This window comes from Mangifera indica, chromosome 17, assembly GCF_011075055.1.
Source record: "Mangifera indica cultivar Alphonso chromosome 17, CATAS_Mindica_2.1, whole genome shotgun sequence".
NCBI classification, from domain to species: domain Eukaryota; kingdom Viridiplantae; phylum Streptophyta; class Magnoliopsida; order Sapindales; family Anacardiaceae; genus Mangifera; species Mangifera indica.
Genome location: NC_058153.1, coordinates 825,339 through 944,403, shown reverse-complemented (window position 1 = coordinate 944,403; position 119,065 = coordinate 825,339). Strand labels below are relative to the sequence as shown.

Below are 119,065 nucleotides of genomic sequence, written 5' to 3'. Positions count from 1 at the left end.
CCCTAATTGCAGGGTTGAAACTGTCAATTTTCAGAGTTAACAAATAAATTTGCCCCTCTGTAGGACATAGAATTATATAATGTGTGTGTATATATTAATCAACAATAGTACAATGTATATACTATTATTTAACACCCTTTCTTTCCAACCTCTAAAACCCCTCTTGATGCCCAAAAAAAAAATAGCCGAGCTAGTTAGTGAAAAAAGTGAAGCATTGAGGTCACAAATTAACTAAGAGCAACCGACTTGATAATTTTTAATAAAGAATATCGCCTATTTTGAATATTTCTAATTCAACTTACCAAGAGATTTTGTATTTTATGCGTGTTGATAATGACGGTATTCATATACTAATATGCTTAACGTCATCACATATATGTATAATATTTGTTAGATAATATTTTTTGAAAATTTTTTTTATGCAACTGACCAACTTCAAAGAAATGGTCAATATTCAATCCATCATCTATTAGAAGATATAAAAGATATCATAACATACATGTTCCTCAGGTAAAATGTCATTCTAAAATGTGCATGCTTTCAAGGAATTCTGGGCATGCAACTCTTCATTTATAATACTCAGTCTGACTAAAATTCAGATCAGATGTAGCTAGTAGAAAGACTTTGTTTAACTGAAGTGGGCAAACCGAAGAAGATAAAAAGGGAGACTTGCGTACCTTTAAAGACGAGGAAAGTGAGGTTTTGACGTGACCAAATCCATTCGAGAGCAAAAGCTTGGGAAAAGATCTGGAAGCATTTATTCGTAAAGCACAATCAGGAGAAGCCATTTTAATCTCTTGTTGTCAGCTTTTTTACGGGTATAATTGACAATAAACCAAGGCTCTATTTATGGAGGAGAAAAGCTCATCAGTCTGTCAATTTCCATGTATACAACCAATGAATAAAATGACGGAAGTATTTTATAAGTAACAAGTTGAGAGAGTTAACACCAAGCTATATCAAATCAAGACTATATAATTAACATTATTTGGCCGACAAAGGAGCAAGTGAAATTGTATTCTTAATTGTAGGCTCTTTCTACCATTAGTTTCTTAGTTGTATAAATCCACAGTAGCTCTCTAATTGTATCCTTAATGATAGGCTAATTCCTTGATCATCTTTCCTTAGTTCTACTATAAATAGACTTGGGTGTAAACTTGTTGTATCATGAAATATGGAAAGATTATTCTCCCCAATTTTTTTTTTCACTATATTTTTGTATCATGGTATCTGAGCTTTCTATGAAAGCTTGGTGTTTTTTTTTTTGGTTGACATTTTATCATTGCTTGGGTACGATATGTGCCTTATTTGATGTCAAATTGCACGGTTGTTCACAAGTGTTCTGTTCCTTGCCGTCAAAAAAATCTTCTTGCCACATCAAAAGTTTCCTCTTATAACTACAAGTCCAACACCGATGATCATTTCGTTCGCATCCTCGCATATCTCTAAACGAAGTTGAGTTGTTTTCTATTAGTATCATGCTCTACATGTGTCTTGGGTGGAAATTCACTAATGGTAGTAAATTATGAGTGAAAATTTGATTTTTTAAAACTTAAAAGGTGAAAATTTATTATTTCATCAAACCTTCTTGCATAAGAAATAGTCATTTAGGCTATTTAAAATAATATTTATAATTATTTGCGATGAATATAAATATGAATTGACATTATTTACATCTCATAGGTACTATTATACTAATTCAACTAATTAAATATATATTAATAACCTAATTATTCATAAATCAAAGTTAATTCAATAATATCCATAATTCATTAAATATAACCCCTTAATCATTCGTAACCATATATAAGTAAAATATAGTTTTCTTCATATTTAAATTTCTTTTTTTATTTGTTAAAGCACAATAATTAATAATTAAAAGGGTTGGAACTTAGTGTTGTTTTTTAACTGAGATGCTCCAAATCTTGGTGGATTGGTGTAATCATCCCTTCATAGATACCAAATCAATCAATATGAGACAACCTTTGTTCAATTGGTGCCGATTTGGCTTGGCTATACTTTTGACAAAATTGGGTTGATTAAATATATATATCTCGACCGGCCGCTTCATTTTTTGAAGAGATTGTATCTATACACCTATATATATATATATATATATATATATATATATATATATATATATATATATATATATATATATATCAACCCTAATTCGTCAGGATACCTAATATATATATTGCAATTTCTAAGAGTTTGCCTATGATATATTATTTAAGCATCAGGTTTAATGGTAACTAGCTAACCCAGAAACTAAAATGATCCATTCACTTTATAAAGTTTATAGACATCTTCCATCATTCAGATTCATTCAATCTGAGACTATTGGACTGATAAAATATTTAAAAGTATGCTCGTTGACTAATTCATCAAATTAGTTTACTATGTGTCCCATTTAGGCGTATTCAATAAATTTGTTTTTCATTTTATTCCTAATTTTACGAGTTATTATTGTCTTTAAGAGTAAATAATTGAAATAAGATAACACTTTATTTGTTTCTATTTTTCACCTTCACAAGTCTATATAAAGACGTGTCAATGACTTGTCAAATATTTCGACGTTCATTTAATAAAGAAGAAATTAGAGTTGCTTTCTTTCAAAAAGTAGTAACGTGCAGCTAAACTTTTCTTTTTGTCTTAAAATAAATAAATATCAATAGATTCCTGAACTTAGAAACAAGATGCCACAGTACATGCTGACAATAATTTCTTAGCCTTGAAAATATGAAGTCATCGACTTGACTATTCATTTTCTTCTAACTACATAGGATAATCATAATTAAAAAAAGAAAAAGGAATCTTCAAATGGATATATATGTATATGAATAAGGAATGTAATTAAATTGCCCACAGTTTCATTTAGTATAGGGTTGATACGGAAATTTATACCAACGAAGAGTATGCAAGATTAGGCCTTATATAAGGAGATTATAATGATGAATGAAATTAGTAGAGTAATTTTGTGTCCACTACATAAGCTGAAGAGTGGAAGTGATCATTATGGTGAGTGACTAATAAGAAATGAGAATAAGATGTTTTTAATTTATTTTAACCTACTATTCAAAATCTAAATCTATGATAATCTTATTTACATTTTGGTCGAAGGTAACAAAATATTGGTGTAAGATTATCCCTTTTACGAGTTCTTTCTTATGAGTTTTTTATAAGAATTATTTTCCTATTTTTTGTTATAGAGATAGGTAAAATCACATAAAAGTATGGTATTAAAAAATTTTTAATATATCAATAAATCTAGAGAATAAGGTTCATTGTATCAATTATATGAATTTTTCAAATAGACACAGGTTGAAATAGGAAAATAATCTCCTATTTTTGGACTAATAAAATATCTAGTGGCTAATAGAGTAGTTTAGCATTTGGCTAGCCGTCCTTTGGAGATGGTTCTCATCATTTTGGCCAAATGAACAACAAAATAAATGATGCGTAAGCCTGAACTCATATTTATTAATTAATGATCATGGCTACAACTTAAAAGCTCAAATGGGTTTATTCGATGTGCTCCTAAATAACATCTTATTCACTTATTGTTGGTAATTGCAAACTTCTGGTTTGTGAAAGAGATGGCTTCTTCATATTCGGCATTTCAAGTAAGTTGCTGTCTTCACAAACCGTCCTTCTCATACAACTTTGATCGTTTTAAGCCAACACTCTCCTCTGCTTTCCAGGTATGTATGCATCCTTAACTCTTGGTAATCAAACTAACTTGGTTACTGACATTTATCATTCATTCCATGAGCAGCCATTCCTGAGAGAATTGCAGCAACTTTCTATGCGAATCGATGTATCCAAAACCATCAAGAACACTTCTGTGAATTTGCTGGACGCTTTTGTTGATCATATGTTTGAATTCGTTGACCACCCTTTGCTCCCTTCTCAGGTTCCATTGACGGCTACCTGTGCTCCATTCTAGTCCACTTCACAAGCTAACTGGGTTTTTTTCGGTTACTTGCAGAGTAACTTTACTCCAGTTGATGAGTTGGGAGGAGCTGTTCTTGTCACCAGTATTGAAGGGGAAATTCCTGAAGATTTTCCAGAAGGTGTCTACATAAGAAATGGTTCGTTCATCCGTCATATTTGCTTACCTTACACAATATGAATGAATAAGGCATGGGGATTACAACTGGTTTTTATGTCCTCAAGTAGATGGATTTTTCTTTGCTGCTTTCTAATTTGAAGACAAAGGCAGTAAGAAAAGCCATGGAATAGAACAAAGAATCCAATATTAATTTGAGACACTTGTTTGGGATGACCCATTCAAAGGAATCATATATAATATATTTGCCCCTGATTTGTGGATTCCTTTCAGGAAATTCCAAAAGAGGCAAGATAGGAGTGTGTAATTTACATCATTAAGATGCAAATGTGGGAGCTTATTATCTTCTCTATATTTTTTTAATTCACAATGCTTCATCGGTTACAGCAACCTGGTAGTTATACATTACTGTTGACAATGTCACTTTATTAATTTTTTTTCTTTAAGTGCAGGGCCGAACCCTCTTTTTGGAGGACTAAAATCGACAAAATCTATATTTGGGAAGTCTAATCATGTGTGGATCGAAGGAGAGGGAATGCTTCATGCTTTGTATTTTACTAAAGGAACTAATGGGAGCTGGAACGTTGTTTACAATAACAGACATGTTGAGACTGAAACCTTCAAACTGGAAAAGCTGAGAAATAAGCCTTCTTTTCTTCCTGCCATCCAAGGCGATTCACGGGCAGTTTTGTCAGCTTATTTGCTAAACTTTGTACGCATTCTAATTCGATTAGCTTCATCCTGATAATCAAAATATTCTCACATGGATCATAGGGATTCACGAGGAACCCTCGGTGGAGAACATACTTGCATGGATTTCAAACCCTGCTAAGTCCAGTTAGTTTGATCGATCCGCCCGAAACTGTGGCCTTACCCAATCCGGATAAGGTCAATTTTTGTATCTGTGGTTGGTCCATTTCGACCTACAATCGAAGTGTCCCAATTCATTATTCAACTAATGAGTTAAAGCTGTCCGATCATTCGATGACATCATCATCTAAAATTCCTTTTAACTTCAAATATTAGGAGGTGGAAAGGGCGTGTATTGGATTATATATTAGTTTAAGGGACTTTAACCCACACCTTACACAAGACCAAATTAGATTTGATCTAGAACGATCCTTTCACTTGATCAATATCCGGTTTGGATTCAAAACATTGCATGCCTGTTTAATTGGCCCCAAACTATCGTAAAAGATAAAAATCATCATGTTTATTTGTGCCTCCAGATTCACTGTTGCAACTTTCTTCTACGTATATCACTGGTTATCTAATTTATTTTATTATTGCTATTTCTATTTTCTCAGCTGAGGTTTGGCAAAATAAACAAATACTTAAGCAACACCAATGTTTTTGAGCATTCGGGCAAGTTTTACTCGATTTCAGAAAATCACATCCCACAAGAGATTGACATCTTCACGCTGAAAACTTTGGATAATTGGGATGTCAATGGAACTTGGAATCGACCTTTCACCAGCCATCCGAAGGTTATTTCTCGTAACTTTACACAGAACCTGTCTTATTTATTCACTTTGTATTGTATGGGATTTTCTAAATTTTATTTTTCTTACGCAACAGAAAGCTCCAGATTCTGGGGAGCTTATCATTATGGGGATTGATGCAGCTAAACCTTTTGCTGAAGTGGGAGTAGTTTCAGGTATGCTCTTGATCGTTTAAGCTGCTCATAAGAGATGGTTTGAGATAACTCTATACATAAGAAAATATGGATTCAAGTGTTTTTTAAAATCAAATTTTTAACTTATTTGATTTAATAGTTATGAGTGGTTCCTAGAGTTTCTATTTTCAAACCCGATATTTTATATGATTGGTAGTATTAATTCAACCCAAAGGGATGCTCTAGCCCGGGTAGGGTTAATTGTTACCCAAAAAAAGAAACATTCTAATGCGTCCATCTGGTATCTGTCCTGCAGCTGATGGAAATAAATTAGTTCACAGAATGGATCTCCGACTCAACAGGTGCACCCTTTGCCATGAAATCGGAGTTACAAGGAGGTAGTTAGAAATCAGTTCTCCATATTTTACCATGTAACTGAAAATCTGATTCCTTATGGGGTTTTTTCTTTTATATTGCAGTTATAATATATTTCTTGACTTTCCTCTTTCTATAGACATAAACAGGCTGATGCAAGGAGGACAGTGAGTGCATATTCTTCAACTCTTGACAGTTTTTTATATAAATTTCTAACACAATTTAGTTTCAATATTTAGATTGATCAATTACGAACGCAAAGGATATGCAAGGATTGGGGTGATGCCTCGCTATGGTGATGCAGATTCAATCCAGTGGTTCGATGTGAAACCAAATTGCACATTTCACATAATCAATTGCTTTGAGGATGGGGACGAGGTAATTTATCATTTTGGTTTAAACTATTACTATCATTGTTATGCGAAAACCCAGGAAACAAATAATAATTCAAAACAAGCAGCGGAAATACCAGAGACAGAGAATAAAAAAATTACAAATACTACTGAAGTTTTAAAACAAGGAGAACCAATGAGATTGAAATTTCTGTTGAATATCAAGGGCAAAAACTTAAATCCTAACCACTCTTTTTAAGCCTATTCAAAACTTAAGAACTGAAAAAATATTTATACCTAGTCGTTCTACATTTCGCTCAAAAATGAAGATTCAAGTTGTTTGGGTCACAATCTTGTTTGGACTAGTACAAAAACTGATTAAATTCTGATTGTGAACAGGTTGTAGTTTTGGGATGTAGAGCTCTTGAATCAGTCATACCAGGGCCTCCTCTAGATTTGAATAATTCTGAGAGAAATTCTGAAAGTAGGCATGTAAATACCGCAACAGAAGATGTATTTTCTCGCCCTTATGAATGGAGATTGAATATGCGAACTGGAGAGGTTAAGGAGAGAAAGCTCTGTGAATCAAAATTCTCCATGGATTTCCCTATGATCAACGGAAACCATACAGGTATTAAACGCAAATATGGCTACACCCAGATAGTTGATACAACGGCAAGTTCTCAGTCAGGTAATTGCGGAATAAAAAATCAGCCTCCTCCATTGAAACCCTTCTCATGCAAATCTATAAATGAGTAAACATTCGATTTTAATATTTCAGGCATGCCAAAATATAGAGGTCTAGCCAAGTTATACTTTGAAGAAGAAGCTACACAGTTTCCTTTGGCAAATCAGAGAGACACGCAATCTGAAAAGCTGATAAAAATGGAATACTACGAGCTGGAAGAAACCGTATTTTGCACTGGAGCTGCATTTGTCTCCAAAGGAAAGGGTTTTGAAGAAGACGATGGCTGGATCATCAGTTTTGTTCACAATGAGCGTACAAATACATCTCAAGTGAGTAGCCGATTAATTCAAGACTTGCATTGCAAGCTTTAGTTTCTGATATGGTAGAGGCCAAAGGGGCATATGAATATAATACCAGTAATATATATTTGCAGGCTTATATAATAGACACGAAGAGGTTTTCAAGTGAGGCAGTCGTCAAAATCACACTGCCATGCCGAGTCCCGTATGGTTTTCATGGAGCTTTCATGCCTATGCCGCTGTCCCATTTAAAGCATCAAGATTTTCTCCAGGCCCCTCGTCCAAACTCTGTTGAAGTTCAGTTTTAGAGTATGTATCTAAATTCACCTGCTCGGCCTCAGGACACTTCAATTACAGAAAATGAAATCAAGGACTTACTCGGCCTTTTGAAGAAAACAAGATATTAATTAAAATAGGCAAAAACTTTTCCGCGTAAAGCAAATTTTTTTGTAACTCCAAAAATACCCTCCCAGCCCTGTAGGTGTAGGCGTTGAAAGAAAGGTGTGGTGCACGCGGTGTGTACAGAGTGCGCACACTCTCATATATATATATAAAATATTTAAAAAATATAATTAATAAATATATATATTAAATATTATAATATTTAATATAATATATATAAATAATAATAATTATTATTATTTAATATATATATATATATATATATATATATATATATATATATATATATATATATATATATATATATATATATAAGAAAGGTTGCGCGCAGTTGTTTATATATATTATATGAGGGTGCACACACTCTATACGCACTGCGCACTGGGCACGCACCGTGCGCATCGCACGCACCGCGTTCACCCCGCACGCACCGCGCGCACCACACCTTCTTTCTAGCGTCTATACCTACAGGGCTGGGAGGGTATTTTTGGAGTTACAAAAAAATTTACTTATAAAAGTAAAACTACTGTACGTTTACCTAAAAAGATTTAAGCGAAAAATTTTTTGTCTATTTTAATTAATATCTCCATGTTATATATGGTAGTGTGGATATATGTATGTAATGAAATAAGGCACTGAAAAATTTGGGTTAATTGAAAAATAAAATTTCTTGGATACGTCTCTTTAAATAAAATAATAATAATTTCATATTATCATCATCTTAAAATCTTAAATTTATATTGTTCATTTAGATTCTTTCAAATAAAAAAAAAAATTAGGATTGTGTATGAGTCTCTTGCTAAGTTCAAATAATAAAGCAAAATAAGTTTAGGATAATAGTATAATTTGAAATTTTTGTGAGTTATAAATATTTATGCCAATATATACATCATTGCAAATGTTTCCGTTATTATTTTTAATTAAAAAACCGACATGTCATCCCTATTTTATATAGTTTAAAATCATTTTATAATTTAATATTTTAAATAGGATATATTAAAAGCTTAATTCCTTTATTAAAAAAATTAAAAAGTTTGATCGATTTATTTAAAAAAAAAAAAAACTTTGTTTCCTTCATTTAAAAAAAATTAATGTAATACTTTTAATTGTTGTTATTTTCCTTTAAAAAAAAATACATTTTTCTCATGAAATAATAACTCTTAAATATATTGGATTATCATTTTTTATCAAAGAAATTGAGTTTTTTTTTATATTAAAGAATTAAATTTTCCATTTTTTTAATTTAATAAATTAAACTATTAAATTATTATATCAAAATAACTAAATTTTTCATTTTTTATTAGAAATAAAAAAACTAATCATCTTATTTAAAAACAAAATAAAACAATAATATTAATAACTTTTGTTAAATATTTTTTTTGAAAAATAAAATATTTTGATTTTTTAATAAAAAACCGAAAATTCGATGATCAATAAAAAATTCTGAAATTTTGATATGAGAAAAAATGTAATAAAGACCAACTGGGCATGACTTTCCACCACGTGTCCCGACCATCAGTCGCGTGAAAGTCAGTGTAAGCCACTGGATGATAATATCTAAGCCCTCAATTCTTGATTTTGACCATCATACTATGAGCCAAGGTTAAAACCGTACTTTCCAAGAAACTAACTGCAAGAAAGTACAACCTGGGCAACCTCAAAAGCCGTTTAACGGCAACAACCATCAACTTTAATTGATTTTATTTATTTTCCTTTTTTTTTCTGTAATTCTTTCAGACACCTGAATTTCAATCGAGTCGATTGATAGAAAGAAGAGTTGATGGCCACAGAGACTAAGGCTAGTGTGGTGAAGGCGAAGTCCTCAAGCAATCAAGATGGCTCTTCCAAAGGGAAGATTGATTTCACCAACAAGAAGAAGATTGATAGCTCAGGCAAACATCAACCGCCCGATTCAAAGCAAAACAGATCGGTCTCTACCGTCACAAAAACAGAGGTACCTATCTCAAAAGCTTTATTTTTTCTTTTCACTTGTTAATTTTTGAAGGTGGGACTTTGCTTTTTCTATCATCATTTTTGGTAAATTTGGGGATTTTAGTTTCAACAAAGAATTAGTTGATCTGGGCGTGGAGCTTTTTATGCAATTAACTTAACTGTAATAAGTTGTGGGATTTTTGTTGAGATTTGGTTCCAGGCATCGAGCTTTCTTTTTTTTTTGGGTTTTATTCTGTCATTCGTATAAATTTGTATTTGGTTGGTTAGAGACTAAAGTCTCATGTCTAATAAAAGTAATATAAGTGAATGATACATAAATGTGTAGATTGGATTTTAATACAACCCAATTGATTTAGTGTAATATGAGTTTTAATCTTCACACTTATAACCCAATATATATTTCCGATATGGTATTAAAGTATTAGCCAAATGGCAGGACTAACTGCGTAAAGTATTCATGGATATAAATGACAATGCACCCAGCGAAAAACCGCCAAAAACCGGCTGAGTCAAACCAGCAGGTCTAACACCCTAGGTGCCGCACTTAAGTGGGGGTGTTGGAAACTAAACTCTCATATCTAATAAATGCAACGAGGGTGTTAGAAACTAAACTCTCACGTCTAATAAATATAACGGGGGTGTTAGAGACTAAACTCTCATATCTAATAAATGTAATATGAGTGAGTGGTAAATAAGTGTGTGGATTGAATTTTAGCACAAACCAATTGATTTTGTATAATATGAGTTTCAATCTCTACATTTATAGGTCCAATATATTTCCGACATGGTTTGATGGTTCCTATCTTTTTTATCTCAATTGTGAAGATAAAGTCAAAAGCAAGTTCAAGTTCCTCAAAAACAACCGTGACAACAACCACTAAAGTAAGAGAGAAGAAAGTGTTCACATTGCCTGGACAGAAGTATGATCCTCCTGAAGAGGTAGAGAAAATAATAACGGTTATTTTCTGTTCTTCTTTTAGAAATATTATGATGTTTCTTTGGTCTAATGCCACTCATTCTTTCATCTTTTGCTGCTTTTTACCTACAGAGAGAACCATTAAGGATATTCTATGAGTCGTTGTCAAAACAGAAACCATCAAGTGAAATGGCAGAATTTTGGTTAGCTTTTCTTTTAATTTCACTGTTGTTCTTTCTTTATTTAACTGTATTGTAATTGCAGGGAGAGCTAAAAATGTTTTTTTAAAACAATTCATTCATTGGTCTGAACCTTGGATAAATTATTTTCTGGTCCTTCTGAGGTCACTTGGATAATTTCACATTAAAAGAGCTCCCATAATTTTCCTACTGAAAAGGCATGTTATGAAAGCATGTTTTTTCGTGGAAGGACATTCTTCAGGCTTAGCCAATTCAAGCCTAGATGACCTCTTTGATGCATTTAGGAACTTAGGAAGGTAATCTGCACTGTTTTTTTTTTTTTTGGCTGTGGTTGTGAGCTGAAAATAAGTTCTATTTTTGTTGGATTGGTAAAATAACTATCAGTTGATTATAAAGATGCTGACTATTGACTACATACTATATTTCTGTTGGTTCGTTTGAACAAGTTAATGATCTGTATTATGTATAGTTGAATTTGTTATGATGTGGGGAGTAGCAAAAGTAGTGTGAAGAGAGGGGTGGAGGTGGGGAGGCAGGAAAGCCCTCTCTCTTGCTTGTTGATGGATGTTACTGTACTTCCCTGATAATGTTATGTTCTGCTGAGAGTTGCAACATCATTTATTTGATGTACATCTAACAAATTGCGTGTGATGACAATGGTGTATAAGTTTGTAACTTGGTAGGTAGTTAAAATGTCATATATTTGGAATATCAGATGTGATATTTGATAGTGTAATGGAGGAGTTTCCGTAAATATGTTTCACTTACCTAACTTAGAAATTTTGAAGAATAGTTCTGTTTGTTAAACTGTAGGTGGTTGTAGCTTCTCATGATTAAAGATTTGATGCTTTCCTCTTTCTTCTTAAATGTCTAAAGTCTCTGCAGTGGAGATTTGCAAATGGAATATAATGTGGTGGCTTTAGTATGAGGGTTTTTTAGAGAACCAGTAGTCCTGATATAGAAGAAAATCAGTGAGCAGAAGAATTTTCAATTGGATCAGATATTGGAGACTTTGGGATGGAAACTTTGGGAAGTAAATGGAAGCTTCTTGCCCTGTATCAGTAGAGAATATAGATTCCTTTTATCAGGGGAAAATGGATGCTTTAGATCTTGACTTCTTACTAACCATCAGTTCACCGCATTGCTAGTGCCCACATATTGTTGTCATATTGCTGGAGTGGAGATTGATGGGGATTTAGGTTCTGGAATTGATATCCAAAATGGTTATGTTGTTTGTTTCAACTCATTCATAAACCAAAACTTCCCAATCATAAAACTTTTAAGAGCATGATGCAAGTCGGTGAACTGAGATTCTTGGAAGTAGCTACTTTGGCTGGCCTTAAAGAAGAGGAGTCTCTGGCCTTGGCTGTTTATGCTTTTTCACACATTTTTAACGTTGTAAAGGAAGATTCAACCAGTTGGGTGCCAAGACTCGTTCTACCTGTTATGAGAATAGAATATTAGTTAGAGATTTGATTTCCTAAATCTTCTGGGGCTCCATGCTATGAAGAGTTTCTTACTCTGCTGCTATCCGGTATAGGCTACTGGTAAAGAAAGACATTATATTGTCTATGCATTCCTGTATTAGTTTTTTTTTTTTTTTTTTTTAATTTTTAAGTTAGATCTAAATACTTACTATTAGTTTTTGTATTTTGAGTAAGTGACGGTTAGCATAGGTGAAAATGGTTCAAGCTCATGAGCTGATATGAAGTGAAATCTGTATGACTTTAGGATCGTTTACCGACTGCACAGTTGCAGCACTCTGATATTGGTCTATTATTCTTCTGTAACACTCAATATAGGCCTTCAATGTGCTGATGTGCCTTGTTAGTAGCGGTATGCCTAAAATCCGACAGGAATCGGCATTACGGTGTGGTATTTTGAAATCAAAGGATGTTCACAATAAAGCATGTTTGGATACCTACCTGGTTGGAGAACTTGATCATGTGGTTGGCTATTTTATTACAGCTAGTGCTTTGTTTGGTATGTATTGCACCTATCTGTGTGCTTAGTATATTTTATGAAAATAAACTATATTTTCAGTATCTTGGTTTCGATTTTGATTCTTGATATCATGAAATGATGTCTTGTTGTCATGCAGGACTCATTTCAGAGTAGCACTTTGTTGGCAAACCTCAACATGGAATTATCATATTCAGTCAGGGCTCCTGTAAATTTTAAAAGAAGCCTCAATTTGGTGGGGTTATGGCGCCTCAAAATCCAAATTCCATTGTATTTCCTTGGGGCCTTGACAATTGTTAGCCCAATTAAGCATATCTGTCTCTATCGTTTTGGCCCTTGGTTAACTTAAACCATTGTGTTTTGATTAAAAAAATTGGTTTTTTGGTTGAAAATGAGAACCAGTCTTAGGTTTTATTCATTTGCATCAAGTCCTTTAGTAACCAAATCAACTTGAGCCTGCTTTACTGAACACAGGCACGTATGCACTGTATACATATATATACAAGCTGTAGATTTATTGATTTTGAGTTTTTCATGGAATCAGTGTGCTATTTATGCCACACAATCAATCTTGGAAGATTGTATTTAGAAACATTGGAAGACAGTTTGCAGACCCATAGAAATCTAGAACTTGTGACATCGCAGAAATGGTTGGGGGTGGATTAGCCCTTTAATATGTAGGGTTGGATTCAAGTTGAATCCACCATTCAGCTCAAATGAGCCTAATCAAGCTGGGCAGTTCAGCTTGAGTTCGGCTCGTTTTCCCTCTAGTGATACTATATATCCCATAGGTTATGTTTGCCTTCAACAACACTGCACATCAGCTTGAACAAGCTTGAACTTGAGTTGGCATTATGAATTTGAGCTGAGCTTGAATTGGTCCCAAGCTCTGCTCTGCTCTGCTTGGCTTGAATCTACCCCTATCAGCATAAACTAGCTTCAGCCTGTTGTTGAACTGCTGTTAACCTACCAACATATGACTGGGCTTAGGTTAGCAGAACCTTTAACCCCTCTCCAACAATTCAGAGTGATTGATCAAGACAACGTTAACTTTTCTTTTTAATACAAGATTATTCTGCCAAATGTGCAATATTTAGTTTCAGTTTTTCCTATTATATACAGCATGCATTGCCAAGTAATATCAAAGTGGTAACGTAAGTCTTTTTGCAGGATGATGGAACATGGATTGTTGTCCGCAGATAGAGCCAAAAAGGCATATGAGAAAAAGCAGAGAAAACAAAAGCAACAGCGGATGGGAACTCCAGTTAAACCTTCAAAACCGCTCATCAGCAGTAAGCCTGAGACTTCACAGAAGCAGCAACAGGCATCCAAAAATGGCGATGTTAAAGCCAAAAAAAGATTAAACAATGATAGTGACGACAACGATGACGACTTCATTTTAAGCCCCAAGAGAAGAAAGGGTTAACAAACTAATGTCCGCTCTCTTATTGGAACTGTGTACGTCTGGAAATTGCCTCATTTAGATTTCTGACATTTAACTGCCAAAAAAAGCTGAAGTTGTGAAACAATCAAAATGTTACAGCTAGATATTCTTCATATTGTTGATTTCATAGAAGCAATAAGCACAACAAAATTCTGAATTTATGTTTATTTCTTGTTCCTCTAGTCTCCGACATGAGAATGTTGGTGAATTTTTATGCTAATGCCAGTCGATTATGTAGCAATTCTAACAGACCGGTGCTTGCTAGAATGTTATTTCGTTGTTCCAGAACCAATTTATTATTGGATTCAGATAAGTCTGTTATATTCTTCTGGCAGGTTTTCCTTCTCTAGCCTCCTCTTTTATTAGGGTTCAGATTGGCACATCAACCTAAGACAGGAAAAAGCTATAAATAAATCACCCAATCCAAAAAAATTATACTGTTCTTAGCACTAACTTTGATCACTTTGGTGCATGTGATGTTGATTTAATACTGGTGTAATTGGTCCATGTGCTGTAGTGCAATAAACTACCAGTTATAATAAATATAAATATGAGAATCAACATCAGGGTTGCTTCCGGATCATCTTGTCAATAGGATTAGGGCTGGACTCGTGGGCTCAATGCCAGCTCAACTCGCATTCAAATGAGTCGAGCTTAAGCCAAAGTTTCCTTCAATATAGCTTCACGAACTCACGTTAAGCTCAAATCATTTTATCATCCATTCAAATCGAATTAAGGTTAATTTACGTTGGGGCTTTGTTCAACTTGTATCCAAACCTAAACAAAATTAACTTCTCTCCTCCTCAAGCCCTATGATAATGTTATTAATTGTCAGTATTTGGATTTTTAATTTCCTTATGTTGTGTAAAAATTTAATTCAATCTAATAAAATTATTTATCTTTTTACACTCAGAAAACTTTGAATATTTTCGGAATTGAGTTGGGTCAAGAAGTCTAAAATTGAAGTAGATTTACGAATCAATAAAATCCGTAATGTTGACTAGGCATGGGCACGTAAAATGACGAGAACAGATTTCGAAAATTAAATTTGGATGTCCAAATCAGCTGAGATATTTCAGAAATGTCAAGATTTATTTCCTAAAAAAAAAAGTGATTATTAGCTGAAAAAGATAAATATTTTAGATAAAAGATAAATATATAGAAAAATATATTTTCTTAGATATATATAAAGATTATTATCATCATTATCTGATTTGGAGAATATATATCTATATTTTTTTTTTTCTTTTTGGAGAGAGGGAGATCTTCTTTTGATCATTATCGTCATTTTCTTGAATTTGATTTGAAGGATTGTGGACTGCCAAGGGCATACAATGGCTAACCTTTCTTTTTTTGGTTGAAGGAATTTGAAACCATAAACTACAAGTTGTGAGATTTTTGTTTTTTAACGTATCTTTTTAATTATTTAAATATTGATTAGCTTTCTGAATTGTTTTTCATAATTGTGTTGGTTGATTGTTAAGGTGTGTAATTAGTTTATCAATTACTAAAATTTACTGCTAATTTAAGTGTTAAATCCATAATTGTTCAATCCATATAATCGAAGTGGCAACTAGGATTTATTGTTTGTTACGTCAGGAACCATAAATCCTAGAAAAATAATCAACTAGATTAAATGCAACGTCGTACGCTTGTGTTGTCTTGTTCATTGGTTTTTCTAATTTTTAATGTTATTATTTAATTAAATTCAAGATCGTATCTGAGTTGTTAATCAATAAAAGTTAATTGGAATACATATTTTTAGTTAAATAATCATAAGGAAAGACAGGTTATTAATACCACAACGAATATTTGAATAATTAATTCGATACTCTTGAGTGTCAATGATCAATCGTAATTTAATGGTAGATGTGACCATAGACCAAGGTTTATTTAATTGAATATTTATTTTAGATTATTTTACTGAATTTTATTTACTGTTTTTAATTATAATTCACATTCAATTCAAAACTCTCTTTATTTTTTTGTTTTGAGTGATTTATGACGACGTACTAATTAGAACTCTTCGAGAGAACGATCTTTATTTTCTTTTACTACATTTTTATTACAAGGATTTAAGATTTTAATTTAGATGTCGAAGCACACTGAGAGATTAGAAACCCATACTATACCTTTACTCATAAATTTCTTCTAATTTATTCATGTCATTAATAATGATAAACCAGTACCTGAATCGAAAACCGGTTTTCTAACATTTACAACCTATACCTGAATAGGATCTTCAGGTACCCAGTTTTGGGGATACTTTGATCACCCCTAATACTTGGATTTAATTATAAAATTTTTTTATGGAAGGAGAAGATATTGAATGAGAGGTCCCTACGCCAGGCGTGCCCAAAACTTGTCGTTCAAACTGCATTTAATTGTCAATAACTGCATTGAAAGAAAACTAGTTAGGAAATCCCAGTCCAACTAGGCAAATTATGGAGTTCCGAAATAGAAGAGCGAGAGTTTCTGAAAGCCACACTGGCTTCATGTATCATGTATGGGCAACGCATGTGACAAACAACCTCCCATCTTTCACAACTTTCAATTTCAAGAAGACGCAGTAAAACCGGTAGCTTTCAGTAGCTTTTGACGCATTTGGGTAACAATGAAAGCATATTGTTCGCCATGCATCCTGCAGAATCACCAGGCTCCAAATGAATACGAAAGAAATATAATATTGCTGCATTGAAATGACTCTCCAACTCAACACTGTATAGAGACAAGGTATTGCCAGATGCATGGTGGTGAACAGAAACGATGATAAATCAATACAATTTAACTTACATTTCACCAAACAAGAAAGTTGGTGGGCAGCCGATCCCACGCACATGTGATCAAGTTTCAATATTTTAGACTTGTTTAAGTCAATTCAGTTCTTAAGGACAGGAAAAACCTGGCAAATATATATCGATCAGTTCCTTCAGAAGCAACTGATAAATAAGGTTTTTCAACCGTTATGTCTGTTGTACGGAATCAAGAGCACAAGTGATGAATATTAATTACAGGCAAAATCAGACCACTGCTGTGTCATTTTCATGGTGAAATTATCTTTACTTCAGTCTTTATTCAGTGTCAGAAAACCCTATGGATGTAATTATAAGCACCAAGAATTCACCAGGTTTTTTTCTTGAGGTAAGTAATTTTTGGTCGCTCAGGGCAGGCCCTATAGAAATAAACAACCTCCAGCAGTGGAATGATTATAATTTGTCTTTGTTGGGTGCGTTACTTTGCAATTTAAATGTAGGGGGACATTTGGGTCTACAATACCCAGCAGCTCCGTTACTCCAAAGGTACCGAACTATTTGCCTCTACCCCAATCATATTAAGGGTGTATTTAAGTAGAACTAGTTTAGGTTTGAATTCATGTTCAGCTCGAGTTCAAACCGAATATCTAGTGTGAAAACTTGACTCAACTTTAAAGACTTGTCAATGTTACCGCAACAAAACTCTTCTTCTCCAGTGTTTTTATTTTTTGTCTTTTTTCTTCGATGACTCATTAACTTCTTTTTTTAATATTACTGTTTACCAATCAATTGAGTCAGAGCTTAAACTCAAATTGACTGTTATAAATTCAAGTTAAGTTCGAATTAAATTTGAAGTATTTGTTTTTTGAGTGATATTATTTATCTTATTGAAGACATTGTTCATACTAACAACCTTCCGAACGAGCTCGAACACTAACTTATTTTACTATATACCAGTTCAAACAAGTGAAAGCGCAAACAAGGTATTGGGGTTCGAACCGACTCTCAACTTAGTATTGAATCCATCCCCACCAGCAGAGTTTAGAGAAATGATGGTGCACGGTGGGTTTTGCTGGCTTGCAATAAAGTTTCCCCCAATTAAAAAGAGTTCACAATTCAAATCCGAAATCACCAGAATGCACACTGATTAATAAATTTTGCAGCAACGGTAGTATTCATATATGTGCCCTCCTTCATACCCAGAAACAGCTCATTTCAATGGGTACAATTTTTTCTTCTACTCCAACTGATTATTATTTACTTGGTTAATCTGAATTTACAGATCATCCCGGAAGCTTATATGATACATATGGAAGAACTCAAGAACTAATTCTTGTCACATCCATGCACAGTGATTTCAGAGGCCATTATAAAACTTGGTTGATCTGCAGGGTGTTTTCATCTTAAAAATAGATTGAAAGAATGTACATTTGTTCATTCCAATAAAACTGCCTTGCACTGGGCCGCCGTTGTCAATAGAAAGTTGTATTAATGGCTGGTCAAACAAGAGAAAGGAGGATTGACCTGGGATAAATTTCAGTCATACAAGTTTGCAAGTAAAATTAATGAAGGTTGGACGTTGCCTTGTTAATTAAGTTTTGGTCGTAATGAAATTGATACTTCCTGCGAGAGCTCTCGTGTAGGGCCCCTTGAGGTTGAAGATTAGTCATATTCTAACAGGTGGGGTGAGTCAATTGATTGGAAATTGAAAATTGTACATACATTTGGAGCTCTGAGGTGCAACACTTAATAAAATGGACAGAAATTGCTCCTCTTTAGTGGTTTATGACAGCGGAGGTCTGACATTCCTAAGCAAATGCAAATCCCGTATCAATGAGAGAGATATTGATTTTGTATGATCATGGGAAAGCTATTATGAGGATAGTTAAATAGTTTGTGTGATATTTATAGGTAAATTTCATATCGGTGGAAAAAATATTAAGTTTGTATGTGTATTATACATATGACTGATAAGTTTATATATCTAACTTTGTTGGCAGTTTAATATAAGGTAGTCTGTGATTTTTTAAACTATCAAGATACAGGGTTATTTATACAAAGTAAACAATACCTTGACGTATATCAGTGAATGTTTCCCAGAGCTATCCATGAATTGCACAATCACTCTTCCAGACTCCAGCAGCTGTTCAAGCAACCAACCGCTTTCTTTCTACATATAATATATTTTCCTTTCTAACCTTCTTTAATCTTTCTGGTTGATACTGCTCATGCGTAGATTATAAAAAGATAACCATTTTCTGCTCCTGGAGAAGAACTTTTTCAGTCTTGAGCTTTGCGAGCGAAGCCAACAATCTTGACTTGAACTTCTCTTTGAATACCTTCTCTATTATAAATCTCAGCATTTCAAATCAACCATGGTAAAATAAAACAAAAAAGGGGCAACAGAAAAGGGGACAAAGTGACAAACAATACATCAGATATTAAAAGATTGACATGCAAGTCTGAGAGGTGACTCAAACAAAGCGACAGAGAGCTTGCTAATTTTACTTACGTATTGCAATATAATTCTTGAATATATCAATAGGTAAAATTGGACCCATTGATGAAATTAATATCTTTTCCTGTGGTTCAGCTGGTTCCAATTTGGGACGATACGGCCTCAATTTTGATCATCAAAACAAGTTTCACACTGGGACATTATAGTTTTGCACCTCAAAAATATCCAACAAAACAATAAGAAAAAGCTAAATAAATTGAATATTGGGTTGAGGCTAAAGATGAAGTTCCTTGAGAGGTGATATTATAAGCATTAAGGACTATGTGATATTAAAGTAATATGCCCCTACCTCTACCAACTGCTTTTGGAAAGACTTGTCGTAGGGGGAGATGTGATAAATAATACAAGAATTCAAGGGAGAAGAGATAAGGCCAGTGGGTGGGGTGGGGTGGTGGGGTGGGGAATAAATGAACAGTGACAAGAGGTGAAAGAGGTAAAGGGCCAAGTTTGAAATATTAAGGCCAAAATGCTTGTTCCCACCCAAGGTTAAATGTAGTGTTAACTCATACCCTTTAACTTTCAAAAACTCAAATTCCTACCAATGAACAAAATTCTATTAAGAAACTCCATTAATGTTAATGACAAAATCATCATTTAATAAAAAATTAAAAAAACTAAAGTTTATTGTATTTTCTCCCCTCAGTTTAAAAATCTAATAATTTTTTCTCACCCAAAGTTTAAAAAATAACAAGTATCCCCCTAAGATTTTGAAACCATCATCGGAGACGATAAGTTAGTTATCTCCGACTGTATTAGCTCTCTCTCCCAACTTATCTCCTCCTGTTGACTTGTTCCCACCCACCGACGACAGTGATTTTCTCTGATGAAAATGAATTCGTTTTCGTCAAAAATAATCATTTTAATCAGAGTCATGAGTTTGATCGACATGAGGAGATATCCCGAGCGAAAGGACAAACGTGGTTAGAGACCACCAACTTTGTCATCTCCGATAATGGTTTCAAAACTTTAAAGGTAAAATTATCATTTTAGACAGAAGAAAATTATTAGATTTTTAAATTATAAAGGAAAATGTGATAAAACATTAGTTTTTAAAATTATTTTATTAAATGATGATTTTATCTTTAATTTTAACCGAGAATTTTAATTGAATTTTATTTAGAGGTAAAATATTTAATTTTTGAAAATTAAAGGATAAGAGTTGAAAATTACACCAAACCTTGGGTGGGAACAAATCTTTTGGCCAAATATTAATGGGGTTGCGTGGTGCTAGAGCACGGGGACCCTTTTGTATCAGAAGGTCTAGCAGTGTGACCCATTTCTCTTGTGGGGTCTTATTCTTCTATCTTTTATTTCTTACTCTTGTATGCTTCCTTTATAAGTGTTGTATGATTCATTGGGAAATGAAGCGTAAAATAATTCCATTTTTACATTTCTCTTCATTCTTATTATACCCCTATCCTTGAAACCAGCTGCATGCCCCTCCTCCTTCTCCCCCTATCTTCTTCTTCTTCTTCTTCTTCCCTTTCCTTCCTCTGCTTACTCTTCAAACTTTCCTTCTCTTTATCCATTTTGCTTCCATACAACTACCCCTCTTAACTTCCCCTATATTTATTCTTTCCCTATTTTGCTTTCGGTCTACAACAAGCTAGAAGTCCCCAGCTTTACTTATTTTCTCCTCTAAAACTAAGTCTGAATAAATTAACACCAACTTGTAAGCCAATCTCTACTACTTCTAGCCAACACCTTTTAATTTATCATCAGAATCATTCAAGAGGGAGAAAATGAGTGAACTACAACATTCATCGGAAACTGAAAGCAGCTCCAACTCATCGCCTTCATCTCCTAACTCACAAGGCTCACTTCAAAACCCAAAACCTGACACCCAAAACAGCACTACCACCAACAACCAAGACTCCAAAAAGATGAAAAGAATCAGAGACTCCAGCAAGCACCCCGTATATCGCGGCGTTCGTATGAGAACCTGGGGCAAATGGGTCTCCGAAATCCGGGAGCCACGCAAAAAGTCTCGTATTTGGCTTGGAACTTTCCCCACCCCAGAAATGGCAGCACGAGCTCACGACGTGGCTGCCTTGAGCATCAAGGGTAACTCCGCAATTCTCAACTTCCCCGCACTTGCTAACTCACTGCCTCGACCTGTCTCGCTCGCTCCACGTGATGTACAAGCCGCGGCGGCTAAAGCAGCTCAAATGGACAAATTTGACTCGGCATCAGTATCATCATCGTCATCTTCGTTATCTTCTTTGGTTTCAGCTATGGATTTGTCAACTGGGTCAGATGAGTTGACTGAGATAGTGGAATTGCCCAGTTTAGGTACCAGTTATGATTATGATTCGGCCGAGTTGAGGAATGAATTCGTGTATGTTGACCCTGTAGATGGCTGGATGTATACACCACCTTGGTTACAAAGCGTAGAGGATTGCGATGGGTATGTGTGTGATCAGTTTGAACTGCCAGAAAGCAGTGTTTTTTCAAATAGCTTTGGAGAAGGTTTGCTGTGGAATTCTTAATGGCTGTGTTCTGTAAATTAATCTAAATGTGTGCTTCTTTGACTGTGAGTGCAATAATTTTCCTCCCTTTCTAAGCCCTTTTGGTTTTTCTTTTGAAGGGCTACAAAACTCCATCTCTCTCTCTCTGTTCATCTCTTGTTTCTGGAGTTTATGTAACTGGCTTGTTAATGAATGTAACTATACAGTGTTGGAATGGACAGAGGAAAAACGCCATTAATTCCTTTTCCCTTGGTTGGTGTAAGCTCATTAAGACTTAAGACCTGCCCCTCCCTCAACCTTCAAACTTACAAAAGACCTGATATATATTCTACATTGTTGATTTTAACAGTTCCTAAGTAAAAAGGAATTCGAAAAGAAAGAAAAAGAGATTTGTGCATAAAGTCTAATATTATTGATCAACTCAATAAGGGTCCTCCACTAAAAGAATCTTATTAATTTCCTTGGTTTGAATACTGACGATAGCTTTTGGGAGATGACCAATGATGAGAGCTAGCTGTGACAATGACAAATTTCCCCCATTCAGTACAAAGTGACTACATATCGCCCTCTCACTTTTCCCCCATATCTATTGTAGCTTGACGTAGGTGATCAAACAGATGAATTAACATTTGGATTCAATCAGTTAGAGTTTGGAGCTTTCTTTCATATCTTAATCAGTTAATAATCTTTCTCTTTTCTTTGTTCCCTCATAAAGTAGTTCATATATGTGGAGGCCTGGAGGGTAAACTGTCTTCTCTCTCTCTCTCTCCATCAAAATAATTACGTCGTTGAAAGGTCAGCAGATTTCTTTTAATGGTAATGAATTGTCAATAAAATACACTAAGGATTAGGGACCTGTCAGGAATTTTTTGGTGTTGTATACGTCCTTGTTAATACGTGAGGATGTAGAAACTGTCTTCTTTGGTATTCTGTGATTAAAAGACATAAAAAGTAAGCTCGCGGTTTGTGTTTATGTCCTGAAAATTAACCAAACAGAAACAAAAAGCAAAAATTTACAAGCACTCGGTACAAGCTCACAAGTATTTGTTTGGAAAATCAAGGAAAATTTAAGATTACAAGATAAATGATGACTTTGTTCATTTTGTTGGAGTTCTTAACCTTATCTCACCCTATTTTGCGGCACATGCTTTCACTTTGTAAATATTTTAATACTGTTTATGTATGAAAACCTTGGTTACATATTCTTAACATGTATAGTCTTTAGTCACATTTTCACAAGTTCTATCTGTATTATAATAGGTTGCTCTAGCAATTAGACAAATAAGTGGGTATAGTCCTAACCGTTATATTTATTAAAATGTATTCAAAAAAATCTACATCGTAAAGGTATAAACTCTCTACTATCATTATATATCTCCTTCAAAATTTACGATTCGAATATATAATTTTTGAATTCAAAACCCCTTATGAAGTTCGAGTTACCACTATACAAAAGTCTTTGACGACCATAAAATTGAAACCACATAGCTAACATGTATGTGTTTTAGAAATAATCAATCGATTGGTCTATTAATTCTATCCTTTTGAGCTTGTGTGGTTGACTTTGAGAGCCCTCTTTTAGTCACTCTGGTTGGATGGCATTATCTCTACTTAAGCTGCGAACATGGGATAAAGACTTTTGAATTAAAGGGGGAATCCATATATGTTTCAGCAACAGTAACTACAAATAATTACAAACCTTGTCTGCTTTTCATGTCCTTTCTAATTACCTTCATGTATATGATTGTCTTTCATGCAATTATTTGGAGCCTCCATGTTTACAAATAATTACTCTTAATTATGTCACATTCTTCCAGATGGAAAACAAATTCCATTTTCTAACTCATTGTTCAAGGTCAAGCTTATATACATAATTTTCTATTCTCTATTTTCTTCATCCATTTCAGTCTTACATGCATTATCATATGTACATGATAAGGTAAGCTATTACGAAAGCTTTACACCATTCAAACACCTGGCAGTAAAAATTGCGAAAAATTATCAGACGAATGTGTGATTTCATATTTGTTTCTTAATCTTTCTACAAGTAACGGTGAATTTGAATAAAGTTAATTTAAACTTAATTTGGTATTTAGTTTGAACGAATCTAATTTGAATTAAGAAATGATTAATTCATCAAACTTGAGCTCACTTATAGATCTACATCTTACTGATATTTTTTTTTTTAATAAAATTATAGATATATAATTTAGATACATAGATAATATGTTATTATATTATTAAATAATTTTAAATTAAAGATAAAATATCACTTGATCATATAATAATACTTAATCTGTGTATTAAAAATATATACATATAACATTACTTTTCTTTTTTTTTCTTCTTAAGTGACTCTTCTTCTTCTCTTAGACTCTTCTCTTTCTTCGGCATTATTGTTTACAAACTCAAACAAACCAAATTTAAATTCGAAATAGCCGTTTTGACAAGTTGAGCTAAAATTGGTTCTGCTTAGATTTGGCTCAACCTCAGTCCACTCATAGTTACAAAGATTTTTCTACTTTTTTCAAGTATGTGTGTGTGAGAAAGTGAGCCTGAGAGTACAAAGTCTGTTAACAAGAATTTCAGCTCATTTTGATGATTCTTGGTTTGGAATGGCAACGTTCATATTCATAAAGATTCTTGCACAGAATTGTATAATTCTTGACAATCGAGTTCTCTTACTTCTAAATCAGTTCATTTTTTTCCATTCTTTGCAAAATTAAACCAGCCACATGCTCGTGCGCAGAAACTGAAAGTACCAAAAAAACTTCTGCAGTAAAAGAGAAAGACAGGACAAGCCAACACTGTCTCTTCCATTGTTAATAAATAATTTAACAAATATTTTCCAACCATCCATCAGTTTAAGCTCACAAGTCACAAATTCCAACTTTTTATATCAATTTCTCAGAATAATTTAAAAAGGAAACAGTGCATCTGGTTTTGCAGCACATTTTTGAACTGTTTCCTAGTCAGAAGATAATATATATATATATAAACTAGAATCAGCTCAATCAAGTATGAAGCAGCGAGCAAGGAATATGCCACAGTAACAAAGTACATTTTATTTTGTAATTACTGAAGAATAACAAAGGAGGAGGAACCAAATTGAGGTAGAGACGAATTTTGTATTTTCCGGATGAAATATTGTAATTATTGAATAAATATATCACTAGATGAAAACAGAATATTGACGATATCTGCCATTTTCAGAGGTTAAAACTTAAAAGGCACATACTTAATCTGTAAATCTTTTTATCAAAAAAAAAAAAAAGGAATATCATCAGAAGTGGACAGAGATGGGTTATCTTATGAGCAACAGATGTGGGGTTTGAAGTGGAAAATTACAGGATTATTTATACGTATTTATTACGAGTTTGTACCTCAGACAGTGATCGATGTTGCTAGTTAACCCAGTTTTCATTTTTAAATGGTCAGTCAGAATATCAACCCATAAAGAACAAAGAAAATTTATTGTGTTGATAATATCCGTTGAAATTTTGCTAAAACAGCACCATTAATTATTATTCAAGTACTGATCTAGCAAATGCTTGATTCTCCATATAAAAAGGAAAAAGTTTCATAAATTGGGTTAATTTCAATCTAATATCCATGTGCATGAATAATTAATAAATAAACACGAAATTATCAATATGGAGGGGAGATTGTTGGTATGATAGAGTTAAATCATATCTAAAAGATATTTTTATATGATTGATCAGAAATCATTTTAGGATATGATATAATCATAAAATTAATAAAAAATTTTAATATGATCATAAATATAGATATTTTTAATTGAATTCCTTTAAAATAAGATAGTCTCTTCACCTTTTGTTAAAGTGTTGGAGTCCGATTATTTATATATATATATAGAGTCCCACTACAAGTTTACAGCTAGGGTTTTGTTCATTTCGCCATTGACAATAACCTAACTTTACAGACCCCTGAACAATGGATAAAGCTCAAGAAAAAACTTTACAATGAATCGATACAAAAACAGAAACAGTATTGATGATATGAAAATCTATCTATATATGCCTTTAATCTTCCACCGAACTGATATCAGACACCAAGAACTTGAAGCCCACCTCCCATCTTTCTTTAATGAACGCGTTTTCTCCAGCCTGTGGTGGCTATGGCTGTGGAGATTTATTTGTACGATAAATCATGTCCATCCACTTGACGAACGCCATCTCACAGCTAAGCTGGGAACCTTTCTGAGCTTTCTCTTCCCTCTTTTCTTTCAAACGAAATGACCCTTCCCCATTTTTGTCTTCTTATTTGCGTATTAATTCATTTTCTTTCCTTTTCTCTTTCATCTCATGTCTGTACTTTTCATATCTTTCATGTTGCTCTTTTATTTCACTGTTCTTGATAACCCACACCTAGCTACTCCTTTGTTGTTTTGGCCTTCTAGTGAAATCCTCAAATTTTGTTTTTTTAATTTTTTAAAATTTAAATATTATTTATAAAATAATTTTTATTAAAATTTTTAATTAAAATTAAAAATAAAATTATTATTTAATAATAATTTTAAAAATTAAATTTTTATTATATTTATTTCATTTTTTAATTTAAAAAGTAACAATTTTTTTTTATAGTTTTTTCCTCTTTTCTTTTATGACAAATAATAGTCTTTGACCATTGATCATCCTCTTTTCCACTTTATCTCTTTCTTTAGGTCTCTTTATATTTCCTCTTCAGCCACATATATACAAAAATTGTCTAGAATTTCAAACAATTTTCTTCTAAAAATCTAAATGACTTTTGTATGAACGTCATCATCTTCTAGAGGATTTTCGTCCATTTATGGCTAGAGAGGAAAGGTAGAAAAACTAGGATGGAGAAATGAGATGGGAGAGAGGACGACTAATGGTTGAAAATGGTAAATCGTCGCTAAAGAAAAAAAGAAAAAATTATAAAAGAAAATTGTTATTTTTCAAACTTCAGATGAAAAAAAATTACAAGATTTTTAAACCTAAGGAAGGAAAATGTGATAAAACTTTAATTTTTTAAATAAATAACCGTTTAACCCCAAACTCTAACTGAGAATTTTAACAAAAATTCTCTTATAAATACTTATTTAATTTTTTTAAAATTAAAAAGTAAGATTTTAAGATTTCACTGTACCTTAGGTGGAAACAAGTCTTTTAGCCTTGTTTTTTACCATCTTTTTCCTCGTATATAGAGATATACATAATTTGGTTCAAATTGTAAAATTGAACCAAGTCACTTAAAAATTACAATTTGGTTTGTAAAATGATTTAATTTAGGTTGAAATTTTTTTTTTTTTTCAGATCAAATTGTAGTGTAGACGATTTTCAAATCAAACCAATTCATAAACTTTTTTTTTAAATACATATAATTATATTTGACAAAATTTTCTATTAAGCAATTAAGTATATAATTTTTTTAATATTTATTTTATTATTTTCTTTATATGTATATTATGTTTTTAGAAAACTATAATTTGATTAATTTTATTAAATGATATATATATAATGAGTTTAAAAGATTCAAACTATTATAGTTGAATAATGTATTTTATTGTATATCAAAACTCTAATTTACCATATTGTGTATCATATCGTATGGTATATATTTTAAAAATTAAAATATTAAAATATTAAATTGACATATCATCATTTTAGATAATATTACAAACACTCTTAATATTTTAAAATTTTTCATATACACCCTTAATGCATTATTATTTTCTCCAAAAAAATGTATCAATTTATATCAATAATATATATTATATCGTATGATATGTTTATTGTCTTGTATTAATTTGATACATCTTATAATACATATCGTTTTCTATCTGTATCGTATCATATCGTATTATAGAATACTACACGTATCATGTATTATAAAATGCTAATAACTATAATTTAAACCGAACCAAATAATATTTTTCAGTTTAGTTTGATTTAATTTAAAAAATTTTCAAATCATTTTCGCAGTTTATTTTAAAAAAACTCTCAAACTATATTACACCCTTTCTTATGGATATGCAGAAAACTAGTACAAGTGTACAACTTGGATTAGTTATCGTCAATTGAGTAACTGAATTCATGAGCAAATTTCAATTCATACGTATATTAATGATTGGAACTTGTAAACTTAGGACAAATTAATCAACAAAGCTTTCTACCAAGGTTTTATTTCCAAGTTCAATAATTTATTGTTTATTTATGTGGGCTCCTCTAGCTAGAGATTATATGCTTAGAGTAATTACTCTTTGAATCTCTAATCTGTACTTGAGTATGTATATACACCAACAAAAGGGTTGCATTCAAATTTGGATTTCTCCTTTTCAGCTAGTACTTACTCTCAATATCCAGGCTTATAATAATTTCTCCTTCTCAAAATAACCACCGATAGTAATGATCATTTTTTGGTTCATGTTAGGAGTGTTAAAACAATTCATAGACAAAATGGAATTGATATAATTGGATCGAAACGAAGGTAAAGAAAACCTGATTTGATCACTAATTAAGATTTTGACTAAACTTGTTTTTTCGGTTTGATTATCAATTATATTTGAAAATCAGTTAACTAATTGAATTAATTTAAAGTAAAATAGTTTGAACGTTAAAATCCATGTTCTATTTCCCACATTGCTCATTCACTATTTCATACGAATTAAAGAAAATGTAAAATTTAAAGTCAGGACAAATATTCTAAGTTTTGAACAATTATCTTTCTAAAAATTCAACTCAAAATTATTAATCATAATTTCGATTATCAAATATCTTGATTCGGTTTAAAACTATATAATCTTTTAATTGGTTTGATTTAATTAGTTTATGATTTTTTTTCTCAACTGAAAATTAATTAGAATTTAGAAAGTAAATAAAGTGATTCAATTAAGCAAAAAAAAAAAAGAAAAATGTAGTAAATAATATGGTAACATCCTTCAAGTGGTCATTATCGTTGATTAGAAATCGGGCGATTAGCTTATTGAAGAGGGTTAGGGTTTAATTTAGTATAATAATAATACAAAGCAACTGCTAATTGTCAAATCACAACTAATCATTCTCTTTGAACTTTTAATCATATGAACAGAACAGGATATGTTACATCACGAAGTATGCTAAATTCCTCCACTTACCATCAAGCTTAGGTCTTTTTATTTAAATCGGTATTATTACCTCCTCTGATTCCTCTTCTATTAGCTAGAGGGTTGGATTCCTTAACAATGCTGGACTCTTATTTGGGTTGAATTTATTATTATAGTTTATTTATATTTGAGTTTATTAAGCTGGTGGAAGATATTTAGATCTATCCCTAAGTAATTACCTAGATCCCTGTTAATCAATGTCCACCATGTTACACTTTCCTTTATTGTGATTAATTTAGAATATCAGTAGAATAAGAAAACATATCTTATTGTTAATCAAGAAAACCAATTTAATGTTAATGTGCTTCACATGCTCTTCGGTTTGTGAGCATCCGGCCACCCCATGTGCCCAATTGGTAGTAAATTATTTGAAAGTTCAATTATGTAGTGATAATTGATCATGATTTATGCTTCTAAATTTTATAAATATTCTGTACTTTCTTTATCATATCACATCTAATAATAAGATGCGATTTAGTTTTCTGGTTCATCTTGAAGAAACTAATAATAAATAAATAATTATATGAGTTAGAGATTGTATAGCCAACAGTAGCTTTCTCTTCTTATGCTGTGCAAGAGTGTGACTGGTACAAAACTATAAATATGTATCAATCCAAACATCACAATGCCATAACAAGATTTTATAATGCCATCCAAAATATTAATGAATAAATGAGCCAATATTGTATGACATCACAAGATTGGATGAATAAGTTTATTTTACAACTTAATTATATATATCAATATTTTCATACCTGGCCGGCCTAGATACCAACCGAGTTGAGTATGGATACTCTTTGACTTTTGAATGAAAAATGAGATTGTTCAAGTTTGTCAAGTCAAAAGTTAAATATAGCTTAAATTGAATTTAGTTTCTAAATTTAAAGTTTAGAGCTCGATATGAGTTTATAGTTTAAATCGTGACTCAAGTCTACATCTTATTGACAAAAGGATTTCATTTGCCCAATAATACAAGGTGACATTGTGTTAATACTTGATTGACATAACTCAACTTAAGCTGTAGGAGAAACTCAAACTATTTCAAATCATTTGTTTGGATTGAGAGCTAGACTTGACCAAATTCTCTCAAATTGGAGTTAGGCTCAATTTCATATTCAAGCCAATATTTTTAGTTTGAATTCAATCTAAACAAATTTAAACCAAGCTAAGTCAAGTCAAGTTGGCTTTCAAACTCAAGTTAGTTTGGTTTGGGTCAAACCAATCCAATTTTTGACCTAATTAAGACACCAATCCAATTTTTGATAAATCAAACCAATTTTTGGACCAATGAAAAAATAAACATTAAAACAATATTCGACAAAAGAATTGTGTCTTTAGTGTTATATGATGTATATTATTTATTAGATAAACTTCATTCAAGTTTTACCGATTGTAAAATTATTCATTCTCTAATTTGACCTTTTTTATAATAGATTAAATAAATATTAAAATAATATTCACCTAAATAACATTATGATATAAAAGTATGTATATGATAGATTAAATAAAAATTATTAGAACCCTATATAACTAAACCAAATTATGGTTGGGTGGTATAATACATTTGTAGTTGATTCGTAATGGCAATCCAATTTAATGACTAATTAAATTTCAAACCAAACTGATTTGACTGACTAATCATGTCTAAATTTTAATATCTATATAAATAATATTCATCACTTATCATCCATAATCATTTCAACTTTAGATTAAAAAGACGAAAGCGTGACTGATGGTGATTGAAGAATGGCTATGAATTGAATTGTCCCAATTCACTTAGGCCCCAAAACATTACAATCGATACAACAAACCAAAGCATTATAATATATATGAATCTTTCAATATATTTCCAAAGTAATTAGAAAAATACATTGGCTGCCCACGTGGAATGTGACATGCATGCATGTATAATCAACATACTATCAGCCATGGGGTCGTCAAATATGGACACTAAATTTATATCAACCTTTTAATTTTCATTGATCCATCAGTTAGTCGATTTCCTGAAACATCAATGCATTGCCCACAGTCCCCACAGCTCTTTATCAATCACAACATCTATTAATTGTACAGGCTCTTCTATGGTCCCTGTGCATTTAATACTGTCTCAACACTGTTGTTTATTTAGATTTTACTTTCTTTTCTCTGGATTCTGAATTCTACTGTTTATCTTTATCAAATTATTGTAGTCATAGTTTTATTTTTTCTTCATTAGACAAATGGAATATTGGTGTCTCATGTGAAAAATAATTGGACCGGTTGATTCTACCTATCATCAGAATTTATCACTCATTTATACACAGAGAGAGTTGTTGTGAAGATATGTTTGAATCAGTCAAGAATTATTCGAACTTGAATTGAATGAATTAAGTTTGAGATAAAAATAGAACTCATTTTTTTTAAAAACAAATTAATTTCAAATTAATCCAAATATTTGAGTTTAAGTTGAGCTAAAATATTAATTAGATTGTTTTTAAGTTAAATTCAAGTTTCAACTCATCAACTTATATTGAAAAACCTTGTTATGATTCGACCTAAATCAAATCCAATCCTAAGTTGATGTTCTAGGAGGCATTGTTATTCAAATAAATGTTATATATCAATCGCTACGCTATCTTCAAATTATCTCTAAAAAGATTAATTAAAGTTTGTACAATATTAAAAAAGAGAGAGTTTGGGCATAATAAGAGTAATTAGTTCTTATTTCTTGAGCTCAAATGCAACAATATCAACTTGATGGCAACCTTGGGCATAATTGGAGAACAATCATTTCAATCCTTAGCCCTTGTCAAACAGATTTTCATTTGAAATCCACATATCATATTAACGATATGACTTTATAATTAGTTGGCAAACAAGTCAAAAAGAGAGAAAGTACTTTTCTCGATCCATCACTTTTATCCGTTAAGAGACATGAATTTGATTTAGCTTTCAATGTCAAACAGCCACAGAAATCACAACTGGTGACGCTAATTAAGTAGAAGACAGGAGAAAACAGCATGCAGGAAGCTTTGATGGTTGTAGCTAATTCTAAATTTTGAGTGGCCACAAGTGAGTTACCCTTAGTATACGATTATTTGAAATGAAGACTCCTCTGGATGTCGACGGAATGCTGGATTCTTTGGCCAAGGCACTTAAGTCTATCTTGAGATTTTCATGGATGGATTGGGCAAAGAGAAACACATATATACAACTATGCATGTTACTGTGAGAACAAAATTTTCAACATTCTTGGGCACCCTTTTAAACTGTATGCTTTAGATTTTCCTATCCACGATCAATTTTTTCACATAATTGACCTTCATATCATTAGTTGTGCCATCCCCATACAAGCCTTTGGTGACACGTACTTTTCTTTTTTCTCAATATAGAATCAGTTCAATCACATACAACTTATTTTTCTAAAATTGGCGTTACTTACTTCGTGATATGAATGACGTTTAGTTTTTATAATTTTGGAAACTGGTGGGCATTGCGATAATGCCAGAAATATTTTGCTTCCTGTATTCTGCCTCTTGCCTTGTACATAAAATCAAGGCCGAATGACTATTTTCCAACCAACTTTGAGGAACCCATTATTTCATCATTTAAGTTTGAAAAATTTACAATTCATTAATTTTGTTAAAACTTTTATAAAATTAGTAAAAGGACGAAAATTGTATTTGTCAGTTGAATTTATATAATAGTTTGCCGCTTAAAATTTTATAATTTTTTTATTCATCTCCCGTTAATAATTATAAAAACTAAAAATTATAAAAAAATCACCGACAAGATTCTTTTTATTGTTGCCACTTTTGCATTGCCACCAATCAAGCTTTCAACTTCCTATGAACCATGTGACTAAGCCTTCCTACCATTGTTCATTTTCAATCTTATGCATTACTTCAAGACAAAACTACCCTTCCTTATCACCAAATCTTGCTTTAATTTGTCCTTTCTCACTCAGATCTTTTGTGAACAAGTTTTGTTTTAATTAAATCTTATTATTTCAACCAACTTTAAGATGTCTCATTTTTAGGTTGATCGACTTTCTCCTACAAAAAGAAAAGAAAGAAAAAAAAATAAGATAGGGAATATATATATATATATATATACAAAGATGTTAGGATAAAAATATGATTTGTTTATATTATTAGATATGTAAATAATACTAATTTTATATATATTATATAAAGTGATAAAAAATATTTTTTAGATATTAAAATTAATGTATATTTTTGACAAATAAACGAAAAAAAAAAAAACTATTCTATTGTAAAGGGTGAGAAAATCATGTCATCAAAGTTTTAATAGGGTATCATCATTTAGTCTAAAATCAATTATGTACTAGTGGAACCTCGGGGAGCTCGTTCAACAAAGAAACGAATGGAAAACATGTGTCGTGTCAGCAGAAAGTTCTTCAGAATCTTAAAACACTGTAAATAGCAATGGTTATTTTTCTTCAAAATATCGTCACTATCATAATTTATGTTTACTTTCCGTTTTACTAACAGTAAGATGCTTGATTGTGATTGAGCTCGGATTCATTGTCGGCATCTTCACATTTGCCCCCACTCGATCATCTTCTTGTTAAATTTAAATGGTTGACGTGGAAAGCTTGAATAATTTAGGCTAAATTCCTTAGAATATTGGATCCATGTACTTTTTGAATTACATGGATCAGTTTAGATTTTGATCGGTCCTTTTGATCCCGTTTGATATTCAAATTAATAAATTATTTAATTAAATATTAAAATAATATTTAATTAAACAAAATTATGGATAAATGTTATGATAAAGTACATGGGAATAATTTTTTTATGGATCCTCTCGCAAGAGGTCTTTGAATACTTCAAACAAAATTTTAAACTATTTTTATCTGATGTTTATAATTCATAAAAATTAAAATATTGAATTTCCATAATGAGGTGGTGGTAATGTTAATACAAGGAACGTGACAGAAATACTTTGAAACCATGTTGAGAGAAGAATAGAGATTGGCGGTGGTGGCGGTGGAGGAGCAGTAAGAGAAGCACTAGCAGTACCACCGGCCAAGAAAGCGTGGTCGGGTCACAATCATTGTCTCTTTGCCTTGAAAGCTGATAACTTTGACACTCAGACAAAGACTGTCGGCACCCTCATTGCTCACCACGTGTTCAACCTTTCACCACTTAAAATCCGCTTGCTGTTATCCTCGATAAGTATATATTGCAGTGGTCCTCCTAATTGAATTTATTCCCCGTTGGACGTGTCAAGTTCTGTTACTGGACAGCCACAGCTTAATAACCGTTGATCGACCAACACTGTTACATGCAGCGAAACCCTAAATCTTCCTGTATTTTATTCCTCTGCCGATCTCGTCTCTGAGTTCAAACATTGCGGCTTCCGATAAGCACTTTATATTTAGTATTAAGATCTTTTGCATCAACCAAACGTCGCCTTTTTGAAACCGACAAGGGTTAGTTCATATGGATGTTCAATGGGAACTTCTGGGGACAGCATTATCAAACCTTACTGGTTTAGGGAATTAGGGTTTCTGCACTTTGTTTTTGTTTTCTTCTCTTGGCTTATTGCATGCGTTGATCATATTGATGCTTGAGAAGAAAATAAACCATATTCACATTTTCACTCTTTTGCAGGGATGGATTTGCTCTGAATTTGACTAAATTTATAATATCTAATTCAAACTCATTTGAATTAATATAGTGTTATTAAATAAATAAACAAGTTAATCTTGAGTCAAGTTATTGAACTAAAACTTTAATTCAAAATTAATTCATTCTAATCAAATGGTGCTCGAATTGGATTCACCCATACTCTTTTCAAAGTATTTGAACCCAAAATTTAACTATAAATTAGGGTGTCTAAATAAAATCCATTAGATTTGGGTTATATTATTTTTTCAAAGTTAAATTTGATCTGAATTAAATCAAATTTATAAATTTTAATTCGAGTTTATTTAAATTGGTAAACAATATTATTAAAAAATTATCGATAATATAAATAATATTTTTAGATTGATAAATAATATTATTAATAAAATAAATAATATTATTAGATAGATAAATAAGTTAATTTTAAGATAAACTGTTAAACCAAAACTGTAGTTGAAAATTAACTCATTCTAATTGAGTGGTACTTTGGACCAAATCCAACCACATTCTTTTGAAATTATTTGAACCCAAAACTCGGCTTTAAACTAGTCTAAATGAAATCAACTAGATTTGGGTAATTTTATTTTTTGTGGGGTTGGGTGAGCGTCTTCCATTAGACCGACCTTGAAATGGGTCAAATGACGACGTCTCCTTGATTATATAGATATTATTTTAAGATATTTTAATATCAATGGACCTAATTTTTGGAGTCAACATGACCATCTTTGTTTTTAGAGTAGGGACTTTGACGTTATAGATGCCAAAGAGTCAAACAAGTTTCATTTTAGAATCTATATATATTCAAAAACTCATCTTTCATAATTGCAGTGGTGTAAGAATCTGAAGACATATTCGAATTTGTTCGTCAGAATAAGATATTTCAACTTGCTAATAATAATAATAATAATATATTCTGGTAAAGAAGATAAGATAAGATAAGATAATATAAAATTGGTATGGTGATAGTGTTATTGATTAGATGGGCTAGATTATTGTTCATATATTATAAAGCCCACCTGTCTCCAAATCAATGTTTGAAGGATAGTTGAAGAGATTTTATATCTTGATATTTAATAAGATATAATTTAAGATCAATTTATATTTAAAATAGTTAATTTAAAATCTTTAAACTAATATTTAGATTCAGTTTAAAAACAGTTTAATTTTATATTTGATACAAGTCAACTCGAAGTTGAAAGTTGGAATCAACTTGTTTATAAAAACGAGTCTAATCCTCGAACTGAGCTCACTTCATCCAAGTTCAATCTACTCAGATCGAATTCAATTCTATAGTGTCATTAATGCTTACATATCTTGATTTGAAAGTTGTATGAAACCATTGTATCATGGTAAAGTTTGCACACACAAAAAATACGGGTTTATCCATATTAGAGAGTCTTAATACATGTGATTATTGTCAATGCGAAAATTTTATACTAACAAGAAGAACAAAAGACTAGATGTAATCTTGTGCACAAAATAAATTGAGTAGAATTGATGGTGTGAATGTACGTAAACCATAAAAAAAGTAAAATATGTCACTCCGCTATTTAGGAGTTTGTGTCTGTTGTTATGTCATTGACTAGTTTAATCAAAGTTCGATAAAAATAATTATAAATCATACAAAATAGTCTTTGAAGATTCCGCATTCCTTTATACAATTCTCTACTTATAAGTCCAAAAAGTTAGTTTGCTAAAGAAAATTAAATAAAAGATATATTATACATCCTAATACATTAAATTTAGTTATTTAAGAGGAAGATATCAATCATGTTATCCAACAAAATTTGGGAGACAATAAAGTCACAATTGTTATTATATATCTATTATGAATAGGGATAAAAAGTGATTAAGTATATTATAAAATTACTAAGATTTGATTTTTTATTTATTTTATAGGGTGAAAAAGCTCATTTATGTGATTTTGAGTTAGTTTATGTACAAATAATATGTCCAAATCACTATATATAAATAATTACTATAAATAATTAGTTATCTTTTGATTACTACTTACGTAAGTCTGATTTGAACAATAATCTTGTGCACAACTTGCTAAAAGAATACTTGATTTTTACCATTAAGACTATATGTTATTGCACATATATATGTTGTATTTGGTTAAAGATAATAAAAGATTACTAGTAAATTATTTTACTTAAATGTCATTGAATATAATTATTTTTAAATATTTTTTATATTATTTTTCATATTAATTAAAAATAAATTTATTTTTGTCTCAAAAAATTAATAAATAATAATATAATTATAATAAAATCAAGATTACTTTGGTAATCTTTAAATACCTAAGGTGAATGTGGTAATCAGATTACCACCTATATTACCTGTCACGTCAACATTGGTAATAAAAAATTACTATAATATTTTATTACTAACAAACCAAAAAAGGGAATAAAAGATATATTACCAAAGTAATCATAAAAAACTCCAACCAAATGCCCCCTATATGTTATTGCGCATATATATGTTACTAAGAGTGAAGTAAATGATCACATTTTGTGATCTAATTTGGTACTTAAATTTTTGTATTATGCCGGTAACCCTAAGGAAAATATTTGTCGTAATTCAATTAGTACCAAAATTTACAGTAAAGTACCTTGCCCTCCTCAAATTACATAAAAATTACAATTGAGTAACCAAATTGAAATAGTAAGGCTTTCATGTCAAAATAATACAGCTGACAACATGTTGGCCCTCATGATCGTCTAATTAGATACGTGATGGTCCTTGTTGACCAACCATATGCCACCACGCGTACAAGAGTGAGTTATTAGCCGTCAGATCATAAAGTTACATCAAACTGTCAGCTTTTTAGTGACGTTGATTTGATCTGTCGTAACACATTACCGTACAAAATAGACCCATACTTGAAAATACTAAAAGAAAAAAATGAGCCCGACCAAGGAAAACAGGCTTGGCCAAGAAGTTTAAGTTGGCGGCGGTCGACACCTGGAATCGATGGCCAGAGAGTCTGGTCAACGACAGGTTCACGTGACGGTTCTGTCGACTGCTTCCCGGCCCCCATCACATTATTTTCTTCCCTTAACATGTGCTGGTGTGGGACTATCTTATTCATCACACCATTATTTTTGCAATGTCAGCTTAGACTCTTTGACGAATTTTGGCTTCAGTGGGTGGCCGGTACTACTATTTTCAAAGACGAAAATGATGAATGGATACTCCATTGCTAGTCTGCAGTCTAAGCAAGAAAAGGAGGAATAGAAAAGACAAGAAAAATATTATCCATTGTTGGAAAGGAAAATGCAAATTACCCTAAAAATAAAAAAAGAAGGGAGTTTATTAGGTGTAAATTAATTTGCATTAGCAATAAGTATACAGTAAGATCCTAATACAAAAATATAAAAAGACAAATATATAGTGTAAAAGGACAAAACAGACTATTTTTACGTGATTCAATCAATAAAGCTTCAAGGATTTGCTTTCTTGGTGTTGCTATTGAGTTGAAAAGCATTACAAAATAGTTTGCTTCCAAAACGGTAAGTGAAATAACTATACTCTTTTAGTTGTTATTGATTTCTACGTATATGATTCCTTGATAATAATTGGAAGGCAAAAGGAATATTTGTCATTCAAATTTTAATACAAAGGTAAATACATATTCGTAAAGTTTTAAAAACTCAAACATCCACTAATAAACTAACTGTTGTTGAAATTTTATATTCCGATTAAGGGTAAAATTATTATTTTACCAATAATATTAAAATATATATAATTTTATCTTATTTCTTTCCTACGTTTTGAAAACTCGCATTTCACCTTCAACCTCAACTTTAAAAAATAACTCCCCCTCAAAAAATCCCTAGGATTTTATCCCCTCTCCGATGACGATGACGGTGGCGGCCACCGTCTCCAACTTTAGCCCAGCTGTCTCCCTCCTTGGCAGACGATGCTGACGGAGGTGAAAAACTTTATCTTCGTCAGGGAAGAGACAGAGATAAAATTTTCGCTTGTGTCGACATAGTCTGCCAAAGAGGGATGCGGGCAGGCAAAAGATGGAGATGGTGGTGGTCATTGTCGCCGTTGCCAGAAAGGGGAGAAAACCTTAGGGATTTTAGGGAAAAAATTACTTTTTAAAGTTAAGGTTGGGGGGCGAAATGCAAGTTTTCAAACCCCGGTACAAATAAGATAAAATTATATATTGTTTAATATTATTGATAAAATAACTATTTTATCCTTAACCTAAACAAAAAAATTTAACAACAATTAGTTTATGGGTGAGTATTTGAGTTTTTGAAACTTCATAGATATGTACTTATCTTTACATTAAAACTTAGGTGAGAAATAGTCCTTTGGCCTAATAGGAAATATCTTATTAATGTCAAGTTATTACTAAGATTATGTCATACGTGGTCTCGATATCTCACGGTGAGACTTCTCAAAGATAGTTGGTTCTTCTTAAGTGTTAAAGTAGTTACTTAGTCATTCTTCGCTAGTCGCTTTGATCAATAGTTGTCTTCGAGAGTGGATTTTAGAGAGTTTTTTGACCAAACAACAAAACCTGGATTCCACAACTATGATTAGAGCTAGATTTGAGTCGTACTAAATTTGAGTTTGGATTAGTTCAAGTTTGGTTCAATTTGAGCAGATTCAAGCCCGAGTTCGAGCTACAATACTAAGCCAAGCTTTAGTTTAGCTTAGTTCGGTATTATAGTTGAGCTAAAATTAATTAAAATAACGTTGTTTTTATATATATTAATTAAAATAAAACAACATCATTTTATCTTATTTAAATTGAACATTTTTAGACTCATGATTCTTACAAGTTGAACCTTCCCATGCTTAGGTTTAGCAAAACAAAAATTTTATGTTTGACTATGAGTTTAAACCAACAAGATTGAATTCGTTTCAAATGTACTCGAGCCAAACAAAAAAATTAGCTCGAGCTCAAATCTAACCCTACGATGATTGATAAGTTGTTTTGGGGTGTTGTGGTAAAGTTACTGTTATTGCATTGCACGTGTGAGAGCAAAATAAACAAGGAAGATATCTGTTGATTTTTTATTTTTTAATTTTTACAATGATGGAGAAATGTCAGCAAAACTTACGCTAAAATATAGTCCAGGAGACTCCGCTGTCGGACTGGAGTTACATGCACCCATGTGAATGTAGCAGGAAACATCTCAAACCATGACATGGCAAGGGGCAAAACTTTGGACCACAAAGGCAAAGATCATCTCGGTCAAAAAAATCCACCACCCATCATCGGTATAATTGTTTGTATTGGAGTCCGTTAAAGTTCTGGGTTCGTTGGCAGTCCAAAAGGATACTGACGGATAAACATTTCTGCGTATTTGCAGAAACAGGTAAAGAGATGATACAATTATGAGACTTGGGGACTTAAAATGCCCAAGACGAGAACTGTGGAGGACAGAAAACAATAATAGATCTGGATGAGAGTGTACATCCATGTCTACCTAGCATGGGAATGGAAATACAATGGTACCCATTAATACAAATAAATTTACATTGATGTAGTGATTTTGATGGATATAGAAATACTAATCATAAAATGATATATAAGTTTATTTGTAGTACCAATCATTTATACATATAATATCTAGTAAAGGTAAATACAAATTGAACTAATCATACATATCCTTTTGTTTAGGTTAAAATTTTTACAAGGTGTGTTTTATATTATCTAAGTGTTACTGTTTCAAATTAGACATTACATTCACCTTTACAGCAATATTATTAGACCATAATTTGACATTGGCCCAGTCAAAAAGGTCTATTAGTAAGACTAACGTAACATAATTAAAATTTTATATTTCAATCATACGATATTATCATAACATTTGTATGATGGTAAACCCAATTTAATCCGATAATTGAACCATAATTAATACTATTCATCTGGTTTAATCTTGAATCAAACTAGTCCATTAGTTTTAACCATGACCCTGACCGGATTCAACGTCAATTTCGCATTGAGATTGAAAAAAAAAAATTATAATGTTTCCAAAAGAAATGTATATAAAATAAAATTGAAATTCACAGACAAGCCCAATTCAAGAATGTGTCAGGATTATGGGCCCATGAAGGTACTCTTCAGTACCCAATATTCTTGGGTAAGCAGAAATCCAAGTACAATCTCAATAGTGCATTGTTTACACTAATTTTAGGTTTAGTTTTTGGAATAATTATATATTTAAATTAAATTAAATTATTAAAATTTCATATTTTTTACTTTAACAATATTTAAATAATTTTTTTTAAAAAAATTAATTTGAATCTTTTTCGTATTCGTAAAACCCTGATGTTCTTGATAAATATTAATAAATGTCAGTCAATGGGAGGTCAATACTGTTAATATTTTTATTAAGAATCTTAAAATAACTCTCCCGAACAGGGCCCAATTCCATAGCGGATGCCCAATCCAAAGAGTCTTTTTGTCTTCATTGCACTACTCCTCAGTCTGTTCCTGTCATTTTTGGGCGTTGGAAAGTCAGAAACTGTCTTGATGTCGGGCAATAAAAAATTGTATGAGTTGAAATATGGACTATTCTACTCGCACTAGAAATTTATAAGAGCATGAAAAAGTCCTCCAAAAAATATTAATTTTGGGATCAGAAAGACGAAAACTGCTGAGTCGCATGGTCGACGCAAGAAATTTATGTTGATATTCATCAATTCAGCGAATCAGAATGAAATTTGTTACCACTTTGTCTAACAGCGGTGATACTATTGCCTGATAAATGGGCTGAGACCTATTTCACGGCCCATAACTGTTTTGGATTTAACCTGTAAAAAGTCATTTTAGATTTCTTAATAAATCTAAAATACTAAGATTTGTTTTAGGAATAAAATATATATAAATATATTATCCTCTTTTATACGTAATTAAAATGTTTTATTTAGCACTTTTTATAAGACAAATCTATGTCTTTTTTGTTATTGTTCATACCGATTTGAGTATTAATAAATGTTTTATTGATTTTACACCATTTAAATAGCAAACATTCGAGCACCCAACCAAAAAGTTATTCATTTGAAACTTATTCGGAGACATATTTAACTTATTTAATATAATAATAATAATATTGACTAATTACTGAAATAGTTGAGATTTTTCTTTGCTTGGTATGATTTATTCAAGTTAGTCAGATTAAAAAAAATTTTCAATTAGATACGAAAAAGATTATTCGACTCAAATGACGGTTTATTTTGTAATTTAACCTAAGTATTGATTCTTTTACATGCCTGTATATTTTGAACCCTGCCTTCAACATATAATTAGGGTTTTCTTTTTTTTTTTTAAAGATTTTTAGGTTTGACTTCAGCCTACATTTTTGAGTCCTCGAATGGCTGCAACACACAGACATGCTTACATGCCAAGTCTCTGCATTATATATTTAGAAAAATTTTGGTCTTCCTTTTACGTAATTCATGAGTGCATGAACATTGATTGTTTATAATTTATTCACACCCACTTAATTACTAAATTCAATTTTCTGAAAACATGTGCATTTATTTTACGAAAAAAGTTTATATCAACGATGACATTAATACTTAATATTCATCAGTTAATTTGGAAGTTATAACACCCAGCCCGTGTCAATTCAAAGATTAAACAACATTATTATAAGATCGGTAATAGAGTGAATAATATTATCAGAAATAAATAATATTCAGATAAGATAAATAATATTACAAAATAACTAAATTAAAACTCTAACTCAAAATTGATTTATTCTAATTGAGCCAAAGTTAGATTCATCTCAACTTAGTATTAGATCGAGTTAAGATAAAATCCGTAATGTCCAGTTTGAATTTATTCTAGTTTATATATAATATTATTAGAAGATCAATGGTAAGATAAATAATGTAATTTGATGGATAAATAGTATCCCAACAAGATAAACAATATCACAGAATAAATAAACGAATCAATGTCGAACCAAATTGAAATTCTTGTTAGAAATATAACTCTTTCAAGCTGAGTCAAGAGTGGATCCATCTCTATTAATTACTCTAATTACTGTAGCTTCATCAATATTTTAACTGAAGGTCAATGGAGAATACACCATATTTCACGTTTATCAGCCACTGAAATGTTAATATTTTGTGGTAATGTCAATATAAGTTACAAACACTAGCGAACAAATACAAATGTCACTGTAATTTGCTCAATATATATAAAATATTATTGAAAATATCGATGGATGTCTTAATCCTTTGTATTGAAAATATATACTCCCATTTTGCCCCAGAAAAAAAGCTTGCTGTAAATAGTTTATACGTTCATCCATGGACGTTAGTCATACAGAAAAGAAAAGTTAAAAGGCTCGTAGTTTTATCGATGAGCCAATCAGTTGTGAGCTAAATAGGGTAATGATTTTTGTAATTTTATGTTTGTTTTATCGAAAAACAAGTATATTGTTTCATGGTCTATTTTTACAGTCAGCCGGACTGCTTATCATTTTAACAAATTAATTCATTATTCAAAAAATTATTATTGTTACAAAGAGAACAATAATATATGTATATATTTTTAAATACATAATTAGATATACAAATGATATATCATCATATAAGATATATTATTTTATAATTAATTTAAAATCACATCATCACTTTATAATTTATCATCGGGGTACATGATTGCATACTTAAAATGGTGTATACATATTAGAGTATTAAGTCGGTAAACCCTAAAAAGACCAATCTAACAATCTACCATCAATATTTATTTTAAAACGAATATATCAAAATACGCAAGTATATATAAATACATTCAAATCCATTTTTGAGAGTATAGTATCAAACACGAGTCCTCTAAACCTACGCTTGAAATTTTATATCTTAATTAGTTATTTGTCTTTTTATTTCTTTTTTTTTAGGAGAAAAAAAACCTATATTATGCTTTTATATGTATTATATGTTTCAAATTGATTTATCTAGCCAATGATTTATAATGTTTAAAGACCCATTTCTCAAATGAATTTGTCTCTATATAGTATATATGCCAATTAAAACCCTAGAAAGGCGCTCAAAAGCTTGTGAAATCTTAGAAAACTGTTCAAAATCATAGAATATTAACTTTTGTATTGTTTCAGAGATTTGATTCCTTTCTTACTTGAGCTGGATCATGTGATCAAAGGGAATCAGTTGTTTTAATGATCTTAATTATCTCGATATACAACACTACAAATCTCTCATGTCTCAATTATATAGGAAAGAGGAGCCAAGCCAAACACGCAAATGTACACCATTGGAAATAAAGAAGTAAAAACAAAGCCAAGAAGACACGTGAGTTTGCATCAGCAACAGCCCTCATTTATTTCTATGGTTTTGGACCCGCCACTAATTAATCTTAATTCATTGTTAACGACACCTAATTAATTAAGCTAAGAAAAGTGTTTTTGTGGGGAAACCCTAATTTTGTCTGCCACATATGATTAACGATTGTGGGAATCCACGAGGGCATGATTGGAGCAATTTCTCCATACAGTTTAATTAATATTCTAATGGCAAACTGGACATGACCTTTGACGGAGGCACTTTTGGGCTAGTGGGTTGAAATTTTTTTAATGAACTTCTCTCACTCATAGAGTTGAGTGTTACATCATTTCATTCATGTATATGTATTATCTTATTTGTGTTGCTAATACCCACCATCATAGATAGAATAGTTAGTTAAAGTATAAAATCTTAAAAGTTTCTAATTGGACTCCACACTTCCATAATGAAGAAGTGCAAATACTAGAATTTACCAAATTGATGGCCAAATTGGGTTTTGAACCCAATTCAAAATTTTTTTTAAAATTTAAAACTTCAACTTGAGTCTCAACATTTGCTTAAGATGAGAAGAACCACCAAGTCACATAGAAGTTTGGTTTTTTTTATTTAACCTATTTTTTCTTTTTTATTTAAATCTTTTGTGTTATCAAACCAAAGTTATCTTATATGTTAAAATAATTCAGGTTTAAATTTAATAATTATTTATGTATAACTATTTTAATAATTATTTATGTATAACTATTTTAATAGTTATTTACACAGTTCAGTTATCATTTGTTGAGTCAAACCGGCCTCTTTATTCGATCAACATCTGATTTAACTCTGAAAACATTATATCAAACTCCACCAAGTGAGGCTCTTAAAAAAGAAAAAAACCCTTGCATTCTCTTCAATTATTTATCTCAAAATCTATAATATATATCCATTGGGATCACTGATAAAAATTTGATCTCCTAAATATTAGCCTAGGTGGTAATCACAGTAAACTTAATTTCATCTAAACATCAATGTTCTTAGGTTTTAAGTTTTAACTCTATGCAATGCTTTGTCTTCCCACCAAAGCCATTACAGAAATCGACATCATAGTTTCAGGTTCCAAATGGGTCCTTTCTGTTGGCCATTCAGAACCAAATCATCATTTCAGAACACACTAAACATGGAAAGGACGATCGAGGTGGCAGACACGTGGACCCTCATCACCCTTGTCAGCAATCTGACATGTCCTTAAACTATAATAATTTAGAGTAAAGTGGTGTTTTAAGAGGCTCCCACTTTCCCAAAGGGGAATCGACTAAGAAAATGAGTGGCAAATTATATGGCTGTAATTTTCCCGGAAAACATCATATCATTGTGGCTTTTGGAATTATATATAAGAAATGCCCCAGTATGAAGCCTCTTCAGCTCCACCTTGGACGGCCAGATATTACATCAATGTTAAGTTCCTTGTTTTTGGTCTTAATGTGGATCGTTGAATTTAATCATTTTCTTGGCAAAATTGTCACTCTTTTAAATTATAGCTATTTGACTCATACGTATACATGGTTTGTTCAGCTTTCTTAGTGATCTAATTAGTAATTATGCTGTATTTTATTTATTCTATAAGATATAGGGGCCAGTGCCAACCATTCTGTTTGAGTTTATTATTGTTTATAGGCCAAATGACTATTTCCTATCTAAAGTTTGATCTAAACTTAATTTCTCATTTGATAACTATTGAAAATTCAAATACCCATCATTTCTGTTAAATTTGATGGTTACTGGCAAAGGTAAAATTATCATTTAATAAAAATATTTAAAAAAATTATAAACTCATCACTTTTTTCTCTCCAAATTTAAAACAATTTTCCTCCCACCTTCCCCTCACCTAAAGTTTGAAAAATTACTATTTCCCTCCTAAGGTTTGCATTTTTTTCCTTGCCACTTCTCTGACAATCGGAGTTGGCCAACCTCCTCTCTCCCATCTCAGGGATAAGGAAGAATCGTTGGCCGACGATTCGTCGAGAGGATCTATGCATCATATAGATCACATCAGTCAACGCACAAATCGACCAAACAAAAGCTTAAACTCTTCGTCCTACCGATCTGTGCGCACAGATTCGCGTCTCGCCAACAAATCATTGATTGACCTCGTCCAGGAGATGGAAGAGTAGAGGTTGGCCAGCTCCAATCCTCGGAGAAGCGGCAAGGGAAAAATGCAAACCCTAGAAGAGAAATAGTGAATTTTCAAACTTTGGGTGTAGGGAAAGTTGGGGGGGGGGCAATTGTTAGTTTTCAAAACTGAGGGGAAAATATGATGAACTTATAATTTTTTAAATATTTTTATTAAATAACGATTTTACTCTTGACAGTAACAATCAACTTTAATATAAGGATGTGTATTTAGATTTTCAATAGTTTACAAGTGGAAAGTTGAGTTTGTACCAAACCTTGGGTGGGAAATAGTTGTTTAGCCTTATTTATGATGGTTTAAAAATTGAAGTACTGTTACACTATGAAGAAACTTTGTTTTTCATTTTTTATTGAATTTAAGACCTAGTTACACTTGCATTAAAAAGTTTCAAATTTAATTCAAATGAAACAGTTGTTTCGATGGATATATTTACAGTTTTTCACATAAAAGAGTAAACATATATGGATGATAGCTCTTGATATTATGGCATATTCATGTGTATTTATGTGAAAAGTTTTACCTATGAAATGTACATTAAATTGTGATGTGTAATACAATGCAAAGAATAATGAACACGAATATTGTTAAAGTTGTTTGACTCATTGTTTGAGAATTTATCTTTACAGTTATGCTATTAGATTTCTAGTGTAAAATTAGCAGAATAACAATACGTATGTTAAGATTAGTCCTTTTACCTTAGAACAATCTTTTATTTGTAGGATACAAGATAAAGTTATATGTGCTAAGTATATGTAATTAAATGTATTAAGTCCTCATACAATAAATCTAAACGATTAATTCAATTTCATTTCTTCAAAAAATGGATATTGCATGATCTGATTTAGTAGGAAGTGATTACTATCCATAAAGATAAGGAATAGAGATGGCGTGAAATTTCAAAATTGTAGAAAATGAATCAAACAAATTATGGGATTACAGAAACAATTCAATTTGTCAAGTCTCACTCTTCTCAACAATTCTAGAGAGAGGGGTTTCTACCCACATTCTAAGTATGACTTGCAACTAGTTGTCGCATGCAAATCATGCGGCTAGTCTTCTCTTTGGTGTGACTTTAGTGACTAAGAAGGAGTTTGATTGTATAACAATGTGTAATAGTAATCTCATTTAAAGTGATCTTAAAACTGAAAACATGATATATGTAATTTGCCACTAAATCCAATTTTATATGCAAGATAAAAGAGATGAGGATGGGATTTCAAGCCTCTCGCTGCCTCATTAGTATTTTAGGTTGTGTTAGATCCATATTTGAAATTCGTTGTTGAGAAGAATCACAATGGAGGTGTAACATTCAAGTTCTACAACTTAGTGTACTATCAAAATATTTCATTTTGGGTTTAGAAAGGAGCTCATATCTTATTTAATCAATTTTTCTTATCATTTTCAAATGATTTAAAATACCCAACAATTTTTTTTTTTTTTGCAGGTTTTGTTAATATGGGATTTCTTAGTGTGTCACAGTAAGCAATTTTTTTTTTTTTTGGGGTATTATGGGGTATACACATCATACAAATTATTTTATTCCTAGGCTACCGAAAAAAATATTGGTAATATAATATGTCTTATAGTGTAAAGGAATTCCACCAATAGAGATTCCTAATGTTTTCTGCCATTGGTACTCAAATCTAAGCCATCTCCTCTATATATACCCCATTCCCAATTCCACACTCTTCACTTACAATAACTCCCTCTTCCCTTTTCACATCTGAACACCAGCACCTCTTTCATGGCTTCCTTGGCCTTTTCATCTCCAGGCTGCTTTCTGTCGCAGTCATCGTTTCAAACGGTTTCAAACAGTAAGTCTGAACCAAGTTTTCCCTCCGGGAAGGCCATGTTTGCAGCCAGGAAACACGACAACACTAGAGCTTCAACAGTCACAAATATTTCAAGCCCACAACGGCCAGTGGTTGCCCCATTGCAGGAAAACGAAAATCCTTCGAACCAGAATCATGTCGCATGGACAAGCGTTAAACAAGAACGATGGGAAGGAGAGCTGGCTGTACAAGGAGAAATACCCCTATGGCTGGTACGTTGTAAATTTTACAGAGTTTTTGTTGACAGAAACGACATCTGGTCTCCATTTTTCTTCTTCTCTTTGTTTTCTCCTCATACGTACCAGCTGCTAGGTCGATGCCAACAACCCTATCATTGTCTACAATTGAATAATATGATAAATTGAATAAAGAAATCAATAGTGATGCCCTAGGAAAGTTTATGCGTTTTGTTCTCAAACATTCCCAAAGTTGTATGAAACATTTTAAAAATATAAAAAAAAAATTGAAATACGCATAGAGACACATTTTTTTCTCTTATTTTTTAATCGATTTATTTTACTCTCTTTCATAATTTTAAATCTTAATTTTGTCTCTTCTCCTCTCAAACATCCCAAGCTTTCTTTCCTCTTTAACATGTTAAAACTCATTTCTCTTCTTTTCTCTCGCTTTTTCATAAGTTTTTCTTTTTAATTTGATAATTATGAAAAAATCCTTGTATTTTTTCATATTTATAGGTTTTTCTATATGTTTGTTGTCATGTTTCAATATTTTTGTTTTTGCCTTTCCCTGCAACATAGGTGATGCTTAATGATACTTATTGTATAGTTGTCTTTGTAAAAAGACATTAAACACTACTTTATATATCCCAAAAAAAATATAATATTGAAATCCTTATATGGACATCAACCCTATTATTAGTCTTTATATATATATATATATATATGTATGTATATATACGAGCCCAATATCAACCTAATTTTTAACAAAATGTCAAATTCCCAAGAGACTCTGAAATACGAGTCTCATTCCAAAATTATTTTATACTACCTGTATGATTAATTAATTGATAATCCTGTACATGCAGAAAGGGACATACCTAAGAAATGGTCCTGGGCTGTGGCACATCGAAGACTACAACTTCCGGCACCTCTTTGATGGCTATGCCACTCTCGTGAAGCTGCACTTTGAGAATGGCCGCTTGATCTTCGGCCACCGGCAGATTGAATCTGAGGCTTATAAAGCTGCAAAGAAGAATAAAAAGCTGTGTTATCGAGAGTTCTCAGAAGTTCCAAAAACTGGTAACTTCATATCGTACATTGGGGATCTTGCAAAGCTCTTCTCCGGTGCATCTCTGACTGACAACGCCAACACCGGCGTGGTTAAACTCGGCGACGGACGAGTTGTGTGCTTGACGGAGACCCAGAAGGGTTCCATAATTATCGACCCGGATACACTGGACACGCTGGGGAAATTTGAGTACAGGGACAAATTGGGGGGTTTGATTCATTCGGCTCACCCCATTGTCACTGACGCAGAGTTTTTAACGTTGTTGCCAGATTTGATCAACCCGGGGTACTGGGTGGTGAGGATGGAGCCGGGGAGTAACGAGAGGAAGGTGATTGGAAGAGTAAACTGCCGTGGCGGCCCGGCGCCTGGCTGGGTTCACTCGTTTCCGGTGACTGAACATTATGTGGTGGTTCCTGAGATGCCATTGCGGTACTGTGCGCAGAATTTGCTGAGGGCTGAGCCCACGCCGCTGTACAAGTTCGAGTGGCACCCTGAGTCTAGAGGATTCATGCATGTTATGTGCAAAACCAGCGGCAAAATTGTAAGTTCATCATCATTACTGTGCCTGTATCGATCTATTTCTGCAATATTAATGGGTAATTTATAATGAAGGTGGCAAGCGTGGAAGTGCCATTGTTTGTGACATTCCATTTCATCAATGCATACGAAGAGAAAGACGAAGATGGAAGGGTGACAGCAGTTATAGCTGATTGCTGTGAACACAATTCTGACACAACAATTCTTGATAAGCTTAGACTGCAAAACCTCCGCTCGTTCAATGGCACTGATGTACTGCCGGATGCCAGGTATGTGATAGTTTTTACATCTTAACAGTATATCGTCACTCAGCCTACGAATGAGATGATTGCAAAAGAGAACTAACTATAACTCCAACATATGGCAGAGTTGGCAGGTTCAGAATACCATTAGATGGGAGTCCATTTGGGAAGTTGGAGGCTGCATTGGAACCAGATGAACATGGGAGAGGAATGGACATGTGCAGCATTAACCCTGCTTATCTGGGCAAGATGTACAGATATGCCTACGCCTGTGGAGCTCGACGTCCATGCAACTTCCCCAACACCCTCACTAAGGTAAAGTCATAAGCACCACCGCCCACTGGCCAAGTAAAACCAGAATTGGCTCCAGCGTTTTTTATTTTTTGGTTGATATTAACGCGGAATTTGTTAATATTATTGCAGCTTGATTTTGTGGAGAAAAAGGCCAAGAATTGGTATGATGAGGGAGCTGTCCCCTCGGAGCCTTTCTTTGTGGCTCGGCCTGGGGCAACTGAGGAAGACGATGGTCAGTGCTTGTGCTTTCCTTCTTTATTTCTTTAATTATCCACTAAGTTTTAATCCATAGCCAAAACATTCGAAATCTGATAGAAAATTCCAAGCGTCTTTCTTGTTGGACCAGGCAAATGTTAAACAAAATCAAGCATCTTTCTTGTAATGAATACGGATAATAATTAGGGATGGATTCTATTCTAGCCGAACTAAGGTCAACTTGATCTCAAATCAAAATCACAATGTTTAACTTAAAACTTGAGCTCATTCAAACTAGTATATAATATCACCCAGAGGGCGTTGGCAAAATAAATAACATCATCAAATAGAAAAACAAATTGAGTTATTAAGCTACAATTCTAACTCAACATTGATTTATTTAAGTCAAACAGTAAATCTAATCTAAATCAGTTCAAATTAAACACACCCTTAATAATAATTAGTATACTAAGTATATAAAAAAAACATACTAATAGATACATACAAACTGATATATCATTATATAATTAAATGATTTGATTATTTATTTATCTTTAATTCAAAATCAATCAATCAATAAATTCTTCTCGTTTTTTAACAATAATATTTGACATAAATACAGGTGTTGTAATCTCCATGATCAGTGAAAGAGATGGAGGTGGTTATGCATTGTTGCTGGACGGAACCACATTTGAAGAAATTGCGAGGGCAAAGTTCCCGTACGGTCTTCCTTATGGGTTGCATGGATGTTGGGTTCCAAAAATCTAAATCTATCTACTGAGTGAGAGTAGGCGTGAGATCAATCTTTCTTATGAATAGCTCTATCGTGTTACCAGTGTGATGTTATTCTGAATGTATTGTTCCGATTATGTAAAGCTTGTGCAAATAATAAATGATTGACTACTAATAACTAAGTATTACTTTGTGTATTAATGATAACGTGTCACTATAAGAGTAATCATATAATGACATATTATCATTAGTATACAATTAGTACTTATTATTAATATACAAAATTTTATTATACAAGAGTATTATCCCTTGTCACCTTCTCCTTTCTTCAACATTAAAGGAGGCTCAAACTCAAACATCATTAAGGTCTTTCCATTGAGTTTCAAATCGTTTGCTTTTTTATCTACCTGAAACATCCTGAGTGACACAAAAATGCCACAAATTTTACCATTCCACAAACTAACAAGGAAATAAACAAACAATAAAATTATAAGCATCTAATTTTAAGTACCAAATCGGATATTCAGATACTATGTCATCATATGATTGAGTGATTTTAAATTAAAAATAAAATGTCACTCAATTAAATGATGATATATCATTTAATAACTTAATTAAATACTTAAGACTAGATGCATATAATATTGTCCAAAAACTAATTTCCAATTAAAGAGAGTATACAGGGTAGAGAACCAAGTGAAGACCAGAAACATACCCCTACAGTGGTTAGGGGAAGCAGTTGAGAACCACTATCAGTCTCAAATTTTATTCCTTCCTCGCGTAGTTTTGATAGTATAGATGGGTAGTTCTCCGCTGAACTTGCAAATTTATAATAGCTGCCAGAGAAACCAACAAGAATTAAGAACCTTCTCACAAGAGTACCAGAGCTTCAAGCAAGCATACCTTACATCAACTATGCAGCTAATTCATTACATAACTGGAATGGGGATTTTCCTGATATAGTTTCGAGGAATGCGTCCTCAAGTTCTTAGGGTGAATAGCTAGTAGACTCATTTGTTGAGAAAAAAAAATATTTCTGGCTATCTTTGTAACAAACAAAGTTGTGCAGGCTCGCAAGTTTATTTAAAACCTTTCATAGCATGCAGGTTCGACTTTCCAACATAAGTAGCCATGTCCCATTTCTTGAGGACATTTCTACTTAATTCCCACCTAGCATCAGAACAATTAGGTGTATATAAAAATTCCTACCATAATCTGTAGCTTAAAGGTTCAACTCCCGACGAGGATTCATTAACTAGCACAAAGGTAAAACAAAGACTGAAGACTTGAATGTTCTAGACATGTCAGTACCCATTACTCTCTGACCATTTTTTCATCCAGTTAAAAAAGGACAGTAATGGAAGAACAAGGAGCAAAAGTTGATAATACTAGTGGAAAGTAGGGCTGAAGCATGAAAAAAAAAGATCAGAAACATAGTATCTTTTACAAAGAAGACCATAGAACTGGATCACTAACTTTCTGACCTACCTTCATCAACATCATCTTCATAAACAGTAGGCTTGATAACATCCTCAGCATCAGCATCTAAAGCAATGACAAGGACCTGGGCTTTGTCAGCATCCGTGACTTTTATATTTACAACACGAACACATTTGAACTTGAACATAACAGATCCTGCAGGTGCCATCTTTCCTCCATAGTCCTTCACGACCTCTTCTAACAGCTGCCACAGAACGATTAATTATATCAGCAAGGACCTCAACTACCATACTTAATCCACCATAACCATAAAGCTGAAAATCATAGAATCACTTTACTTGGAAAGCCAACAAAATCCACCATAAGCATTAAGTGAGAAAAAATAATAAAGCATCAATTCAAACAAATGACCTTACTGATCAATCACCATAATTTCAAAACAGCATCAATATAAAATTAGTGATTCGTAAAGATATCACCTTGTAAATTTTCTCAATGTAAGTGTCTTGTCCCTTCTCAATAGCTCTCTTAATGTTGCGCTACAAAATTTCTTTGGGTGCATCCAGCTCCTTGGCTTTCAAAATTACAGAAGTGAGAACCATATTTTGAATAAGACTTGGACCACCTTTCTTAACACTGCATCATCAGTTATTGACAAAGATTTAGTAAGTTCTTTCAATCACTGGATATGCATGGTACCCCAAGTTACATCATAAATAGACAGACAGCCATAAAACCAGAAGGAAATAGAAAAGGTAGCTACAAAATTTACGATGTCAATATCCAAAAATGAGTTGAAACTACAACATTTTAAAGAATCATCCCTTTGCAAGAGCTTTATGCCAATATAACTTATGAAAGCAGTGTTGCTCAGCTTAGCAACTAACTTACATCTAATACAATTTTGCCTTCTCTGCATCTTGAGCCCCCTGCATTAAAGGCATATTCAGAACGCTATGTAGAAGATCAGCCAAAAAATGTATTCATGAGTCTAGATATCCACAAGTACAAGCCAGCCATATCAGTACCAAAATTACCAGTAACCAGTATTCACCTGCATATATTTCAGCTTGCTTCGACATCAAAGAAACTCTTATTTCATTCAAAATCTTCCCAAAATAAATTTGATTATTACTTTCTTATCCCAATGTAAATGTCGAGGAGTTACTATACTATTGCTAAATGATATCTAACAGAATTTATACAAACTTTGAGAAAACCATACATAAGAAACTAATGGTTGAGATTGAAGAAATTAAAATCATATAAAACTCACACTAAGATGTCATACTTTCTTATTTAGGATACAAATCCCATTTCTTCCACTTGGAATCGTAACATACCATTCTCTGCAATGTCGATATCACCAAGCATGCATATGATTATAATTGGGAAAAATGATGGTAGATTTGATACCATATTTTACGAATTTTAGAAGAACGATAACCCAAAAACTCACTGCTGAGATTGCAGAGTCCACAATCATAAAAATCACACAACAAAACCCCATTCTTTATGTTTTGAGATTCAAATCTCTTGTTTTGCACTTGTAATCATAACAACAATCACTATTAGAAATTATATAATCAAACGAACTTCTAAAACTCCAGCACAATCGATCACAGGAATCTGAGTGAGGTCTTTAATCAAATAAATGGTGTTCCTGAACTTAAAATAAACAAAATAATTAATCAATAACCAAATAAACAAAAATACACACCCTAATAGAGAGAATAAAGTGAAAGGGAGACCTTTCGACCAGCAAATTTGCAAGAACGCCTGCCCATACAAACAGGTGTTCATGTCCTTATCGTCCTGAGTTGACAATTACAGTATCTCACTTTATATATGTAAAACTATGAAGATATTGATGATGCTGATGGCAATTGATTTGATTCCTGCTGAGCAAACAATGTTTTTGAAAGTGCAAATGAATTGAAGGAGCATTTGAAGATGCACCTTTTGAGATTCTATGAAGAATTGCACCACCAACTGCTCTCATTGTCGTCTCAGCCGGAAATGCATCCGCAGAGGTAAAGATGACATCATAATTCGCAACTAAAAAACGTAAGAAATCCATTTAATATTAGATTGGGCTAAATTTTGGACTAGGAATTGTAGAGCTTTACCCCAAAGGGAGCTCTTCCAGAAATTCTCGATGGCCTAAGCCAAGCCAAGGCCAAAGAGGGGGTTTGGAAATAGTTTTCAACCAGCAATAGACGCGCCTCGGTTAGAACCTCACTAGCTGCGTCATTGCCCCAAGCGCAAAGATACCTGAGCATGCTGAGCACTGGCAATCTTATAAGCCTTGCACTTGACTCTCTTACCAAAAACCACCGATGTGGGATTAGCCTTTACGCGACTTCAAGTAAGCGCACTGTCACGGATTACTGTTCATGACAAGGGTCTGGCCCAAATCCAGTGCTCAGAAAGAATTACCATATAAGCGCAGAGGGACAGAATCTAATGTGCAAACTATGTTCCATTAACGGCAATTTTCTTTTTGCCTCGTGTGTCTAATTCTATGGATGTTGCATTTATTCGCTGATACTGTTTTTCCGACGAACCCTATTTGTTTTTTACTTAAGAAATGACTCAAATCTTTTCATCAAGTCATTGAAGACAGAAACAACCGAGGGAAAAAATATAAACAGTGTACTGTTGATACCTGCAAGAGTTTAATGGTATCAAGTCAAAGTCGTGCTCAAGATAGGATCCGTCAATTCAACCTCGGTTCAATGTGTTTGGCGTAAGCATATAGACTGCTCTTAGGGGTGTATTTGGATAGAATTGAGTTTGGGTTGGTTCAACAACAAATCAAATATACAATGATCAGTTTAAGTTTGAATTTGTACAAATTGGATCATAGTGTCAATGGAAGGTTATCAATAAACAATCAAACTGATCTTAAACCAATTCAAGCTTGATTAGTTCGAACTGAGCTAACTTAAATTGAAGTTGCAGAAACATGAAAAATTGCCTACAGTGTGATTAGGCGTGCGGAACACACATTGTTCCCTGACAAACCATCCATGCTCCCTTCAATATTGGTTGATCATTTTCTTTTGATTACCATAATCTCAAGACATATAAACAAAGTTGCAAATTTGATTCTCTTAACAGCTTCGAACCCTACAAATAAAAAATGTAATCCCCATAGATTAGACTTCTGAGCAGCGCTAAAGACATGAAACAGATATATTATTTAGCACTGAAATTGATATCCCTCCTTTGTCAACCTATTTGATCTCCCTGAAAGCATGCTTCAGCAATGAAAGTTGCATATGGACTAATCTGTAAACCAGAAATCCAACCAATATTCAGCCAATAACCAATGGAATCCCCATACTCGGCCAAGACAAAATGAAACCTACCTACGTGAATGAAAAACCAGAAATACAGAATACCCAGAACTGATGCAATATGGAATCAACACAACAGCAGAAAGAAAATGAAGATAATGGATGATATTTGTATTGATTGGGTTCAGTATTTACAACCACAAAATCAGTCACCTTCCCTTACAATATCACTCTACAAATCAAGAAAAACACAAATTAACCTACTAGCTTCGAGAGGTCAGTTCACTCTTCTTCAATCAGTCAAAGACCGTTCAAACAAAACCCAATTTCTTCTCCCCTATCTCCTTCCACAATCTTGCTTTTTATGCTTGTTTATTTCATAACTGTGCATACACGTTTTCACCATTTTCTATGTTCCTTACTTCTCTCCTTCCTTACTCTCACTCTTATTCTAAGTTTTTATGTTTTTACGGCTGTCGCTTTTCGTAAATACCCTTATGCCAGCTGTGCTCCTCTTTCTCTTCTCCTGCAATTCACCTGAATATTGGTCCCAACCCTCTATTAGAATCAATAAACCTTTCACTTCCTACTCTGAAGATATCTCCCGCAACCAAGTCACCATCCCATTCTATTACATTTTTCCTTTCACTTTGACAATTATCTAATAGAAGGCAAATGCCATTAACTCACCTCACCCTGTCATCTGGAGTTGGAGAAACATTAATTATCCGGACCCAGCCAGAATGAGATTAAAAACGCACCAGACACTCTTCTCCAGGAGATGGGACTAATTATCTACAGTCTCTTAAGTAAAGGTTATACTTACCCACCCCAACCTTCCATTTTGTGACCCTGTTGGGGCTTAAATGGCTGTTACATAAATCTCTTTCATTTAGTGAATGATGAGACCAACTAAATCCAGCCAAATCAAATGTAATTCCAAATCCAGTTTCAGTAGAGACCTTGCAATTATAACTTCGATCTTTCTCCAATAAACTAGAAAGACAGTATCAAAAACAAATTAGTAAGCGTGACAAGTAAGGTGACATATTAGGTTAACTTTTGGACTGGGAGTTGTAGACCTTTACCCTAGCAGGAGCCCTTCCAGAAATTGTCGATAGCCTAAGCCGAGTCAAGACCAAAGAGGGGGTTTGGAAATAGTTTTCCACCAGCAATTGACGCACCTCGGTTAGAACCTCACTAACTGCGTCATTGCCCCAAGCGCAAAGATGCCCTCCCATGCACTCTCTCATCAAACACTGCCGATGTGGGACTCGCCTTTACGCGATTTCAAGTAAGCTCCACCGTTCATTGGCCCAAATCCAGTGCTCGGAATAACCCATTCAATCTAAATAGTATTAAAAAGTTGAGATTTAAACTTTATTTTTAAATTTAAATTTAATTTTAATCAATTTAAACTCTTAATTTGAATCTAATTCTTTTTACAAAAATAAAATCTAATATTTAATTCAGATTCAACCCATTCAGTCGAACTAAATTGTTATTGGTTGTCCTACAAATTCCTCTTTTCCATCTCATTTTAAAACCAGTCCAATGAGCCTGAGCCCATTGATAGAAGAATAGGCCCAAGGCCTTCTCATAAAATTAAGAAGTATGTGAGCTAGTGCATAAGCAAAGCCATGTGGCTTGATCTCAAGTATTAGATATGAAAAAATCAGCACACATAAATTAAGGAATAATAAGGCAGTATATGAGTATGTGGGTATCTCATACAATCGAGTTTATGACTGGCGAACGCAAGATCAAGAGGCTATAATGTTGAGCATGTAGCCAAATGAATAAACTTGAATGGGTCAAATTCATTGACACCCCTTTTTGATTATCTTTTTTTCATGCATTGCATCGATTAGGAAATGTATTGACTAAAGTCAAAACACTTTTTAAACTATTAACCTAAGGGTTTTGGCCAATTTACATGATTTAATCAACTATAAAACATTACAATGATAATCCCTCTTTTAAATATAAGCTAATCTTGGCGACAAATGCATTGCTTTATTACGATGTTGATTCGGAACCTGATATGTTGGACTGGCATGGTATGTATATAATTAATTGGCCAAAAATGTGTCCCCACCCCCATATTATGTGTAGTCTCAAACTCATACCTTTGAATTTTTTAAAATTTAAACTCTCATTCTTAAATAAAATTTTATTAAAAAACTTAATTAATATTTTAAAAAAAATCGTTATTTAACAAAAAAATTAAAAAAAAAGTTTTATTATATTTTCCCTTTCAATTTAAAAATCATTTCATCCTCTTTAACTATGTTGACTCTCTCTCTTGGTTTATCTTCTCTTACTGATTTATTCTCACCCACCGATAACAATGATATCCTCTGATGAAAACGATTTATTTTTCATTAAAGTTAATAACTTTAGTCGATAAGGGAGAATATGTTAATAGAGAGATAGTCAAATGAGAGAACGAGAATAATTAGAGACGATGAACTTTGTCATCTCTAAAGATGATTTTAAAATTTAAAAAATAAAATTACTATTTTTTAAATTTTAAATAAGAAAAAATATAATAAATTTTTAATTTTTTAAATTATTTTATAAAATAATTATTTTCTTTTAATTTTATCTGAAAGTTTTACCAAAATTTTACTTGTGAATAAGATTCTAAATTTTTTAAAATTAAAAGATAACAATATGGGATTACACCAACCTTGGGGGAACAAGTCTTTGGCGTAATTAATAACTGTGTGCATCTGCCTGGTCAAATACAATATAAACAAGGCCAAACGACTATTTCCTACCCAAGGTTTAGCGTTATCTCAAAAGTCCCCCCTTTAACTATGGAAACACCAAACATCCACCCATGGCCGGTTAGATTTAATCAAACTCTAATGGTGGTAGGGGTAAAATTGTTATTTTTACTATAATATTAAAAATAAACTAAAATAGAATCTAATTTTGCCCCCTAAACTTTAAAAACTAAAATTTTCCTCCACCCTAAGTTTTAAAAAATCACAGTTTCACCCTAGGGTTTGGTTTTGAAATCTCCGGCAACCTCTCCGGCTCCGTTGCCGACGGCCGCTCCCTCCTAAAGCAACCTCTCCTTCCGGCGATCTCTTTCCTCTCATTTGGAGGTCCGATAGACGCCCGGAGACGCCGTGGGAGACGAAGAATTTCGTCCTTCGTCTTCGTCTGGGAAGACGGTCGTCTTCCCAGAGGTCTTCTTCTGGGAAGACGAAGAACTTCGTCTTCCCGACGAAGTTCTTCGTCTCCCACGGCATCTCCGGGGGTCGATCGGACCTCCAAATGAGAGGAAAGAGATCGCCGGAAGGAGAGGTTGCTTCGGGAGGGAGCGGTCGTCGGCAACGGAGCCGGAGAGGTCGCCGGAGATTTTAAAACCAAACCCTAGGGTGAAACTACCATTTTTTAAAACTTAAGTGGGGGAAAAATTTCAGTTTTTAAAGTTTAGGGGGGCAAAAGGAGATAAAATTTTCAGCCGTTAGGGTTTGGTTAAATCTAACCGGCTATGGGTGGATGTTTGGTGTTTCCATAGTTAAAGGGGGGACTTTTGAGAAAACGCTAAACCTTGGGTGGGAAATAGTGGTTTGGCCCCGTTTACTATTAATTACGGGAAAAGTAAGCTTAATTATATTATATTTTTCCCTGGGCCCCATTAGCCCACCATCCACAATCTACGCGCATTCATTCGCATTCCCATGTCTCCACTGTCTGTCCATTCTGTACTTTTGTGAAATTACTAAAACAAGAAAATAAAGAATAAATCATTTTCTTTAATGATTTTTCTGTCCCATGCTTTAAAATTGTTTTCATTTTTTGTAATGATTTTTTTAAATAGATCAAATGAAAATTCACTAATAAATAAATATTTTTTAATTATTTAATATTTTATTCAATACTTTTTTATAGATTTATTTGATGATTCATCAATTTAAATCGAATTTTTTTAATTTAATTAAATTAATAAATTCGTATTCAAATTTGGCTGAACTTGAATACACTTGTCATTATTTTAAAATTTATACTACGTACCTATGTTTGACATTTATACTAAATTAATTTTATTTTATTTTAAAAAATAAAATATGAATCAGATCATCATCTGTCACAGCTTTAACATTAGACTGAGTTAGTTGTCGAGTCCACTCACAACCATACAACAGCCATGGCTCATCTCTTCAGAGACCTTTCCCTTGGTAACTCCAAGAGACACTCAACCTCAACCCCACCACCCTTAACACAACCACGCCCACCGCCCTCCCTCACAATGCCTCCCAGACCTACGACCAATCTCCCCTCTCCCTTCCCCCAACTCGCTGCTCAACTCTCCGATTCCGACCTCCGAGTCACCTCTTACGAGATCTTCGTCGCCGCTTGCCGTACCTCCACCGGCAAGCCACTCACTTACGTGCCCAACAATTCTGCTGACTCGCCCAACCATCACAACTCCAATTCTCCCAGTCATAACTCCTCTGCCCTTCAGCGCTCACTTACTTCTGCCGCTGCTAGCAAGATGAAGAAGGCGCTCGGGTTGAAGTCTCCGGGTTCTAAGAAGAGTTCCGGGTCGGGTCCGGGAAAGCCCAGGAAGGCTATAACTGTAGGTGAGTTAATGAGGACTCAAATGGGAGTTTCTGATACCGTTGATTCAAGAGTACGAAGAGCCTTGCTGAGGATCTCTGCTGCTCAGGTTCGATTAAATTGGCTTGATCTGGTTTAATTTTGATGTATTTAGAGCTAAATTTATATATTTTTTAATTTATCTGATGGAAGCAATTTTATTCAATTGTGAGCTGTGGTAGTTTTGATTTAATGCGGATAGCATTGTGGTTGTTTTGTATTTGTAGTTGAGTTTTTTGAAAGTTTCTTTCTTTAATTATTTTTTTTTCTTTTGGGGTTAATTGGACATTGTTTCTTAAGGATGCCATTGTTACAGGTTGGAAGGAAAATTGAGTCAACAGTACTTCCACTGGAGCTATTGCAGCAGCTTAAGGTATCTGATTTTACTGACCAAGATGAATATGATGCATGGCAGAAGAGAACACTGAGAGTTCTTGAAGCTGGACTGCTTTTGCATCCTCGTGTTCCATTCGATAAGTCAAATGCTTCTGCCCAGCGGCTTAGACAAATCATTAATGGAGCATTGGATCGACCCATTGAAACAGGGAGAAACAATGAGTCAATGCAAGTTCTTCGCAGTGTTGTCATGTCTCTTGCTTCACGATCTGATGGGTCTCTTAATGAGTCATGCCACTGGGCTGATGGATTTCCATTTAATCTCAAACTGTATGAAATGCTTTTGGAAGCTTTGTTTGATCTTAATTGTGAAACAGCAATTATTGAGGAAGTTGATGAGCTAATGGATCACATTAAGAAGACTTGGGTAATCCTTGGAATGAATCAGATGCTTCACAATATTTGTTTTACATGGGTTCTATTTAACCGTTTTGTTGCAACTGATCAAGTTGAAACAGAACTACTATATGCTGCTGATTGTCAGCTAGTGGAAGTTGCAAAAGACGCAAAGGCAACGGAAGATGCAGAGTACTCCAAGATCTTGAGTTCTACATTGACTACAATAATGAGTTGGGCAGAGAAGAGGCTGCTTGCATATCATGACACTTTTGACAGTGAAAATCTTGATACCATGCAGGGCATAGTTTCTTTGGGGGTATCAGCAGCAAAGATTTTAGTTGAGGACATATCTAATGAGTATCGCAGAAAAAGGAGAGGTGAAGTTGATGTAGCTCGAAGTAGGGTTGAGACTTACATCAGGTCATCACTTCGGACCGCTTTTGCTCAGGCAAGTCTTCATTATCATTCACAACCCACATCGTCTTTTCTTTTTTGATTTTATTTTTATTTCAAGTAGAATGGGCAAAGTTTGCCATAGATCAGCCTTTAGTTAAATTACATTTTGAAATCAGGCTAAGATGACATAGTTTAAGAGTGGTCATAGTTTGGATTAACTGCATTGTTCTTAATATTTAACTTTGTTGAGGTCAAACAATGATTTTGGATATATTATTTTTATTATAGAGAATGGAGAAAGCAGACTCAAGCAGGAGAGCATCCAAAAACCAGTCCAATCCTCTACCTGTACTTGCCATCCTTGCAAAGGATGTTGGAGAGCTGGCAATTAATGAGAGGCAGGTCTTTAGTCCAATACTAAAGAGATGGCATCCTTTTGCAGCAGGTGTGGCTGCGGCTACCCTGCATGCTTGTTATGGTAATGAGATAAAACAGTTCATATCAGGAATTGCAGAGTTAACACCAGAGGCTGTTCAAGTGTTGAGAGCTGCAGATAAACTGGAAAAAGATCTTGTGCAGATTGCAGTTGAGGATTCAGTGGAAAGTGATGATGGGGGGAAGACAATTATCCGTGAGATGCCTCCTTACGAGGCAGAAGCTGCAATTGCCAATCTGATTAAAGTGTGGATTAAGACAAGAATAGACAGATTGAAGGAATGGGTTGACAGGAATTTGCAACAAGAGGTTCAGACTACTTATTTGATGTTTATATACTAGACCTTTTAAGTTATATATCTGTCTATCAATCTTATAAAGTATTCTAGTGATGTCTTGTCTGTATTGAGATTTTATTTTAGGATTCTTAAGAATAGCACATCTCATTCAAATTTTTGTGATATGTGGTAAATTTTGGTGGCAAATGTCATCTGTGAAAGAATTGCTGATTTGAAGTGGTTTAATTTCAAGTCTTAATTATTTCACTCGCTTAACGCCTAGATCTTTAGATGCTTATGCCAGTTTTGAGATATATTTTTTCAAGTATCTGCCTTTTCATTAACCTGATGAAATGAACTTTTCTAATCAATTCCTTGCTGCAATGTTTTTTAGACTTGATTGTCTGTTCTTTCTGTTGTTTTATAGTGTTGGTACTGCTTCTAGGAACCTCTTTTAGTTGTTAGATTTCATTAATCTCATCTGTCCACTGCTAAATTTTAGGACTGGAACCCACAACCAAATCAAGAAGGATATGCTGCATCTGCTCTTGAAGTTTTGAGAATCATTGATGAAACTTTGGATGCATATTTTCAACTGCCAATACCAGTGCACCCAGCCTTACTGCCTGACTTGATGGCTGGTCTTGACAAATGTCTTCAATACTATGTAACCAAGGCAAAATCTGGCTGTGGTAAATGCTTATGGAACTCCCAGATGACCAATCTATAATTTTAGGTTTTCGTTCTGCCTAATAACTCCTATCTTTCATTCTTATTTGTAGGATCACGGAACACATATGTTCCTACAATGCCAGCATTGACAAGATGCACAACAAAATCAAAGTTCCAAGGTGTTTGGAAGAAGAAAGAGAAGTCACCAAATCCTCAAAAGAGGAATTATCAGGTTGCCACAATGAATGGGGGAAATTCTTTTGGAGTATCACAGCTGTGTGTCCGTATAAATAGTATGCACCAAATCAAAACCGAATTAGATGTTCTGGAAAAGAGAGTAATCACCCATTTGAGGAACTGCGAATCTGCACATGCAGAAGACTTCTCAAATAGTCTGGGGAAGAAGTTTGAGCTTACACCATCTGCTTGTGTTGAAGCTGTTCAACAACTTTCTGAGGCAGTGGCATATAAAATTGTTTTCCATGATCTAAGTCATGTTTTATGGGATGGTTTGTATGTTGGGGAGCCTTCATGCTCTAGGATTGAGCCTTTTCTTCAGGAGCTTGAGCGCAACTTGCTGATCATCTCAGATACAATGCATGAAAGAGTTCGAACACGAATTGTTACAGATATAATGAAAGCATCTTTTGATGGGTTCTTGTTGGTTTTACTTGCTGGAGGCCCCTCTCGTTCTTTCTCACGGCAAGATTCTCAAATAATAGAGGATGATTTTAAGACCCTTAAAGATCTGTTCTGGGCCAACGGGGACGGCCTGCCAAGCGAGCTGATCGATAAGTTTTCAGCTACTGTTAGAGGTGTCCTTCCCCTGTTCCGAACTGATACAGAGAGCTTAATTGAGCGGTTCAGACATGTGACCCTGGAGACATATGGCTCTTCAGCCAGGTCCAGGCTACCACTTCCACCAACCTCAGCACAGTGGAATCCTACTGAACCAAACACACTTCTACGCGTTCTGTGTTGTCGGAATGACGAAGCAGCTTCAAAGTTTCTTAAGAAGACTTACAATCTTCCTAAGAAACTGTAGTTAGCTGAGGTAAGGTAACACTGAAACTGTTGTGCAGAAGATTCTTGTAGTTACACTACTTGTATTTAGTAAAGATGGTGCATACATACATAGGTGTTGATCATGTTATATGCTTGGTTGAGATGGAGCAGTGATTTTTGTATAGTTAATTGGAAGTGTTGTGGTCCATAATTTATTCATAGCTGATAAGGGAGAGAATTTGAAGGGCATGAGAGTGATAGGGGAAGGTGGGTTTATCGTATTATAATATTAAGATCTCTTTATTCTATTTTTTTTTTTATTTTGTCTGTTTTATGCTGCCGTTGGCAGCTTTTGTTTTATGTCAACTCAGAGGTTCTTTATGTTATTATATTTTTTTATCATTGATATTTAATATTTAATATTATTTTTTTTCGTGAAAAATACCTCTTGCAGTGGTTTGTCTTCTTCCTTATCAAAGATGCATCCAAGATACATGTGCCTTTATAATTAAGGCCTATTCTATTACTGCAATCTCTATTTTATTATTGCAATATCTCTCTTTAGGCTCGATGTTTTTTGCTTTAAATGAGTTGAAGCCATTTAAGTTGAATGAACTCGAGTTCAGCTTAAATTGGATCCTGATATTGAAATTTGTTTTTTATTTTTTAGTGTTCAGCCAATTGATTTTGTATAACATAGATTTCAATCTTCACATTTGTAAGCTCAATTTATATTTTTGATATGGTATCAGAGCACGAGTCAAATGACGGATTTAATAGTCTAAGTGTTCCTGGATATAAGTGACAATACACCCAATCACAAATCGACTGAGTCAAACGGCAGGCCTAACAACCTAGGCGCTCAACCACAATCCGCTGAGTCAAACAACGACAGACCTAACAACCTAGGTGATTGCACTTAAGCGAGAGTCTTAAAGACTCAAATAAAGAAAGAGAGTCTCACATCTAATAAATAAAACATACGAGAGTGATATATAAGTGTGTGGATTGGACCTTAACATAAGCAATTGGTTTTGTGTAATATGAGTTTCAATCTTCACACTTGTAAACTAATTTATATTTTCGACAAACCTACTATAAACTCAAATCCACCACCCGAAACTTTAGGTGGGCTTAAAACAATATCAGTAAATACTCAGGTAGATGATGAGCCATTATTTATTATACACGCATTTCCCACATCAAATCTTTTCTATTTAAGCTCAACCGAAAGCCTTCCTAACGGATGATCTTGAAAATGTTACAGCTTATTATTAAAGGTAAATCTGAACCGAATTATATTGGAACAAAAGCCAGTTCGAGATCGAACTTACCTGTTCAATTAGTGATACGTGAATAAACTCGTTAGAGAAGAAGAATAGTAAGGGTCAGTGAAGATGCCAGAGAAAACGTTGAAAAAGATAAAAAGTCATAAGAAAAAATGAATTTACCGATGAGTTAACAACAAATCGACTGAGTTAAGTGTCAGAAAAGAAGAAGAAGAAGGGGAATATGAAGACGGAAAAGAAGAATCAACTGAGAATAAAAGTCGAAAGTAAAGATAAATATGCCAACCAGGATTATTTCATGACGCAAAACGTTAACTTGGCAATAAGTTATGTTAGAAAATGAAAGAACATGGCATAATTTTTATACAATATTTCTGAATCTTGATCTTCACTCTAAGGTGAACCCATATATTGACATGAATGAAAGATCAACCTAGTGAGTGATTGTATTTACAGATGAATCAAAGAACCTGATACAATTTTAAGATTCTACATTCTGGTCTCAGATTTTCAGGCAAATTAATATAAATTTAAATGTCTAACCACCACAGAGACAGCCGCCGCCGCTGGATTCCGCCACATTTTCGTCCTCCTCTTGAAGGTAAGGTGCCAAATTCAGATATTTCTCTTCATCACTCCTATCTCTCCACCTTGAACGACAAACCACACAACTAGCCCATCTCCTCCGTCCACTCATCTTCCACCTCATCCAGCATTCTTCATGAATCAAGTTCTTACACGTCTCACAACACACCACTCTCTCCTCCTTCCCCATCTCTTCAAGACACACAGGACACACACTTCCATCTTTTATTTCAACTGATCCCTCTGAACCATTTTCATTCCTTTCTCGAAAGAAGAGTTTATGAAATCTATGACGGAGGCCAGCCGCCGCCAGTGCTTCCGGCGATGTGGGTGTGGCAAGTAAACGGTTGAGTTTCCAGGGACGGAGAGTCCTCCGCCGGAGACACGTTTCATCAAGAGAAACGCCAAGGACTCGTACCAACACAAATAGTATGTGTTTGCACGGGGTAAAGCTATCAGGGCACGTGCACGACGGGGCGGAGGATAAGTTAACGGTGTAAACATTTCCAGTGGCGCCTAAAATAAAAAAGAGAGAGTCAGACCGGTGAAGGAGGCGCAGCCCATGGCGGAGGGCTCGGCTGATTCGGCTGGTGACGGGTTGGGTGGGTCCTAAGCGGTGATTTTGGTGGTAGGGAGGAGTTGAAGAGGAGCCAACAGACTCCATTTTTGGGACAGGATAGAAAGTTAAGAGGCCTTGGAAATGAAGTTGGCAAGTGGGATTTGAAAGAAAATATGAACGGTCAAGATTGTTTGTGCAGTGTAAGGACACGTGTAGGGTAATGGTTGAGTAGGGGAAACGCTAAGCAGTGATACGTAGGCAATTCCAATTTCAATCAATGACTTTACATGATAATAATGAAGAAGGTTGACTTCTCCGTACGCCACGTCATACAACTTGCCGTAGTAATAAGAAGACCATAATGCGACGCTAGCTACTGCCGTTTGGGTTTGGGCATCTTTCTTATTAGGTGCACAAGTTTATAAAATTGGAAAAGGATAAAATAGGAAACTCACAAAATGTATGGTTACTGGTATATTATCCTACGCAATATGCATAATATATAATGTTATATCTTATAATATAACATAATTTTATCTAAGTTGGGAAGTTCCACCTTGAACGCGCAAGTTTACAAAATGTATACGATACAATATCAATAAAAATTAATATTATACCTTATAATATATAAAATTTATTGTATCATATAATACAATACATATAAGTCAATATCGATAATTTTAGTAATGTAATCAAACTCAGATGAATAATTTTTAATTTGAGCTTGAGTTGGTAATGTAAAATGCAAAGTTCGAGTTTGTCTAAATTAGAAAGTTCTTGGCTTATGTTTAATATAATAACAGTTGATTTGAGTTCTATTTGAACAATTATATATAAATCTTATAACTTAAATTTTATAAATATAAGTGAAAGGTTCGAATTATTTATATTTTACTAGAGTGGAGCTACAAATTCACGAGTTTACCAAAAAAAGGTCAACAACAAATTTAAGTTTTACTCAATTATATTTTTAATTAATTTTACCAATATGAACTATTAAATACTTTTAAGCCGTGATGATGTGACATAAGTATATATTGATTGTGTTTGTAATATAAGGAGAAAATGAAAATATATCATATATTATGTATAATATATGGTATGCAAAAAGAGAAATTATATATATATAAATATTAATATATAATTATGTAATTAAATAATTAAAATTTTAAAATAAAATAATATTTAATTATATGGTAATATAAATTAAATTTAACACGGGAGAGATGAGATCAAAACTTGTTTAGAAGCCTCTGCAAGAGTGACTATTTTCAGAAATTTCCGTAGGCACTTACTTTGAAACTATGTCGTTTCAACTTCGTAACTTTTTGCTGAAAGGCCTAATCTTTTTTATAATGTACTGTTGAACTCTTCACCGTTCAACAATAATCTCTCTCGAGGATGTGGGGTTCATATCGGAATTCTTCTCAGCTTTCGAACAAGGTATTTATTAATCAGCCATTAGTGTAATTTCAATAATCATTTCCTAGTTTTGTTCAGTTTGGGTTCTGTTTCTGACAATTGACGGAGAATGAAAAGATTAATAAAAAGTAAACTTGGAATGCCTATGTTTTCAGTTCACTGAACTTGTAAAAAATTAGGTAAAACAAGGTTCAATTTTTAGTGTCTTTTTCCTTCCTTCTGTTGCTTGATTATTTTGTGTGATATCCTGGCAGCAAAAGCAAGAGAAAGAATGGTTTGCAACCAGTTTTAGGGCAGAAAATTTCATTCCAGGGCTTGTTATTGGTTTCATTTTTGGGATGTTGTTGGATTTATCAAAGCCTGCAAAAAGTCATGCAAAGAAGAAAAATTTCTTGCCAGGCAAGCCCCAAGAACATTTAAGAGTCCCCAGTAACGGTGATCAAGACCTCAAAATGGTTTGTTCTAGTGCCTGTTTGGTGATTTTTTATTTAATCTGCTCAAATGTTCGTAATGAAATTATGTGATTTATGAATCCTGTTTGGTTTACTTTTTCAAGGAGAATTTGAGGTTGTAGTATCAATGGGTTTTCATATATTTTTATTTTTGGTATATATAACTTTGTCCAGCATATGGCAGGTTTTGGTAGTAAGACAAGACCTGAAGATGGGTTCAGGAAAGATTGCATCTCAATGTGCTCGTAAGATTTTCAAATTTGTAATATAAAATTGAGGATTGTATGCTTATCTTAAGCTTTGAAAGAAATGTTTATTTTATGATTTTGCAGATGCAGCCACTGGCATGTATGCAGAGCTGATGCAAAGGTATACATGTGCAAATAATGGGTGTCTTTCTCTAATCTGATCTTAAAAGATGCTCTAAATCTAACAGCTAACTTTTCAAAATAAATAGCTGTGCCATGGAAGTTCAGATCTATTACTTTTTGTTATTTACAAGTGAAACTGCAAGTGGTAGCATGTGTATCAGTATGCATTGTGGACACTCACTTGGCTGAATTGAGAGAAAGATTTCAAGAATTATGAACTTACACAGTGATCAATTTTCTTAAAGATATGATATCTAACTTTATTATCTTAAATCATGGAAGTGAGCACTTTAATATGGTGACAAAATTCTTGCTAGTTATAATCTTAAATTTTAGAGATATCCAGTTATTATATTTTGTGTGACTGTTAATATTATCAGTTCAAAGTTGCATCATTCAGTATTCCCTGCAGTGACCGGTCCCTTTTGAGACAATGGGAGCAATGTGGGCAACCCAAAATAGTGGTTACATGCAAGAATCAACAAGAAATGTAAGCAGGTGATTTCATTGTGAACAATATGGGTTCTTATCAAATGAAAAAAAACATTCAATTGCTAATTTGTGGGAATATCAATTCTCTTGATCAGGAATAAACTGAAGGAAGCAGCTGAAAATATTGGTCTTCCCACATTTGTTGTTGCAGACGCTGGAAGGACACAGGTGCCATTTTTGACTATGTAGTTGCAGAATCAGTTCCGGGTAACTGAGACAAATTAATAACTAAATGATATGGTGGGTAAATTTTTAAATCATGGAATATTGGCATCTCAGGATTAAAAGGCTTGAAAGGTACCTATAACTCCAATAAATACATTTATATTTTTGCATCTTCTCTGCATGTTTTATGGCTGCATTCATATTTCTGAAGGCAGATTGTCCTTTGAAATATGACTCAAGCTTTTATCATTTTGAAAAATTGTAATGTTCTGGAACTTGTTGGTTGTGATTGTGCTATTGTATGTTAAATTGTGGGTTCTGTTTTGGGCTCTTTGTAATTGGGCATGGACTGGGGGTTTACTTTCTGAACATTTCATTTGATTAGAGTTTTGCAGGACACTTGAATGCCATATGACTTCAGGTTGTCTTTATTTATTTTTATTGAATTTGATGTGAAAGCATGCAAATTGAATCATTTTTGTCAAATTAATTTTTTTGGAGATCTTAGAATGACAAATTTTATGTCATTTATTCTGACCTTGTTGATGATGCCATTTTAGGTAAGAAACAGATGCATTACAATATTTTATTTTTCAGTTCAACGTGCTTTGTTAGTGCCACTCTATGTGGTGATATCTCAATCAGTTAACAGTTGAATTACAAGCTGCAGCTTTTGGGCTGCAGGCTCAGTTCAGTCTTCTTATTAAGAATATGAAAATAAGCTAACTGGGGCTACTGTACTACCGAAGTAATTGTATTAGCTTATACTAATATGTATAAAAAACCCAACTTGTGGGGTTATGCATGGTACTATTAATATGATATTTGGAATACTAGTCTATCATGAATAATATTGAGATTTCTCTCTCTTTTTTTTTTTTAATCACTGTAATTTGATTTTTTTTTTTAAGTTGTCCCTCAGATTGGATAATTAAAGGTAAATTATTGAGGGTTTTATGTCCTACAGGTTTCTGCTGGCTCAAAGACAGTTCTTACTGTTGGACCTGGTATGCTGTACTTCATTGGGCTGCAAGAATATTTTCAGTTGCTTCACCTTTCTCTTATTATACAGCTTTTTCTTTTGCCAATATTACTTGACATCATTAGAGTAAAGCTTACGAAGCAAAGCTTGCATCATCAGTGAATCCCCATGGTTATTATTGTTTTTTGGGTAAATTAAGTCTACCCAAAATGTTCATGATTTATCCATTATATGTGTAATGTATAAACTGCCACTCATCTGCCTTTCATAATTATACAAAATAATGAGCAACCTACAAATTCATGTTTGTTCACAAGGTACACTATTTTTATGGGCAGGGCCTAGAGAGTTGGTGGATTCAGTGACTGGGAAACAACGGTTGCTCTAATTGTGTCAATGAAACAAGAACTCTAAATGCATAAATCTTCAGAGATGACAAGTTTAAGTGATGGAAAAGGAAAATTAGACTAAATCTTCCACATTGTGTCCTTATTTGCTTGCAACTATTCTGTGATTGTGTCATGGATAAGGCTTATTTTCTTGGGAAAGGGGTATGGAATTTGATTGTCCACGTCTCATTTAGAGGGAAGTTTTGTATTTCAGATAACAAAGTACTTTCAATTGCGTTTAGACTTTGTATTAGACAATCAATGGATAGGATGTAAGATTTGCTGAGTTGAAGTTTCAATTCATGGAGCTCATTTCAAGATTAATGCCTCTTTGATGTTGTTACATTAGATCTCACCTTGATAGCTATTCTTATAATTTTTCTTCAATATTTTTTTTCTTCTTCAACGATGATTACTCTTTTTGTGTTATCGAATGGCCAATCTGAGTTAGTTTAAATTCTAACTTACTATTCTAGATTCAAATTGAATTTAAACTGGCCCTCCTGTGGTTCAGCTTTGCATGGATTGGTCAAAATAATATTAAGTAAAATTGTGGTGAGTCAAGGAGCTTAATTATGTAAAATATAAACTGGCCCTCCTTTGGCTAGGCTAATGTCTTGTCTGGGTATTGATTCAAGGAGCACAAGATCGTTGTCTCAGGGTACGCTCTGCAGTGCAAACTCAGGAGTTTTATAATCTCCAAATCTTTTTTATTTTGTTTCTGTAAGCAAATTTTAGATTGAATGTTCTGCTTGTCACCCTTTTCTTTTGCCCACTGTTTGTTTCAATTAAATATTTATAACAGCCTGATCCTACACGTTTTGGTTTATGAGTAATTTGAGCAAAGTAGCTGAATTGGTCTTCTTGGTTAAGTTGAGGATGGGTAATATTTTTAATGGCTCTTCAAATGCTTAAACACCTTGTAGGGAGAAGGGCATTGATGCACAACTTGAAAAACGTATCCAAGGCTATGAATTTTCTCTTCAGAATTTGGTGGAAAAAAAGCTGAGGAAGATGCCTAAAATACTTGATCATTGAATCATCACAATTGGGGAAATTTCCATTTATTTGTTGAATGAGGATTCTCATGGAAATTTGTAACATATCTAAACATCTTTTGCGATTTGGTTTTTCTAAACTCATTAGTATTTATCACCATTGGTGCATCTGGCACAAACTCTTCCCGTAGAATATGATAATTAATTCTCTTAAGGATGTGAAAGCAGGGAAGTTTATTCAAATAATTGGACACACCAAGACACTTAACAATTTCTATTTTTCTTGATAGACTGTTCAGAATTTGATGAGAATGTTAGGAAGTTTCCTGAGTTCAAAAATGATAGTTGGTCAACTTAAAGAGGGAGAGAGACAGTCATTTGATTCTTTTTTTGATGTGTTTCTATTACATTTTATAATCTTTATTTCTTTTTGAAATGGAAATTTATAGAAGCTTATAAGATCAGAGTAAGAATTTTTTCTTCAAGGAAAAAGTTCAACAAAGAAAGAGACAGGAAGAGAGAGAAAGAGAGGTGCTAATAAGGACCAGGAGTTTTCACAGGAACCTGTATTAGAAAGAAAACTTGCACATATAACAAGTAAACAATTAAGGGTAATACTTTTCCCTAAACTATAAATGGACTTGGAGAACTGATAGGAATTGGAGGTTCTTATACATTTCCAACTGATAGGAATTGTGTCAAACTGGTTATGATTGCATAAGATCTTTTGATGAGTTAGAAAGATTAGCTCGTGAAGTTCAATCAAGATTAGTGCAGAGACCTTTACTTATAACCTTTTCTTTGGGAGTTCCTTTGTTACTTGGAAAATTTATACTCTTCCCTTACAATCAAACACCATTAGAAATTTTGATAATTGCAAGTGAAGTTCCCCATTGTATTTCAATCCCAATCTCAGTTAACATTGGGCTTCTGCCATATTTTTGTTGCAATTTCCTTTTCATAGATGGTGGTTTATGGATCATTCTTTTCCTCTTGTGAGGTCATTTTCATTATCATTTGAAGTTATATCTGACAGTTGTGTATGAGGATGACTAAGCTGCAACAATTTAGAATTCTCTCAACTTTTTATTGTTCTGAGAGTTGTTGAAAATTTGTCTGCTAGATTTTAGTTGTCTTTCCTTGGATATATTACAGCATCAACCAGTACCAAGCTGTTACAGTGACAAATAAAGTTTGTCTGCTGTGAATCAAGAGCTTCGGTTGATGAATAAAATTTATCTTCTTTATTATTGAATCAAAACCATTTTATGTTATGCATATGTGATTTCATTGTCAACCATCTTGTTGATATAATAAAGAAGAAAGGTTCTGAAAACATAAGCTATGAGTAAGGGTGGATTTGATCCAACCTAGACTAATCCACCCCAAGTCTAGGTCACTTAAGTTTAAATGGAACTTATAATATTTACTCTGAGATCGAGTTTATTCAATTTGATACACAATACTATAAAAGAATTATTAATGATATAAACAATATCATAAAAAAGTAAATAATATCATCAACGAGATGAATAAATTATTAAATAAATAACTAAATTAATATTAAATTGAATTGTTAAGCTAAAATTTTAGCCTGAGATTAACTCATTCCAGCATCATCATAGATTTGATCTAAGCTGCCTCTAGCTTTGAGTGAGGATTTTGGCACATTGAAAAGTGTATAAACTTGATAGGAAGGCAAAAACCTAATTGCTTATGATTAATAAGAGGAACATGGGGAGCACGCGAGATGGTGGGGAGGTTGATGAGCTGGTGTCCTAGTGTCTCCCAAATCTTTGAAAATAAACTTTGGCTATGGTGCCCATGTCTCCATTTTATCAATACATTTGCATGTGCCTATCCATCTCTCCACCTTTCTTTCTTTCTTTCTTTCTTGGCAAATTGCCATTATTTACATTATTCACATTATTCATACATTACCAACGACTTACTATACCATTTATCATTTAAAAAATTATACAACAAAGTGTTTTTGCTAATTAATTTCAAAATTCCATGAAATTTTCAATAACAATTTTGCACGTGCATCAAATTATGTATACTAATAATAAGTACTAATTTATATATTAATGATGACGTGTCACTGTATGATTTATTGTTACTTTATTGATAATTAAAATTAATTCAGTTATATAGTAATATGTCATCACTAGTACATAAACTAATACTTATTATTAATACACAGTTTTTTATTTCTTACATACTCATTCTTAATACCCATACAAAAATAAAACTATCTATACAAACAAAATTTATTAACTTATTCATATAAGCTGACATAACAATATGTAATTGGCTAATGTAATTATTTACTTCTTCTATCATATGTTATCACGTTAGGTTGAATGAGTAAATTATTAAAATTTGTTTGTATATACAGTGTTACTCTCTTACAAATATAAGCATATATAGATAAGTTTAATTATACAGTAAAATTATGAGCCCTGACAATTAGAATCATTTTATATACTAACGATGATGATGTATTATTATGTAAATAAATAATTTTAAATTAAAAATAATATAACACTTAATCATTTAGTGTCCAGTTACAAAGTAATAATCTTTGTTAGTGCACTAATATTTACCCTTATTCGTATGATTTGAATTCATAAAATAAATGAAATAGGTAGATTGAAGCATGTTATGGGAAGAGAGAAAGATGGATAGAAATAATAAAGAAAGAAGCTAGTAGAGAAGTTGAAGTGATTGTCAGCAGAAGTTGCCATTGGGTATTTAAACAATATTTTATTATATAATTAAATTATTAATTTAAAATTATTTAATTAAATAATAATACATCATTTAATATTTAATTAAATATTTAAAATTAAATACATATTACATTATTACATATATTTAATCTATTATAAAAAGTATAATATTATATATTAATTTGAATCATATTGGTTTTAAGCTTGATTCAAATTAAATCCATCCCAATTTTACGTTGAATCCGGCTATCCACGGTCAAGTATAAAATTAAATTAAATTTTCTCGAAATAATACCATTATTATCCTGTATCTCATAACAATCTTCACCCACACGCAATAACATTATATATTGTCCATCTTCAATAAACATTCATCCAAATCTTCACGTGCTGGTGCTTTGATCTGCATGGATTTATTGGAAGGATGAAGCGATCTATATAAAGTCAATGCAGGTCAAGCCTAAATAAAATAAAATTTGAGTTCGGTTTAAATTTATTCATAAATTGACACTCAAATTCGTATTATTTTTATTTTGAATTCGATTCATTTATTTCAAATATAATTAGCCCGGATTGAATTCAAACTTACCTTTTTATATGGGAAAACAAGATAGCATTAATTGACAAAGAGACTACCAAAATTCAAATTGAGTTAGGAAATATTAGAAATATTAAGCAACTAAATTAACCTTTGAAAAAAATTAAAAAAAACTCAGCAGAATTCTCCTACGCTAGCGTCCACTACATCAGATGAGCTGCGTGAAATCGGGCCCAACGTGTTGGTGGATCAAGTAATCATCACCGTTGGATATATCAAACATCATATTCTGATGATGCATAAACTGTTGCTGTTGCTGCTGCTGCTGGGTCCTTAGCATTTCTTTCTGACGCCTGAGCTCAAGCACCTTACGGTGGGAATTCGAGTGCTTTGTGAGAACGAATGTCGGGCTCGCAGCGGGCCGGTACTCGGGTACTAATCGACCCGACTTGTATCTCACTCCACAGGCATTGCAAAGCGTCTTCGGCCCCATAGGCCCCGTCCGCCACTGCGGCGTCTTATCCGTTGCACAATGCAGACACCTCCGACCTTCTCCGCTTCCTTCTCCACCGTCTCCGTAGTCTTTTTTCTTCGACCCGGTTGCTTTAACCGTCTTCTTAACGGTTTGTTGTGGCGGAGGAGGTTGTGTTGGGCCCGTGGAAATGATATCGGCGTCGGACGAGGAACAGTTCTGGCTAAGAACAAGAAGGCGAGACGTCCAATCGCACGGAGCCGCCCGAGACCGCTTGCTTCGGGCCTTGCCTGGGACCGCCATTTCCGGGTTGAATATGGGATTGTTGGGACTGGAGATAATATCGTTGTTGTTGTTGCTGCTTAGGTCGGATTCGGGCTGAAACGGGCGGGTTTCGGAAGATTCATCGGGTCGAGCTTTTACACCTGATATAAGTTGGAGCTTTTGCAGGTCCTCACAGGAGAAGGTTTCCTCCACAATATTCGACATCCATTCGAGCTCAGCTAAATCATCTAACTGTTAAATGAAACAGGAAAAACAAAAACAAATAATTATTATAATTTTCATCCATATAAAAACTCTGATGAAGAAGCCATGGTTATTGAACAAATTGTCATTACCGGGGGGACGCAGAGGTCGCTAGAGAAGTGGGTTTCAGCGAAATTCTGGCAAGTAATATCTGCGGAAAGGCCGGGGTCACAGGAAGAGGAGTTGCTGCAGCAATCAACGACTGTGACAGTGGAAGAATCGGTAGAATTTCCGGCGACGTTATCGAAAGCATTAGGGTCAGAAACGACGGCGTCTTCGTTGGAGAAGTCCAAAAGCTCCTCGACGATGAAATGGTCGCCAACTGGGGCTGTTTTAGAATCAAATGAATGGTGTTTTTCAGACGCAAATTGTGAGTAATTACAGGTTCCCTGAAAGAATTCTGGGGCTTCCATTATTCAGTTTCCTTCCTCGTTTCTTTCGGGAGTTGACGTTGCGGAGTGCAGTTAGAAAGAAGAATGTGAAGAGAGAAGAAGAAGAAGAAGTGTGATCAGAGCAGTTCTGGTTTTGTGATGAGAGAGAGAGAAGGTTTATTTGCGCCTGAAGGGAACAGGCGGACAGCTAAAATGGAGGATTTTGACGAGGACAAAAATTTTACAGTTTTAAGACGAATATTAATTATTTATTTATTTAAAAAAAAAGGCTTTAATTGAATTAAAGGAAGTTACTTTAATACCCTTTTTCTTTTGGAGACTTTTCATGTTTGGTATACCAATTCTATCCTTTTCACAAATTTCCAATAATTTTTTAAATTTAATTATTAATTTATAACTGTGTCTAATTTCATATTTATGGGTTCAAGCTAAGTTTAGCACTCGTTCAGATTCATTTAAATTGATATGTAATATTTTTTAAAGGTTATTAACGAGATTAATAATATCAATAAGATAAATAATATTATCAAAAAAATAATAAATTATATTATCGATAAGATAAATGATGTCAACAGAAGGATAAACAAGTTAAACAATTGTCAAATTGAAACTCTAACCTAGGTTGGATCTAAACACAACTAGGTTTTGCTCAATTTGATATTTTGTTTAATGTGAATTGAATTTGAGTTAAAACTTTTATTTAACAATTCAATTTGAATCATTCTCTAACGATATTATTAGTTACACTAATAACATTATTCATATTGTCAGTGATATTATTCATCTTGTTGGTAACCTTTGATAATATATTTGAATAATTTTATTTTGAATTTGAATTTATCAATATAAATTCAGATTGAGTTTGAATTAGTATATGTGTATAATGTGTATATATATAAAACTGAGAATCTTGTTCGTATTGGTTAAACTAGCTCATACTTGGACTTAGCTTACGTCAAATATAGATCTAATTATAATTTTAATTTAATTTTAATTCATTCAAATTAAATAATAAATTTGATATAAATTAGCTCAATTCAAATCGAATCAATCAATTTAGATTAAAATCTACCTTGTATCAAAATTTCACTTACTGTAATATCGAGGAAAACCCACTGCACGTGGTCATGCATTATTATTATGCGTGGGTATTACAGTAAATTCATGATTACTGATGTAGCACATTTTTTAAATGGATTACTGGATAAACAAGTAATTAACAAATTAATTAATAAAGGTTAAATGGTAATTAAGTGTTCAAATTCAACTCCTAAGGAACCGATCTAGCAGGTTTGCCGCTGAAGCTTGCGCATTACCGTCCAAGTTTATACCCCGATTCCCCTGCTTTAATTTCCCTCGGGGATTGCGCTTTTTTATTATTTTTTTTCTTTTTTCTCTGAATTTCACCCATTTTAAAAATATTTTTTATTATTTTTCCATCCCTGTTAATTGGTTTATTAAATTCAACCCCCCACTACGTTTACAGATCTACTTGATGAAATCAACGGCCAAAATATTTCCAACGTGTCTCCTGCACAAGGGACCTGTCAGTTTGATTTTCACTTTTCACCCCAGCTTGCCACGTAGGATTTACAAGGGATTACATTATCATCCTGTTACTGTAGCAAAAAATAATGCTTGATCGGAAGAGTGTACGTGATTGGAGCTATGTAAGTGTCAGATACATATTACGTGTCAAATATCGAGTGGTGAATATGGATTAAAGTGGGGTCGGGTTTGATTGTGGCAATCCCCATGCGAGTCTTCTTGGAATAATGGACAACGGTGTAACTGTTGTTTAGTGACTACATTTTCCCATCCTTAGCTGTGTCGGAACGAGTTCAGCTACATCCAGAAAAACATAGAAACTGTTTGAATTCAATTTAAATATATCAAATTAAAGTTATAAATAATTCAAATTTAGTTTAATTTTTAAGTTTAGAGATTATTATTCTATTTGAGTTTATTATTTAAATTTATAACTAAATTTGATGAAAATCAAAAGTTTATTAATACAAATTTTAAAATAAAAAATTATAATATGGCAAGATATATCCAAGAATTTTAAAATTTTATAGACATGATTATTACTATCATATAATATATGATATTCATTATACAATATTATTTAAATAGAAAATAATTCATATCCTAAAGTATATAAAAAATTAGTATTATATAACAGATATATCATATAATATAATACATATTTTTTAAATAAGTGATATTGTAACTGAGGTATATTTGAGAAAATTTAGAATTTTAGGAAATTTTTGTGATTTTTTCCAAGATAATGATGTGAATTGTGACAATTAGAAATTATTATTATTGTTTTTAAAAAGACATATCCTATAACATAATACACAATACTAAAAATTATATTTTCGATATATGATATAATATATGATTTAATAATTATATTCAGTTATGTTTATGACATTTTTAAAAGGATGTAAAAATTGAAAGTTCTATTAACTTTTTAAAAAAATATATCCTATAATATGATATAATATACTATATATAATATAAAAAATTAGATTTTTAATACAAAAATCAACTTTTAATATATATTTCTTTTCTTTTGCAGCAAGGAGCTATACGGCTTAATGAAACATAACTTAAAATTGGTAGAAGGTGGGCTAAAAATATGGTGGTCAAACAAGAAGATAAAGGTCAAGGAGTGGCCAGACAGGCTTCAATTAGAAGCCCAATTGCTTTTCCTTTTAATATTTTGCCTCAGGTAGGGAAGGAACAGTGTCAGTCTGATGCCACCTAAATTTGGATTATAATGGAATTAAGTTTGAACAAGACCCTTATTTTAGGTCAATAAGTTGATTGAACCTCAAAATTAACATTCAAATAGATTTAAACTCAATTCATTTATGAAAATAAATTTAATTTTTTTATTTCAATTTAACTCGATGAATCTAAACTCAAATAATACATTACCCTAATGCCGACACAATTACTCTAGCCTCAAGGCATTAGATCTTTATTTAGGCATTTTAGATCATCCAATCAAATGAGGGTTTTTGTCACCATTTTCATCATGTTGGAAGCCATTTGGATGAAACATTGATAGATTTCAGTCTTAAAGTTAACCGCTAAAAAAATCTAGAGTTAATTCATCTTAAAGGGTTATCAAATGTTATTTAATTTTAATTTAGCGATCCAGACTGAAATGTTTTTTCATAAATGATGACATAAAAAAGGTTTATTAAAAAAAAATTAGAATTTTAAAAATAGTTTATGAAAATTTTCATAATAATGATGTGATAATTAAAATTTTTTATTATTTTATTGTTATTATTTAAGAAAAAAAAAGCATCCTCCAATTAAGGAGGCAAATTTCATGATATAATGCACCTCAATTTCAAAATGTGATGTGAAAATAACCGAAGTTTAACAATTAAAAAAATTTTAAAAATATTTAACCAGTTTTATTTTAGTATACAAATTTAACATTTTTATTGTGTTTTATTAATGTCGTCTTTCTCTTATATCTCACCTCGCAAAATAAAAAAGGGGCAGAAAAAAAAGGAAAAGAGTGATTTTTTCCACTGTTAAGTTAGTGGGTCGTTTGTAGATTTTCTCCATTGAATCTAATAGCAAAATATAGATGGGAAGGAAAAAGGAGCTTTTGCTATAGAAAGAGAGAAGGCAAAGAGGCTTTTGCATGGTCTCCGAGAAGTATGATTGATATCTTGAGGCTTTTAAGATGAAAACACTGGCAATATTGATCATATATGACAGCAAAACTGAGCTGGTTTGCCAAGATAATGTCTGCTAGTTTAAATTTTTATCTTCAGACTCATCTTTATTGATGGAATCTTCTAATCATTCAAGCCTCCCCACCACCAATGAGTTCTGATTGAGCAAAAGAGAAAGGAGTTTTTGTCACCCACCATCATTGCTTAAGGGAACAGAAGGATAAAGAAAGAACAAAAAAAAAAAAAAAAAACCCTAACTCCATCATTATAACTTAGAAGGAAAAGTTTGTCACAAGAAAGGTTGTGAAAAGCCTCTCTTGGCTGGAAAATTAGTACTCAGCTTCGATTCTGCACTTAGTAAATAAACTTTGAAACATACGTAGAATGTTTCAACTAAAATACTTATATTTCAACTAAAAAAACATACGTAGAATGCTAATAATAAGACTAATGTTATAGTCTATAATGGATTTTTTGTTGAGACTGATATAATAAAATCGACAAAATAAAAAGAACCCAGATCGAGACAAAGTAATTGTAAAAAGAAAAAGGAAAAGATCGAAACAAGGTCGAGCCATTGGGTCACCGGCGGTGCAATGAAGAACTAAAATCATCGTCTCAACAATTTCATTATGCTTCGTTGACAATACTTGTTCTCTGATCATTGGATCAACCCACGTAACTAGATGACAAACTGAGTAGCAATATCGTGCCTACTCTACTATGCTCTCGTGTATCCCAAACTCAGCATCCACCGGACTTTTTCCAGTTAACAGTTCAATGAGGATAAGACCAAACCCATGGATGTCTCCTTTTTCAGTAATGTGTTTGGTTTCTTCGGTTTCTACCAACACAGGCAATTTTAGGAAACAACAATTAGAAATAACCATTTGAAAATATGCATTAATGTAAGATTAATGCATATAAGGTTCCATTAATATTTCAGTTTTTTTTTTTAATTTTATGAGTAATCCAATTTGACAGTGTTAAAATAAAGTTGATCCTTTTAATTAAAACAATAAAAAATTATACCTTATAATTAATCAATGTAACATAGAAAATAATCTCAATTTATTTTTTTATATCGTAAGATACTAGAAAATAATATTTTATAAATTGTGTAAATCTAACACAGAAATAATAAAATTATATATATATATTTTTAATATATAAATATATATATACAAATATAATAAATAAATATTATACCACATAATAACTTATATGAATAACAAAAATGTATCCGGGTAATATTGTTATAATAGAAAATGGTCCTTTTGTCCGTACATTCTAGACCGGGAAGGCTAGACATAAGCATGGGTTCATCTTTCCGTCGATGATCACTTTCTCCGGTGACACTTCGCCCACCACAATACTTGGCTTGCAATGACAATGCAAGAACCGTAGTGCTTTGGAGATTCCCACGGTAATTTTTTGTCGTCTCTCCCAACGTAAAATTGGAACAATTTCACTCAACTGTTTACCTTCGAGGTACTCATAAACCAGATATGCAGCCTCGTCAGATCGACATATACCCCTTAACTTGACGATGTTTGGATGCCGTAGCCTCCCTAATTGTGAGATATCGAAGCAGAAACTTGACGTGACTGAGTTTACGTCAAGTTTCTTCACAATGAATTGCCTGTGACTTGCTTATTAGGACCTAAATTTGTATGGCTGAATCCGTTCATGGCCTTCTGAAATGAGATTTTCTTCTTTGGTGGACAATATGATCTCCTTTATTGTTAATGATTTAGCATTCTTGGAATTGAAATTTGCATTTCGCAAATCCCATTTTCACTTTCAACTCTCTTTAGCTCCATGTTTATCTTTCATCGAGGAATGAAAGCAGCAAGAGCAAGCAGCGTCAAGGCAACGAGAAAGCAAGCAACAAGAAGCCACAAAGTGAGATTTTTATTCCTTTTGCATGGTGGTAAACCAGACAGACTATCGCCGCCGCAAAGGTCGTTTCCGGCAACTGCACTTGCTCTTATGGCAAGAAAAGCACCAGTAGACGGTAGACTACCATGAAGATGATTGTGAGAGATATTCACTTCAACAAGTGATTCAACTCTCCCTAAATTTTGTGGAATTTCGCCATTCAATTGATTTTCCGATAAATCAAGATTGCCCAGGACTGGTATATCAGAGAAACTGGCAGGGATTGGGCCCCTGAGCTGGTTGTGGCTTAGGTCTAGACTCACTATCTTCTCGCACGAAGATAATTCCTCAGGGATTGCACCGGTCAGCTTGTTTTGGCTAAGCTTTAATTGCATTAGCTCAGATAATTCTCCATAACTCCGAGGAATAGTACCTGAAAATCCATTTTCTGATAAATCCAGGTACTCAATCTTGTCACTGCCAAATGAACCAGGCAAGTTTCCGGAGAACCTGTTTCCAGCCAAATTCAACAATTCCAGCGAAGGCATGTCCCATTTTCGCTCCCCGATTTTTCCAGAGAGATTGTTGCCTGAAATATCCAAGAAATATACCAGCTGCAGCCTGGTGAATTCTGGTGATAATTCACCGGAGAGACTGTTATTTTGAAGACGCACTCGCTGCAAGCTCTTGCAAGAAGTTAAACTTTCTGGGATTTCTCCATCCAATGAATTCGAAAAGAGGATGAGCTTAGAAAGATTACCCGAGTAACAAAGTGTTTCAGGTATCTTTCCGGTGAGAAAATTGGTTGAAAGGTCAAGTATAGTGAGATTATTACGTTTACCAAGATTGTTAGGAATCTGACCTGATAACTGGTTTGACCACAATTGAAGGACTTGCAGACGTGGTAAGAAAGTTAAGGAATTTGGAATTTTCCCGGTGAATTTGTTGCAAAAAAGATGAAGGATCTCCAAGTTTTCCAATTGACCAACGAGTTCTGGGATCTCACCAGACAAATAATTGTTGCTGAGATCAAGGGAAACTAGATTTTTGAGGCCAAAAATAGCTCCACGAATTGAACCGGTTAGCTTATTTTGATAGAGAAACAGGTAACGAAGATTAAAGAGATTTCCAAACGAAGAAGGAATTTGTCCAGTGAGATTGTTGTAAACAATGTCAAGATGATTTAAAGAAGTTAAATCTCCTAATTCTTCAGGAATTTCACCGGAAAGATTGTTATATCCCAAGTAAATCCATTTAAGGCTCGTCAATTGGCCTATTTCTCTTGGGATCGGTCCAACTAACTGGTTTGAAGCCAAAGTTATAGATTCCAAAGAAGTAATTTTCCTTATCGAAATTGGAATTTTCCCCACCAAAAAATTTCCACCAAGATCAAGAACTTTTAAACCAGAAAAGAACCCAACTTCTGGAATTTCCCCGGAAAGCATGTTGTTTGATAGATCCAATACCTGAAGGCGCGAGAGTGATCCGCTTGGCACTGGACCAGTGAAGTTGTTGTTACTAAGATTGAGATGCTGAAGTGGGGAGGAAGAGAATATGTCACTGGGAATTTCCCCATAAAGCTGATTGCTTGAGAGATCGATAGTTTCCACATCTAGCAAATGAAAGATTGACGGGGAAATTTTCCCAGAAATATTTTTCCCATAAAGATGGATTATATTAACACGAGAATAATTGTTGCAAGTGACACCATTCCACTCACAAACACTAACAGAGGAATTCCAGTTGGAAAGGAAATCAAAGGGGTCGTTGATCGAAGCTTTGAAGGACAAGAGAATCTCGAGTTCATCAGCACCATGAGAAATATGAAAATTCAAGAACAAGAATAATGCCATGAACATGAACGATAATTTTGGATGTGTTCTAAGTCCAGTCATGGCCATCACGAGATGGCTTTACTTCCTCGGATCCCAAGGTGTTCAAAGAAACTTGGCTGACAGAGAAGAAGAAGAAGAAGCTAGCAAAGGGTGTATAAATAGAAGGTGGTGTAAGGATATGGGAATGGCCACGGAGTTGGGAGATATTTACGAAAGTGCAGCTTGACTGATGTTTGAACAAGAACAGTTGAAAGGAAATCAGGGACAGATCAGTTGTGTGAAAAGACTCTGATTCTGTTTGATATTGCCAAAATGCTTTTTTGACTGGCTTTAAATACTAACAAGGATCTCTGACACTGTTGAAAGTCTTTTTTATGCACAGATAAAGATAGAGCTTGATTCAGATTTACTCTGTTTCACATACTTTTTAGCCTACAATAAGCATATATTCTGGGGTTTGCACTGTATGTCGAGAGGGGTACATGTATTGTAACTTTTGGACAGTTTAAATGAAATCATCACCATCATCATCTTGGATTCTCCTTCTGAGTAGAGAAAGAGTACAAACATACAGGAGTTACGTTACGTTATACAGTTAGTAGGGCCAAAAGAAGGAAGAAGAAGAAGAAGAAGAAGAGTAGGGTTTAGAAACAGGCTGAATAAAGAAGAGAGCTGAGAGAGAGAATGTGAGTGTCTTCACATTGCAGATGCACTCATGGTGCCTGGTGCGCATACTTTCTCACTCTAAACCCACGATCTCTTTATCGAAGGAATATACAGAGTATGGTCTTTGTCACACCGGCATGCTTTCTTCTTCTCCATTTTCCAGGGCTTTACACTCTCTTGTACATGGTTAGCCATATATATTAGCCACCCACGCCCATTTCATCCCCACTTCTTTTTAAGCCAGCCTTCCCATGATATTAATAAGGACAATATTATGTGTATTCATTTTTTGATACATAAATATAAACATATATAATGTGTTATCACGTGATTAAATATTACTATATCTTTCATTTATTAAATATATATTTGGTATTTTCTTGCCTACAGATGTCTTCCTAATAACTAAGAATCTTCTCAAGGAAATCTATCCAGACTTTTGCAACTCAAAAGCAACAATAGGGTTAGGATTAACGACTAAGAAACATTCCTTGTTCATCATACGACAAGAAAAGTGAGAAACTTCTGCTTAACAATAAATCTATTCATGGTCTTCCAGAATGAATTTTCTATTCCTCCATGACAATAAATGAAAACCCCTTTTTTTTTTAGTTAATATTCCCTTTTAGTTTAATTTAAATAGGATAATTTTTTAATTTGAAAACTATTGCTATTCCTATTTGAGTTTAAATGTAACTTCTCATTTCAAATCCTTTAAATATAAAGGACTTATTAAGATAAAAAAATATGAGAAAAAAGAAAAAGACATACCCTTCCTTCTGTATACAAATTTTAAAAAATCTATTGTGTAAGTGGGATTTTGAATCATAGAATTGAATTATATAAAAAAATTTATATCTCCTATATTGACACATTAGGGCTCATTTTGTCAACAATTTTTCTTTTTTGATAATTTTTTTTTAATATTATTAAACGTTTAACTCAAATGAATCAAACTTAATCGTGGAAAGTTGTTAATATTCACTTTTTCTTGTTAATGAAATGAAGTATGGCAGACGAATTGCCGACCATTTCCCTTGAATGAGGGTCTCGATCTCTTTTAAAATTTGTAGGGTTTTTGTGTTGATAGTTAGTTAGTGGCCCGGATCAATCAGTAAGCTTTCACTTCTTTTAAAAAATTTTGCTTATAAAATTAGTCTAGATGAGGTGATTAACAGGAACATCGGTATGCATGCACTCCTGATTTGTTTCTTTTCTCCAAGGAAGAAATTTTCAATGAATTATTCATCTTTAAATGTCGGGCGCCAAGCTCCACTTTGATGGTAACAATCGGTCGATAATATTATTGAGGGTCTTTAAATTGACCTTCACATGACACAAAACAGTATCATATAAATCAAAATTATAAAGATAATTTGAATAAAAAATAAATTTTTAAATATTAAAGTAAAGATTCAAAAATTGATTAATCGAATCCTTATTAAAGGTAGATGACTATTTCCGACCTAATATAGTCTTACTTGATTAAATTTTTATCATTTATATTTTTTAAAAATTATCAAAACTCTAATTAATTTTAAATTATTATATTTTAATCAATTTTTTGAAATATAATTATTACTTTTAAAGCTAACAATACATAAATTGAAAGATTAAAATGTTTAAAAACGTGTTGAAACTTCTTTTAAAATTTGTAAAATCCTCTAAAATTTTTCCTTAACACCTTAAGTATTTTTATAAATTACAGTGTGTTTCTAAAACTTTTGAGAAAAGAAGATAAAAATAAAGAAAAAAAGATAAATAAAAAGTATAAAGAGAAAATAGAAAATAGAAAGAATAAGATAATATAAACAAACTTATAAAAAATAACTTTCTTGTCTTTTCACTTAATGGAATTCACTAGAAATAGATAACGGGTGAAAATATAGCTTTTTGAAACTTAATGGGGGGAATATGTCATTTCCTCAAACCTTAGGTGGGAAATATGTTTTGTCTTTTCAAAAGGGGACATAACCTGATAACCGTAGTCAATTATGAATCTCTTCATCACCGCCATGCAGTGCACATGAAGTCCATCAACACTCTCTCGTTCTCAATTGGTGATGAAGTTGGCACCAGGTTAATCCTTTTATATATATATATATATATATGAACATGTAGGGGAATTATAGTTTATAGAGAAAAAGCGAGGAGCCGACTTGCAGCTTGCGGCCACCATTGATCGTTAATTTGGTCCAGCTGGCCTTTTATGGTTGCGACTGATGAATGACTGAATTTGAATACTGGGAATCTGTACACTGCATTTATATATATGAATTATATACTGTGCCGAACGTATGAAAAATATCATGCGTACGTCAGTATCATGCAAGGGAAATTAAGAAATACAGTTCTTGTATTATACATATAAAGCAACTGGTAAGGATAGATTGCAAGTATAGGAAGCAATGACAATTGAAATTATACTGAAGCAACACAGAAATTCATAACTATTTCGGCATCTGAATTGACCAGTCCTTCGTGATTGTCGATATACAACTGGAGCTCCTTGCAATGGCTCCTTTTTTCTGGCCACCCTTCTCCCTAGGGCTCATAGACTTAGCCCTGATCTTTGAACGCCTCAACATCTCTCTCATCGCCTCAGCTTGGAACAGCACCGGATTTGCCCTCCCAAATCTGTTAAACCTCACACAGGCGCTCATGTGATTGTTCAAAGCCTCTTCTCTTCTCCCTCCGTTCTTCTCCATCTCCCCGTTCACAGCCTCTGAACACAACCCACATAACATTTTTCCTGAAAACTTTTCTCGCACTTGATTCACGTACTCGGCTGTGCACTCTTCACACATGCCACAGCACTCACACGTGGCTTCCTCCACCTCCGTAATGCCCGGAAGAGAGTCTGTGTCAATGGCTACTTTGGTCAGCTCAAATGAGATATCGGAGATTGTTCTCTGGAGATTTTCTATTGGAAGCCGGGGCTTGCAGTGGGCTGCTTTGTTGGGATTGTTAGGGTTTGAGCCAATGGTTTCCCCGCTTATTGGTGCCATGGAGGATCTGATTTTCACTGAAGGGTAGAAGTTTGTATGCTGCATTGATTAATTTATACAGGCTTTCTGTTTTCTCTAGAAGCCTGAGGAAAAATATGTGGACTAGGAGAAGTAGCACGTCAGCCATTAACGTATGAGCCAGGGAGGTCCCGGAAAAGCTAGACTTTTCATGAATATATTGGAAGATTTTTGTTCTTTATTGAAAACAAAACCATTTTTTACCCATGGCCCACATTATAAAATTAATGAATTAAGTATATTTGAAGATATCATATCAACATTCACGAGATGGACTATTGCAACCGCATAAATTCGGTAGTTAATAGGGTTCCCATATTTTTTCCATTGGAAAACAGATTAACGAATATGAAGACGCCGGTTTTCGATTAACCTTTTCCTGAAACAACAGACAGGTCGATATCATATATACAAAGATCACAAGATACCGATTCAACCCTGTGAGTCATCAGATTTTTTTTTTATATATATATAGAGAGAGGCGTTTATTCACATGTTTCCTGTAGAAAAGCAGGAAAAAGTGCGGCCTCTTTTTGTTAATTCTAACTTTCGGTGGCACTGCGATAACCAGCACTTCAGAAAAACTTTAATGCGCTCATATTTACTTCATGGTGATAGATAATGGAAAACATACAGAGACATTAAGATCGTTCGGGTTTAATTTAGTTATAGTTGGAATTGGCATCTTCTTTTATATCAACGGTTTAAGAATGCTTTAGAATTTTTAGTTGTAATAGAAACCATAAAAATTCTAATAAACTTTGTGTTAGGGATAAAAATACCGTGTTATCACGTATTAGTAACGTAACAAATCATTCATTCTAATGTGAGGAGTGAGGAGATATTAAAATAGAATAATATTATATGTATATATTTTTAATACATAATTTAGATATACAGATAATATATTATCATATGATTGAATATTATTTTATCTTTAATTCAAAATATTCAATCATATAATGATATATCATCTATATATTTAAATTACGTACATATAATTTTATTGATTAAAATAATATTGTGTTTTATTGCATTCCTATTTTAGGTGAACGAAGCTATATCATGTATGCCTTCTATTTAATGCATCCATATTCTGGTAATTACTCTATGGGTCCATTTATTATTATATATATATATATATATATATATATATATATATATATATATATATACACGTACATAATAAAATGTTATTATATAATTGAATATTATTTATTTTAATTTTAAAATAATTCAATTATACGATGATACATCATATATATTTTAAAATTATGTATAAAAAATATATACGTATAATTTTATTGTTATTATTATTAGATTGTATTTGGTTTAAAGAATATGAAATTATTCTGGTGAGAGCAATGATTTTAAAACCGAATCGACTTGTTCAACTGGAAACCAGTTCTAAGTCTGGTCTGGTTAATATAAAAAACAGTTTTTTAATTGAACCGGTCAAAGGTAAAAATTTGGTTTGACCAAAATTTTGAATATTTTTTGAAATTTTAATTATTTTTGAGTAATTTAATTATTTTTTATTAGATTGGATAAATTTCTAAAGGTTTGTAAAGAGACATAAGTTAAAAAATAAAATAAAAAAGAAAAAAATATTTTATATCTATTGAAATGTCTTCTATAAACAATAATTTATAGAATTATATTTTTTTTCTATATCATGAGATTGAAATTTTTTTTATTTTAATTGTTTTATTGAAATTAAATAAATAATTGTTTCTTCTTAACAAGAATATATTCTAATCCACATAAATGTGAGTATCTTGATTGATTTTATTTTTTTATAAATTTTTAAGCAAAATTTATTTATTATAATTTAATAATAAATTGAACCGGTTGATTCCCTGATTGAATCGATCAAATTGATCGAATCATGAATCGATGAGACAATCGATTTTATTACTGGTCCTGTTTTAAAAACATTGGATAAGAGTAATGCTATGTGTACACATTTTTAAGTATACAGTTAATGTGTCATCATATGATTGTGTATTATTTTATTATTAATTTAAAATTACTTAATCACATAATAAAACATTAATTATATGCATAATTATATATTTAAAACTGTGTACACATAATTTTTTTATTTTAGAAATATTAATATTATATTATTTGATTTATCAAATAATATAAAAATATGATATTTTCCCTTTATTTCATAATCACCAATGGAAATTGTTAATGCACGCAACTTGATTTAAAAGAATAATTAATGTGTGGCGGAGGATGTATTAGAATAAGCCAGTAGGGGATTGTTTAGATTGTGCTACTCCTCGCTCTGCTAAAGCCCATACACAAAAGTTTGGGTTAAGATGATGGATTGGGCTGCTTTAGTTGGACAATTGGGTTAGGTTACAAAATGAAATCAATCCATATTTCACTTTAAGAAAAAGCAACAGGCCCGTCTTCAACAATTTGATGAACGACAAAGCAAATATTGGAAAGCATTTTCACCTATTCTGTATTTATTTTTAAGCATTTTTATGTACATATAATTTTAAGTACTTAAATAAATTTAATATACTTTGATACTATTTTAAATATACTAATTTAACTTTTTTATATATTTAAAAATTTATAATTCAATTTTTAAATCTATAAATGCCATATTGACTTAACCTTATTATTGTTACCGTTGTAATAAATAAGATGAATATTAAAAATGTTAAAAAATAACGTCATTTAAGAAGGTAAAGAAGATTAATATAGAATAAGAAGTCAATTAAACTATATTAAAACGATATTGTTTGAGAAGTTAAATATTATTATAACTGAATAAAAATAATAAAATAATTAAACTTTTTGATGATACCCGTTTAATTTTTCTTAGCAAACCTACCTACAGATTAGAAAAACAGCCACATGCAAATAGTTAGTTTTTTAACGTTGCTTTAATAGGCCATACACCATCTAATTTCTTTTGCAATATAACACAAAAGAATGTGAAACCATAATTGTAAACTTTATAACAATTTAATAAACAAAAGATTATTGCTAATCAAAGTTATGACAGAAATCGATTCAAACCGAATTCAAATAAATGTTAATTAAAGATTAGATCAAAATTAAAGAATTAATTTTTAACTTAAATTTGATATTTTTATAAAATTGAGTTTCGGGCTCATATAAAAACTAACTTGATTTTATTTGATGGAATAAAACTTAAATTTAAATATTTAAATTTAAATTTAATTTAAAATTAATTTATTTAATCTAATTTACAAGCCTATTTTAAGTAGTAGGGATCACATCCGACTCGAAGTCACAAACATTGCTAGGAATACTAGAAGTTGGAAGGTCAGCTGTGTCCCCTTCACATGCATCTTTATGAATTTATAATTTTGTTTTTTGGGCGGAGGATACCAAAGAAAGTTGTGTTCATTTCTGATGACATGTCAACTTGTTATTGGCCATAACCTCCTAAATAACCAAAATCCAAAACCTACTACATACATTCTAAATTCTATCCACATATTGGAATTTGCATTAAGTGAGATAAATAAATTCGAATCGAATTAAATTAAATCGTATTTTAATAAAGATCAATCTAAATTTGATCTGAATTGTATCATTAAAGGAAATAATATTATCAAAGAAACAAATTACTTAAACTCGAATTGAATTATCATACCCAAATCATAATTCGATTTAAAATTATTTGAGTTGGATTTAGATAGGGGCAAGAGTCAATCTGGTTCTAATCTAAATATTTTATAATTATTATGATAATTTCATAATTATCAACAAATAATAATAGTCATAAAGCTAAAAATCAAACAAAATTTTGTTAATTCAAAAATAAAATTAAAAAATCAACAATAGAAGAGCTTCTCTTTCATCGCGTCTGTCTGTGTAGGCAAATAGAATCCCAATCTTTTTATTTCCCTCCATAGATCTCCAAAATTTTCACTCTCCAAAACCTAATTTTCTCCCTCCATTCTCATTTTGATCTCCGTAAAGCAAACACATCAACGTCGTCGTCATCTTTCTGATCAGTGAATCGAGTCCGGACAATGATTCTAGAAGTTTCGTGAATCTTCTCCTTCATGGATGAACTACATCCGTATGATGCCTGAACTGCGCAGCAGAGCTCGCAGATATCGGGCCTCTGTAAACCGAAACCCGAACCCAAATCCGGAACCTGTAGCTCCAAGCCAACACCAACCTCACTCCGATAATAATATTGACGATAACATTAATAATAATAATAATAACAGGAAGAAGCTGACTGTTCGAACTCGACAGCAAAGGAGAGACGGACAAAATAAGACGAAACGCAGCACGATCGTCGCTGTTGATGACAAGAAGGGTGATAATAATAATATTGTGAACGTTCAGGAAACAGCGCCGTTGAAGGATAACGAAGAGGCTAGGGTTTTGCTAGAACAAGTTGCAGAGAAAAAGATGGGTGAGTACGACAGCGGTGGCCGTAGCGCAGATAAGGGTGCCGGAGCTGAGGATGAAGGAAGCACAGCTCCTCTTCCCGAGAAGGTTAAAAATTTCACCCTATTTTAAAACTTTTTTGCTAATCTTATTTGAATAGTTGGTAAGAAATGTTGTGAAATTGGTAGAAATGCACGAATTTCATTTTCTTTTTGTTTTAGTCGTGTTTTCTGTTGCTTGAGAATTTTAGCAGTATTTAATATTAACGAATAAGGCATGTTATTTAAATTTATGACTACCATTTTTTTCAATTATTTGTGTGCTGATAAGTAAAAATGCAGTGTGAAGATAAGTCATAGCAATGAGGAATTATTGAGAACTGAAAAGATTTTGATGTCATTATGGTATTCTAATACTTTAATTCACGAGAACAGGTTCAGGTTGGTGGTTCCCCAATGTACAGAATAGAAAGAAAACTGGGGAAAGGAGGCTTTGGACAAGTTTATGTTGGTCGGCGGATTAGTCCAACAAATGAAAGAACTGGCCCAGGAGCTTTAGAGGTATGATATGATTGCAAATATTGCTTTCCTTTTGTTGTCTTAAATTACAATAGTAAAGCACTTACTCTTTCTATGTGAATTTCTAGGTAGCCTTAAAATTTGAGCATAGAAGTAGTAAAGGGTGTAATTATGGACCGCCTTACGAGTGGCAAGTTTACAAGTGAGGCTTCTGTTTTATCTTGTTTCCTATTCTTTCCATGTATTGTGTTCTTGTTGTAAAAGTTATATGTGAGGAAAAACTTTCACTTTTTCTGCTGTTTAAACAGTGCACTTGGTGGCACTCATGGCGTGCCACGAGTTCATTTCAAGGGCCGGCAAGGCGACTACTATGTCATGGTATTTTCTTGCTTTAATCCCTTCCTATTATGAGACCAAGAGGCTTTATTTTTTATTTTGTTTTTCTGCACATAGAATGATTTTGTACTATCATCTGATATTGCATACAGGTTATGGATATGCTTGGACCTAGTTTATGGGATGTTTGGAATAACAATTCACATACGTAAGTTATTTTTTAAACCGATAACAAAATGTTATTTAATCCAAAACTATTCACTGAATGGGAGACTTAATCCTTATCAAATGTTTTCTTTTGTCTTTCTATTCAGGATGTCAATTGAAATGGTTGCATGTATTGCTATTGAAGCAATTTCCATTCTGGAGAAGATGCACTCTAGAGGGTGATACTCTTTAGTTTTTAATGTTTCTTTCAATTTATTTATTAAGTGCCAATTTTAATCAATAAAGATCCATTCTTTTACTACCTATCGTTGCTGTGTATTGGTGCAATGAATATGATACTAGTGTTTCCATCTTTAGCAGATATGTGCATGGGGATGTAAAACCTGAGAATTTTTTGCTTGGTCCTCCGGGAACTCCTGCCGAGAAAAAGCTTTTTCTTGTTGACCTTGGGCTAGGTAAGCTGTAGCGTATACTGTCTTCTTTGTGCAGAATGGTCAAAATTAATAATGCATCATCTTGTTGTCTGTGTTGTGTTGCAGTTGTACACCTAACATTTTAGCATCTTGTCATTTGTGTTATGTTACAGCTACCAGGTGGCGAGATAGTTCAACTGGCCAACATGTTGAATATGACCAACGCCCAGATGTTTTCAGGTGAAATTAAATTTGTTTATTTATAACGGTTACAGCTTCGTTTTCTTAAATGTTGTTTTAATAACCATGATTCACTGGTGCAGAGGAACAGTGCGCTATGCTAGTGTGCATGCTCATCTTGGTAGAACTGGCAGCAGGAGAGATGACCTAGAGTCTCTTGCATACACACTCATTTTTCTTCTTCGTGGCCGACTTCCTTGGCAAGGATATCAGGTTTGCACTTTTCAAATTATTGGTGATATGCTTTGATTAATTTTTATCACTCCATGAAAGTGTTTTCTTTAGGGGGAAAATAAAGGATTCCTTGTATGCAAGAAGAAGATGGCTACTTCCCCAGAAACCTTGTGTTGCTTTTGCCCTCAGCCTTTTCGGCAGTTTGTTGAGTATGTGGTTAATTTGAAGTTTGATGAGGAACCCAATTATGCGAAATATATCTCCCTTTTCGATGGAATTGTTGGTCCAAATCCAGATATTAGGCCAATTAACACTGATGGTGCACAGAAGGTAGTGTGATGCCCTTGCATCTGTCTTTCTCTGACTAATTGGCTGTTTGTTTTATATTTTCTACAAATATTTTTTCTTTGCTATTCTGATTTGGAATCCAGTTGATGTATATATTTGTGCTGTGAAGCTTATATATCAGGTAGGACATAAGAGAGGACGATTGACAATGGAGGATGAAGAAGATGAACAGCCAAAGAAGAAGGTTCGCATGGGGATGCCTGCAACTCAATGGATTAGTGTTTATAATGCTCGTCGGCCTATGAAACAAAGGTATTTACTTAAATCAACTCCCAAGCTCTTCAAGTTAGTGATAGAAGGGTCAAGAAATCTGATGATTGCCCCACCTTGCCTTTTGCAGATATCACTATAACGTGGCTGATGGGAGGCTCTCCCAACATATTGACAAAGGAAATGAAGATGGGCTATTTATCAGTAGCGTGGCTTCATGTTCAAATCTGTGGGCGTTAATTATGGATGCAGGCACTGGCTTTAGTGCTCAAGTTTATGAACTCTCACCCTACTTCCTTCACAAGGTTTCTTTTATTCCATATAAATTCTAGTAATTTTCAATCTTTAGTGATGTGTATCACATCTTGCAATTTACCAAGCAGTGAGGGTGGCTATAATTGTGTTCCATTAAAATGCTATTTTGTTATGTTTACTTAACAAATTAACCATGTTAATCTTTACATATTTTGAAGGAATGGATTATGGAACAATGGGAGAAAAATTACTACATCAGTGCAATAGCAGGAGCTAATAATGGTAGCTCATTGGTTGTAATGTCAAAAGGTTAGTTTCGCTATTGGTGCTGTTAATGTGATTCAAAATTTTTTTGATTCTACAGATTTTATTTTTCCCTTTTGTATAGGGACTCAGTATTTGCAGCAATCCTACAAAGTCAGTGATTCGTTTCCATTTAAGTGGATAAATAAAAAATGGAGGGAGGGTTTTTATGTCACTGCAATGGCCACAGCTGGAAGTAGATGGGCAATTGTTATGTCTCGTGGTGCTGGATTTTCTGACCAGGTCTATTTTGGGATTTGCAACTGTCCTCTCAAACTGAATGCATTCTGGTGGCTAGAAATATGTCTAATATAACATTCTCCTCCTCTCAACTGCAGGTTGTGGAGCTAGATTTTCTGTATCCTAGTGAAGGTATTCATCGGAGGTGGGATAGTGGTTACCGTATCACATCAACTGCAGCAACTTGGGACCAGGCTGCTTTTGTTCTCAGTGTTCCAAGACGAAAGCCAGCTGATGAAACTCAAGAGACTTTGCGGACTTCTGCTTTTCCTAGTACTCATGTTAAGGTAGATCATACAAATTTACTGTTTACTTTCCATATTTTTATTGAGCTGCTTTCTATATCTATTTGCTTTCTTAAATTCTCAAAATTTCTTTCTAGAAGCATAACCATTCACGCATGGCTTTTTTGCAGGAGAAATGGGCAAAGAATCTTTATATTGCATCTGTTTGCTATGGTCAAACTGTTTCATGAACCACCAAACTTTTGTTGGAATGCCACACATCTTGTCTGTTTGTGCACATGCACAACTGCAAACAGCACTCACCATCCATTACCCCTTTTGTGAAGCTAAGTTCTGCTGTAGCCAAGTTGACTCATCACCACAATGGGAGTTGATGTATGCAAAATTTATACTTTATCGTCACCATCATGTAGCATCTACAACAATCACCTGTGCACTGTCTTTCAATTGTGTTGAAAATGCTTATGAGCTCATGCTAGATATCTCATGGCCGTTTGGATCGGTAATTTTATATAATTGTATATTTTTGGACAATAATTACTTGATTGAAGGCATGTGCACAGGTCTTTCATTGTTAATAGTGAACCTGCAAGAATGATTTGCAGTGTGTTCTAGTCACTGCAATCATCCAGTCTGTAGTCATTTCTTTTTCCCTTGTTTTCGGGCTTGGTCCTGGGACATCTCAATTTGACCTTCAAGACAGAGAGAATGCCATCTATTTTGTATACACTGAAGCAACAGTTTGTAATGGCTTATTATTATCAATTTCTAATGCTATAATTTTATGCATATATCTGCATAAACCCAAAGTTTACATGATGTTTTTGGTGCATGATCTGCCTGAATAAATGGAACTCTCGTTTTAATTGCACAAACATGCTATTGATGAGTCTCATCCACTCAATCCCCCTTCTCTCCTAAGTGCAGATCTTTTGACCTGTGCATTTTCCTTCTCAATATAGTTTTTGCTGAAGGTCATTTTTCTTCCAAAGAATTATAATTGCGTAGGGGTGAGTGTCTTCATGGAGAAAGTTAATGTACTTAAATATGGTTGATCATTGATTAGTTACAGCATTGGCTTCTGGGTTATTTGGTGTAAGCATGTGATGATTGTTTTGTCATAGTATTCTTTATCTGTTTGTATTGTATTAGATCAAAACTGTTTTAGCATTTTTCTGAACCACACTTGAGTGTTCCTGTCCAGAGTTTAAGAATGGTGGTTAGCCAATGGTTCTTCATGTGCTGGTTGTTTGTCTAATGTTATTTGCATTAAAAGGCTTAACTATTTTTCCCACCAGTGTTTCTGTGTTTTTATCTAGTATTAGTTATTAATGTTGATCAAGATCTTGGAAGCAGACACGGCATGCAAGGCCTCTTAACACATACAAGAATTTAAGGTACCAATTGACCAAGCAAAACTTGACCACGTAAGTCCTGGGATTGTTGTTGGGAAGATTCATTCTTAATTGTTTGTTTTCTGACTTGCAAAATGTTCTTACGTTTTCTCATTCTCAAATTTTTCTTGTTGAGCAGTAATTTCATTGTATTTTATATATTACAGGGCAAGCTTGAAACTCACTTGGCTAATATATCAAGCTCCGGAGTCTCTGCAGTGCTTTAACAGTGAGTTTGCGCACTCTATAGCTGTATGCAGGGTTATTTCATGTGGAGTGGACACAGAATGAGAAGGAAAAAGTGATAACACTCAGGGTTAACTTAGGCATCATATGGAATTTGAATGGATTTATATTGATAACCTGTGATGATTGAGATAGACCATCCATGACGGTCTAATGAGCTATGGAACAAAGTGTGAGCTATCTCCCAACTGAGAGTATGGGACTGATTTCGCCTCATCCTTTCTGGTTAAAATGCAATCTTCAATATATGTTATTATCTTTTCTGAAACTTTCATTTTCTGTGGTTACTGAACTCTGAATTATGCATTTCTAGTTACATTTAATTATTTTCACTGCTACTGTATTTATGATTAATTGTTTGTGCGTATTTCGGTCTATATAACTTGATGACATGATTAAAAGGTTTATGTTCATTTTTTAAAAGACAACATGATTTTTCCGATACTGAATTATCATTTCCGATAAATGCAAAATCTGTTGATTTTATGTTTAAAGTTTCAACTTTTTAGGTTTGTTTGCCTAGACTTTTGTGTATCGGAGGACTGTGGAGTGTAGTGAAGATGTTAAGAGATGACGCGTTTTTTTCATATCTTATGCATCGAAAAATAAGTGCAACGGGTTTAAATTTAAAATACCTGGTATAAATAAATTATGTGCTTCAATAAGAGCCTTTTTATTATCTTTAATTCCAGTTTACTTAAATCGGCCTAGAGCCAAAAGACATTGCCACGCATGGGTAGTCGGTTGTATTGTATATAACGACTAAAGCCTGGTATATCTGTACTTTCCCCTTCCACCTCAACACAAAGCCAAAAACACGAGCTGTAGACACAAACATTGCAGGACTGGTCTAAAATGTTGGCCTTGTACATAACCTCCTCAACCGAACTCTTTCCTGGTAAATGGAAAACGTTGAAAAAGACGATGAGGGCAACATTTGAAATCAAGAGTTAGAAATGTTTTTAACGTATTCATACCTCAGTGTTGTCATGATTGTATCGGATTAAAAACAGGCATCTGCAACCTCTTATATCATGCATTCTTCTTTGAATTTCTACAATGTGAGCATCGTAATAGATTGCTTGATCTCTCCTCTCCTAAAACGCAACAAAACCACACCGCAAGAGATAAGATGTATAGCCGAAATTTGGGGATAAAACGAAAAAAGATACTGGGTCATGTTTCTGGGCATGTAATGCATTTTAAATCACCTGGAAGCAGAGAACCAAATCTCCAACCTTCAACCTATGACAATCTGAATGTTCCACAGGAACAGAGCGTTCTCGTACTGCCTTCTTTACATTAACCCATTCATCTTCTTCAGCCCCAAATCCAATGAATCTGACACGAACTTCCTTTAATAAATGCAAAATTGATCAACTGAATAGACGGAACAAAAATTCTTAAGTCATCTAATTATGACCTAAACCTTTAAGTCCACCCCTTGATAACCTAAACCTTTAAGTCCACCCCTTGATAAAAGATCAAAAACGCAGAAAAAAAGTGGCAGTAATCCGAGAGCAAAAGCAACATATTATGATCTAATACTTACAGCTTCACCAGAACTAATAAATCTGTGAGCAAGAAACATCTCAACATCATACCTGCAAAGTCAAAATAATTATACAAAGATCAAGCTCCAAAGATGATGAAGCAATCCATAGATTATGAACTTTCTTTTCGATTTTTATGAAAATTATGAATTTGGATGAAGCAAGGAAGCTACCCGAAAATATATCTGCTGTTAATACAGCTGCTGATGATAATAGATGTACAAATTTAAGAATCCCAAGGAAAAATGAATGATCTGAAGTAAAAATAGAGGAACTCCAGAGACAACATATTAGCCCTCTTATTGGCATCTTGGGAAGCAACATCAAGGCTAAATAGGGTTGGATTCGAACCGAGTCAGTTCGAGCTCGAGCTTGGCTCGGTCAAGCCCGAAACGAGCCGGCCTTAGCCGAGCTCGAGTTGCTCGTCAGATTTTCTAATTAAAATTTTTGATACAAAATGACGTCGTTTTGACCAATATGTAATAAAATGACGTCGTTTTGATAACAAAAAAAGAGCCGAATCGAATTCGAGCTTAGCTTTCACGAGCTCGACTAGCTCGAGCTTGAACTCGAGCCAAGTATATGTGAACCGAGCCGAGCCGGGAGCTCGGCTCGAATCCAGCCCTAAGGCTAAAGCACCCAGATAATGTAATCAACAGAAACTATGGGTTTCACACTAAGATGCATCTGAACATTTTAAGTAATTACATCAACCCTTCTTGCATAACATATTTATGCTTACCATGCCCCGTCTTTTGATGACCTAGCCTCAAATTCCAATTCTGATAAATCTGAGAGCTTTTCTCCAGCTTCTGAAAAAAATAAAAACTATAATGTACATAGTAGCATCAGAAAATAAAATCTTGAGTGAATAGTTCAAGTAATTCAGTCAAGAACCATTCACAAGTTGGAGTAAGGAAGTTGAATATTTATCGAACTCATAAATTAAGCTAGTGCAAATGTAAGAATTGGAAAAAGAAAGGGTGAACAAAACAAAAAAAAAAAAAAAAAAAAAGAGAAGAGGTATCGGGAGAGCAAGCTTTCCCATTTATAAACATAGTCCATGCTGTTACTCATAAAACAAAACACCCTTTTCTTAGTCAATTAGGATCCTATACTAACAAAATCAAGTTATAACCCTCTGTTTTTTTCACTCACAATTAATATTGTTTAAGTGAATCAGCATTTATCTCAACAACCTAGACAGATGCAATACACATCAATTAGCATGAATATATAAACAAAAACAGATAAACAGATTCTTCTCCAATGGGATACATGTATTACAGCTTAGTGATAAAAATCCAAATAATATAAAGATGGTAAATCAAAAGGCTGCAGCTTAAAGATGGTGCTCTACCATATAACATATCAAAGTTGCTTATTTACTCAAATTATTGCAGCCAGAGTATTTTAAGAACAAAAAGTCTGAGAAAATTTTTTTACAGCCCATAACAATAAGCAATGAGATGCATTCTATAAGGTGAAAAACTGTATGTCATTATTTTAACAAATTTGGTTATACATCTGCAATATAAATTGAATACAATTCTATTGGGAAACTGAATGAAAGTATTAGAAACTATTGAGAAATGTGTAGTTATGAACCTAGACTCCAATTCCAATAGTTTCATAATATCACAAAAAAAAAAAAAGCACCTCTAGGTTCTTGTGAACTTTTGCGCTCTTTAGTTGGAGGGCAAGTTTCTGGGAGCACAGATACATTTTTGGGCTCATCTGTTGAAGAAGCAATTTTAGATGGGTTGTTTTGTTGCCTACTTTTGAACCAACTTTGCACCTAAGAAAATCATTATATTAGGACAATTACAAAACAATTAAATATAAGATTATACTACGACTAGACTACCGGCTACCAACAACAACAATGAAATAACATGACTACCTCCGTCCATTTAACGATAGGTTTCCCAGCACGGCCAGCTGAGATACTGCAAAGACATAATAAGCCTAAAGGAATTAATTCAGACACATGCTATTCCCACAAAGTTATATATGCATTTTATTTCCCAACCAATTAATTAGACCTTAACAGAGGATATGTATGGAGAATTACTCACTTAAAACTCTTTGCAACTTTTTGGCAAAATCCCTTGGTAAGCAAGTCTTCTTTTGATTCTACCAACAGTTTCTCCATTTTCCCAACCTGAATGATAGAAAGAAGGCCAAATCAGATTAACTGTGGCATTTATCATAAACCATTATCACGAATGAAATGACAAAAATTTCAACAATTAAGATCAGAATTCCAATTAAAGATTTTGAAGTAAGTTTTCTAATAGAATAGTATGGACACAGTGGACACATTATATATATATATATAAACTCTTAAAATGTTTTAAAAATTCAAAGAGAAATGAATTTGAAATAAACATACAACTGCATCACACTACTCTCTACATAACCAAACCCAAGAGAATTACATCATGATATATATCTTAAACATCAAAGGAATTGCAACTAAAGCAAATAAATTGGCAATGCCCGTTCAGGAAATTCCCCGACACACCAGCGAACTGAGCAAAAATCAATAGCCAATATATCATATCACAATGCTGAGTGATAAAATCAATAATTTTCAACCAAAACAAAAAAAATGTCATAATGCTTAATTATAAAATGATTGAGAGATTTTGTTAATACCCAGATAAATAAATAACACTTAGAGAGCAACACAGCATCGTTACCTCAGTTTCAGAGAAGCCAGTAAACACCAGCCTCTGTCTAGGTCGGAGACGATCCATAAACACTACCGCCAAGAAAAAAAAAAACCCTAAATATGAAAAAAATTGGGAAAATTCTGAAATTTAAAATCTATTTCAGGGAAAATAAATGGTTTGAAGAATGTCTGAGTTTGCAGTAACAGTGATTGAAATGGAAATCCCTAGACATTAGAGGCTTATAAGTTACAGAGAAACAAATTAAGCATTAAGCTTCAAGAGAATGGCTTTTAGGCGCCCTTTCTTGTGTGTGAGCCCTGCTGCTTTGGTTGTGTCGTACTGCAAATTTATGGCTTAATAAATAAAATAGAATCAAAACACAACGGTGTCGTTTTCTTCCTTTTGGCCATATATTGTTACCATCTCATGAAGCAAGTACAGAGTTGTGTGGTTTTGTAATTTGCGAAGGATTTTAATAGGGATGGTGTTTCCTATAGTAAGCCAAGGATACCAGCAACGACGAGCTCGAGTACTTCTTAGTTTAAGTTGGACATAATTTAAAAAATAGAATATCTCAAATTTATTAAATTAAAATTAAAAATAATTTATATTTAATTTATATTTTAAGTTTGAATTTAAAATTTAATTTAAATTTATGATTTGAATTTATAACTTTGATATATGATTTATTAATAAAATATTATTATTTTATTTAATAATAAACAAAATAATATTATTTTGACCGTAGTTTAATATGACTTGAATTGAATCACGAGCCAAACATAAACAAGTCAACCTATCTGAAGTAGTTTTTTAATCATGTCTGTTAAGGGAATTTAAACTAGATCACACCTTTTTTTGATGAGACTTGACAATTCTAACCCTTGTTTTTTTTTTTTTCCAAATTTTGGAAGGAAAACTATGTTAATCCTTAATTTTTTTATAACAATATTTAAAGTTATTAAGCTATTATTTTTCTTAATATGGTAAAAAAAATTTATTAAATGAATTAAATTCTTAAATATTTTTATTAAAATAACTAAAATTTTTAATTTTTTTTACTGTGACAATTAGTTTAATAACTTTAATAAAAAATGATATAAATTAGTCTATTTAATAAAAAAATTTAAAAATATATCATTTTAATGGGAAAATTGTAAAGTTGAATATATTTATTAACAATACAAAGTTCGGCCCATTTAATATAAAAACAAGAATTCAGTGGATGAAAATGTAATACTGCCAAATCTTGGGGGGTAAAAAGATTTCCTATTTCTCGTTCCCTCCCCCTTCCGGTCGCAGAGCGTTCCCTGCCGGATAAAATCAGAGAAGCAAACCATAAGAAGAGCCAAAATGGCGCGTGCTCTTTTTTCTCACTGTCTCTTAGTCTCGAACTCATCTCCACGCCTCGCCTCTTCACTGTACTGTTACCTCCTTTATAGTTATTTGAACGCTAATTTTTATTTTTATCAGTCTTAAATTCACATTCTGCTATGCTTTCAAGCAGGTCGCTCGGTGGCAAAAACTGGAAAATGTCGCCGTCAATTCGTCGGCATCGCTCACTAATCGGACACAGCGGCTGCGGTTTTCGTTGTCACTGCAGTGTCTCGCTCTCGCAAACTGCTGCTCCGGAGACGTCCTCAAGCTCTGTAAGGTACCGTCCACATAGTCACATTTTAGTACGTGCCGGTTAAAGTTATTATTATTTTTGTGACTGAACTGTTCTATAATGTCAAAAGAAGAAATAATAGTAATAGTAAATGGACGCTTGTATTGGTAATCTACTGTTATCTGAATATCATGTAGCTAAACTTGTTTCCATTGTTCTCTATCGAAGCATTTAGATTTAAGTTGACTGGTTCGTTGACAGGAAGAGGATAGTGTCTGGAGTCCAGCCAACAGGATCCATACACCTTGGGAATTATCTTGGTGCCATTAAAAATTGGATAGCACTTCAGGTATTACTTCAATTTCTTTGGTAAATTGAAAAAAGAAAAGGAAAATGAATGTTTAATATTTAAAATGGCAAAGTATATCATGAATCCTCTGACCTTTTTTAGCTGCTGTTTGTTGATGTTGTCTATTTCTGCTTCTCATACTTCTCTTTCAGTAGTTCATCTATTGTTATTATTTCCCAAAGAAATTCTTCTAAAATCCTAAATACTTTTGCCATTTGTTTGCTCCAATATCTTGTTGGGCACATTTATTTATTTTTGTATATTATTCATGTAATAGACATTGCTAGTGAGTCATATTCCAAATGCTCCTACTGGTCGCAGAAGTGTTGCCTAATATTTCAATTGATATTTCTTCTCCCATATATTGATTTGGTAGTCAACCAGACAGGGTAAGATATATTGGTTTGAACTAATTGTTGGATTTATTAATTTATATCTTGACCTTTTCTTTTACATGGTTTTTCATAGTTTTTTACATGATTTCATGCTTATTTTGATGGTGCTAATTTTGCAGAATACTTATGAGACTCTCTTTTTCATCGTGGATCTCCATGCGGTATGTTCTGAAGTGTTTTCTAATCTCTATAGTGGGAAAATTAATGAATATCATATGTAGTAGTTATCTTTTAAATTTGGGTATTGCTATTGCAGGAGTTATTGATTGTTTTTACTACAACATTTTTTTGAAAGATTATTATTTTTTCAATGACAGATTACCTTACCATATGATACACAACAATTATCTAAGGCAACAAGGGATACAGCAGCTATCTATTTGGCATGTGGAGTTGACACCTCCAAGGTCTCTTGCAGCTAATGTTTGTTTGTCATGCTTTAAGTGTCTTTAGCTATGCTGGACATTTGAGTTTAAAATACTCGGAACTAATTTGGTTGTGGAGATGCAGGCTTCTGTTTTCGTGCAATCTCATGTTCGTGCCCATGTAGAATTGATGTGGCTACTAAGTTCTGCCACACCAATTGGTTGGCTGAACAGAATGATTCAGTTTAAGGAGAAATCTCGGAAAGCGGTATGTGCACAGTTGGGTGACAGCTTCATATCCTTTTGTATGTATTACTTTTTGTTAATGAAACTTTCTTTGTGTGTTTGAACTTGATCAGTATTCAAGGAAGGATGAGCAGCCCCAGCCAGTAATCTCATTTGAACAAATAATCTATTGTATAAACTTGTTTCTTCTAATTGTACCATAGTATAAACAGCTTCAGTTCAGTGAACATCGACATGCTGAAGCGTAGACCAGACATAAGCAGTCAACTTTGAGGGTCACAAAAAATTTACATTGACATATTTGTAATAAAATTAAATGCTAACATTATGGTTTGGATTTCAATTCCTGCAAGATCTCCATAATTTTTATTGTTATACCATTCATAACATGAGCGGAGAATATGTTTACTTATTTGCCTTTAAGATTTTGCATGTAACAATGCAATGTATTATACTACAATTGTACCTTTTCATTAATTAAATCTGATTGTGTTTCTTTGACTTCTATTTTTCAGGGAGATGAAAATGTTGGGGTTGCTCTCTTGACTTATCCAGTTTTGATGGCTTCTGATATTCTTTTATATCAGGTGATCTCTAAGATTTGCTTTCTGTATGATTTTTTAATATGTCTTCTTTATGAATGACAAACTAATTTCTATTAGTTTACAGCATTATGGAAAGAGGGTCCTTAGTTGCCAATTAATTCATGGTTTATATAAATACATGTTAAACAATAGCCTGGACTCATTTGATATAGAAACTGTGCTCTTCAAGTATATAATGAGTTGATATATATCCTGAGAAAGCACGATTCTTATAAATTGCAGTGTGCTACTGCAGTCTGACTTTGTCCCTGTTGGTGAGGATCAGAAGCAGCATTTGGAGTTGACTCGTGAACTGGCTGAACGTGTTAATTATTTATATGGAGGAAGGAAGTGGAAAAAGTTGGGAGGGTAGGAAGAATTATTATTTATTTTTTACTTGAACACTGATAATATTCATTTTAGAATCTTAATATTTTGTTCATGCGGATTCAAACATAAATTGAAAACTTGGTTATTCACATTTTGCATATTAATTACAGGCGAGGTGGTGCTATTTTCAAGGTGGATTCTCTTTCTTGATACCTGGTTGAATTCATGAAATACTTAACTGCTAGAATCTTCTCTACTAATTCTGATTCCTGATATAGGTTCCTGAACCCCTAATACCACCAGCTGGAGCCCGAGTTATGTCCCTCACTGATGGTGTTTCTAAGGTTCTAAGAACTTTATGTTGTATGTTATTATTTATGATTTCATGAGTTGTATTTATTATATTTTGGTATCAATGAAAGGAGTAAATACAACAAATAAATTCTTTTCTGTATCTACCCTTGTATTTCTAGTATTATAGATTTGGAGTTATAACATGCAGAGCACTGAGAATGAACAATCAATAAAATCTTCTACTAATAGTTTTTGTTTTCATAATTGAAATACTTCTTTTCCTTACTGAATTTTTTTTCTGGGGTTAAATCCTATAGATGTCAAAGTCTGCACCTTCAGATCAGTCTCGTATCAATCTTCTTGACCCCAAAGATGTGAGTGGACAATACTTTTGCCGTTTTCTTGACTTTCTTTCTGAATATTGTAACATGTGTATGCTTTGATTATTGATGCTTTCCAATTTAAAGCCTTAAGGATATGCTCCTTTCTGCTGAATTATTTAGTATTTTTTTCAGCCTTTTGGTCTCGCTGTTCTCAGTGTGTAGGTTACATGGTCAACTGGCTGAGATTTTATTTTTTATTTTCTATTTGATTTGAATCCTAAATTTTACTATGACTGCAGAAAGCAAATAATGTTCCTATTGTCAAAACCTATTGTTATCTGCTATCTCATATCTACCTGCTGCTGATTTGTTTTTACAATGACCTGAAGCTATAAAACAGCATTAGTTAAGCAGATTGTACTTGTGTTTGATTTTAAACTATAAAACAACATCAGTTAAGCAGGTTGTACCTGTGTTTTAAGTTGGAAAAATTTCAGTGGAGGAACCAAGTTTCTGAGCTTTAAAGTCAGTGGTTTCTTTTTGTGAACTAAATTACCTGAGCATCTTGAATTAGTACCAGAACCCTTCATTCAAACTTGCTTATCTAAAAGAAAAGGGTGATTTTGAATTCCTGGATTTTTTCCCATATTGATTTATAATTTAAGTCACTTCTGATATACATGTTATAATTTGGTACTTGACCTTAAAATGGTTTAATAATTTTTTGTGATTCCACAGTCAAAAGCTACCTTTAAATAGCTACATTCTGCAAAAGCAACCAATATTGGGGCATTCTCTCAGGATTGACTCCTTATTGTATATGATAAAAGTTCATTGATCTTAAATGATTGTAATCAATATTAAGCAAATCTATAGCTGTAAAAAGAGAAATTGTATTCAATAGTGAATAGACTTTTGATTACATATATTTTTATTGCAATAATATAGCCATTATGTTTGGTATAAGTATTTGCTATAGCCATATAGGGATATTTTACTAGGCATTTGATTTTTCAAAATTTAATTTAGTGTTGTTACTGCTCATTTTAAATATGCTAGTAATGGTAAAATAACATATCTAATTTGCTAGATTTTCATGCAATCTTATTTCTTTCTTTCTGCTTCTGTGGTGTAGGTAATAGTGAACAAGATTAAACGTTGCAAAACTGACTCTTTTCCAGGGTGAATTCTTAATCTATCCTGATGTTGAAAGTTTTTGTGTTACTTATGTTTTCCTTTTGCTTTAGGATGGTTTATAGTATGAGGTCTTATAGAGACTTATATTTGTGTTTCTTCCATAACAGCCTGGAATTTGACAATCCTGAAAGACCTGAATGCAACAATCTACTTTCAATATATCAGCTCATGTCAGGGAAGACAAAAGAGGTATGCTTTATCAGCATGGTAAATAGTTTGCATCCTAGGTACTGATTCAAATATTTACATGGGGGGAGTTACAATTCTTATATGATAATTTGATCGATCACTTTCTTAGAATATTTGCTATGATATATTCCACACCTAAAAACTTCCATATGTACAATTTGCAGGAGGTTGCAGAGGAATGCCATAATATGAACTGGGGCACATTTAAATCTGTTTTAACAGATGCATTGATCGAACATCTGCATCCTATACAGGTTTCAGTGTCTTATTCTTTTATTCTAAAATTAAGATAAAGAGTTAATGTTTCAGGACATATGTGTACTTGCCATGATGATTACTTGCACTTTTTCTTGTCAGTTATTGATGTGTATCAAAGCTTATTTGTGTAAGTGTACATGACTTAATATTGTGAGAAACTAATAAGTTAACCAATTTTGGCTCTGAGTCAGCAGGCTGATTTCATCATATTAAATTGCTTTCACAAGATTTTGTTTGAAATTATGAATGATTTGTCAGAGAACTGTATATTTTGCTTGATTCCATGTGTTCTTACATTGTGAATGCTAATTCTCAAAGGAAGGCTTTCTTTTTTTGTCTTTGTATCAAATGATATTGTGCTTGGATGTCAATAATTAGTGCATGCAATTTATATTTTTTTCTTCATTTTATGCAGATCCAGTTGTCTTTTTCTTCCAGATAGACGACTCTGTATTATGTTGCCATTTTATTAATAGCCCCACTCATCTAACTTTCTGAGATGATTTTTTCTTTTGTTGGAAAATATACTTATTTTCTTCACTGCTAATTTTCAGTTATTACTGACTATGATGCCCTATAAACGATTAGGTTTTCCTTTTTCACAGGTTCGCTACACAGAAATCATATCTGATTCAACTTATTTGGATAAAGTCCTAGCAGAAGGTGCTTCAAAAGCTGGAGATATAGCAGATGCTACTCTCAATAACGTCTACCAGGCAATGGGATTCTTGCGGAGATGATTGGAATTGATATTGTAGCAGCTATTTTTGGAGAAAATATCTATACTACAATAACCTCAAAGTTAGCCTTTGGATACTCCATCATCACCCACAAATTTTTTTGAGTACTACCATTATCATATTCTTGCTGAGTTGAAAAAAGAACATATTTGGAGGCTGACAAATTCTTTTTTGCAGTTGCCTCAACCTCTCCCTTCCTGGCAGGTGCATTTGTATTCCTTATTATTCACTGTACATCATAGTTATAATCTTCTTTTCCTCACACCATTTGTTATTTAATTGATCAAGTATTTAATGAAGCTGGTTTCTCTTGTGTTCTTTGGTGGATATGACACTGTTCTCTCAAATCTTCCCAAGGACCCTAAGTTATCTTGTTTCTACAATGACATAGCTTCATGACTTGTTCTTCTTCTCCGAGTATTTGTTTAGCATGCTTCATGATTTTGTTCTCTCTGATAAATTACTGGTTGTCACCTCTAGTTTCTTGAAACACTTTTTGCCATGTGACGTATCAGACAACTTCACTGGCAAAACATTGACCGATAAAAAGCTGACTCTTGTTATTTTATGCCCTCCAAATACTTTGAGGACATTATATGAATTAAGGGTGTTCAATACCATTCTAAACTATTCATGAAGGCCTACTTCAGTATGATAAGAAATCTTACTCTATACTGTTGTATGAACCTGTTACTGGTTAGAATATGCAAGCTGCTATTTCAGTAATAATGCTGTGAACTATTCCTGTTCAGATTTTGAGATTGTTAATAAATGTATGCTACTATAAGGGTATTAATCTGCCAAGTGGAGAAATCTTTGTGCTGCTTTATCATTTTTAAGTTCTTTAGAAAACCTTTAAATGTAGGATTTATCACATCCATTGTGAGATTCTATTAGGACTCATATTTAGGTGAAATATCTATGGACAGTTATGAAATGAGATTGGGCAGTTACGAAACATGTATGATTTGTACGGGTAGCAAGGAGTAGGATTGGACAGTTATAAAATAAGCAAGCATAAAAGAGAAATACTGGGTTTGTTTGGACAGCTTTGACTGATTTATGGAGAGTTAGCATCTCAAAAGTTAGGCAATTTAGGGATAGTTTTGACTTCTCTCAAATAGCCAATCAACAGAATAGTAGCCTATGGCTATGCTCAAGCAAGAAGCACACGAATATGTCTTATCTTCGTAACAAAAATCTTCGTTCAATATGATTGTCTTCGTAATCGATTAAAGCGTGGACTATTTGGTGGATATTAACGATAATACGGGTGTCAGAAAGAAGAGAAATCTTAACTTGGCAAAAACATTAGGAGTGGCTGCGAGGAGATGAGAAATGGATAGCAGAGAGATTTGGCTGTAGGTTAGAAGGCAAAGGTGTAGGTAATGATGATAACAAACAAGAATCGAAGAAATGATGAAAAAAAGTCATAGGGGAATAAAGCAAAAAGGTCCAAGAGGTGGAGCTCAGGCTATCTCAAAGTGAAAGAAGTTGTGAAATATCATGACAAGAATCGATTAGTATCTGAAGAAGTGGAGTGTAGGGATCCACCACCACTACACATGGTGAAAGCAAAAGTGTTTTGTTATGCTCAATATTTGTTAAAGCTTTAGTTCGACAATTCCACTCGAAGGCTTGCGGTGATTTCACCAAAAGTCTTTTTCTTTGACAATTCTTTTTACAACAATTTTTCTTCTTATTCTAGAGTAACTCGTCATTTTCTTTAAAATTATTGTTCATTATTCAAGTTGGTTCAAATTTGTTGTTTTGGATAGAGTCATATCAACCTTGAGCATGTCAACTTGCACGGCTCTGAAATTTCCAGTTTTTAGAGTTAGCTTAAGATGGTGAGCAAGGCCAAGCTACATTGAACAGATGGAGTTTGTGCAGTTGACTTGGTGCGAATTCAAATGTTTTTAGGCAAATGCACAGTATTTTACTTTTGAATTGCACCCTGTATATACAATATATATATATAAGCATACAGAAGTGGTGCGTGTACTCTGTACGCACTCGTACGCATTGCGCACTCCGCACGCACTCAAGCATTCCTTCCAGCGCCTACGTATACAGGACTGAGAGGGTATTTTTGAAATTACAAATAAATTTACTTATAAAGGTAAAATGACTGTAAGTTTGCCTAAAAAGGTTTAAACGGATAAAATTTTGTCTATTTTAATTAATATCCCTTTATAATGACTTCTAACTTCTGTGCAATCATATCAAACAATATCATATCAAAGGGCCGGTCGAGTCTTAATCGGTGGTCAGATAAGTAATTTCATCCACATGTCATTGATATAAATAAATTTTTGTATATATACATATTAAATTGAGTTAATCAAACAAAACAAAACAAAAAATCAATTTAGCCTATAAGCAGATTTGCCACCATACATGCAAGCTCATGGAGTCTTATGGCCGATATATTTCTTCTTACATAATGATCATGTCAGCACGATGGGTTAACCGGATTGATTGATAAATTTAAACATTGACTCGGATCGGATTAACCCTATGGACCTCCACAAAACATAATGTTTTCTTGGTCATGAGGCATTAACTAGCAGAAAGCCTCACAGAAGAAAGACTAGAATTAGCCTCTTGAATATTACTGATTATGTTTCACAAGTTCCATGCGGGTCTTGTTTGTTAATAGTTCTAGAGTGGGTTTCAGCCAAGGATTCTCCATGCATTTCCTCTTGTTGGCCCAATCGACCTGACTTTGAGAACGATGGTTGAAAGAAGTCAAACAATACTCATCATAGATCGACACTAGCTTGCTAGCTTTCCATTTTAGTACGGTACAGGATTATCAATCTTTCTATAAAGGCCAAAGGGTTATCTCCCAACCAAGTTTTGATATGATTTCCAAGTCACATTTACAAAGTTTAAAAAATTCAAAATCTCATTTATAAGTTAATTGTTATTAAATTTTTCTTTTAGAGATAGAGATAAAATCATCATTTAATTAATAATATTAAAAAATATAAATTTATTATATGTTTCTCCTTAAGTACTAAAAACTAACAATTTCACTTCTGCTTAAAGTTTTCTAATTTTGAAAAGTTATATTTTTCCTCTAATTTTTTTCTTCATCTCTCTGATCATCATCTCTGATACTGACAATCTCCCCTCTTCACCTTAAACTGATGGCTGATACAGGAGAAAAAATCTGGAGCACACAAAGAGATCTCAAATCTCTTTGTCATTGGATCTCTTGGTAATCCGTTCTATGTCGCTTCTCCTGCGTTGACCACTAGTTTAGGATGGAGACAGAAGGTCATCGAAGTTGAAGATGGTGGCAAAGGGGAGAAGAAAAAAACCCTGAGGTTTGGAGGGGGGAAAATATTACTTTTCAAAGTTAAAAAACTTTATGTAAAAAGAGAAATTGTTAGTTTTGAAAATTTAGAAAGGGAAATATAATGAATTTTATATAATTTTTAATATTATTAGTAAAATAATAATTTTACCCTTACCTCTAATAAAAAATTTTATTTGAGTTGACTCATGTGTGAAACTTTAGGTTTTTTAAACCCATGGGTGAAACTTTAAAATTGCATCAAAACTTGGGTGGGACATAGTGCTTTTGCCTTCTGTAATTTATGCCATGGTGGCTTATAGTAGGTCTGATCCGAACTAGTTCGGCTTGTATTACCGGTCTTGTTTGTTTAGCGATGACACTGTTTGTTTTATGGAGGATATTTATTTAATCTGAATTTAAACTAATCCCAAACTTTATTTGGTTCAGATTGAATTCGTCCTATGTGATAGCGCTGAGAGTGAGTATGCCAATAAATATTTGTGATAGTGCTTTTATTCTGTACAAGAACTGAAGCAATATATAGTTTTTTCCATCAAAGTCTTTTCCATTTCCATTTCATAAACAGAGTAATATGGAAAAAAATCCTCAGTTGGAACTGAGGCTTGGTCCTCCAGGTGAAGACCAGCCTCCTCTCTTCTTTGGTTATATCAATGGCGGCGTCCATGGAACCAAAAGAGCATTTGAGGACATATCGATGTCCAAAGGGTTGGCTGGTAAAGCGGAGGAATCATCGAATTCAAAACCATGTGACTACAGAGTGGCAGTCCTGCAGTGCCTGGATAAGAAGTCTTGTTCTAGTATTGATATTTCTTCAGCTACTGCAAAAACATGTTTGATGAATGGCTCCAATAAACGGTTTTTGCCCTGCTTTTCTTACTTTCCTCTCCATCCATATGATAGAAACTAATCATAATCATTCTGTTAATTGTTTTTTCATATAAAGCAAACAGCCTTTGGATTAAACGATCCCACTACAGGATGCTTAATTAAAAATATTGAATTAATTTATATGGTAAATAACTACTTACTGATGGAATAGGTGATCACTTCATTTATAAGACGTTATGTTGACACAACAAGAGGTTCTACTGTCTGGTCAGTGGGCGAAGGCCCTGCTCCCGGTAGGAATAAGAATGATAAAAGGGTTGTTTAGTAATAAGATCATGATAGGATTTGGTTTAAGGATGATTAATTTTGTAGTAAATATATTCATTGTAACTAGAGAGATGAAAAATATTCAATAATATTGACTCAATTGGATATAACACACTTTTGGGTGAATCAAGATAAATCGTGTGTGGTTTTTCTCTTTACAATATGACTACTTGTTTTATTGATTTTATACTGTTTCTTGTCCGTTTTCTACAATTACCATGCTTTCTCCTCTTTTACTGTAAATATTTTGATTGCTGCAAATTCTTCACAATCTTATGCTAACAAAGAGTTGCAATTCTAGACAGGGTTATTCTTCCAAGATGTTGGTTGAGTTGGAATTTTAGTAAAAGGCTCACTGAATTTTTTTATCTCCTTTCTGCTTCTTTGGTTGTTCCTTTAATACAAACAGGAGTGAAGTTGCTCCAGTAGTTGGATGGCCTCCAGTTGCTTCATTCAGGAAAAATGTCGGAAACAGCAGCTTGTCAAAGCCAGCTTCTGAAATCCTGGAGGAGGGAAGTGATAAAAAACCTGAAAGTTCCAAAAACAATTTGTTTGTCAAGATCAATATGGAAGGAAAATAAATCTCAGTGCCTACAACAGCTATGAGCAGCTCTCCTTTGCTATTGATGAACTGTTCAAAGGTTTACTTGCAGGTGCATGCAGACTCACTTCCGTTTAGTCCCAGTGCTTTCTTGTTATAAATTTGTGGTTCTATATTAGATTCTGCTTTCGAATTTTTAGCTCAGAGAGGTCCTCCTGCTGCTGTAAAAGAAAACAAGACAAAAAAATTGGAATTATTTACAAGTTCAGTTGCTGAAAGTGATCAATATACTCTAGTCTATGAGGATAATGAAGGAGACTGGATGCTGGTTGGTGATGTCCCTTGGCAGTAAGCATATTGTCACTATTAGTCTATTACTTTTCACACTAAATAATCAAATTCCAACATTTTCATTAAGGGTGGATTCGATTCAAGTTGAGCTGAACATGAGGTATGCTTAAGTTTGAATCAAATCTATAATGCTCAGTTCAAGTTTGAATTAACGCACAATGCCACCGTTAAGATAAACAATGTCATCAAATGAACAAACTAGTTGATATCAATCCGAATTGCCGAGCTCTGGCTCCAGCCCAAACCGGATCAGCCCCTAATTTTCATAAGCTAAATCACCACCATTCAGTTACAAAATTCACCACACTGTAAAACCAACCAAATTCTTATGTTTTGTATTGTGATATCACTTTTCATTTTATAGATATATGACATTTTTCATCGAAACATATTCTTGCAGCATGTTCATATCCACAGTGAAGAAGCTGCTAGCTCTGAAGAGCTCTGAACTTGCAGGTATTCCATGTGAGTTCACTTTTGTTCTAAATTAAGGGGTGCTCAAATTTTAATTTCTGGGTGGGCTCACATTAGCGTAGTACTAAAGGCTGCTTAATGCCTCTGGTTTCAGTTTGTTGCAGTGAACACAGGAAGGCTTTAACCGGATGACTTCAACATTTATATGTAAGGATTAAATTCCATTATTCTTCTGTAGAATTTGCCTCCTTTTGTTCGGAGATGGTATAGGAGAACATTTCAAGTTGAAGTTAGTGTTTTTCGTGGTCTTGGAGCCATAGCCTTTGTAGAATAAGCTATGTAAATCCAAGTTGCTCTGCCTGTGAATGAGTCCATTTAATAGTTCATGTGGATACGAGGGATTTTTATCTTTTCTAATGATTCAAACAAACCAAGCTCCATCTTGAGCTTACTGTTCAAATCAAGCCACACTCTATCACTACAAGGATATGGTTTATATAGACATCCAATCCATGACTAAATCTTACATAGACGAAACATGCATTGACATGTATTAAGAATAAAACTCCTAGAAGGGTTGGATTCTATTCAAATTATTTAAGTTAGTTCAGAGCTTGGATCGAATACGGTAAGTTTAACTCAAGATTTGAACTCGTTTTTATAAAATTAGTTGAGTTTAAATCAATTTGAATCGAATTCAAAATTAAATTATTTTTCAATTAAATTTAAGTCTTAACTTATCAATCTCGAATTGATCTTAAATAGAGTTTTTTAGATTTGAATTGATCTCTATCCGTTTACATAGAGATAAAATGAAAGAAAAAGAAAGACGAATCACTTTAATAGAGATCTTACAAATAGAAATAAAATAATTTATTTAGTTTTTATAATTATTATAAATACAAACTTCTTCAAAGATAAATAATATAATTGTAGCGAATCAAACCACTTTAAAATTTATTTTTTTTTATCTATTCATACAAAATCTTGAATAATATCTCATATATAATCACTATATATAGTGGACAACAAGAGTATTTTATAATATAACTATTATTATAGTTTTTATTACACGATATTATTTTTTTGATAATGTCTTTTTTTAACTGGGGATCTTATTCGTATTGATTGATAAATATCTTAAGACATAATAACTAAATTTATAATCATTATATCAGATAAGTTAAAACACAATCCTCTCTCTCTATATATATTGGTAATTTCTCTCTTTCAAACATGATTAACTTTAAAATTCTTATAAGATTCAATGTATTAGTATTGGTATGGCGCACCCAAAGATGCATTCCATTCTCAATTCCTTTTACATTTCTGTTGAATTCCGACAGTTAAAAATAGCCATAGTGTTTATATAATTTGATAAATTATTTTTATGGTCTAAACAAAACTGAGATTGTTTGATAGAAAGGGGGGTATGATGCAAGGCATCCATTATCTTGGGTCAAAAGGGAAAACCACAAATATTGGGTACATGTCAATATTTTAGAAGTTAAGGGTGCTCTGTAAATAACTGAAATCATGAGCGTGCTCTTTCGCCTTTCAATTGCGGTGGCTGTTTCTCCTCGGCGGTCTCTTTCGTCTGATCATCAAATTAAGGTTTTCTTTAGGTACCTTCCGATTCGATCACTTTCTGTTTGTTTCCCTAGAATGTACAAGAACTTTTGTAATGCATTTTATTTATTTGTTAAACAAATTACAGGAAAAAGAAGAAAGTTCCTTGTTATTTTTACTTTCCACCACTTGTATTTTTTCTCTTAATTAAGTCTTGATTACAGAGGTTCAGCTCGATAATGGGTTTTAGGATTTTATATTCTAATTTCGCTGATAACTATGATCGAATTATCAAATTTAGCTCATTGATAGCTTCCTTGACTATTTATTTATGTCTTAGATTTTCTTCTAATCCGGATAGGAACAGTGTTTAAAAAATGGACTGGACTAGATGGTCGAATCATAATACGAACATCAGCATGATTTATTTAAAATTGAGAACGAATAGACTCCAAACCTGGGATGACCAGGATGTAGAGAGGCAGAGGCAGCTCTGTGCTGAAAACATTTAGTGCTGAAAACATTTATTGTTGAACGTAATCTACTAAGTATATTAAATAAATAAAGTTCAAGTTTCCTCTAACGACATATTATGATTAAACTTTTGATTTGCATAGTCCAATGATTGTGGGCCAGTCATTAGATCAGAGGTTTGTTTTTGCTCGATGTGGTTGGTTCGGCCTCGTAGAGTTGATCTGGTTTGAGTGAGGTTTCTTGTTAAAAAAAAGTATATTAAATAAAACATTCTCAAAATTTTAATTATATCATGACGACTTCACTGGTCCTCTTGGCCCATTAAAGTGGTTGTATCTGGATCAGCCCTTGATTGGGTCAAGACCTAGTCTGATTATGAAAGCATTGGGTAGGAGTATGGTTTCTGAGACGTTATTATGAACTGCTTGAATTGATTATATTGTAGTTTATATATATGTATATATATGATCTGGATATATCAATTGGTTTAATCAAAGAATACTCAGAATTTTTGTCCTTGAGTTTGATGTATGAAACACCAAAATCCTTGTTATATGTTTAGGGATACAGCCAATGTGTGTGTATAAAATTAAATCAATGCAGGTTTTTAGTCTCTGTTTTTTTCTTGACTTCTCTTTGTATTTTAAGTGCAGGTGTGCACTGGTGCTAGATTTATATTCTTTCTTCTGCTTCTATGGGGACCCCAGAAACCTCTCGAGAGCCTTGTCCTGACCGTATTCTTGATGATGTTGGTGGTGCTTTTGGAATGGGTGCAGTTGGAGGTGCAGCATTCCACTTCTTAAAAGGCATATATAACTCTCCTTCTGGAGCGCGTTTAATTGGAGGCACTCAAGCTGTACGCATGAATGCACCTCGTGTTGGTGGTGGTTTTGCTGTGTGGGGTGGCCTCTTCTCCACTTTTGACTGCACAATGGTCTATGTTCGACAGAAAGAGGATCCATGGAACTCAATCATAGCTGGTGCTGCCACTGGAGGGTTTCTTTCAATGCGTCAGGGCTTCGGTGCTGCTTCCAGATCAGCAATTTTTGGTGGGGTTTTACTTGCTTTGATTGAAGGAGCTGGGATCATGTTAAATAAGGTTCTGAGTGCACCACAGAACATCCCCATCATGGAAGAGCCAATTCCAAACATGGCTGGTGTACCTGGATATCCAATGGGGCAATTGCCAGGTCAAGCCCCTTCAATGGTTGAGAGTCCATTGCCATCTTCCTCTTCTTGGTTTGGAGGGCTTTTCGGTGGTAAGAAGGAGAAATCAGCAAAGAGTACTGGAAGTAAGGCAGAGGTCTTGGAGAGCTTTGATTCTCCTCCAGTGCCATCATTTGAGTACAAGTGAATGGTTAGTTGTTATTGTTCTGTAACTATGCTTATTAATCAGCCTTTCTACCATTTCAATGTGTTGTATTATCATCATCCATATGCAACTTGCAGTTATTGCAGTTTTATGACAGATTTTAAGTTGAGCCAAGGCCTGATGTTACTCCATTCTTTTCAATTGCACTTTGAATGTGTGTGTGTATATATTAATTGCGTATAGCTAGGGTTGCAACTGAGTCGAGCTAAGTATCATTGGTTCGAGCTTGATTCGTTAGAGTTTGTGTAAAGCTTAAACTCAAAGAAATTAGGGGTTGGAGGATCGAGCTCGAGTTTGAGATAAAAACCATTGACTCAAGCTCAATTCAAGAAATTACGTTGAACTCTATGTCTTTGATCCAAACTTGCGCTACCCTAGATTCAGCTCAACTCGGATTGAATCAAATCCACCTGTAGGTTTAGCATGTAGCTCCATTCAAGGGTTGAGCAAGGAACTCTCCAAACCTAGAAGGCCTTCAAGTCGCAATTGTTAGCTGTATTTGTACCCATTTTTCTTCACCTTCCAAGATCTACTTGACTGGTATAATCATTTAAAACTGAAAAACCTTTCCACACACGTGAATTAGAAAAAATAGGCCCCCTCGTGAAACATGTATAGTTTTCATATATATATATTGATTATTGAGTTTACCAGGTCTAGAACATAAATAAGTTTCACACAGCTTTTGAAAAAATTTAGATGGGCCAGTTCCCCGCATGGCCCTATGATGACTCCGCCCCAGCTCTATGTGAGTATGTAGCTTGACGTCATGGCAACCCCTAATGTGGGCAATGCATAATGCAATTCTCGATACAAACAAAGCAATGTCTCATTCATTCTAGAAGTCAAGCATCAATGCCATCTTCTAAAAGTCGACGGAGCCAATGGATTAGACGACTGGTTGATTCATATACAAATGGAATCATTATGAATTAATGATAATATTTATTTGAATTAATGCAGTGACATGTGACAATTTGTTTATATGGAATAATACAAATATAAAAAAGACAGTCCACTTTTGAAAGTTTGACCAAGATTAGGATCACATGACCATTCCACATAGTCAATATTCAACCAACAACTTTGCCATCACTATGCCAAATACATTGGCTAGTATTAATCGTTTGACTTTCATTTTTTTATTTAGAATAAGTTAATAATTTATCAAAGAGCATCACTATTTCCCACCCAAGCTTTGACGACATTTTGTTCCAACTCATTGACTTTTAAACTATAAAAACCCACCCCAAACCCACCTTTGTTAGAAAAATACTATTGGTAAAATGATCAATAAAACTATATGTACCCGCTTTAGGTACATAAATGTATACACATTTATATGTGTTATTATATGATTGGATGATTTTGAATTAAGAATAAAATAATAATCAATCATATGATGACACATATGAGTGTGTATACATTTGTGTATCTAAAGTGGGTACACATAGTATTGCTCTAAAATGATTAAATATCATTTCACTTTTCCAAAATTAAAAAATATATATTGACATAGAATCACACCCACAAAGGTGTGATCTTACTATATCACCGTAAAATCTTGGTTTAAATACTCTTGACTCATTATTAAAATATAAT

The 119,065-nt window shown here is 33.2% G+C and overlaps 14 protein-coding genes, 1 long non-coding RNA gene, 1 other non-coding gene and 3 pseudogenes across 26 annotated transcripts; 11 read left to right on the top strand and 8 right to left on the bottom strand.

The window, feature by feature from the left end:
* Positions 1–3,599: 3,599 nt before the first annotated feature.
* On the top strand, positions 3,600–7,689 carry LOC123200845 (carotenoid 9,10(9',10')-cleavage dioxygenase-like). Its single transcript, XM_044616239.1, has 12 exons — positions 3,600–3,704; positions 3,779–3,916; positions 3,992–4,094; positions 4,525–4,784; positions 5,380–5,559; positions 5,651–5,729; positions 6,004–6,085; positions 6,167–6,229; positions 6,302–6,440; positions 6,794–7,085; positions 7,176–7,411; positions 7,516–7,689. Exons 1-12 carry the CDS (start codon positions 3,600–3,602, stop codon positions 7,687–7,689), a joined length of 1,851 nt encoding a protein of 616 aa, XP_044472174.1.
* Positions 7,690–9,415: 1,726 nt separating this feature from the next.
* On the top strand, positions 9,416–14,525 carry LOC123201037. Of its 3 annotated transcripts, none has more exons than XR_006498701.1 (5): positions 9,416–9,737; positions 10,562–10,675; positions 10,785–10,855; positions 12,954–13,084; positions 13,985–14,035. XR_006498701.1 is itself a non-coding variant. In XM_044616483.1 (5 exons), exons 1-4 carry the CDS (start codon positions 9,564–9,566, stop codon positions 13,024–13,026), a joined length of 432 nt encoding a protein of 143 aa, XP_044472418.1. In that variant the 5' UTR covers positions 9,417–9,563; the 3' UTR covers positions 13,027–13,049; positions 13,985–14,035. The 3 variants fall into 3 exon arrangements, 2 of the variants coding, with proteins under 2 accessions (XP_044472418.1, XP_044472417.1); XM_044616483.1 differs by having other exon boundaries at positions 9,417–9,737; positions 12,954–13,049; XM_044616482.1 differs by lacking the exon at positions 12,954–13,084 and having other exon boundaries at positions 9,430–9,737; positions 13,985–14,525.
* Positions 14,526–20,881: 6,356 nt separating this feature from the next.
* Positions 20,882–22,244, top strand: LOC123200087 (dehydration-responsive element-binding protein 3-like). The gene has a single exon (XM_044615197.1). The coding sequence runs from the start codon at positions 21,272–21,274 to the stop codon at positions 22,016–22,018; it is 747 nt and encodes a 248-aa protein (XP_044471132.1). The 5' UTR covers positions 20,882–21,271; the 3' UTR covers positions 22,019–22,244.
* A 25,566-nt stretch (positions 22,245–47,810) lies between these two features.
* LOC123199959 (carotenoid cleavage dioxygenase 8 homolog B, chloroplastic) lies at positions 47,811–51,467 on the top strand. The gene is made up of 6 exons (XM_044615021.1): positions 47,811–48,255; positions 49,089–49,832; positions 49,904–50,097; positions 50,196–50,385; positions 50,494–50,596; positions 51,182–51,467. Exons 1-6 carry the CDS (start codon positions 47,956–47,958, stop codon positions 51,325–51,327), a joined length of 1,677 nt encoding a protein of 558 aa, XP_044470956.1. The 5' UTR covers positions 47,811–47,955; the 3' UTR covers positions 51,328–51,467.
* A 258-nt stretch (positions 51,468–51,725) lies between these two features.
* On the bottom strand, positions 51,726–54,001 carry LOC123199960. Its single transcript, XR_006498471.1, has 4 exons — positions 53,623–54,001; positions 53,211–53,367; positions 52,780–52,975; positions 51,726–52,127 (listed from the first exon to the last, which is right to left on the bottom strand). It is a non-coding gene; the product is annotated as an uncharacterized LOC123199960 (long non-coding RNA).
* A 702-nt stretch (positions 54,002–54,703) lies between these two features.
* LOC123200844 lies at positions 54,704–55,197 on the top strand. Its single transcript, XM_044616238.1, has 2 exons — positions 54,704–54,764; positions 54,844–55,197. The coding sequence occupies exons 1-2, from the start codon at positions 54,704–54,706 to the stop codon at positions 54,948–54,950; spliced, it is 168 nt and encodes a 55-aa protein (XP_044472173.1). The 3' UTR covers positions 54,951–55,197.
* Positions 54,853–55,003, bottom strand: LOC123201193. The gene has a single exon (XR_006498758.1). It is a non-coding gene; the product is annotated as a U4 spliceosomal RNA (small nuclear RNA).
* Positions 55,198–57,124: 1,927 nt separating the features above from the next.
* On the bottom strand, positions 57,125–57,264 carry LOC123201195 (annotated as a pseudogene).
* Positions 57,265–60,119: 2,855 nt separating this feature from the next.
* Positions 60,120–64,591, top strand: LOC123200924 (protein unc-13 homolog). The gene is made up of 5 exons (XM_044616310.1): positions 60,120–60,720; positions 60,967–61,833; positions 62,070–62,525; positions 62,997–63,186; positions 63,277–64,591. The coding sequence occupies exons 1-5, from the start codon at positions 60,199–60,201 to the stop codon at positions 64,209–64,211; spliced, it is 2,970 nt and encodes a 989-aa protein (XP_044472245.1). The 5' UTR covers positions 60,120–60,198; the 3' UTR covers positions 64,212–64,591.
* Positions 64,592–65,771: 1,180 nt separating this feature from the next.
* Positions 65,772–66,754, bottom strand: LOC123200966. The gene has a single exon (XM_044616393.1). The coding sequence runs from the start codon at positions 66,707–66,709 to the stop codon at positions 65,999–66,001; it is 711 nt and encodes a 236-aa protein (XP_044472328.1). The 5' UTR covers positions 66,710–66,754; the 3' UTR covers positions 65,772–65,998.
* Positions 66,755–67,860: 1,106 nt separating this feature from the next.
* Positions 67,861–71,201, top strand: LOC123201125 (peptidyl-tRNA hydrolase 2, mitochondrial). 2 transcript variants are annotated; one of them, XM_044616585.1, is made up of 8 exons: positions 67,861–68,047; positions 68,281–68,481; positions 68,663–68,723; positions 68,811–68,847; positions 69,262–69,339; positions 69,437–69,509; positions 70,474–70,677; positions 70,827–71,201. In XM_044616585.1, the coding sequence occupies exons 1-7, from the start codon at positions 68,006–68,008 to the stop codon at positions 70,648–70,650; spliced, it is 669 nt and encodes a 222-aa protein (XP_044472520.1). In that variant the 5' UTR covers positions 67,861–68,005; the 3' UTR covers positions 70,651–70,677; positions 70,827–71,201. The 2 variants fall into 2 exon arrangements, with proteins under 2 accessions (XP_044472520.1, XP_044472522.1); XM_044616587.1 differs by having other exon boundaries at positions 67,872–68,047; positions 70,474–70,513.
* Positions 71,202–75,221: 4,020 nt separating this feature from the next.
* LOC123200984 (GATA transcription factor 12-like) lies at positions 75,222–76,732 on the bottom strand. Its single transcript, XM_044616415.1, has 2 exons — positions 76,241–76,732; positions 75,222–76,136 (listed from the first exon to the last, which is right to left on the bottom strand). The coding sequence occupies exons 1-2, from the start codon at positions 76,559–76,561 to the stop codon at positions 75,357–75,359; spliced, it is 1,101 nt and encodes a 366-aa protein (XP_044472350.1). The 5' UTR covers positions 76,562–76,732; the 3' UTR covers positions 75,222–75,356.
* A 3,927-nt stretch (positions 76,733–80,659) lies between these two features.
* LOC123200843 lies at positions 80,660–84,032 on the bottom strand (annotated as a pseudogene).
* A 2,835-nt stretch (positions 84,033–86,867) lies between these two features.
* LOC123200997 lies at positions 86,868–87,675 on the bottom strand. The gene has a single exon (XM_044616437.1). The coding sequence runs from the start codon at positions 87,638–87,640 to the stop codon at positions 87,083–87,085; it is 558 nt and encodes a 185-aa protein (XP_044472372.1). The 5' UTR covers positions 87,641–87,675; the 3' UTR covers positions 86,868–87,082.
* Positions 87,676–91,475: 3,800 nt separating this feature from the next.
* On the top strand, positions 91,476–96,298 carry LOC123200411 (casein kinase 1-like protein HD16). 3 transcript variants are annotated; one of them, XM_044615576.1, is made up of 16 exons: positions 91,476–92,167; positions 92,494–92,619; positions 92,706–92,779; positions 92,886–92,955; positions 93,066–93,121; positions 93,228–93,299; positions 93,442–93,536; positions 93,668–93,734; positions 93,818–93,947; positions 94,020–94,238; positions 94,378–94,508; positions 94,597–94,771; positions 94,940–95,030; positions 95,110–95,267; positions 95,363–95,551; positions 95,680–96,298. In XM_044615576.1, the coding sequence occupies exons 1-16, from the start codon at positions 91,727–91,729 to the stop codon at positions 95,737–95,739; spliced, it is 2,154 nt and encodes a 717-aa protein (XP_044471511.1). In that variant the 5' UTR covers positions 91,476–91,726; the 3' UTR covers positions 95,740–96,298. The 3 variants fall into 3 exon arrangements, with proteins under 3 accessions (XP_044471511.1, XP_044471509.1, XP_044471510.1); XM_044615574.1 differs by having other exon boundaries at positions 93,439–93,536; positions 94,366–94,508; XM_044615575.1 differs by having other exon boundaries at positions 91,477–92,167; positions 94,366–94,508.
* Positions 96,299–97,790: 1,492 nt separating this feature from the next.
* LOC123200412 (protein SAWADEE HOMEODOMAIN HOMOLOG 1-like) lies at positions 97,791–101,868 on the bottom strand. The gene is made up of 9 exons (XM_044615578.1): positions 101,408–101,868; positions 100,781–100,866; positions 100,606–100,651; positions 100,362–100,500; positions 99,445–99,514; positions 98,702–98,753; positions 98,361–98,504; positions 98,127–98,246; positions 97,791–98,044 (listed from the first exon to the last, which is right to left on the bottom strand). The coding sequence occupies exons 1-9, from the start codon at positions 101,462–101,464 to the stop codon at positions 98,000–98,002; spliced, it is 759 nt and encodes a 252-aa protein (XP_044471513.1). The 5' UTR covers positions 101,465–101,868; the 3' UTR covers positions 97,791–97,999.
* Positions 101,869–102,620: 752 nt separating this feature from the next.
* On the top strand, positions 102,621–108,586 carry LOC123201088 (tryptophan--tRNA ligase, chloroplastic/mitochondrial). 5 transcript variants are annotated; one of them, XM_044616542.1, is made up of 16 exons: positions 102,621–102,801; positions 102,888–103,034; positions 103,251–103,338; positions 103,853–103,894; positions 104,051–104,140; positions 104,238–104,366; positions 104,458–104,487; positions 104,860–104,931; positions 105,185–105,297; positions 105,429–105,450; positions 105,537–105,602; positions 105,870–105,926; positions 107,011–107,057; positions 107,180–107,261; positions 107,426–107,515; positions 108,125–108,586. In XM_044616542.1, the coding sequence occupies exons 1-16, from the start codon at positions 102,734–102,736 to the stop codon at positions 108,257–108,259; spliced, it is 1,278 nt and encodes a 425-aa protein (XP_044472477.1). In that variant the 5' UTR covers positions 102,621–102,733; the 3' UTR covers positions 108,260–108,586. The 5 variants fall into 5 exon arrangements, with proteins under 5 accessions (XP_044472477.1, XP_044472478.1, XP_044472476.1 ...); XM_044616543.1 differs by having other exon boundaries at positions 102,885–103,034; positions 104,244–104,366; XM_044616541.1 differs by having other exon boundaries at positions 102,885–103,034.
* A 3,447-nt stretch (positions 108,587–112,033) lies between these two features.
* LOC123200367 lies at positions 112,034–114,512 on the top strand (annotated as a pseudogene).
* A 1,004-nt stretch (positions 114,513–115,516) lies between these two features.
* Positions 115,517–117,577, top strand: LOC123200779 (mitochondrial import inner membrane translocase subunit TIM17-2-like). Of its 2 annotated transcripts, none has more exons than XM_044616157.1 (2): positions 115,517–115,673; positions 116,740–117,577. In XM_044616157.1, exon 2 carries the CDS (start codon positions 116,786–116,788, stop codon positions 117,443–117,445), a length of 660 nt encoding a protein of 219 aa, XP_044472092.1. In that variant the 5' UTR covers positions 115,517–115,673; positions 116,740–116,785; the 3' UTR covers positions 117,446–117,577. The 2 variants fall into 2 exon arrangements, with proteins under 2 accessions (XP_044472092.1, XP_044472091.1); XM_044616156.1 differs by having other exon boundaries at positions 115,529–115,673; positions 116,745–117,577.
* Positions 117,578–119,065: the final 1,488 nt, after the last annotated feature.

Excerpts from the sequence above, each read along its gene's own strand:
- LOC123200845 (XM_044616239.1), top strand. The coding sequence starts at position 3,600 with ATGGCTTCTTCATATTCGGCATTTCAAGTAAGTTGCTGTCTTCACAAA. Across the intron at positions 3,917-3,991 it reads ACCCTTTGCTCCCTTCTCAG|AGTAACTTTACTCCAGTTGA; the intron begins GTTCCATTGACG and ends GGTTACTTGCAG. Across the intron at positions 5,730-6,003 it reads TGAAGTGGGAGTAGTTTCAG|CTGATGGAAATAAATTAGTT; the intron begins GTATGCTCTTGA and ends TCTGTCCTGCAG.
- LOC123201037 (XM_044616482.1), top strand. The coding sequence starts at position 9,564 with ATGGCCACAGAGACTAAGGCTAGTGTGGTGAAGGCGAAGTCCTCAAGC. Across the intron at positions 9,738-10,561 it reads CTACCGTCACAAAAACAGAG|ATAAAGTCAAAAGCAAGTTC; the intron begins GTACCTATCTCA and ends TCAATTGTGAAG. Across the intron at positions 10,856-13,984 it reads AGTGAAATGGCAGAATTTTG|GATGATGGAACATGGATTGT; the intron begins GTTAGCTTTTCT and ends GTCTTTTTGCAG.
- LOC123200087 (XM_044615197.1), top strand. The coding sequence starts at position 21,272 with ATGAGTGAACTACAACATTCATCGGAAACTGAAAGCAGCTCCAACTCA.
- LOC123199959 (XM_044615021.1), top strand. The coding sequence starts at position 47,956 with ATGGCTTCCTTGGCCTTTTCATCTCCAGGCTGCTTTCTGTCGCAGTCA. Across the intron at positions 48,256-49,088 it reads GAGAAATACCCCTATGGCTG|AAAGGGACATACCTAAGAAA; the intron begins GTACGTTGTAAA and ends CTGTACATGCAG. Across the intron at positions 49,833-49,903 it reads GCAAAACCAGCGGCAAAATT|GTGGCAAGCGTGGAAGTGCC; the intron begins GTAAGTTCATCA and ends TTTATAATGAAG.
- LOC123200844 (XM_044616238.1), top strand. The coding sequence starts at position 54,704 with ATGAAGAATTGCACCACCAACTGCTCTCATTGTCGTCTCAGCCGGAAA. Across the intron at positions 54,765-54,843 it reads CCGGAAATGCATCCGCAGAG|GAATTGTAGAGCTTTACCCC; the intron begins GTAAAGATGACA and ends ATTTTGGACTAG.
- LOC123200924 (XM_044616310.1), top strand. The coding sequence starts at position 60,199 with ATGGCTCATCTCTTCAGAGACCTTTCCCTTGGTAACTCCAAGAGACAC. Across the intron at positions 60,721-60,966 it reads TGAGGATCTCTGCTGCTCAG|GTTGGAAGGAAAATTGAGTC; the intron begins GTTCGATTAAAT and ends CCATTGTTACAG. Across the intron at positions 61,834-62,069 it reads TTCGGACCGCTTTTGCTCAG|AGAATGGAGAAAGCAGACTC; the intron begins GCAAGTCTTCAT and ends TTTTTATTATAG.
- LOC123200966 (XM_044616393.1), bottom strand. The coding sequence starts at position 66,709 with ATGGAGTCTGTTGGCTCCTCTTCAACTCCTCCCTACCACCAAAATCAC.
- LOC123201125 (XM_044616585.1), top strand. The coding sequence starts at position 68,006 with ATGTGGGGTTCATATCGGAATTCTTCTCAGCTTTCGAACAAG. Across the intron at positions 68,848-69,261 it reads TATGCAGAGCTGATGCAAAG|TGACCGGTCCCTTTTGAGAC; the intron begins GTATACATGTGC and ends TATTCCCTGCAG. Across the intron at positions 69,340-69,436 it reads TGCAAGAATCAACAAGAAAT|GAATAAACTGAAGGAAGCAG; the intron begins GTAAGCAGGTGA and ends TCTCTTGATCAG.
- LOC123200984 (XM_044616415.1), bottom strand. The coding sequence starts at position 76,561 with ATGGAAGCCCCAGAATTCTTTCAGGGAACCTGTAATTACTCACAATTT. Across the intron at positions 76,137-76,240 it reads GCGACCTCTGCGTCCCCCCG|TTAGATGATTTAGCTGAGCT; the intron begins GTAATGACAATT and ends TTCATTTAACAG.
- LOC123200997 (XM_044616437.1), bottom strand. The coding sequence starts at position 87,640 with ATGGCACCAATAAGCGGGGAAACCATTGGCTCAAACCCTAACAATCCC.
- LOC123200411 (XM_044615574.1), top strand. The coding sequence starts at position 91,727 with ATGAACTACATCCGTATGATGCCTGAACTGCGCAGCAGAGCTCGCAGA. Across the intron at positions 93,122-93,227 it reads TGGAATAACAATTCACATAC|GATGTCAATTGAAATGGTTG; the intron begins GTAAGTTATTTT and ends CTTTCTATTCAG. Across the intron at positions 94,772-94,939 it reads CACCCTACTTCCTTCACAAG|GAATGGATTATGGAACAATG; the intron begins GTTTCTTTTATT and ends CATATTTTGAAG.
- LOC123200412 (XM_044615578.1), bottom strand. The coding sequence starts at position 101,464 with ATGGATCGTCTCCGACCTAGACAGAGGCTGGTGTTTACTGGCTTCTCT. Across the intron at positions 100,652-100,780 it reads AAAGTTGCAAAGAGTTTTAA|TATCTCAGCTGGCCGTGCTG; the intron begins GTGAGTAATTCT and ends ATGTCTTTGCAG. Across the intron at positions 98,247-98,360 it reads ATTTGGTTCTCTGCTTCCAG|GAGAGGAGAGATCAAGCAAT; the intron begins GTGATTTAAAAT and ends GTTGCGTTTTAG.
- LOC123201088 (XM_044616541.1), top strand. The coding sequence starts at position 102,734 with ATGGCGCGTGCTCTTTTTTCTCACTGTCTCTTAGTCTCGAACTCATCT. Across the intron at positions 102,802-102,884 it reads CCACGCCTCGCCTCTTCACT|CAGGTCGCTCGGTGGCAAAA; the intron begins GTACTGTTACCT and ends TATGCTTTCAAG. Across the intron at positions 103,339-103,852 it reads AAAATTGGATAGCACTTCAG|AATACTTATGAGACTCTCTT; the intron begins GTATTACTTCAA and ends CTAATTTTGCAG.
- LOC123200779 (XM_044616157.1), top strand. The coding sequence starts at position 116,786 with ATGGGGACCCCAGAAACCTCTCGAGAGCCTTGTCCTGACCGTATTCTT.